This window comes from Haliotis rubra, unplaced genomic scaffold (genome assembly GCF_003918875.1).
Source record: "Haliotis rubra isolate DU_JTF1 unplaced genomic scaffold, ASM391887v1 Scf626, whole genome shotgun sequence".
NCBI lineage: Eukaryota > Metazoa > Mollusca > Gastropoda > Lepetellida > Haliotidae > Haliotis > Haliotis rubra.
This window is the reverse complement of record NW_025767331.1, coordinates 471,377-599,766: the sequence shown is the minus strand read 5'-3', so window position 1 is coordinate 599,766 and position 128,390 is coordinate 471,377. Positions and strand designations below refer to the sequence as shown.

General features: G+C 39.4%; 4 protein-coding genes and 1 long non-coding RNA gene across 8 annotated transcripts; all 5 read left to right on the top strand.

The window, feature by feature from the left end:
• Positions 1–20,812: 20,812 nt before the first annotated feature.
• On the top strand, positions 20,813–22,516 carry LOC124256374 (tyramine/octopamine receptor-like). The gene has a single exon (XM_046690376.1). The coding sequence runs from the start codon at positions 20,823–20,825 to the stop codon at positions 22,290–22,292; it is 1,470 nt and encodes a 489-aa protein (XP_046546332.1). The 5' UTR covers positions 20,813–20,822; the 3' UTR covers positions 22,293–22,516.
• A 7,854-nt stretch (positions 22,517–30,370) lies between these two features.
• LOC124256373 (galanin receptor type 1-like) lies at positions 30,371–31,598 on the top strand. Its single transcript, XM_046690374.1, has 2 exons — positions 30,371–30,848; positions 31,243–31,598. The coding sequence occupies exons 1-2, from the start codon at positions 30,371–30,373 to the stop codon at positions 31,554–31,556; spliced, it is 792 nt and encodes a 263-aa protein (XP_046546330.1). The 3' UTR covers positions 31,557–31,598.
• Positions 31,599–36,349: 4,751 nt separating this feature from the next.
• LOC124256382 (neuropeptide S receptor-like) lies at positions 36,350–38,105 on the top strand. Its single transcript, XM_046690386.1, is given in 3 exon segments — positions 36,350–36,545; positions 36,810–37,498; positions 37,500–38,105. Coding segments are annotated over 3 exon segments (1,242 nt in total). The 5' UTR covers positions 36,350–36,539; the 3' UTR covers positions 38,047–38,105.
• Positions 38,106–38,273: 168 nt separating this feature from the next.
• Positions 38,274–40,532, top strand: LOC124256383. 2 transcript variants are annotated; one of them, XR_006892891.1, is made up of 2 exons: positions 38,274–38,453; positions 39,745–40,532. It is a non-coding gene; the product is annotated as an uncharacterized LOC124256383 (long non-coding RNA). The 2 variants fall into 2 exon arrangements; XR_006892892.1 differs by lacking the exon at positions 38,274–38,453 and adding an exon at positions 39,049–39,330.
• Positions 40,533–65,057: 24,525 nt separating this feature from the next.
• LOC124256386 (CD109 antigen-like) lies at positions 65,058–127,806 on the top strand. 3 transcript variants are annotated; one of them, XM_046690390.1, is made up of 38 exons: positions 65,058–65,128; positions 66,439–66,501; positions 70,914–71,071; positions 71,394–71,419; positions 72,111–72,279; positions 72,943–73,013; positions 73,239–73,364; positions 74,699–74,738; positions 75,525–75,618; positions 76,224–76,341; positions 77,809–78,036; positions 79,372–79,548; positions 79,828–79,926; positions 80,196–80,258; positions 81,168–81,359; positions 82,950–83,099; positions 83,346–83,414; positions 83,593–83,626; positions 86,501–86,632; positions 86,832–86,997; positions 107,642–107,759; positions 108,194–108,307; positions 110,428–110,484; positions 111,056–111,190; positions 111,595–111,733; positions 112,869–113,045; positions 115,382–115,460; positions 115,588–115,744; positions 116,067–116,141; positions 116,752–116,935; positions 117,104–117,318; positions 120,000–120,170; positions 121,385–121,447; positions 122,382–122,491; positions 125,574–125,721; positions 125,922–126,024; positions 126,247–126,338; positions 127,698–127,806. In XM_046690390.1, the coding sequence occupies exons 2-38, from the start codon at positions 66,443–66,445 to the stop codon at positions 127,707–127,709; spliced, it is 4,320 nt and encodes a 1,439-aa protein (XP_046546346.1). In that variant the 5' UTR covers positions 65,058–65,128; positions 66,439–66,442; the 3' UTR covers positions 127,710–127,806. The 3 variants fall into 3 exon arrangements, with proteins under 3 accessions (XP_046546346.1, XP_046546348.1, XP_046546347.1); XM_046690392.1 differs by lacking the exon at positions 81,168–81,359; XM_046690391.1 differs by lacking the exon at positions 83,346–83,414.
• The last annotated feature ends 584 nt before the right edge of the window (positions 127,807–128,390 follow it).

The window sequence follows — 128,390 nt, the reverse complement described above, 5'->3', positions numbered from 1 at the left end:
CATGGGCGAGAATGTTTAATTTCGCTCCGAATTCATGTTTTGGAGGTTGTAAATGAATGAGTGTATGTTTATAAGCATCATGACACACAATTCAGCTCATTTTGACTTTATTCGACTGAGTTAGAACGACATTAAAAACTCTCGCCCATCAAATTATATATTCTGTGAGACATGAAATGAAAAATAGTGAAAGAAAAAGATTTTTCGTAATGTTGCATTGCTGTACCTTTACCCGTCGGAGAAGTCCTTCTCAAAAGATATATATTCCGTTGTTTGGAGCAGGCCTATATGACTATTACGCCCCAGTGCTGCTAAACAACTCGTAGACCTTTTGTCTGACATAGACGCAGACCTTGCATGTTCAAGTTCACATCTGATAGGGGCCGAAAAAATTGATTCCGACATGAATGCAATATCTCATTGGGTTAATGTTTTCCTAAGTAAGTGCAGTGTCTTCTACAACATTGGAGACAAGGGTATCGCTGTCCTTCTGATATTCCCCCGAACGGAAGCTCTACCCATTTTAGGTACAATGTGCATGTTATAGAATAGTAGGGAATAGTCTTAAGACGTTTCAACTTTGACCAGGATTCTCCGAACTTGTAACAGTCGTTTGAGAGATCAAAAGAGAAAGCGGCAGTGCGCGATGTATCTGACGGAAGTATGTGGAGCACGTTTGAAGAATGTTACTGTATAAATACAATAATTCAAAATACCAGTTATGTTTAAAAAGTACCCTCAATCTGATAGCCAGAGAGATTATTGTGAAAGATCGCAGTATTTATCTTCATAAACGGGCCAAGATAAAAGTGCATGCCATTCATCCCCATATTATATCCCTTCTGTATACAAGGGACATCGTTGTTACAGGTAGGACAAACACTTTCTTCTATAGGTATCCGCCGGTTTCACGCTACATACATGTATTCAGATTATTGAGAAAACTAGCGACGCAAGATCCCCTCCATCACACATATAATTGTATACATACCCAGTGATTAGTGATAGCGTTGAAGCAACTTATTAAAATTTACGACAGACACTATCAGCTGCAGTAGTACTGCCATACCTAGCATCGTATTTATTACTCTCATACATAAAGTGAAATATCACAGGGTTGTCATGGTAACGATAATTTGGCATATTATTTATTGTCTTACTCTTTAATCAGCGATTAGAATTTAAATCAGTTTTGAGGTCAGCATGTTAAGAGAAAAGAAGTTGTAAAACGAAAAGTATTGTGATCGAATCTATTGGCCTTTGTAAAAGCAAGTTTCAAGCCACCTACATAAAAACCTGTTTTCATGATAAATATCTGCTAATCTGTGGCATGATTCCGACCATATCATGAGCATGTGTTTGTGAATCATAATCAAATAGTGATGTTACAAGGCGTCCATGCCGCGTCAACAACACATGCAAACGCACGAGAATTGCAATACGAGCCCCTACACCAATGATTCTCCGTGACCCGGAGACACTTGTGATTGAGCGTATGTAGGGACGTAGTCTGTCATACAGACACTGAAGCAAATATATCCAGGTCCACGCAAGTCTAGAAAATGTGGCAAGTCGAGATTTCCACAGATTCAGGAGAATGTCTCAGGGCTCTTTTTATTATATTTCTTTTTTTTTACTATGAACTTTTTTTCTGTAAAATATGTTCATTTCAGAGACCAGTTGTTCGCCTCGTAGGAACGGGTAGAAGACAAAAGACAAAATGGATACTCGTGCTGTCATACTTTTGAATTTTGTTAACATTCGTTCTTGTCTCGGGATAAATGTAAATTTTCCAGTTTCAACCAAAGGATATCGAAATCTAGGTTAAGCTATTTGAATCATATTTACAATTAAAAGACCCAAACAATGGTCTGTTGTCCAAATTGTTGGTTTTCCATACCTTGTCCCAGTCTGTATCACAGTCACAGACCGATATTATTTGCCCTTCTGTCCAGCCCTTACTGTAATATGCATACTGCAATACTGTATATGTTACACATATACTACACAACGTATTATGCATGTAGTCAATGCTATGCTAAGCAACGTCCACTCGTATTCAAGATTACACCTGGTTAGAGATGCAAACAAATGTGTATTCGTATGTGCATTTTAATGGAATGAAAATCATTGTATGCATAAAAATCAAGTTGGTACACTGGGACTCGTTATCATCGGAGGAAGCTCACAGTTTACTTGTATGGACGATCTATTATAAGTACGATTTGTCTGTCTGTAGTAGACAGAACCGTTACATAGCATGTAGAGCACGGATACACTGCCCGTGCATCCCACACACTCACGTGCACGTGCTTCACAACATTCGCAGCGCGTTCACCGTTAACATCTGGCGGTGCGTGTCACTGACTGAAGACGTGAAGGGAGGCATTGACAACTTCATGAGCGCATATTATCATATTTATCTAAATCATATAAATTGTTCATTTACATCACATGTGAATCTCTGCAAAAGCGCAATGTTACTGTAAACAACACAGTTTTATGCACAGTTATACTGATGTTAACATATGTAAAGCATGGAGTCATGCTGACTATCGACAGTAACTGTTCATGAGATCGTGCAAGGGCATTATGGGTATTTCAAACAAGTTATCTCATGTCCAAGATATTTTTATGGATTAAACTTCTTTGTAATTTCTCTCACGACGTTTCAAGACCATTCCAGGTCCCTTCATCAGGTGAACTGGCAGTTAGGACTATGACGTCGTCACTATGACGTCATAACTGAGTTATGACGCCACAATGCAAGTGACATCACAGTACACTAGGGAGAGTACTGTATAAGTGAGTTTGAAGAGTTAATTACATAATGATGAAAATTCATGCTAAATAATAGAGTTGAAAGTTGAATTGTCAATACACAACAACTGCTAATTACACAAAAGTTACTTGATAGCAGGCTTTCCAAATAGAATAGTAGACTCGTTTTTTCTTTTATCTAAAGTTCACACCCGGGTGTTAATGGGCCTGAGAGTCTCGCCAATATATTGATCGCCAAATACCATGCAGCTGTGGCGATCAATATATTGGCGAGACTCTCAGGCCCATCAACACCCGGGTTGCTGAACACAAGTCATCAGTATGCAAACAAAATGATAAGTCAGCTATATCGGAGCACAAGGCAAATAACCCAAGTCATGTAATCATGTGGAATGATATCAGGGTGCTTTCGAGAAATAACAACGACTGGCGTCGGAGAAAACTACAGTAGGCTGTGGAGATAAGGAGACATAAACCAGCAATGAATCGTGATCAAGGTGTATACCTGCCAAGTGCGTGGGACCTCTTGATTAACTTTTGATGAACTTTAGATAAAAGAAAAAACGAGTCTACTATTCTATTTGGAAAGCCTGCTATCAAGTAACTTTTGTGTAATTAGCAGTTGTTGTGTATTGACAACTCTATTATTTAGCATGAATTTTCATCATTATGTAATTAACTCTTCAAACTCACTTATACAGTACTCTTCCTAGTGTACTGTGATGTCACTTGCATTGTGACGTCATAACTCAGTTATGACGTCATAGTGACGACGTCATAGTCCTAACTGCCAGTTCACCTGATGAAGGGACCTGGGTGCCTATTGTCGAAAGTGTCCCAGCTAAGACAGATCCTAACTAGTTAGGACAGGAGTTAGGACATCCTACCGTTAGGAAAAGACCCTTTCTCGAAACGATCCTATCTTTGTCCTAACTTGAGCTACCGATCCTAGCTAGGATAGCGAGCTCAAGTTAGGACAAAGATAGAAAAAACATTCATTGTTGGGGATTCCCCTAAATATCACCTAGGAAATAAACAGGAGTTACTTCCCCTATCAAGTTGGCCTTGACATTGCCATTTCACGGCAATGTGACAGTAAAGAGCAATGTTGTGATTAAAAGGGCCGAGAATAGGTAAGAATTGAACAAATATCTTGTGTAGATCTAAAGAATACCAAAGAATATGTGCATTGCAACAAGTGTGTCTATTCATTACCGATACATTGATAATGTATACACAAGAAACTCTTCTTAACTCATCAAAACTGTGTGCTGTTGTAAATTCAAATGTAATTTAGGCGAGTTATTTTGTTTGACAACGTCAATATTAGTAACAAACAAGAACCACACCGTTGACTTCCACAAAGATAGACTTAGGACAAGTCAGAACCTATCCTAATATTTGTCCTAAGTTATGATATCCTAGCGCTAGGATATTTTTCGAGAATAAGGTAGGACAGCTATCCCTGACCCTAGGAGGAAAGTTAGGATATCCTAGGGCTAGGATCCTTTCGAGAATAGGGGCCCTGGAATGGTCTCGAAACGTCGTGAGAGAAATTACAAAGAAGTTTAATCCATAAAAATATCTTGGACATCAATGTACAACTTCTAAATGCCACTGAAAGACATCAAGTTATCTCATGACTGTAATAGTATTCATTTGTCTTGACTCAGAATAATCACCACCTTGAGTTTAGTAGACTTGCACACTTCATCGAAGTGCTGTTGGCCACCTTTCTCGCCGGCCCGTCCCCCATCTTAATGAGGATGCATGACCCCGCTGGTCACCCATGACGCCTCAAATTTCTTATTCAAGACCAGTTGGCGGGCCCTTCGACTGACTGACTGACTGAGTTTGGTTTTACGCCGCTTTTAGCAATATTCCAGCAACATCACATCGGGGGAACACCAGAAATGGGCTTCACACAATGTACCCATGTGGGGATGAACCCGGGTCTTCGGCGTGACGAGCCAACGCTTTAACGACTAGGCTACCCCACCGCCCCGCGGGCCCTTCGAGCTTGCGCTGCACGGGTCCGGTAAGATCTTCATTGATGATAAATCGTGTCAACTGACAAGTTATGCGTTCTCCTAAGGTCCTGATGTAGCTTCCCGTCTCGATTACGATTTGTGAATCTTAAATCTGAATCTTATATGTGTTATTCAGAATGGTTGCATTGTATTCTCTCTTCAGAAACAGTTTTAAAAAGGAAGTAATACAACTATGTTTTTCAATGGCAGTTAGCAATATTCCGGCAATACCACGGCGGGGGACACCTAAAATGGGCTTCACACATAGTAACCATTTGGGGATCGAACCCGGGTCTTCGGCGTGACGAGTGAACGCTTTAGCCACTTGGCTACCCCACAGCCCAAATAATGTCTGAACGTTTGTCAAGTTATATTTATCAATAATACCATTTGCAAGGCATTACGTGTACTTGATTTCATACTCATAGGCATATATGGAGAGATTATTCATATTGGTCAACCCATTTCGATCGTTATTAAAAAATCATTACTGCAAAATTTACACTAGTCTTTCATGTTAAATACCTGTCTTTGAAACACACCTTCTATTCCGAGCTGATTTGCTTTTCAGTCACTTCCCGTCTCACGCCCAGCGATGACATTGGCATTATGTGATTACACCAGCCATTAATGTTAAATAGCTGTCCTTGAAAGACAGAAAGTATTCCGAGCTGATTTGCTTTTCAGTCACTTCCCGTCCCACGCCCAGCGATGACACTGGCATTATGTGATCTGACAACGGAAAACAAATGGAAGTTCTTGTGCTTATTTACTCTTTGAAGTGTAGCGTTTCTACAACTTAACACATGCTAAATGCTACATAATAGTGGATAAAAAGAAACCTTGCTTTTTTAATTTAGTTTGTAACTACTGACTATTTTTGCTATTGAACACTCACTGAGTACATGTTGTGACAACAACCATCTGTCGTCGTATATCTCATAAAGGGAGAGCGTGCAGTAGTGAACGCATGTGTTTGTTCGTGCTGGTCTTTCCTTTGGGAACATGAATCTTATCAATGCCCTGTATGGTGTTTATGCATAAATCCATGTTGAGTCACTCACTCAACAACGCTGGGAGTTTTAAAAACTCTTGTTACCTTTGATCGCGCAGTGAATATCGAAGATATTCAGTCGCAGATGATATTGTGAAGCTAATTCATAACGCCATTCGTGTTGAACATGTAACGGATATTAATTCATACGTTTACACGCGCACCACCTCCTGTACAAACTTGACAGAGAACGGTTCTCTATGAACGGTTCAAGTTAGGGTTTAGTACTACGGAAGCGTAGTAGGGCCACGGTGAAAAAAATGTTTGGTCTCACTATCTCCTACGTAGGACTTAATATCTCCTACGTAAGGCATATTTTCTCCTACGTAGGACAAATTATCACCTTCGTAGTACTTAATATCTCGTATATACGTAGGAGATGAGCGATATATTAATAGACATTAATCTGATATGAATTGTATTGTCCATCCGTAATCATTGTATTGTATCTGAATAGTATTCATATATATATATATATATATATATATATATATATCCGCAGACACACACATATATACACTGACTGACTGACTGAGTTTATTTTTACGCCGCTTTTAGCAATATTCCAGCAATATCACGGCGGGGGACACCAGAAATGGGCTTAACACATTGTGCCCATGTGGGGAATCGAACCCGGGTTTTCAGCGTGACGAGCCAACGCTTTAACCACTAGGCTACCCCACCGCCCCCACATATATATATATATATATATATATATATATATATATATATATAGTTATATAGTTATATGATTTTTCTACTGGAGTATATCATCCGAGTATTAAATGTGCTGCACGTCCACGTGAACTCATTATTCTTATCACCAATAGAGCCTGACAAAGAAAGCAGTATTACGCAAGCTAACACGCCTTATTAAGCTGCACTCGCTCTTGCTACCAGTATCAGTTACGTCTTGTCTGCGGTGTTGGCAGATCTTGTGAGGTGCTTGTTTCGAGGGATTAAAAGGTTCAGTGGTGAACAAAGGGCGATGAGGTGACTCTTTGTCCTCTCAAGTGGCCCTAGCTGCCCCAATAGAATAGCACTTTATTTCTCTTACATCCTCGATAATCTCCAGGGTATACGTTTCGATCACTCTCCACTTTACCCTGGATGCATCCACGGCTTAGGGCGAAATATCTAACCGTTAAAACTTGGCAACACAATTGACGCAGAGGTACTCTGAAAGAAGTAGAACGAGTTCTGTCATATATTTTTTAAAGTTTCAGATCTGTCAATTTGTCTTTATTATTTCCCAAAAAAATCTGAGTGGCACTGCGAACAAACCTTCGCGACTGCGACCGCTATCCTTGTTGACACTGGCAAGCTCGGTTGTAACGGCGGCTTAGCTGATTGGCTACTGTGAGAATGCGGATCCAGCCAAGGGAGGTAATAAAATCATCGCCCTAAGCCATGGATGCATCTAGGGTATAGTGGAGAGTTATCGTAAGGTATACCCTGGAGATTATCGAGGATGTCTCTCATAGAGCACAGCCAAATATGCCACACGTACCAACTCGTAATTCTTAAGTCTATTCAGCTCACTACTGTAAAATATTTTTTGGCAGTACATAATTGGAATATGATTGCACTGAATGTGACCTTCCTTAATAGTCTCACAGTGCCGGAACCATGTTATTTCTCCTTCCGCTCAGCCTTTGCTGTAATAACGCCATACATCAGCTTTAAGTTGTCCACATTTGTTTCAATAACGCAAAAGTATGCGACAACTAAAAAGGAGGTATCTGATAAGACCTTACCAGCAAACAAATCTAGTGGACCTGGAGGCATTAACATGAGAGTGTTAAAACGAATTTGTACATCTATAGCTGAACCTCTTTGTTTGTTGTATAATATATCACTGAGTGACTAGTGCTGTATTTCCTACATTGTGGAAAACGGGTAATGTTACTCCTATTTTGAAAGAAGGAAATGCATCCCTCCCAACTAATTACAGACCTATTAGTTTAATACCTATCCTTTGGAAAATCCTTGAAGAATAATGGTAAAGCATGTGCACGACCATTTCCATGAACATAACATTTTAAGTAAATTCCAGTCAGGTTTTACTGCTAGTCATTCTACTTCATGTCAACATAGACATTTATCATAATATATGCTCAGTCCTAGATAATCACCACCTTTACTGTATGCTGTTTTGTGATATTTCAAAAGCTTTTACAGGGCAGGGCATAAAGGTTTATTGCACAAATTAGAAAATGATGGTGTTCGTGGAAACTTAATATGTTACTAGCACCACATGCAAGTAATCAAACTGTAATCGTACTATAGGCCCCAGGGCCAACACTGCTGAATAAAATCGATCTATTATCCGACCTTACTTTTGACAAGAATCTCATGAATAATACTGTGCAATATCGTCATTATCTGAACGCCTTCACAGACGCATATTCCGGAAAGATGTCTAGAAAAACATGAAGCTGCGTCTAATTTATAGATGAACATAATTTCCTCGATACTCATTAATCAGGTGAACCTCCATTTAATGCATAGATAGTTCTTTTCAATGTCTTCAAAGACGGAAAACATGTATTATATTTCAAAAGTGTATTATAGAACGCTGCTACGATTCGGCAGAGAAATACTATTGTGCCATAGTATTCCTTATATGAACCTTTCAGTGTATAACATTAGCATTTAGATATTGTTATAAAATAAGTTAAAAATTCCAAATATTATCGTGTAATATGACAAGAGATAGTGTTGTGTTCGCTGTGACAAAAAGGTTTCGGTATTCAAATATAACATTTAATCAAAGTGACTACGAAGTAGGCCTGCATATCACTCACAACAGAAATAGATACATAATAATGTTATGCTTATTTTCCTACACATCAGTTGCGAGAGCAATGTTTATGCTAACTAAGTTTTCATCAATTAATACAGCATTTTTAAAAGATGATTTGCTTCAATTAAAACATTCGAAGAATGAAAAAAGAAATTAGGCCTATTGCTGAAATGATTAGTAAAAATATAATTAAAATCCATCTATGGGAAGGGATGCCAGACGGACATATCAAAACAAAATCGGATAATTACTTGGAGTATAGACTTTCAAAACTAGCAGATTAATTAACAATGATATCAGCTTTTAATAAAATCACTAATAATTCTGAAACGTTGCCGATAAACCTGGAATCGTGTTCAGATGTTTTCATAAATACACTCACACGAACGCCCAAGTGCACTTTGCGCCCTATTGGATAGTGTTTACAAAATCACGTTTCGCGAAGGCCTGTATTGAAACGCCAATTACATCACTTGTATTTCATGTTCAGCGACGACAAATGAATCACTGCATTCTAAGGCTGGGACGGGTACTCGGGTATTCGAATCCGGGTCGGGTACAGCTGGAATCGAGTCCTATTTCTAGGAATCGAGTATCCGGAAAGGGTGAGAGCTCTGTAATGACAAGGGAAGATAATAGCTTGTCTTTTTCATTTTTTGACGTAACGCACATTTACATCATTGAGTGAGTGAGTGAGTGAGTTTAGTTTTACGCCGCACTCAGCAATATTCAAGCTATATGGCGGCGGTCTGTAAATAATCGAGTCTGGACCAGACAATCCGGTGATCAACAACAACATGAGCATCGATGTGCGCAATTGGAAACCGATGACATAAACTCTGTCAAAAAAGAAACGCAACCCCTGTATTTTAGAGATTTTGATCTGAAGTTTTAAGACGACACAGCATTTTTAATATTTAAGACAGAAGTCTGAAATTTGGCAGAATAATAACCAAGATGGGCATGTTTAAAATTGTCATTTCAAAAAGTCATCTCACAGACACCAGTTTGTCACCAGGGGGGGCGTCTTTCTCAGTATCTCGTATGAGCACCACGAGCTGCAATCACTGCACGGCATCTCCTTGGACAAGAACGGATAAGACGCCGGATTCTTTCCTGGGGAATGGCTCTCCACTCCTCCTGCAGTGCAACGCCGAGCTGTTGCAGCGTCTGTGGCGGCGGCTGACGTTGACGTACGCGTCGACCCAGAGTATCCCACAGGTGTTCAATAGGGTTGAGGTCTGGTGATTTAGAGGGCTATGGCAAGACATTGACGTTGGAATTCTGCAGAAAGTTCATTGTTGCACGTGCAGTATGAGGCCGGGCGTTGTCTGGTTGAAACATCTGTGTCTGTTGGTCAATAATCGGGAGAAGGTGAGGCTGTAATACGTGGTTGATGTAACGTTGGGCTGTCAGGTTCCCTTCAACGATCACCAAGTCTGATTTCTGGTTGTATGAGATGGATCCCCAAACCATAACGCTTTCTCCGCCAAATCTGTCCCCTGTCGGACGCAGATGGGCGCAAAACGTTCATGACGTCTCCTATACACACGTTTTCTTCCGTCGTGATGTTGCAAAAGAAAACGGGATTCATCAGAAAACCAGATGCGCCTCCAGTTTTGTAAAGTCCATATCCTTACGTTGTTGCACCACCTGAGTCGTCGGCGGAGATGTAGGGGCGTAGTACAGGTCCAACAACTGGTCTACAGGCACGTAAACCCGCTTCTTTCAGACGGTTCCTAATCGTTTGAGCTGACACTCTCCTCAAACCTGGTATTTGTGTGGCAGTCACGGTTGGTAGGGCATGCCGATTACGCAGGTGATGGACCCGGATGTACCGATCTTGAAGGGGGGTCGTGATTCTTGGCCTTCCACTTCTCGGGCGATCGTTGGTCAAATTGAAGTTGTTGTAGCGGCTCCAAAGTCGGGATATCGTTGTTTTGTGAACATTTAGGTGCCGTGCAACAGTTCCAAAACTTTCTCCGGCTTGAACACGACCAATGGCGATATTTCGGTCGGCAGCACTCAATCGTGGCATTTTTCACACAGCTTTTCATGCGACAAATGAATGAATATAATACGAAAGCACATGGGCTTTTATACACCCCTACATTAACTGCCATTTTGATGATTTGCATGTGTTTTTTTTGTGCGAAGTCACCATGAGGGTCATTTCATGCGTTGTGACGGAATAAGCAATAAAATACACTTATGCGTACAAATGCAGTTGTTTGGATGGTAATCTTCATTAATTACGTGTATAATTTCAATACATTCGAATAACATTTAGTTTGGAAGCAATAACTTCATTCAAACGAATTTTTCATATCTGAGGACAGGGGTTGCGTTTCTTTTTTGACAGAGTTTATGTCAACCAAGTCAGCGAGTCTGACCACCCGATCCCGTTAGTCGCCTCTTACGACAAGCATTTGTTACTGAAGATCCATATTCTAACCCGGAAATTCACGGGTTTTTACATCATTGGTATTGTCCGATTAATGGAACATAGTTTTAATGACTGTAATTTATCTGTGCATGAGCAGTGAGTAGTTAAGTTACAGTAGCAGCAGGAACAAAACGTTCGTTGTTATAACGAGGAATGTAAGTAATGGTGTTACTCTCTATATTGGTTAAACAGACGTAAATTAAATAACTTGAGGCCAGTTTTAATGTCTTATTACCAACTGTTCCGGTTTTCTACAATAATCTCTGTCAAATCGTGATTGAATATTCAGAAAGTTGACCCGAATGTATTTCTTACATTTCCGGGTACTCGATTCCGATTCGGGTACGTACATGCGGGTACTCGATTCCATTGTTTCCTACTCGTCCCAGGCCTACTGAATTCCTCATACATTTTAGCATCTAATTACAACTGGTCTTTTTGGCACCAATACCAAGTGTCTAGATAAAGTGAAACGAAAGATATTGGGGATGGAAACAACTGCTGTGCTCGAAAGACAACACCTGTTTGAAATGTAAACAAAGAAAATTTCAGACTTTATACTGTGTAGCATTTTCTCAAATTTTCAGACACCCATTTGCATGGAAAGAGCATAGTAGCAAGAAATAGGAAATTAAAAATAGATACAATACAGGAATGTGGTGTGTTTACACGAGACTGTCAAGTTTCTGTGCTGCGTGACGCCATGACTGACGCAAAAACACGCAGAACGACAACGGTAATTATCGGCATTTCTGGCTTCTTCTCTTTCTTAAAATGGGAGTGTATTTGGCAATTTCTCTGAGGTGACGGTCGGTAGAATAAGAGTATACACAATCACCATATCCCACCGATTACACTTTCAGTTTCATAGTGTAATCGTTCGGATATTTTTTCATGAAACTAATTTAATTATCTAGATGTAGCCTTGTTCAAGATCATATCATACGTGGGTATAGGATGTACGTGTTATATGCTTTGAAAGTGTTTGTTGAATAATATTTACAGAAGAAATTCACACATTTAGTGTAGTAAAGCATATATAAACCTTTCCACAAGTGTTAAAAGATGAAACGTAGGCATCATATGTACTTGTACAACATGTATTTTAGTTCCTATGATGTGCATAGATACAGTTTCGTATGTAACTCTTCGTCAGAATAATTTCCAATATCGAAGTCCAGTCAACGATACACCCTATCCTTTCTTTGCTGAACTGGCATCACGAAAGCAGTGTTAGCCATGAACGCCATTTGCGAGTTAACCACACTGTTAAAAAGTTAGCGGCGGTCCTTAGGTGTGTTAACTTAACGTCACGTTAACAGCCTGTTAAATGTTAACAGAGTTTTGAACAACAAGATAACCCTCTGTTATTAGGTAACAGTCGGTTAAATGTACTTAACGGCTGGTTAAAAGATAACCGAGTTTTGAACAACCGGGCCCCTGATAGACGACAGTGTGTCTCTGTTAATGGAACATTATGAAAACTAAATGTTACTGCAGGGCTTCCTCAAGGATCTGCCCTTGGTTAATTTGTGTTCCTTGTATATATCAATGATTTACCTGGAAATTTACAAAATATCACAATAATGTTGGCCGATGTTAGATTTAATGAGCTTCGTCCTTCAAGCCTGAAAACCTTTAATATGGTTGGTTAATCCTTTGTCATTTATCAAAAAGTAGTGAGGTTGTGCTTTATTGTTATAGATTTCTAAAATATATGGACACTATTGGGACGTTGGTAACTGTCATCAGACAACATTTGACGACATTACTCATGGTTTGAATATAGCCGACTTTATAGAAGATAAATATCAGTTTACAACACAACTGCCTAAATCTTGGTATTTTCGGAACCAGAGAAGGGATATGCCGATATTTAGGTCGTTAACCTAGCATATTATGGTCACTAATATAATTTTCTATTTATTACCGAAGTCTTTAATTGCGGAAATTACGCGATAATCTACTTCCCAACAAAGGCTGGCTCCCCGTCATCGTTGTATTTATGACAAAGTGATATTTTACTCGGTGCATATCGCATGAAAACAAATTATTCCCGATATGTTTGCCCTCGTATGTTATAAGCATTGTTATTATCATTCTTTGAGGTTAATGCCACCCGTTGAATTCTTTGTTGTATTTTGAGCGGTGAAACTAACTAAATGATTTCTTTGGTCTACCCAAAACAATTAAGGTGTCAACTTCCACTGTATACCTTACAGAAATAAGTTTTGACTTTACTTTGATAACGAGCACATCTGATCGATTCCTGAAGCAAATGATGCAATTCAGTATCATTTCTACATTTTATTTTAAAGCATCAATCAAATACAACAAATGAGTAGACAGATTGACTGCTATGTGGCAAGGAATAACCAGGCGCCAGCGATTTATGATATCCTTAACAAATGTAACTTAAAATTCCCTCTCATAAAAATACAATAATATGTAGTTATATGATGAAGAAAATAATACGAACCAGGTTAAACTATGACAACGCAATATATGAATGTATGATCGAAACATAAATCATAATAAATCACATATGATCAAAACATAAAATTGACTTCAAATATATCCTTGAGTCAACATTGAAAATAATTCGAAAATGAAGAAGAAGAAACGTACATTTCAAAGCGTAAACAAACAATATCCTGTTATTTTGGGATATGCTATGAAGAACTTCAAAATGTAACAGAAATAACATTAAATTATTGAAAGCTATTGCTCGTAAAATATGTCCTTGCGTCAACATTGAAAATAACTCCATAATGAAAAACAATTAACTTTAATTTTCGAAACATACACAAATAATCTCTGGCTTTTTTAAGACGTGTCACGATAATTTCACAGCTGGTAGAATTAACATGAAATTATAGAAACCATATGCTAACAAAAATTTGAAAATTAGTAATGACTGACTGACTGACTGAGTTTGGTTTTACGCCGCTTTTAGCAATATTCCAGCAACATCACGGCGGGGGACACCAGAAATGGGCTTCACACATTGTGCCCATGTGGGGATTCGAACCCAGGTCTTCGGCGTGACGAGCCAACGCTTTAACCATTAGGCTACCCCACCGCCCCCAATTAGTAATGACAAAGCGTTTGTCACAAACATATCTATTACCCCCGCCACATGTCGATATCTGAATGTCGGAATTATCCTCTGTCTGACCCTGAAAATTATGTAAACGTTACCGAAACTGTCATCTGATGCCTTGATACAAAATGCGAACAAATTCCATCCATTAGGTTTGGAGATATCGCAAGAATACTCGCTGTGACCTTGAAAATAACCCGAAGGTCACTGAATTCGACTGGCGTTAGGCAATACACCCAACGCATCTTGGTACTACATTACATTAACACATTAATTCTGTCTTGTATTTTCGCACTAAAAAGTTAGACATGTGCAAAACACTTTTTACTGTGAACTTAAAATGAGCACAAGTTTCCCAATCAATTGGTGTTGGGGGAATTCCGACAATACACCTTGATATAAAATAGGATCAAAATCTATTAATACTTTCCTGAGTTCGCGGCTACCAAGCTTGGCATGTGCAAAACTGTTACACCTTCGCTGTGACCTTTAAAATGACCTCAAGGTCACTAAATTCAAATGGTGTCGGTAAATCTCCAATCTCCAGTCAATAAACCTTGGTACCAAATTTGAACAAAATCCATCATTTCTTTCTCGAGTTCTTTTAGTAAACAGAATGGGGAGTCATTTGAACAAGCGATTGTAGTTTTGAAATTGCTTTTTTGTGCAGTTTATTATCTAAGTTTGATTCTAGCCGACTTCTACCAATCTCAAACATAGCATATTTTGTTTCCTGAAGTTTGTGATGCATTTTATTGCAGATTTTACGGGGGTTTTTGGAAGTATCAAGCCAAGATACAAAGTCTCACAAAATTGGGATCGTGAGGCTGCAACATAGCAAAACCAATTTGCTTGAGGATGACAGATAATATGTAGAAAAATAAAACATAAAAACAGCTGCATTTGTATCATATTCTAGGTGAGGCTGACTACTATTTGAACGTCCCTCGTAGTTATACCCGTTAGAACACCCACCCACCTCTCCGACTCTACATGCATGCAAGTGTGTTAGATATACCCGTTAGAAACCCACCCTACCCCACCCGCACTTTATATGTATACATATCAAAACCTCAAAAGATATTTGCGAAAAGACATGATACAGAGGACAGTTTATATCGATTATATATCAGGACGAATATCATTTTCGTCATTTAGCTAATATTTGTCAATTCATTCTTGGGTTATCGCGCTAACAATCTTTATATTGGCAAAACCCTCAGATTTTTGCTGTGACCTTGAAAATTATCTCAAGGTCACTCCATTTCACTTGTGTCGGTGAATCTCGCCAATATACCTTGGTACCAAATTTGAACAAAATCCATCAATTCTTTCTTGAGTTATCGCCCTAACAAGCTTATTTAATGTATGAAATGCAACGAAAAACAAACACCCGCGTATTTACGAGTGATTAAAACTGTTATTACAATTTATGTAAACATTTATTACATTTTACCGCAACGAAAATTATTACAATTTACGTCAGTTTTTATTACAATTTGCGTATTACAATTTACGTCAATTTTTATTACAATTTACGTTTTTATTACAATTTACGTCAAGTTTATTACAATTTGCTGCAAGTATTACAATTTGCGTTTTTATTACAATTTACGTCGTAACAAGGCCTCACATTTGGCAAGTGAGTTTGTTCACAATTGCCTCTGTTCACAGTGCAGTGAATGGATAACCGGTGGGATACGTCATATGACTATTGACCTTCTAGCGCCTCACGGTCAGCTTGGGTTATCCGGGGAAATAATGTCAGCATGTTGTATGCTCTTAAAGCATGCCCGTGCGGCGTGGAGCTCAGTGCTATATAAGTGGCCATATTATACTGAGTCAAAAAAGAAACTTCACATTCTTTCTTCAGGGCACTATAAAAGAACAAGAGATGGTAAGATGGTTAAATTGTTATTATTTCATTGCTGAGATCTATGTGATGTACTCGATACACTGACAGTGCCATAAACAGTTCCATTAGGCTACACCGCCGTTCCAAAACATGGGATACAGAATGTCAAGTCACAAGAATAAAAATGCGATATTTCTCAGTTCAATATCGTGTATGGCCGCCCCGCGCATTCACCACTGCCAAACACGGTCTCCTCATCGACTGCCTGATGCTTGTGAACACGTGGTTGGGGATTCTGCGCCATTGCTCTTGCAAGGCAGCGCCAAGTTCCTGCAAAATCTGAGGTTGGTTCCTAAGACCACGAAGCCTTCTCCCAAGTGCATCCCAAACGTGCTCTATTGGATTAAGGTCAGGGGACCTCGATGGCCAGTCCATGACGTTGATTCCAGCGTTTTGAAGGAAATTTCGTGTCAACATCGCGGTATGCGGCCGAGCATTATCATGCTGGAACTGTAGACCTGGGCCATGAGCCGCCATCAAAGGAACGAGTTCAGGGATGCGCACCTGGTCGCGGAAAGCAGCAGCTGTGAGGTTTCCACTGATGACCAGAAGTCGGGAACGGTTGTTCTCACAGAAAGCCCCCACACCATGCAGCTTCCGCCCCCGAAACTGTCGACTTCCTGTACACAACATTGGGCATACCGTTCACGACGTCGTCTCCAGACTCTATGCCTCCCGTCCGCGAATCTGAGGGTAAACCTAGATTCATCGCTAAAGACGACTCGATTCCAGTCTCTCTGGGTCCATCGGAGGTGACGTTGGGCCCACAGCAGACGTTGACGTTGATGAAACGGCGTCAATATTGGCCAACGATATGGACGTCGAGAATGGAGATTGGCAGCCCGCAACCGATTTCGAATGGTCTGTGAGGACAGTCGACCTCTAAACATCTCAGTCCTGGTTCGTGTAGCCGGCAGAAATCTGTCACGTAGGTGACGTAGGACGATTTGACGGGCTTCTGCTCGTGACGTCACACGTGGACGACCCGACCTATGGCGATCAGAAGTGGTGCCAGTTTGTTGTAGACGACCTCGCAATATTATAGGCATGGAATTATAATACTGATAAAGATAGAATTTAGAGTGTGAGGGCACACTCTTAGTCAGAAAGGGGGTCGTATAATAGGCATGAGATTATTGTACTTGCTGCAATAATAGATATACAATTGACATTATTAATGGCGGGTGATTAAGAGGTGATAAGGTACAAATTATGAGAGCATTTAATAATATATTTAAGATATGAAGTGATTAATAACGTTGTAAGGTAGGAAATCAGTAGCGGAGGTAATAAACCTGAAAGTAGGTCGTTGGAGCTGATGGGGGCAAGGTGAGGTGACTCATAGCTTAGGTAGGGGAAAAACTGCTACACTATCAAGACAGAGCGGCGTGTCCGGGGACCCTGCTACCAGTTCTTGGTACTCTACGAGTCATATATGGTTAGGGGAGAGAGACTCTGAGATTCCTGGAATCCACCTCACGGTCTTACAAATATGGTATTGGGGGTACGAAATAGAGGTGGGAGAGAGTAATAGATAGTCAGGTTATGGGTTATTGACCAATAGAAAAAATGGAAAAGGGTGTTGGCTACACCACCATGCTGGAATGGAGACTTGCGAAAACATGCGATCTGGTTGGCCCTTGGACCGGATGTAGAGACGGTTATACTTTTATGTATACAAACAAACACTATACTTGAAAAATTACGTCAGGTATTGCTATTGGACTTGTCAGGTGCTAGTTACGACAGTGAGAAGACTTTGTAACGTAATCAAGGCACATACTTTTGCCGTCTCTATCAATGCGTTTCTTGCATGCGGGAAGTGGGTTACCCGTTGGACGTCATTAAGTTTTACGTGCGTTATTTTCAATTGTGGTAGTCTTTTAGATAGTCAAATATATTCCGTTGTGTACTTTACAGTTACAGTATCTATACTATTGTAATTAATATCCAATATAGCATGGCTCCCCTTGATGACGACTACGATCACAAGATCACGTTATGGGGTATAAATTATGTCGCATGCCTCTGTTTTTTAAGTGCTTTGGATCATATATGTTTAAGGTGGGGGAACGTTGGGGAAAACTATAAACGAAATGGAAAGATAATAGGGCCGAACTCAAAGTGTCCTGTCAATTCATGGCCGTAGGACCAAAATTATCTTCCAGAATATTATTTTATTATGTCGTCAAAGGGAGTTATACACATATATAGTAAATACCCATAGTTATTGTTGTAAACAAATATGTATTAGTATTGGGATTGATACCTTATACACACCGGGTAGCGGAATGAATTTATGTTATACTCAGTTGTAAACAATTGTACCATTTTGTATTCATTTCTCGTGGGTGATATTTTGCTATGTTAGTAGTTGTTGAAACCATTTTAACCAACGGGATTGTGAACCGTTCTATATGTTGTACTCGATTGTATTTCAAATCGGTTGCAGTCTACTGGCTCTGTCTGTCACATTCAAAAACAAAAGAATGAAAAATCAACAAAATCATTTGGCACAAACTTGGATCCTTGCGTCACAGAAGTTAGAGTGTGAGGGCACACTCTTAGTCAGAAAGGGGGTCGTATTATAGGCATGGAATTATAATATTGATAAAGATAGAATTTAGAGTGTGAGGGCACACTCTTAGTCAGAAAGGGGGTCGTATAATAGGCATGAGATTATTGTAATTGCTGCAATAATAGATATACAATTGACATTATTAATGGCGGGTGATTAAGAGGTGATAAGGTACAAATTATGAGAGCATTTAATAATATATTTAAGATATGAAGTGATTAATAACGTTGTAAGGTAGGAAGTCAGTAGCGGAGGTAATAAACCTGAAAGTAGGTCGTTGGAGCTGATGGGGGCAAGGTGAGGTGACTCATAGCTTAGGTAGGGGAAAAACTGCTACACTATCAAGACAGAGCGGCGTGTCCGGGGACCCTGCTACCAGTTCTTGGTACTCTACGAGTCATATATGGTTAGGGGAGAGAGACTCTGAGATTCCTGGAATCCACCTCACGGTCTTACAAATATGGTATTGGGGGTACGAAATAGAGGTGGGGGAGGGTAATAGATAGTCAGGTTATGGGTTATTGACCAATAGAAAAAATGGAAAAGTGTGTTGGCTGTGACATAGGAACCCAGCTTTAAGCTGGAGCAAAGCTCAGAGACGAGAGAGAGGTGCGAGACCTGAAGCCGAGAAGGAGTGTGCACCTAGGAACCCCAAGCCTGGGGTCTAGGGCGCATCAGCTCTAATCTGATTGTCACTAACTTTCGTACTAAGAAACAAACTCAAAGCACCAGCATTTCGACTGAGACTGAAGCTTTCCAGATGAAGTCTCCTAATTATGTGACAAATAGAGTAGGTTAGACCAGCAACGCAGTGTTAATAAAACTGTGGAACGAAGATCATCATCTTATGGTTGCTGGAGGAACTACGGTAAAGGTCCAAAGGGCCCTCGGGTACTGACACGGTACCTCTCTCACATCCCTTATCGTTCCGGTAAAGAAACGCCCTCCCAGGTGTGGGATAACTGACAGGTAACGCAACTACCTGGCAGGGTAAAACGGTAATTAAGAACCCTTTGGATAGCAAGTCATACACAGTACGACGGCTGCATCCCATTGCTCTTGCGACGTCAATAACTGATCTTCCCGCTTGCAACATGCCAACGGCACGTTCACGTTGCACATTTGACAATCGTGGCATTTAAAGTACCGTTAGAACTGTGGTTTAAAAGTGTTTTTTCAATTCTTGAGGCCAATGCAAACACGCGCATACGAAGAAAACTTGAAGAAAATATGAAGATCACGTGATCGACTGCACGTGCAAAACCTGATTTAGCACTAACGTCATTTGCACGACGAATGGATGGGTTTGAGTGGGTTTTGCTAACATTTTTCTAGAGTCGAAAGATAGGGATCCCATTTCGGATACATAGATGTATCATCAGAGAAAAATTATTCATTATTTTTCAAATAACATTTTGTGAAGTTTATTTTTTGACTCAGTATATATGAAACTTATTCTTCCCATAGTTACTGGACCAGGAAGAGGACAGTGTCCTCTGCACATCATGCAGTACTGAATAACGTCCTTGAAGTTCACATCCTGTTTTGTGTTATTTGCTTTGAGCTGCGGAGTGCAAAGGGCGTATATATGCAACAATCTGTTATACGACTTCATCAGCTGACAGCTACCTATATGTGGCCAGTGTGGTCTTGTGAACACTGAGGATATTATTGATACTCCACCATCCATTGTATGATAAGTAAGTATTCTTACATGTACACCAAACAATGAATACATCCGTTCAAAACAATTTTACATGAACAAAGCGCCTGTCTCAAATCAGAAACTTTCGGAATTTGTATTTAGGAGGAAAGAAGTTTTGTTTTTGCTTGTCAAATGTAAAATGAATATTCCATAGTTTCAAAGGAGTTGTAGTAAGTGAACTAAAATGTGATTAAAATTATACTGCAGCTTTTCTTTTTACAGCATTTTGTTTTCATTGATTTGAGAAGAACGGCACTGACAGAAAAATCACGTTTGGCAGGAGAACATTGGCTGACAATGAAACTATGTTTGATGACGTCAATGCAACAGGTGCTTCACTTGAACAATATAGCGATCGGGTAGCATTGCAACTGACGCCCGCTGCTCTCTTCTTGGGGATACTGATGCTGGTGGGTTTCTTTGGGAATTTAATGGCATGTTACATCTACACGGTCAGGCTAAAGGCCGTTTCTTCTCAACTGTTCCTGGTTGCCCTTGCTGTGTTGGATCTGATCATGTGTAGCTTGTGCATCCCAGTGGAGATCGTCTCTATATGGTACATGTACCTCTTCAACCACAACTGGCTTTGTAAGTGTTTTGGCACACTGTTACTGTATTGTTCTCTAGCCTCTGGATCAATCCTTGTGGCTGTTGCAGTGGATAGATACAAACTGATATGTAGACCATTTGGAAAGCAGATGACACTACGGGAAACCAGGAGAGCCATTTATCTTTGTTTGTTTGCAACTGTTATTGCTTCCGTGCCATCGTGGATTACGCAAGGGACACGGACTGTGCCAGTTCCAAATTCAAATATCTCAGGATATACATGTGCAACTAGTGACGACATGATAAACACACACTATCCTTTGGTGTACCATGGATTTCAGGCAATATTATTTGTGACGGGGATTGTCATATTATCCTCATTATATTCCCGTATTCTAATGCGGGCAAGAAAACAGATGCAGTTTCGGGAAAAGCTAAAAAGGGATATGTTTGTGAATAATGAAGGTTTAGGTGATAAACCGTTGGCTGACGCAACACAACATCAGACACACGCTCAAGAACAGGAAGAATCTGACTCGGGAGATGCAGATTTTGAGCGTTGTCAAGGCAAGGAGGACGCTCTAACTCCAACGTATTCAATCCGCTGTGCTGTAGATGGACTGGAGCATTGTCAAGGCAAAGAGGAAGTTTTAACTCAATCTCATTCAAGCCGCTGCGATCAGTCACTCATCACAAACAGGGAATCCCGTTCACGCCCAATAGATGTTGACGTGATGTTTCAGATTAGACCCAGTGATGCATCACATTCATCAGTTGGACTTGAATCATCACCTGGAATTAGAAATACCGATAAATGCGATTTTTCTGGTGGAGACAGTCATTTGGTGAGCATACCTACGGATCAGTGGACACTTCCGGCTGCTGAGGAAGCAGTCCAAATAAATGTCGCCTGTGCAAGACGAAACATGTCTTTGGGCAAAAATGATGGTTCTCTATCAGAGATTGATCAGGTACCAAGAGAACAAGAGGACGATGCTCCAAAGGGTGACATCGTGACGCCACGACGCGTCAATCAAACCGGAAGGGCTATGGTGTCGAGGACGACCACTATGATGATTGTCATAACACTGGTGTTTGTGGTGAGTTTCCTGCCCCATCTCTGCGCAATGGGAGTGCGCTCTATTCTTCAGAAAACATTTGAGGACCTTGACGGATCACCTCTGGTGGTGTATCACCTGTGTTTTCGCTCGTATTTTATAAATTCTGCAGTGAATCCACTGGTGTACAGTTTCTTCAACCTCAAGTTCAGGAATGAGGTTAAAGGTGTTTTTAGAAGGCTCTGTGGCAGAAACACAGGGACGTAGAATATATAGCATGTCACATTAAACCGAATGTTGGACTGGCATATATCCTTTGAAGTGGTCCATATTAGATTAAAAATATCTGAATCATGATGTTGTATCAGTATTATTTAGCAACATTAGAAAATGTCAGGTAAAGCTGAGGATGCTGTTTAATAATGTGACATATAAGTAAAACCGACCTACAGTCTTAAGGAGAGGGTATCTTCATGAAAAATAGTAACTGTTACACGTTTAGTACTGGAATTTACCATCAAATTTCCCGTAAATTCGCTATTTCGACGGTTATCTCGTTAGGACCAGGTTCACCATTCACGTGGTAATGGGTTAACATGGCGTTCTATTGCCGTAAATGACTCACTATTGTCATCAAGAGAACCTTGTGCAATAGCGGGGTACTACGTCATAATAGTGCCTTCACGACCACGCTATGATGTAACGGGTTAAATTACGCATTCCTGCCGTCACGACCACGTCATCCTCGAACTGGGTAGAATGACTTACTGTTGCCTTCACAACCACGCCATGCTGCAACTAGGTACTACGATGTAGTAGTACCTTCATATATTACGCCATGACAGTTGGAATGAGGGACTGATGATACCTCCGTTTCTTTGACCACATCATCTCTGTGTGCTGGAGTCCACACACATCCTTAAATGGGGCGGTGGGGTAGCTTAGTGGTTAAAGCGTTCGCTCGTCAGACCGATGACCCGGGTTCGATTCCCCACATGGGTACAATGTGTGGAGCCCATTTTTGGTGTACCAACCTTCGATATTGCTGGAATATTGCTAAAATCGTGGCAAAGTCATACTCACTCACTCCGTAAACACTTCTTAACAAATGAGAGTTGCGGGTTAAAAGAGGTCCTTAGTCCCTAGCAACCGTTTGCTAGATGGAGAGGTCAGGACCTGTGACTTGTTTGACTGACCTACAGTGTGAATAGTTGCTCACAATGTCGATCACTCGCTGCTAGTTTGTTCTTTACATATCTTTAAGATGTAATTGCTTACCGGTTTGTTTATTATTCAACATCACTGGTCGTATTTCTGTTCAGTATTTCTATGTCGTTGTGCTTAATCTGAATTCTGACATCCCAAAAGAGATCTTCCCTAGATGACATCACACGTCAGTCACAACTGGCTTTGTAGGTTTTATGGAACACTGTTACTGTATTGCTCTCTATCCTCTCTGTCAATCCTTGCAGCTGTTGCAATGGACAGATACAAACTGATATGTAGACTATTTGGAAAGCAGATGATACTACCGGAAGCCACCGGTGACTCGATCATTTTTGTTTCCTGTTGTTGTAGCTTTCCTCAAAGCACTGAAGCAGTCAACTTCGTCATCTGAATAATGAAAGGGAGAGAACTCTGTCATGGCATCAACTGTAAAAGCTGTTAAATAGAAACCAAGCTCGACCTGAAGAATTTCCTTATTCTCTGAGTGTATAGATTTTTGTACCATGCCAATGTTTCAAGAATAAGTCAGTTCTTATATTTCCCTGGTGAATAGTTGCATTTCTTGACTCACTTTTCGTCTCATTTTGTACCTTTTGTTGCTTTAAACGAAAAATATCAGCCAAGACGGTTTTGAATACACACATAGTATATATACTGATTAGATACAGCATTTCGTGAAAACTGCATCACATTTGGAAAGACTTGCTACTTACGTCGAATCAATAATTATAACATATTTGTGTCTGGTTTGAATTGCACACATTGTCTTGTGAAGGGACACATATGATTAGTAATGTCTTGTTACGTAAATTTGTGCCTTACCTTAGTACCTCGCTGTCACTGTCAATTGGCACAGTTGGTTTTCACCCGTTTTCACGAGAGTTTCAATTTTCATTTAATAAACTTTCAGGACAAAGAGGGTGCTCACCCCCCCTTACACACACACACCCTCTGGATCCACCCTCTGGATCCGCCTATGTACATATCTACATAGATACTAGACAATGAAAGTTACGAAAAGCTCTTTTATACATAAATATTCTTCCCAACACTGTTTTAACAACATGTTTTGTAATAAAAAATTGTCTGAAATTGATCAATCGCCTGCTTCTTTTGTAAACAAACATGTCTACCCAGTGAACACCAATCAAAGTCAATGACCTGGTCAAGGTGGACGGAGACATTACTGGACGTGTAACGAGAATAATACAACCAGTAAATTCCTTTCAGGTGTATGTTTGGAAACTGTTGAAATGTGTTGTTTTTCATACCGCTTTCGACAGTTCTATATTGTGGTTCGTATGTGATTCCATTGGGTTGAGCAGTTTGGGTTTCATGTGGCTGTGGGTGACTGAGATCAATTGGGATGTGGTATATAATATATATATAATCATGTGAAAGCTAAAGGGTAGCATAGTTATTGGCTGCTGGGTTTACTGTTTAACAGAACATGTGTTTAAACTACGAAGTAAATATCATCAGATAATGCACAACAATATGCATGTAATAAAGAAAAACAAACGGGTTGACTGTGCCTACATAAATTTGATAATTTGACAATGGCTGTAAATCAAATTTAAAAAGAAAGACTATGCCAGTTTAAAGTAATCGCCCTATTTCAATTTGTAGTTTGTAAGCTGACGTTTTAGAAACTTCGGATTTTACAGTCACTGCTACTGAGATACACATTAATGTTTGCAAACGTTGTTGTTTAAGGTAGGTAACTATAAACAGTTGACATATGTACTTAAGCTCAGGATTTAATAGTTGAAAATATGGCATTATATTACATATCAACCTAAAACGTCCCCCTAATGATAGCTAAATTGTTTAGATTGTTTGATTCTCTGAGCGCTGTATATGCTATATGCGTTGTTTGTTTAATGCCGCATGCAGCGATTGTTAAGGCGTTATTACAAACGTCCACATGCTCATAAACTCCATATGCACATTGACTGCACATCCCAAACTTAAATTACAACTGTCAGTTATGGTCATATTCTCATACATTTTCAATAGTAATATTACATTTTGCCAAGATTTCAGAAGAATGCGTATTGTTTCAGAGCAATGCCGAAAGCTAGCAGTTCGTGAACACAGGAAACAAATCGCCAGTCTGTGTGGTGTCGTATGTAATGCGTGGGAAACAAAACATGGTCACGTCAATTCTTGGCCACACAAATCTGTGACCTCTGCCGTAGTCAGGTTTCGATACTGTACTTAGTAAGAGATCCCAGTGAACCACATGGGAAGCGACAACTTGTGTTCCACACTGTCATGTCACATTGACATGATCTCTTTCGTCAAACATGGACACCTATCACAACATTCCCTCAGGGAATAAGATGTTGCTAAAAGAAATATTGAAGTGCCCAGCATATGTTTTCAAACACAATAATATAAACGCTCAAGACGAGTTAATAGAAAAGAGGACGTTTCAGTTGAGTAACTAGTGATATCAGCAGTCCCTCAGTGAGTCATTCTACCCAATTAGAGCATGACGTGGTCGTGACAACAAGAGTGCGTAAGTCTAACCCGTTACAGCATAGCGTGGTCAAGAAGGCACTATTATGCCGTAGTGCCACCTCTACAGCAGTGGTCATGATGACGATAGTAAGTTATTTTACCACGTTACAGCATGACCTGACGACGACAGTATGTCATATTAACCTGTAACAACATGAGTGAGTGAGCTTGGTTTTACGCCGCTTTTATTCCAGCAATATCACGGCGGGGGACACCAGAAATGGGCTTCACACATTGTACCCATGTGGGGAATCGAACCCGGGTCTTCGGCGTGAAGAGCGAACGCTTTAACCACTACCCCACCCCACCACCCCTGAGCAACTACATTCGTCACCACTCGCCTCTTTCCGTAACCTCCAAGATGACTCGTCCCCCTATCGATGCTTGTTATGTGAGAAAATACGACAAACCAATCAGAACGCGCGTAAATGACTGCGGCGCTTTGATAAAAATAATCCCGAGTACTTAAATCGTTTATTGCATCATGTCATTGTTTAAAAAATCATGAAAAATATATATCGTCATATTTAAAGTACAAAGAACTTAGCTAACAGGATATTGCTGCCTATTATGAAGTTTTTGATAAGAATCATGCGATTGACGGTGAGAGATTCAAATACACGCACGTGCGTTTGTTGACATAATGGCTCTCATGGGTCCACTGAGGGTATTTCTGACGATCTTGCGGGCTTGCTATGGAGATTGTACGTGCGCTTCCAACAATTATAGGAAATGTAATTATAAATCGCTACGAGTTTCAAAACAATGATATTAGACATATGTCTGCATGTAAGTAATCAACTTTAATCTTTAACGTTGGGCATATATTTCACATCTCTGGGAATATTTTAGTCTGACTTTTTATGTTCATTTGAGAAATATTTTAAAGGCTTTTTTGAGTTTCTGCTTTGGGATTTAATGTAGCTTTTATAACTTTTATTTACATATTTAATAAAACAAATCCCATTTGTGATTATCAAACCTATTTAGAAATATAATTGGAAATATAAGGTGAATAATTACGTCAGAATAAGTCTGTTACAAATAAGTTTTTCGCCTTCTTTTAGTTGTATCAAAAAGGTTTAATTCTTTATAACATAAACAGCAATACAATGTATGATTAACTCGGTGATATTAATTACCATTGGAATCAAACAAGAATAGAGTAATCGTTCCTGTTTAAAGTAGTTCTGATGTTCCTACGCCAATATTAAAACCGAGTCGCGGTTTGTTCCAGAATAACACGAGTTGGTCAACGCCTCTTCAGCAACTATATTTAGCTGCTATATGCATGAGCGGTAGGGGAAATATATCTTGTTAATTTTTACATACTTGCTCATTATCGTTCAACCAATAGCCGTCACTCCACAAATGTGTATATATGATCATATTTGACATATCCTTCACAAATTACAAAAAGGAACTCGAAATTAATTAATATTCGGTCAGGACGCCGGGACACCTGTGCGCAGTATGAAGTCAACTTGAGGCCGTAATTTGATAGAATGGCATTATGGTAAAGAGGAGTTTTCCCCTCGTTGTAGTACATTGATGTTATCGATATCACGGCAGGGGACACCAAAATAGGGCTTCACACAGTGAAGGTAAATATTTAATTTCTTTGTAAATTTCTGTTGAATATAAAATACACATGGTCAAATAGTGCCACATATGGTGAACATGATAGACAGTCTCTCAATAGTAATTTGACAGACGCAACCCCAACTAGAAAAGTGTGAAGCTTTGTGGACATATCTCCACTAGCACGGAATCTAACATACACACATTCTGTTATTTTAAACATGATCTCATATTCTTAGATTGAAACAACGTTTGTTTGTTTACACCACTGTCAGCAATATTCCAGCTCTAAATTTCGGTGATTTTCAAATATTTGAGTCTGTACCAAACCAAATCCGTGATTAACACCATAAACGTCGATCTACGGAAGTGGGACACGATGACATGTATCAGCCAATCTATCGAGGCAGATCACCCGATCGCGTTAGTTGCCCGTTAAGACAAGTATGAGTTTCAGAAGATAAATTCTATATCGGATCTTCATGGGTATTCTGGTACGTTGAGGTCACAAGAGAAACAGATGACTACGGGTGGATGATGCTCGAAGGCTTTTCCCCGAACTCGAGGCATTACATTTGAAAATCGAAATGAAAGGAATACCATAACTAACAATAGTTAAGAAATCGGAATTCTTTCTAATGAAACAACCCAGCTAACACGAAAATGTGATAGGAAAACATCCCCAAAACATTTCCCGAAAAGTTCCGGAAATGTTTAAAACGTTATATTTTTAATATGAATGTGTATGGTTCCACAAACGTTTTGGACATTTGGCTAAAATGTTTTATTCATGTGAATTTGGATGGTTCCACAAGCGTTTACCATTGTTTCTCTGATCATTTAGTTCTAACATTTCAATGGTTTTGCAAAATATTCCATGAGAAAGCCGTAACGGTATGTAACGAATGACACATACGAGAGGAAGACCACGTGTTATGACGTGAGACTGAACGCCCTATCGTCACCTGCCCCATTGGCTCAGGGGGGTTACAATACTAATTTCAACATGGTGTACGAGGCTGCACGTCACGTCATTGAATTTCATGTAAACTTTTTTAAAAGTCAAATATTAACATTAGGCACTATCAAAAGTGTTTGTAAGTCTTTGGTGGTAACGCTACTACCTTGCCAGGTATACCTGAAGCCCTGGATCTTGACCTTTGAGGTTTCTCAGCAAAATGACGAGTAGAAGCAGTCAATTAAAACACAGTCATTATTTAAAGATGTAACCTATGGAGGTATCCTTATGAACATTACTGACACTGGGTATGTGTATTGAGGGCCCTAAGTACTGCAACTATACTACTGACAGAATGACAAGATCACCTTTTCCTTATGTTGCCACAGTTAATCTGTCACGACATGACTGAATCGGCTGATCCTTAACGTTGTTTCAGTAGTATATATGGTGTACAAGCTACGTACTTGTGGCCAGGTATGCACGAATATTGCCAGTAGATCAGTAGCTGGAATGATGAACGATGTGACTCCATGTGCATATGGACGAGTATGATCGACAGAACATGTATTGGTAAGCGTTTAGCAGGGTAATAGTGCGTGCTTCTCTTTGGGAGTTGAACCGCTGCACTTAGTGAAGGCCCTCAAAAGAGTACGGCCTAGATGTATATGGGGTTCTCACGTCTCATATTACAACTGAACATAGATTTACTGGCAAACAAGGATAAGTTGCACCGACACAGAGAACGTGTGTAGGAGAAGTAGGCGGTGCACGGCAATGAGCAAACCCATTTGGTTTGTGAAAGGTAGAGCAGATGTAGGCTAGTGGACGTGCAGTGCAAAACGATGAAATTGATTCCGAGCGTAGTTGCACACGCCTTGCCCATAAGACTCTCACGTGGTCGGTGTATGAAATCGGTAATATTCGGATATATAGATATATATTTCGAGAGAATTAAACATGTCAAAGTTAGGTAAGCACGGTCAGATAATACATTCTCAGACCCGAGAAGTGGCATACAATGTTATTAAGTACATGGAGAAAGAATGTACATCTACGAAACAGGCACTGTTAAAAGCTAGCAATGCCAACGATTTATCTCTCTCTTCACCGAGGCGCATCCGAGCAGGTGTCGATCGTGACAGGCCGCGCGCTTCACCCATCGCACTACACTTGATCGCGGAAAACCTGGGGCCCTTTTGCTCACAATGGCAAGCGCCAGTTGGCGGCACTCATACATACTATATCGAGGCAATTGTGAGGTCGGTGCTCAATTTATCCTTGTTTGTCAGTAGACTGACTGACTGACTGAGTTTGGTTTTACGCCGCTTTTAGCAATATTCCAGCAACTTCACGGCGGGGGACACCAGAAATGTTTGTCAGTAGAAATACCCTCGACATATAATATATCAACCAAAACGTTTTACCGAGGCAACAAACAATGCAACTCCGATCAAACAGTGTTTGAGTCACACAAGAAGCTCACTGAAGCTCTCCGGGGCATGCTCATTCACCTCAGTAACGCGATGGTCTTATAGAGGGCATGTATGCATCAGTTCAACCTGCCCTTCTGCCACCGACGCATGTCATCGTATCCTTGTTGCAAATATCGATGCTCATGATGTCGGTCACTTGACTGTCTTGTTTAGATTCGGTTATTTACCGACCGTCCTCAAAAACAAATAGAAACAAATAAACACAAAACATCAGTTCAATACGACTTACATTTTGACCCTCATAACTGTACCATCCCAAAATCTTAAAATAACATGAAACGAAGCGTTAATTCTGAAAGCGTCTGATAAATCAAGCTTTGTCGGTTACATTCATAGCACATCTCATTCCTGCGAGCAGGGGGCGGTGGGGTAGCCTAGTGGTTAAAGCGTTGGCTCGTCGCCGAAGACCCGGGTTCGATTCCCCATATGGGTACAATGTGTGAAACCCATTTATAGTGTCCCCGTTTTGATATTGCTGGAATATTGCTAAAAGCGGCGTAAAACTAAACTCACTTACTCACTCACGCGTTGTCATCTCCTTATGTTTCCAGTTCACCATGGCAACGCATGGTAAAGGTACGACACAGGACAGTGCAGAAGAATACCACTCTCAGATAGCGGTCGGCTTCTTTGGCAATATCCTGGTGATCTATATCCACGCTGTCAGGCTGAAGAGAAGCACCACGCACCTGTTCATCACCGCCTTGGCTGTTGCTGACACCGTTGTGTGCATTGTGTGTATCCCAGTAGAAATTGTTGTAGTCCGTTATCTGTACTCCTTCGATATCCCATGGCTCTGCAGGGTGTTCCGGACGATTGTCCTTGCCTGTGTGACCACTTCAATATCCGTGCTTATATCTATCGCCGTTGACAGATACAAAAAGGGTATGCACTCCTTTCAAGTCTCAGATTTCTGTCAAAAGGGCGAAAATTGCAGTTGGTATTGGCTGTATTGTTGCTATAACTCTTGCGTCACCCTCGATGGTCATTTTAGGCAGGAAGACGGTCAACAGAACTGTTGTCGGCTACGCATGCGCCACAGATGACAGTATGGTCAAGACACCATTCCCAGGGCTCTTTAACGGGATGCAACTTCTCATTGCCGTTATCTCCATATCAACTCTTACTACCCTTTATGCGCTGATTCTGAAGAGAGTCCGAGCACAGAAGAGGTACAGGGAAGGCATGACCCCCTAACGGTATCCCTCGCAACGCCTGCTCAACACAGTCAGGTGAAGCGTCGTCTGTGACGGACACAGTGATTACGTCAACACGCGACAGCACATTGACATCAGCACAAGGTAACCAAGCGACTAGTGACGACACAGCGACATCATCACACGACAACACTGTAACATCAGCACATGAAGGGTCACCGTCGTGTCATGATACGATCACCTCGAACGACGATACGACGACATCGCCAAATAACACAAATGGAAAAAAGATTGCGAAAGCATCTCTGGTCTTAGGAACGGGACACACAAGACCACGTTTATGATGTTCATCATCACGGCCGTGTTTATTCTCAGCTTTGTTCCTCATCTGGCTCTGATGGCGACACGGGCCGTACAGAAACACACGTACGATCACCTGGAGGGGGCGCCACTGGCTCTGTATAACCTTTTCCTGAGAACTTACTTCATCAACTCTGTATCCAATCCAATCATATACGGGTTCATGAGTGACAAATTCCGATCACAGGCAAAGATTGTGTTCAGACGGATGTGTTGTAAGAAGTAATGTAAGTACTGAGAACTGTATTCTTATCAATGTATAAAATAATGAGGATACAACATCATGGATAACAACTTCTTGCTTTTTGCATAGAGCGACGTTTCGATGTAGATTCTTACACCGTTATCAGGCTAACAGCGACAGCAACCATGGGAAGTATATATACTTGTATTATCGTATGCATAATAATTTTGTATTTTTTCATTCACATCTCAAAAATGACGGGGTACAATTGTCAGTATTTGGTCTCATTCTTTACTCCTTTGGCATGGGTCCTAAAACATGAGTGCTTGAATGCCGGGATAATATTCTATGTAAGTTATGTACACATATAATTACTAACTGGCCATGACCAAACAATGGTTGTTGCTTTATATGATCACTTCACAAACGTATCTAACATCGGTGAACAGTTTACACATTTAGTCCAAATGACATCGGCAGCATTCAGTCATAAGAGATAAAGGGGTTTGATAACTTTGTATACAGAACATTTAGGGAGAAATGATCCAAGGACGTATACTACATAACCTTTTCACTGTACACACTTTTGGGACTTTTTTCTTGAACACAAATTAAATGATATCACAACAATGATCTCTTTGTAACTGAACGCATGTGTAGCAGTGACGTGGCGATTTATTACTGTTTCGTGTCATGCCAGTGTATATTCTTTATTATCATTAAGACCTCTTCCGTCGCAAGGAGTCTGAAGCATCTGCCTGGAGAGGGGAAGTACCCCATAAATGGAATTTTTAACTGTTTACCTGAACAAATAGATGTCGAGAAATATTTGTGTTTGTAAAGTCCCTGAATCAATATGACCAGCATCGTGATCCTTAAAATGTTAGAAAGAGAATACTTTCATTAACTGAACTGTTGATCCTGTTACAAGTACATCCTCCATCATGACAACATAGTATGATCAAATTATATGCATTCTTCCTTCCTGCTTGTATAGATGTACTGTTCCGTGACAATGCTTCAGGAATATGTTATTAAGTATATACTTCCCTGATACTCAAGCGTTCTTACTTCATTTAGTTCATTCTGTGCACATGAACGTAAGGGCCGTACAGCCCTTTTTATCTTATTTTGCGAGCGAGTTAATAAGGTTTAAAACATTGCCACCAGGTCGTAAAACTAGTCTCGTCACGGTCATTATTTTCCTCTTCTGTCGCCGTTAGGCAAAGTCCGGCGGTCGTCGTTGTCCCGTGTACACGACTGCATGAGAAGTGGTGAACCGTCAATTATATTCTCCAGCAGCATACTCGCATACCTTTATCATGTACATATTTGATATATGTTATTTCATATATGTCTGTTACCTTATTCATGTTTTGAAAATGTTTATGTAACTTAAAGGTTGTCCTCTCTGACCCGTGAAGGTCCGGGTTAGAATGAACCTTCAGTAACCCATGCTTGTCGTTTGGGGCGGCTAACGGCTTGGTTGACACATGTCATCGGTTTCAAATTGCGCAGATCGATGCTGCTGCTGTTGATCACTTGATTGTTTAGTCCAGACTTGATTTTTGGTCATTTCGCTATGATGTTTGAAAAATGTTTTGCGAAAAGGTTAGCAAATGTTTTCACAATGTTGTATTCACAAGAATAACAATTTAGCAATGTTTTATCTGATCTTTTGGTTTTAACATTTCAATGGTTTTGTAAAATATTCCGTAATACAGCCGTGAATGACACACGCGAGAAGAAGACCACGTGTTATGACGTGAGATAGAACGTCACCATACTAATTTCAACATGATATATTTCAGGCTGCACTTCAAGTCACTGAATTTTCATGTAAACTTTAATAAGTCAAATATTAACATTAGGCACGTATCAAAAGTGTTTGTAGGTTTTTAGAGGTAACGCTACTACCTTGAGAGGTATACCTGAGGCTCCGGATCTTGACTACATTTGAGGTTTCTCAACAAAATGACGGTCGTGTAAAACAGTCAATGTACGTCAAATTAAAACGTCAATGTATGTCAAATCATGAAGTCAGTCACTGGATTGTTTTGTCTAGGTTTTCAAATACCTGGGGAAATAATTCTGAGTGCGGCGTTAAACAACAAATAAACACAAAACATCAGTTCAATACGACTTACATTTTGACATTTTGACTTCCATGATTTTTACCATCGATAACTTTTAAAATAACATGAAATGAAGCGTACACTTTCCCAGTCTAATAAATCAAGTCTTTCTGTTTACATTCATGGCACATCTCATTCCTGCGAGCAGCCCAGTAAACAGAAAGTAGGTAGTTGTTCCTATTTTCACTTCAGCAACTAAATTTAGCTGCTATATGCATGAGCGGTAGGGGAAATATATCTGGTTAATTTCTGCATACTTGCTCATTATCATTCAACCAATATCTGTCACTCCACAAAAGTGTATATATTATTATTATAGGATATTAATATAGCGCACATATCCACGCACTAGTGCATGCTCAAGGCGCTGGTATTTTTTCCCCTCGATCATTGGATGTCAATCTCAACGGCACATCGCATTATCAATCTCAACTCCCTGGGGAGTATACAACTCTTGCAGCCACTAGGCGCACCGAGCTATTGTGGCTTTCTCATCCTAACGAGGTACACTTTCACAGCTGGGTGGATTGGGACACATAGTCACAGTACTTTATCCATGTTCACTGCACGTTGCTGTACCCGCAACTAGGCGTTTGCACGTATTCATGTGGCCACCATCTGGTCAAATACCAACGGATTCGTGGGTTCTTTTAAGTGCACAGGGTTGTGTACTGTACACTAGGGTTTGTGACAACACTGAAAGAGTCTGCACACAAAGTTGACTCCAAGGTTTTTACACCCGGTCACAGGTGGGCTCGATCCCGACACCTCAACCTCGCTGGATCACTAGCCTGGCGCCTTAGCCAGCTTGCCCACCTATATATTCATATTTGACATATCAATCACAAATTACAAAAAGACTTGGAAATTAATTAATGTTCGATAAGGACACCGGAACACCTGTACGCAGTAATTAATTTCGTCAGTGATAGATAAGTTAACTTGAAACAGTAGACCTACAGTACGGTATGATGGCATGGGGACGCTAACCGGAGCGAAAACCCGGCAAATAACGGCTAACAACGTCCGAACTACATGAGAATAGTTCCACTAGTGGTCTTACCACACGTGAGAGCCCCATGTACATCTATGCCGTACTGTTTTGAAGGCCTTCACCTAATGTTTTGTCTGCCTGACAACCGTGATTCAACTTCCAAAAGAAGCGTGCATTATTACACTACAAACGCTTACACATTTCTTACCAATACAAATTCCTTAATCACAAAATTACTTTAAATCAGAATTCTACAATTCGACAGTTCGGTACGTTGAAGCCACGTATGTGAGTGAGTGAGTAAGTGAGTGAGTGGGTGTATGGGCAGGTGTGTGTGTGGGTGAGTGAGTGAGTTTAGAAATGAGAAGTCACAAGAGAAAGAAACAGGTGACTACGCGTGGAGTTCCCTGAACTCGACGTTTTACATTTGAAACTCGAACTATAATAAAGAAAATCGAAATAGTATAAAGATCAATAGTAAAGAAGTCGGGATTATTTGTATGGAGACATTCCAGCTACCACGACAATTTGATAAAAAAACATCCCCGGAACATTTTGCGAAAATTTCCAGAAAGGTTTTTAAAACGTTTTATTCACATGACTTTGTGTGGTTCCAGAAACGTTTCAGAAGCATCTTCTTAAACATTTGGCTATAATGTTTTAAAAATGTTTTTACGGAATGGTTAGCAAAAGTTTTCACAAAATCTTTTATTCACGTGAATTTGTTTGGTTCAAGAAACATTTTAGCAACGTTTTCTCTGAACATTTGGTTTTAACATTTCAATGGTTTTGCACAATATTCCGCAATACAGTCGTAACGGTATATAACGAAGGACACACATGAGAGAAAGACCACGTGTTATGACGTGAGATTGAGTGAGTGAGTAACTGATTGGCTCAGTGAGTAACTTTACTAAACTGCACACTTGATTTTCATTTCACAAGTCAAATATGAACATAAGATTCAAACTAAGTATGTTTGTTAGTTTTGATTCTAACGCAACTACCTTGAAGAGGCAAACACGAAGCATATTGACAGAAAGCTCCGGATCTTGACTACCTTTGAGGTTTCTCAGCAAAATGATTGGTTTACAAAATAACTTGTAATGTCATGAAGGCATTTTGCCGATACCGGATTGGACTGGTTTTATTTTCCTCCTTCGTAAAACGGAATCTTGCAAAGCGATGTATGTTTGTGAACAGACAGAATTGGGAAACAATTTTAACTCCAAAATGGGTGAATAAAACATCACATGAAACTGTGTTAACAAGGATTCCGTGTGTGTATTTGTGCATGTGATTGTTTGTGTGTGTGTGTGTGTGTGTGTGTGTGTGTGTGTGTGTGTGTGTTTGTGTGACTGAAGACCGTGGGCTGTAATTACTACGACCCCACCATCGTCCAATTGATTCAAGATTCTATCTGCTACCTACCTATCTATCTATCTATCTATCATCTATCTATCTGAGAGAGTGGTGTCCGTTTGCTGTTGTACGTGTGTGTGTATATATTTAGGGTACATACCCCGTTTAAAGCATAATAAAAATTCTACAGCCTTAAAGGGGAAAAAACTCACATAAACAACATACTTGACCTACAACCTGGTGCAGTCTGTCAAGACTATACAATTGCTGGACCCCGCCCTTTTCGAACAGCAGCTTCTGCGCTCGCTTTCATATACATTTGTATGACACAGTGCTGCTTATCCAACCTGGTCTATATGTAGTTCAACACTCGACACACACTACGGGTATACGAGTTACACAAGCCATTATTCGAATGAATAGCTACAGTGGGAGTGGTGCAAGTGAAGGCCTGTTGAACTTCCTGGTCGAAATGTGCATATGCCTTGGGGCAGTCTCTGGGTCTAGTTGCTTGTGAACAACGCAGGTGAGTACATGGAGGTTTGTTAAACTCGCGTCCTCCTTTTATAATGCTTTTGTATAGATGATGGGTAACCGTGATAGTTTCTTTCCATATCATGACGTTTATGCTGCATGAAATCAGGTCGGTATGACATCGTTTCTCAGCGTCACGCCTAACACTCGGGTTCGATTCCCTATATGGGTACAATGTGTGAAACCCATTTCTGGTGTCCCCGCTTTGATATTGCTGGAATATTGCTGAAACCAAGTTCACTCACGCGTTGTCATCTCTTATGTTTCCAGTTCAACATGGCAACGCCTGGTAAAGGTACGACACAGGACAGTGCTGAAGAATACCACTCTCAGATAGCGGTGCTTATGTCCCCTGTCATTGTCACCATGGGGATAATGATGCTGGTCGGCTTCTTTGGCAATATCCTGGTGATCTATATCTACGCTGTCAGGCTGAAGAGAAGCACCACGCGCCTGTTCATCACCGCCCTGGCTGTTGCTGACACCGTTGTGTGCATTGTGTGTATTCCAGTAGAAATTGTTGTAGTCCGTTACCTGTACTCCTTCGATATCCCATGGCTCTGCAGGGTGTTCCGGACGATTGTCCTTGCCTGTGTGACCACTTCAATATCCGTGCTTATATCTATCGCCGTTGACAGATACAAAAGGGTATGTACTCCTTTCAAGTCTCAGATTTCTGTCAAAAGGGCGAAAATTGCAGTTGGTATTGGCTGTATTGTTGCTATAACTCTTGCGTCACCCTCGATGGTCATTTTAGGCAGGAAGACGGTCAACAGAACTGTTGTCGGCTACGCATGCGCCACAGATGACAGTATGGTCAAGACACCATTCCCAGGGCTCTTTAACGGGATGCAACTTCTCATTGCCGTTATCTCCATATCAACTCTTACTACGCTTTATGCGCTGATTCTGAAGAGAGTCCGAGCACAGAAGAGGTACAGGGAAGGCATGACCCCTAACGGTATCCCCTCGCAAGGCCTGCTCAACACAGTCGGGTGAAGCGACGTCTGTGACGGACACAGTGATTACGTCAACACGCGACAGCACATTGGTATCAGCACAGGATAACATAGCGACTAGTGACGACACGGCGACATCATCACGCGACAACACTGTAACATCAGCACATGAAGGGTCACTGTCGTGTGATGATACGATCACCTCGAACGACGATACGACGACATCGCCAATTAACACAAATGGAAAAAAGGTTGCGAAAATAAACTCTGGCTTAAAGAACGGAACACACAAGACCACGTTAATGATGTTCATCATCACGGCCGTGTTTATTCTCAGCTTTGTTCCTCATCTGGCTCTGATGGCGACACGGGCCGTACAGAAACACACGTACGCCCACCTAGAGGGGGCGCCACTGGCTCTGTATAACCTTTTCCTGAGAACTTACTTCATCAACTCTGTATCCAATCCAATCATATACGGGTTCATGAGTGACAAATTCCGATCACAGGCAAAGATTGTGTTCAGACGGATGTGTTGTAAGAAGTAATGTAAGCACTGAGAACTGTATTCTTATCAATGTTTAAAATAATGAAGGATACAACTTCATGGATAACAACTTACTGCTTGTTGCATAGAGCGACGTTTCGATGTAGATTCTTACACCGTTATCAGGCTAACAGCGACAGCAACCATGGGAAGTATGTATACTTGTATTATCGTATGCATAATAATTTTGTATTTTTTCATTCACATCTAAAAAATTGTCAGTATTTGGTCTCATTCTTTACTCCTTTGGCATGGGTCCTAAAACATGAGTGCTTGAATGCCGGGATAATATTCTATGTAAGTTATGTTCGCATATGCTTACTAACTGGCCATGACTAAACAATGGTTGTTGCTTTATATGATCACTTCACAAACGTATCTAACATCGATGAACAGTTTACACATTTAGTCCAAATGACATCGGCAGCATTCAGTCATAAGAGATAAAGGGGTTTGATAACTTTGTATACAGAACATTTAGGGAGAAATTATCCAAGGACGTATACTACATAACCTTTTATTGTATACACTTTTGGGACTTTTTCTTGAACACAAATTAAATGATATCACAACAATGATCTCTTTGTAACTGAACGCATGTGTAGCAGTGACGTGGCGATTTTATTACTGTTTCGTGTCATGCCAGTGTATATTCTTTATTATCATTCACAAGAGGACCTCTTCCGTCGCACATTTGGAGTCTGAAGCATCTGCCTGGAGACAATCCAGCTACCACGGAATTTGATACCGGAACATAAATTTCCAGAAAGGTTTTAAAACGTTTTATTATTCACGTGAATTTGTTTGGTTCAAGAAACATTTTAGCAACGTTTTCTCTGAACATTTGGTTTTAACATTTCAATGGTTTTGCACAATATTCCGCAATACAGTCGTAACGGTATATAACGAATGGATACAGCTTCATGGATAACAACTTCCTGCTTTTTGCATAGAGCGACGTTTCGATGTAGATTCTAACACAGTTATCAAGCTAAGAGCGACAGCAACCATGGGAAGTATATATACTTGTATTATCGTATGCATAATAATTTTGTATTTTTTCATTCACATCTCAAAAATGACGGGGTACAATTGTCAGTATTTGGTCTCATTCTTTACTCCTTTGGCATGGGTCCTAAAACATGAGTGCTTGAATGCCGGGATAATATTCTGTGTAAGTTATGATCGCATATGCTTACTAACTTGCCATGGCTAAACAATGGTTGTTGCTTTATATGATCACTTCACAAACGTATCTAACATTGATGAACAGTTTACACATTTAGTCCAAATGACATCGGCCGCATTCAGTCATAAGAGATAAAGGGGTTTGATAACTTTGTATACAGAACATTTAGGGGAGAAATTATCCAAGGACGTATACTACATAACCTTTTCACTGTACACACTTTTGGGACTTTTTTCTTGAACACAAATTAAATGATATCACAACAATGATCTCTTTGCAACTGAACGCAGGTGTAGCAGTGACGTGGCGAGTTATTACTGTTTCGTGTCATGCCATTGTATATTCTTTATTATCATTAAGACCTCTTCCGTCGTACGGAGTCTGAAGCATCTGCCTGGAGAAGCGGAAGTACCCCATAAATGGAATTTTTAACTGTTTACCTGAACAAATAGATGTCGAGAAATATTTGTGTTTGTAAAGTCCCTGAATCAATATGACCAGCATCGTGAGCCATAAAATGCTAGAAAGAGAATAGTTTGATTAACTGAACTGTTGATCCTGTTACAAGTACATCCTCCATCATGACAACATAGCATGATCAAATTATATGCATTTTTCCTTCCTTGCTTGTATAGATGTAGTGTTCCGTGACAATGCTTCAGGGATATGTTATTAAGTATATACTTCCCTGATATTCAAGCGTTCTTACTTCATTTATTCTGTGCACATGAACGTCGTTCAAAAAGGGCCGTACAGCCCTTTTTATCTTATTTTGCGAGCGAGTTAATAAGGTTTAAAACATTGCCACCAGGTCGTAAAACTAGTCTCGTCACGGTCATTATTTTCCTCTTCTGTCGCCGTTAGGCAAAGTACGGCGGTCGTCGTTGTGTACACGACTGCATGAGAAGTGGTGAACCGTCGATTATATTCTCCAGCAGCATACTCGCATACCTTTATCATGTACATATTTGATATATGTTATCTCATATATGTCTGTTACCTTATTCATGTTTTGAAAATGTTTATGTAAGGCTGTCCTCTCTGACCCGTGAAGGTCCGGGTTAGAATGAACCTTCAGTAACCCATGCTTGTCGTTTGGGGCGGCTAACGGCTTGGTTGACACATGTCATCGGTTCCCAATTGCGCAGATCGATGCTGCTGCTGTTGATCACTGGATTGTCTTGTCCACACTTGATTTTTGGTCATTTCTCTATGATGTTTTAAAAATGTTTTTGCGAAAAGGTTAGCAAATGTTTTCACGATGTTGTATTCACAAGAATAATAATTTAGCAATGTTTTATCTGATCTTTTGGTTTTAACATTTCAATGGTTTTGTAAAATATTCCATAATACTGCCGTAACGGTATGTAACGAATGACACACGCAAGAAGAAGACCACGTGTTATGACGTGAGATAGAACGCCCTCTCGTCACCATACTAATTTCAACATGATATATTTCAGGCTGCACTTCACGTCATTGAATTTTCATGTAAAGCTTTATACAGTCAAATATTAACATTAGGCACGTATCAAAAGTGTTTTTAAGTCTTTGGTGGTGACGCTACTACCTTGACAGGTATACCTGAGGCCCCGGACCTTGACTACATCTGAGGTTTCTCAACAAAATGACTGTCGTGCAAACCAGTCAATGTACGTCAAATTAAAACGTCAATGTACGTCAAATCTTGAAGTCAGTCACTGGATTATCTGTTTGATTGGCATTTAGAAGTTGGTGAATAATAAGAAAGTAAGAAAGTTTATGGATAACAACTTCTTTATTATATATGATGCGACGTTTCGGTATGGATTCTTATACCGTTGTCAAGCAAGAGTGAAGTACTACAGCACAGAACAGACTTATATACATGAACAGGGATTAAGTAATAACAACATGTAGGAATGAATCAGGGGGATTAACAACAACAACAAGGCACGGTGGCAATAATGTAGTGACAATAGGAAGCCAATGGTGGTGGAGGTAGAAACAAAATATACATGCTGATGAGATTAATTTATTAACAATGATAGCTGAAGTGCTATTGAAGTGCTGTTGTTTTTATCAGATCATTGTATGCAGAGAGGATGACATATCCCTGGTCTCTGTTGATTGAGGGCTTGTGTCTCCGGATTTGAACTGCTTCTGCAAGTTTCCTTTTGGTGAAGTCCTGGTGGTTTTCGGATAATATCTCCACATTGTCCCAAATTATGTTGTGATTGGGACAGCTGATGATGTGGTCTGATATTGCCGATTTTCTATCAGATTTAGTGGTAGATGATAAGTGTTCTTTGATTCTGATATTTATGGGCCGGGAGGTTTCACCTACATAGGCCTCGCCACAGTCACAGTTGATTTTATAGACAACACCTTTGGGTTGATGTTGTCGTTTAGAGGTGTTCCTGCCATTAGCTTTGAGTAGGGTTTTCAGTGGTGTAGAGCTGGTAAAGTAGGTTTCGATGCCTGCTTCTCGTTTCAGGAGACGGCTGATGTGGTGAGAGGTCTCTCAGGAGGACAATAAGTTTACGATACTTTAACCCCCTTCGAGGATACAGCCACTAACAATCGCAGTTGCTAATTTATACTACTATGTTTAAAATACCTTTTATCTATTTACAAATCATTTAACAAATCTATTTCTTTTAAAAATGCAATATTAAATGAGAACTGACATTAGTAAAAAGATCCTTCATAGTTCGTGATTTGAAATACTTATCCCTTGTGATGGAATATTCAACACAGTCAAGCAGGACATGCTTGACCATGATTCTTTCATCACAAGGGATACAAAACGGAGGATCCTCACCTTTCAATAAGTATTCATGAGTATATCTTGTGTGGCCAATACGACATCGTCGCATGATGACCTCTTCAAATCTGGACTGACAACCCAAGTAGGTGTAACCAATGTAGGATTTTATTTCATATAGTTTATTGATACCTACTTGGGTGTCCCATCTATTCTGCATTAGATCACGGATATAAGTTCTAATGCTAGCTTTGTAATCAGAGTATTGGATAAGAAGTGGCGTCACAGATTTGTTGAGTGCTGCCTTGGCAGCAAGATCAGCCATTGTATTGCCAGAAATGCCAACGTGGCTGGGTAACCAACAAAAGACGATGTCGCATTGGCCAGTAGCAAGCTCATTATACAATTCAATAATTTCTAATAAAAGTGGATGTTGACAAGAAAGATTTTTAATAGCCTGAAGACAAGAAAGAGAATCGGAAGAGATTACGTACTTTTTATATATACGGTGTTTATTAATATATTTAAGAGCTGTTAATATGGCGTTAGCTTCTGCTGTGAGAATAGAGCTCTTATTCGGTAGTCGAGAAGATATTGTTCGGGATCCAATGACAGTGGCACATGCCACCGCGCCACCATCCTTGGACCCATCTGTAAATAAGGATTTGTATGTATATTGAACAGCAAAAGAAACGCAAATCTGGCTTTTTGTCAAGTTCGTGAATAGAAAACAACCAAAATCATGTCCCATCATTTATTCTAAAGACAACACTGTCAATTTAACAGCTGAAAGTTGTCGTTGACATTGAATTGCAATAAGTTCAAATTGATCACAGTCCATCAAATGGAGATACCCCTGAACGCGAAAAGTGACAGTCTCTTTAGTCGCGTGTATGGCTTGCACACAGCACTTGAGCTTGCACACAGGCCGTGCAACGTGGCCTCATTGAGTTCATTAGAGTCTGAAAGAATGCCTGAGGCAATTGGTTCCGCTCAAACACCAATCTCTATTCCAATTGTGCAAGTGTGAGTGGCTGTCTACCTGCACCAATCCTTCGTCCAATTTCGTCCCAGAATGTTCAATGGGAGCCATATACGGGGAAAGAGACGGCCATGGAAAAACGTTAATGTTGTTTTGAGCCAGATAATCCATCGACACTCCTGCTGTAGGAGGGCTGCAAACGTCGCTGGCGTTGTTGGCGTGTCAAACTTGGCCCCACAAATGGCCTTCGGCAGTGGATTCCAGCAGCCCTAAGACGATGCCTAATTGTAGCGCTGGACACTGCTACCCTTGACCCATGAACTAAGGCTGCTGTTACTGTTGGTGCTTGAGTTCGGTTCCTTAGATGAGTGACCCGGATGAACCGATCTTGCGCATGAGATGTCACTCGTTGCCGTCCGGTACGGGGACGATCAGCAGCAACCCGGTTTGCTGATGACGTTGAGCAAGTCGTGTAATGGTGGTAAGATGACAGCCCAATTGTCTAGCTACAGCGGTTGCAGAGCTACCTCCGTGCAACTTTCCAATGGCCATTCCTCTCTGCTCAGTCTTTAGTCTAGGCATCGTTTGTGTGGCGTGTACATCTCCTAGTGTCAATACTGAACTGTTTTTTTGACACAAACCTTTATAAAGGATACCTCAGACTGAAATGCATGCTTTTCATCCAGAACCGTCGATGCACGTGCTACAATTATGGTTTTGCTGCACTGTTGGTGTGTTTGTGCGAATGTTTCGTATGGACGTCAAATTGCATGACATCATCTCATCTTGGATCAATACGTCACTTTACCATGAACGTTCCATAAACATTACCTTCATGTGATTTAATTTTTTCGAAACTTGCGTTTCTTTTGCTTCTCATTAAATTATATTTATTTTTTAATTGATTATATTCTTGTTTATATTGTAATTCATTTGTTTCTGATTTCCTAAACTTTGTCAGAGTTAGGTCACTTTCAGGCCTCACCAGTTGCCAAGGAGGAGAAGAAAGAAGACGGGAAGGAGCTATAGTTTCCAGCTCAATGCCGGCAGAAAAAATAAATGGCTTAATTCTGTGCCCAAGAGGCGGAACAAGAGAAGAATTTTTGTTGTATAAATCCTCATAGAGAGGATTAAAGACACAGTAATATGCAGGGTTAGGTTTGTTAGAGGACAGTTTGGTAATATACTGTAATGATAATTTTATACGTCAAAAATTAAACCCAAGAACTTGGCCTCCTTAACAACTTTGATGGGAGTGCCATCTAGAGATAGTTAAGGGTCTTTATGTGGTTTGTATTTACGGCAGAAACGTATGCAATTAGTTTTGGATTTAGAAAATTTAAAGCCGTTTTCAAAACACCATTTATTTATGTTGTTTAAACACAACTGCGGTTGCCGTTCAATAGTATGCATAGTTTTACCACGACAAGAAATATTAAAATCATCCACAAATAACGATCCATCTATTGAATCATTTAAAACTTTTGATAAACTATTTATCTTTATACTAAATAGTGTGACAGATAAAATACTGCCTTGTGGAACACCCTGATCCTGATTATAATGATCAGACAGGGTTGAATCCACGCGGACTTGAAATTGTCTGTCATTTTAAAAGTTGGCTATAAATTGAGGCAAACGACCTCTCAATCCAAAGCCATGTAAATCTCTTAAAATGCCATATTTCCACGTACTGTCATATGCCTTTCCAGATAAAAAAAGATAGACACAGCGTGTTGTTTATTAATTAGTGCGTTTTTATCAAATGATTCCAAACCCACTAAGTGATCGAGTCTTCTATTTTTACGGAAACCACATTGTATATCTGTTAAAAGGTTATTAGTTTCAAAGTACCAAACAAGTCGATTATTTATCATTCGTTCCATGGTTTTGCGAACACAGCTGGTTAGTGCAATAGGTCGGTAATTTGACGGATCTGTATGATCACGTCCAGGATTAGGTATTGGTACTACTATATCGTCACGCCATGAGGGAGGAAATTTACCTGATGTCCAAATGTCATCAAAAAGGCGTAAGAGCATCTCTAAACATGATTCTGGTAAGTGCTTCAGGAGTTGATAATGTATGTTATCAGCACCTGTAGCAGTATCGTGAGCTTGCTCAAGAGCAGTATGGAGTTCATGAATCGAAATGTTTCATTATAATCTTCCCCATTATCTGAATTAATATTAATAGTTTTCCTTTCTTGATGTTTTTGATATTGTTGGAATGTAGGCACATAATTAGAAGAGGAAGCGCGTTTAGCGAGAGTTTCACCAAGTTTATTCGCAATATCTGATTTTTGGGTAAGTTATTGATCTCCATGTTTAAGATGATGGACACTAGATTTAGTACCTTTACCTTTAATTTTCTGGACCATGTCCCATACCTTGGACATGGGCGTTTGAGAATATATTTTGGATACATAATTTTGCCAAGATTGGCGTTTATTCTGTTTAAAAGTACGCCGCGCTTTAGCATTTAACATTTTAAATTGATTTAAATTATGCACCATAGGATGGCGACGGAAATAATGTTCTGCTGTTTTCCTTGCCTTTCTAGCTTGTTTGCACTCATCACAGGGAAGTGATTCTGGGGAGCAGGATAATTCCTACCCGGACAATTGCCACCCGGACAATTGCCACCCAGTTAATTTCACTATAATGATGAGGACAATTCTCACCCATGCTTGAAATATGGACTTTGGTGTAATATTGAAAATGATGAAACATAGAAATTTTGACATTAAAGAAATTTGACTTTTTTGACTTTGATAACATTTTGGGATGAAAAAAATTGACTTCGATGACTTTTTACTTTGATGTAATATTGATAAAATATCAACTTGATGAAATTTGAACTTAAGTGCAAACATAAGACCTATTTACTAAAAAAAACATTGACGAATTTGTATTGTGAGCAAGTGCTAGGCAGATCAAATGTTTATAAAAAGAATGTTTTTGAGCTTGGATGCTACTGTCTTAAATACACATATCTTGAGATGAATGTTTTGCTGAGCATGGGTGCTCTTGCCTTATATGAATGTTTTGATAAGGTGAACATACATACTTTGATAGAAAAACAGTACAATTCTACAGGTTTCATCCTTTTGTTCACGCTATCAGTTCATGCTATAGTGCTTGTCATTATCAGTAAACATGTAAACATGTCAATATCAGTAAAATTTGAAAAATTGCTGTAAACTCATGTATGTCACAAAATAGTGCTTCCTTATTTAAAAATATGCTGTTATTTGTTGTGCATTAAATAAGATCAATAAAACCTGATTAGTTCAACCATACTAAAGCATGTCATGAAGAAAGTAATAGTTCATGTTTGTTTTTATATGGAATATTGTTATATGGTATTGATGTCAAAATGAATAAATGTTGAAACTGAACTATGTTCTTCATGTTATTTTTATTTTGGGGTGGGAATTGTCCGGGTGGGAATTGTCCTAGGTGGGAATTGTCCTAGGTGGGAATTGTCCGAGTGGGAATTGTCCGGGTGGCAATTGTCTTGGTGGGAATTGTCCGGGTGGGAATTGTCCTAGACCCGTGATTCTGGCGTTTGAGTAGATATTGTAGATGAGAAAATCAAAGGAGCTTCTGATGTAACCCAAGTCAAATTGGTTTGACAGCTTGCAGAACATTTTGTTACTCTTGTTGTTGCTTCCGACGATGTTTTGGTTACGAAAGCATAGCTTTCTTTATGTTCAGAGCTAGTTATCTGGCATCCGCAAAACTAATGTTTCGGGTGAATTGTATTTTGTTGATCTCCATTTGATGCTTCCAGACAGGACAGTCTTTAGAGAATGATGAGTGGTCACTAGTGCAGTTTGTACATTTCTTAACATTACTGTCACAATCTTCTGTTGGTGTAAACATATTTTATTCAAAATAAATTGAACTAGGATTGGTAAACAAGCCGTAATGGCTTATTTGAATACCTCTCCATTTCATTGATACATGAATAAAACAAATATAAAATAATATGCAGCATGATAGGAAAGCAAGCAACCTGCGTATTAAACATTATTAATCATTTATCATATATTTAACCTATGCGATTTTATTATAAAAGTATGGACAGATTGTAGTATGAAAGAATTTACAAGTACATGTTTGTTTGGATTACCATTTAGGACAGAATTTAAATTATATCCATGTTCGTAAAAATACATGCGATGTCTGATGTTACAATAATTAGGACAAGTAAAGAAGTAATGTAAAGTATCCTCATAGGGGTGACCACAGGAACAGAATGGATCAACTGAAATGTGCCGTTCAAACATGTGCGCTTTCAAATTACTGCACCCAAGTCTGAGGCGTGAGTGGATAATTTGGCAGAAACGTGTACCAAAGTTTTTATCGAATATATTAAAATTGGGTGGTTTTGATGATTGGAATGCATTTTTGAATTGGCCTATGGTTTCAATATCGTACATATTCTCAGGCAAATCATTCCATTGTCGTATTGTATCAGGTAAAAACGAGTTGCTATACAAATCACTACGACATCTTAAAGTTTGGATGTTATTGCTGTTTCTTAATCTATGGTCACTTAACTGTGATACTTTTTCGGGCAGTAGATCAGTTAAATAAACTGGTGTCATATGATGAACCATTTTGTAAAATAATGATAACTTGCTAATTTGTCTACGGTCAACTAGGGGCATAGAGTTAGTTTCCTTATATATTAAATCATGACTTGTTCCTCTAACTGCCCCGCAAATCGTGCGCAGTGCATCTAATTGTAGATTTTCGACAAGTTTTTCTTGTTCTTTAGTGCAGTTATCCCAAAGGTGCGAACAGTAATCGAACGTTGGTAATATATATGAATTAAACATTTGCTCTAATGATTTTCTAGATAATCTATATTTAAAACTACGTAGACAATTTACCAATGGACGAACCTTTTTAACTAATTCACCAATGTGGGAGTTCCATTTACAGTCTGATTGCAAGGTTACTCCTAGGTGTTTATAGTAGCCGACTTCAGTAATGTCTACTCCATGCATTTTAAGCATAGGAATTAGAAATTGATTACCGGTATTTCTGCGAGTGAATAAAACAGCTTCAGTCTTACCAGGATTAAAACTAACCTGCCATATTTCAGCCCAGTGAGAGATCCTGTTTAGGTCATTATTTAAGGAAACGGCAGTAACAACATGATTATCAACAATAACATATACCGAAGTATCATCGGCAAAAAGACGAATGTTACTACTGATACCCTCAATGATATCATGTATGTAAACTAAAAACAGTAATGGCCCAAGGACAGATCCTTGTGGCACCCCAGTAGTGACTTTCCTTAGATCTGAATTGTAATTGTCTATAGCTACTCTCTGTAATCTATTGTCAAGATAACTGGAAAACCAATCAAGTAACTTACCCTTAATACCATAAGCTTCTAATTTCGCTATGATTCCCTTATGCCAAACCTTGTCAAAGCCTTGCTTATGTCACAGAAAACTGCCCTGACTTCTCTGCCATTGTCTAATGCATGTAGTATAAAATCATACAAGTATGTCAGTTGGTATACAGTTCCATCCCCAGGCATGAATCCTGACTGCAAATTCGTTAATACGTTATTATCTAAAAAAAAAGTTAAACACATGTTTAAAAATACATTTCTCAAATACCTTTGATAAACAGCTGGTAAGAGCAACTGGTCTATAGTTTTTACATTCATTAAAACTACCTTTTCTATGAATAGGAGTGACAATAGCTTCCTTCCATATTGTTGGGAATTTACAATATTCTAGGGATAAATTGAATAGATTAGTAAGAGGAGTACAAAGGGATGGCACGATCATTTTGATAAATCTGTTACCTATTTTGTCTGGTCCACTGGCTTTGGAAATATCAACTGATAATAGGATGTCTCTTACTTCTTGTGTAATCAATACAATAGACGCAAGTGGAGTCTTTACTTTACATTCAAGTGTAGGAGTCTCCTTATCAGGATAGTCAACTTGTGCATGGTTAGCAAAATATTCATTAAATATATTTGCTTTATCTTTACTATCATTGATCAGATTATCGTTATGAATAATCGAAGGAAATTTCTTATAATCTCCATTTTTGGATTTTATATACTTATTCACTAAAGCCCACCAAAATTTAGAATTACTCCCCTGATTGATCTTATCATCTAAAATAGAAATATATTTCAACTTCACCACAGTGAGAACACACAACAGACAATGTGCAAGTATTAACCCCATGACCGAACTTTTGGCATTTGAAGCATCTAAGAGGGTTTGGAATGTACATTTCAATGTTGATGTTACAGTATCCTGCTTTTAGTGATTTTGGAACATTTGGAGAAGAGAAAGAAAATAGATACGTATTTTTTTTTATAGTAGCATCATTTCTACGGGTTGTGAAACGCTTGACACAAAGTACGCCTTGATCCTTCATCTCGGTGACGATGTCAAGTTCTGACATGTAAGCAAACAATCGATCGCGATCCCTGATAATTCATTTGCTCGTGTTGAGTGTTTTGTGAGCAGAGACCGTGACTGGAATGCCGACAAAAGAATCAGTACTCATAAGGTTGGTGGCTTGTTGCCTTTTTGCACACTCAGTGCAACAGTAGAGCGCCGGAACGTAATCGCTTAATGTCCTTAACATCACCGGCAATGCCTTGTATACCTTTAGCTACGGCGAAAGGATTCAACTTCAAAGGTGTCTTGTCAATAGTTTCAAGCACAAGAAAACGTGGCCAGTAATCAATTGAGTCGGGCAGTCTGAGGTCAGTTTCATTAACTGAACTGTTGATCCTGTTACAAGTACATCCTCCATCATGGCAACATAGCATGGTTAAATTATATGCATTCTTCCTTCCTTGCTTGTGTAGATGTACTGTTCCGTGACAATGCTTCAGGGATATGTTATTAAGTATTTACTTCCCTGATATTCAAGCGTTCTTACTTCATTTAGTTCATTCTGTGCACATGAACGTAAAGGTCGTACAGTCCTTTTCATCTTTTTTGCGGGCGAGTTAATAAGGTTTAAAACATTGCCACCAGGTCGTAAAACCAATCTAGTCACGGTCATTATTTCCCTCTTCCGTCGCCGTTCGGCAAAGTCCGGCGGTCGTCGTTGTCCTGCGTGTTTACATTCATTGTTAGAGAAGTGATGAACCGTCAATTATATTCTCCAGCAGCATAATCGCATACCTTTATCATGTACATATTTGATATATGCTATCTCATATATGTTTGCTACCTTATTCATGTTTTGAAAATGTTCATGTAAGGCTGTCCTCTCTGACGTCCGCGCACACGGGTTAAAATCATGTGCATATATCTTCAGTGGTCGTTAGGCCGGATACAGTTACTTGTCACGATCACAGCTCCATGACAACATCAGTCAGTGCTACAAGCCCGACCCACTTCATTTATATGTAAATCAGGAAACAAAGTCCGCAGGTGGGCGTGGCCTCAATTTGTGTCGGTGTATAAAAAACATAGGCGTTCAAGGTGCAGAGAGGTGCAAATCTTGATATCTTTTGTTGTGGAACCAATGAAGATATGTGTTGTCTAACCCCCCTATGAATGAATGAAGTTATTTGTACAGTAATAGATATTGAAAGATGATTGGAGTACGATTTTCATTCAGTAGTGTGTGATTCCACCAAGAAGGGTCAGGCATTCATTCAGACGACGAGGTATACTGCGTATGAGTCTCCCGGTGACCAATTTCATTCTTCCTGAAGCGCTCGGCCAAGTTCATCCAGCGTGGTCGGCGGCCTTTGACGTTGACGCACACGCATCCCTGTCATGTCCCAGACGTGTTCGATTGGGGGAACGATCAGGACTCATTGCTGGCCATGGCGATCGATAGATGTTGTGTTGTTGGAGGTGATTATTGGCGATACGTGCATTGTCATCCTGCAAAACGAAATGACGACCGAAATGCCTAGCAGATTGGACAACAGAGTGTGTCAGTATGTTGTCCCGCTAGTACTGCCCTCTGACCCTTCCTTTCACAACATGGAGAGGGGTTCGGTAAGTCATAGTGATACCACCCCATACCATAAGCGATCCACCTCCTAAACCACCATGTGGTATCACGTTAATGTTGGCGTGGCGTTCATTTCTTATGCCCACGGAGCCGATCAAAGCTACCAGAGCCCAATGCGCAAACGTGAGTTTCTGATTGCTTGGTCACCGATCCTCAGACAGGCATGATATCTGTTCCAAAGGATGCTAATGACTGACTTCGAAAGATTGAAGGTGTTGGCCACTTCACACTGGGTAGTGCCTACTGCGTTGTGCACGTGCATTCCATGCGTTGTGTTTAGGGTGGCGATAAAGAGAAATGGTGGTGCGTTATAAGGTGTCTGACTTTGAAAAGTTTGGTGACGCTTATACTATTCTTTATATCCAAATTGAAAGTTCAGGTTCCCTTCAAGAGTATACGAAGAAACAATTTCCCTTATGGCACCATTCAGTGTAATTATCCAGATTGGAAAAGGGGACCTCAAGCTGGAACTAGTCTCCCCTTGATGATGTATTAAATAATGAGTAAAACAGACGGTATTGCCTCACTGTTGAGGGACATCACGTCGGCACACCCATCACCCAGTACACGCTGGTTAGATTCGGCAAATGTGCTTTGTTAATATATCCAAAAGGACGGTAGGTCTTAAAAAATACACAAAGGCAACATTTAAACATTAATGTTAATTTCACCCCTCCCCCTTTCAAGTTATTCCGGACTTTTATGGTAGTGCTATATTTTCCTGCCTAAACATATTGTCATGCTGTTGATCACTGGATTGTCTGGCACAGATTTGATTATTAACAGACCGCCTTCATATAGCTGGTATATTGCTGAATGCGGCGTTAAACATCAACCAAACCAAAACCTAGACATCTTTGATTCAGAGTTATATTGAGACATAGGAAAGAAATGGTAACTCTGCTCGTGTTGATCGAGTCTGACATCTGAGGTCCATAACCTATACTGTAAGTCCTGTTGAGATTTACGTGTATATATATTACAATGACATTAATTGTTTATTGACAAACCAGATGTAGAAGATATAGGTGTGCCTTCGTCACGCATGAAAGTTTATAACTATTTTATAGCAATGAGTTGTGCAAGGGTTTCTTAAAATATGAATTAGGACTAGTAAAATCCAACATTCAGGATGTATCACTTCCTTGTGTCTATGTGTATATCACGCGCTATTGACAAGTAAACAAACAAAGGGAAATCTTTCCGCTCTAGAGGTAGATTGTAAACTAATGTATGTGAGGGTATATTCTTCTTGCTTGCTTATGAAACGTATTTACCCAGTCCTTGTAATACAACATTTGAAGAGTGATAGTGATGTGTATGTGTGTGTGTGTGTGCGCGCGCGTGTGTGTATGTGTGTTGTACGTACATATTTATAGTACTACAACAATTGCAAAATATACATATTCAAATTTCATAAGGGGCAATCAACTTCACCATCCCTAAATTCAATATATTTTCCCATGAATTATCAAACGTTTTGGCCAATGACAATCAAGCCCACCTTAGTCTCAAACGAATAGCTGAAAGTGCCAAAAAGGATCAAACCATTTTCCAGTCAATCGCTGAGCCATTGCTTGATGGAGAGCTACCATTGCCAAGTACCTGGCCAGACACTAACACTATAATTGCCATTTCTGCGTCTGTTGTTTCGGTCATTTCAATTTTATTAGTTACTTGGATGTTTTTCAAAGTTCGTACACTTTCAGCTACTCTCATGCTAGTCACTCGTGTAGCTCCCGTTAAATCTGTGCAACACCCATCTTTAGATTATAACGTCCATACTACCCATAGTCCCCAGTGTCCAGGCTTCGTCATCTCTTCTCTTGCAGACTATCATATTTCTATCCTTCTTGGTATCATTGCCCTGGCTGTCACTACTATCCTTATCATCCTTCTCATCCGACATCGTTCAAGACTGTAAAATGGTCTTATCTTGGAACTTACTACTGGTCCTAAGTGTGTCACTATTCCCATTCTTTCCTTAACACTTTGCCCTGCTTACTGGGACATTCAGCCCCCATACACTGTCGAAGGTATTTCTGGTTACTTTTTTCCAACTCTCTCTGTTGACTGGCCGGACTTAATTGTTACTATTAAACTTACTAAAACTGCCATCACTATCCCCCAGACACTTCAAGTCTCCTTCCTTACTGCACGTAAACTTCACCCTTTCTTTATACAACCATTCACCGCCTATGTGTTGCTTATTCATAATGGCTATTATAAGGTTATCGATCCACACTCAATACCTATTTCATTTTAGTTCCTTACTTGAGGTGAGGTGAAACTGGGTTTTACGTCGTGCTTGAGAATATTTCGCTCATATGGGCATATCATGTTGTTGAGCAGTACTTGCTCATTTTGTATTTGCATTCTGCAATGTATGACTTTCTGACTATCAGTGTTGACTATGTATTTCTTTTTTGATGATTGACTCATATTGTGTTGTTTTTTGTATGTGTTTGATGTTACATAAATGTTTTTGCGGTCAAAGCTTTCCAGGACACAGGGATACTATAACAGTTGCAAAATGTGTATATTTTTACCTAACATTATTCAGATATTTCTCATCAAAATCGATTTTATATTTCGCACATTTTGTTAAAGTATTCATGTTGTAGCAGACTTGTTATCGGCAACTTGCGTAACTGGCAGCTATCTATGCCGCCGTTATCACCCCATGCCGCTAAAAAGCCTAATTGAGTATACACTCCAGTGTTTGTAGTGACCGCTCCGGCCACAACTTAATGGTCAAATATTCACGCCTGTACACGCTGTAAAATTAGACAGACGTAGATGTGGATGCTTAACCACGTACTTTACAGGTTATTACTCAACTTTTCCGATAACACACGGCCAAAGCAATTATAATCTCTAAAGCTATCTGCCAAAACTGAGTAATATTTCGAAGGCACAACTCTTCAAAAGATAGGTAAAGCGTCGTCTCCATATTAGGGAAATTGGTTATATCATACAAGCAGAGGGTTCAGCTATGTAAGCACCAGGGTCTGAGACATACATCCGTCTGACCCTGGAATCCTTCTGTTTGTATTAAGGTGTGGAGATCCCCCCCCCCCCGGCTAATTCCCCAATTCTAGGTGCGAAGTATCTTGGCACGACTTCAGTACGTATATGCGATGGTTTTTCCTACATTACTTTCTGTGGTGGACACATACGCTACACATTCATTTCCACGTTTGTGTTTGTTTGTATATTTGTGTGTATGTTGGATGGATGCATGGATGGATGCATATTTGCGGTACTGTATCATATATACTGGAGCGTTTTCCAAGTGTACAATCTCTACATACGCTTCCTCTCACTAGGTCACAAATCTCAAATGTATTCAATATTATGTTGATCTGAGAAATGCCACAAATATAAAATACCAAAGTCAATGACAGTATTGTCAAAATCACCCAACACAAACCATATACCTATGGTTTGTGTTCCCATGAAGATCGGGGTTAAGATCCGATCTATACAATTGGGAGACGATGACATGTGTCGTCCAAGTCAGCGAGTCTAACAACCCGATCCCGTTAGTCGCCCCCTACGACAAGCATGGGTTACTGAAAAACAATTCTAACCCGGATAGTCATGGGTCATATATGTTTGGAGATAACAGAACTGTTTTTCAAAACCTAGAAATATATCTTTCTTTACGTCTAAAGTAACAAAATATACTGGAGGCTCGCCAATTCTTGTTTACGAACCCATAGTTATGTTTTGCTTCTCCTGATCTAGAATGTTCTTTTCATCACTTGGTTTTATGTAATTGATGTCAGTGGCAGTAGAGTCGTAAACGCCGTTGTAGAGGTTACTGAACCGCTACTAAAATATCGATGTGACTTGTGTTTCATCTACAGACCACGTGCAAAAAGTATTCGGACACTTGACATAATTTCCATAGACTTACATGTCATTTCAATGTAGCATAATTTTTTTTCATGAAGTGAGTTTAGGATGGAACTTCGTTAAACTTGACAGGCAGATACCAAATCATCTCTGCTCTGTGCGACCACCATTTAACTAAGGACATCACATTTGTCAACACTTACGTATGGTTCCACAATGCACAATCCCATAGGCCGCCATGTTAGGAGTTCACGGCACTGTACATACATGTATGTTGATTAAATTGTTGCCATTCGATCAATAAGCAACGGAAAATTAAACAGAAATTATGGGATTGTAGGTAACACGATTCATCACATATGTGCAAAATTTGATTTGGATCTTACGAAAATTAAATTCATGAAAATTATTTATGCTACACTAAATTAACATGTAAGATTATGGACATTACGTCAAGTGTCCGAATTCTTTTTGCGCCACTCTGTATGTATGTTTGTAAATTGTCCGGCCGGAAAACCCACATGTAAAAAACCCCAACTGTCCATTGGGAACAATGTTTCGATTATCAACACGGCTACACTCATCGTCAATGATTGACTCAGGCTCTGCAACCTATTTCCTTTTAATAATTCATTAAATATTGTATAACAAACAAGACAGTATGCAATTGTAAAACCAAGCTGTTGTCACACATCCTGTGAGGAAGCCATCCCTCAATCCAATGTCGGTTAGACGCAGTAAGGAAGCATGTGGACTTCCACGGTTAAATGTCAATGTTAGTTTCATGACTGTCAACACCCCAAAATCTGTGATTCTCCGCCTAATCAAAGCTGCCTTGGTTTACAAAGAGTTAGTTTTTTAGTTTACTGAGGAAAAGGGAAACAAATGGTTAGACAGTCCTTTGGATGCATTGATTACAATAATGAGAATCAGAGGCAGAGCGATATGCTTTAATCCAACATCTTTGGGCTGTTGCCATACATAACCAATGCCGCTTTTACGGTTATCAGTCGATTTGAGAGCATGTTCATTCATCAAATTGATCATCACTCTTTGACAATCACAAGCAATGTTTACCTTCGGCATGCAGGAATATTAAAAGTATTTTGTTCTGTGGTTAACTGAGGCATTTTGGTGAAATATAAATTCTGATAACTTTTTTTTATATGGAATAGCCGGGATTTATAAATGGTAGAATTACTTGACATATGCACAACTTTAACTTCATGATACGCTCTATAAATGCACACTTCTTCCACTCGTCAGCGAGGCTGAAACGAAAATGAAAGCAATTGTAAATTTGTTGGACAATGTGTTTTGTTTGTATGATACACGGACATGGAACAATTGTCTTCCTTTCGACGACACTGAAAGAAAATATGAACCGCAATATTACCATATACCTAATACCTGTAAAGTTATTTTGTTAATTAACACTTATAATATAAGTAATATTCGAAAATTTGGTAGGTTTATCCAGTATGATTTTGTATTTATACACAAAGAACTTAGTTAAGCACCTCTGACATATCTCACGATTGAATGAGCCCCGATCTTAACCCTTTGGAGCATATCTGGGACATGGATGGTCGTCGTGTGCAACAAAGGAATCCTCCTGTTCAGAACCTGACCTAATTGGAAGCTATTGTACTCGAGGAATGGCGTAGACTGTCCCTTCGGAGGATCAGGAGGCTGATAGGGGGTATGAGGAGGAGTGTGCTGGCTACACTCGGTATTGACCTTGAATCGTATAAGATAGGCAAAATGACATTTTGAATGTTCACATTCACCAATAAATTCAACATTAAACATTCCATGGCCATATTTGTACAGACATGGTTTTGTATGAAAATCAGTGTTCTTTAGTGAGTGAGTGAGTCGTCACATCGGCAATATTTCAGCCAAGTGTTTTTTAAAAGAGCAATTATCATCATAAAATCAACATGGATTTCAACCATTTTGTCGATTTCTATGAGTCAAAGGATCACATAGGTCAGATTCCATCGTGGTCACCACGAGAAGTTTTATGTTCGCGTTGAAAACCCATTATTGCGAAAATACAGGGGTGCTTAATTAAGTTCTGTGTGTATAGAAACACCCGTCTGCAGGCATGGTGATTGCCTACCATTATTGTTATCTGACTTTGTACAATAGGTCTGTGGACTCTTCAGTACTGGAATATGAAAGAGATTTGAGCCTCAGAGACAGAGCGATATGCTTTAATCCGACATCTTTGTGACGGTTAGCATGCATAACCAATACTGCTTTGACGGTTATCTATCGATTCGAAGATATGTTCATTCATGAAAATACTTTAATTTTTGGTTACAAATTCTTCTTTGCTTATTGGTTAATTTTCGTCAAAGACAAATTCTGATAAGACTGAAATGAAATATCCGGGATTTATATACGTGGTAGCATTGCTTGGCATACACAGTATTAACTACATGACACGCACTATTTAAAAGCACACTTCTTCCACTCGTCAGCAAGACTGAAACGAAAATAAAAGCTGTTGTATGTTTTCTTTGTATGATGCTTAGATAAGAATGGATAATGTGTTGTCTTGTGCATATGGCCCAGATCCCAGATCAGGTGAACATCACGAAGAGTCCATGGATGGGTGACTGTGTTTGACAGCTTGACTCCTGAGGGTTTCTAGAACCTCAGTTCTGCCCTACAACGAAGCACGTGTGACACAAGTGGCCTCACCTTTGGCAAGTGAGTTTGTTCACAATTGCCTCTGTTCACAGAGCAGTGAATGGGTACCGGGTGGGATACGTCATATGACTATTAACCTTCTGGCGCCTCACGGTCAGCTTGGGTTATCCGGGGAAATATTGTCAGCATGTTGTATGCTGTTAAAGCATGCCCGTGCGGCGTGGAGCTCAGTGCTATATAAGTGGCCATATTATATGAAACCTATTCTTCCTCTAGTGACTGTAACAGGAAGAGGACAGTGTCCTCTGCACATCATGCAGTACTGAATAACGTCCTTGAAGTTCACATCCTGCTTTGTGTTATTTGCTTTGAGCTGCAGAGTGCGAAGGGCGTATATATGCAACAATCTGTTATACGACTTCATCAGCTGACAGCTACCTATATGTGGCCAGTGTGGTGCTGTGAACACTGAGGATATTATTGATACTCCACCATCCATTGTATGATAAGTATGTATTCTTACATGTACACCAAACAATGAATACATTCGTTCAAAACTATTTTATATGAACAAAGCGCCTGTCTCATATCAGAAACTTTAGGAATTTGTATTTAGGAAGGAAGTAGTTTTGTTTTGTTTGTCAAATGTAAGTGAATATTCCATAGTTTTAAAGGAGTTGTAGTGCCCGAACTAAATGTGATTGAAATTATACTGGATCTGTTTCTTTTTACAGCCTTTTGTTTTCATTGATTTGAGATGAACAGCACCGACAAAAAAATCACGTTTGGCAGGAGAACAGTGGCTGAAACTATGTTTGATGACGTCAGTACAACAGGTGCTGCACTTGAACAATATAGCGATCGGGTAGCATTGCAACTGACGCCCGTCGCTCTCTTCTTAGGGATACTGATGCTGGTGGGTTTCTTTGGGAATTTAATGGCATGTTACATCTACACGGTCAGGCTAAAGGCCGTTTCTTCTCGACTGTTCCTGGTTGCCCTAGCTGTGTTGGATCTGATCATGTGTAGCTTGTGCATCCCAGTGGAGATCGTCTCTATACGGTACATGTACCTCTTCAACCAGAACTGGCTTTGTAAGTGTTTTGGCACACTGTTACTGTATTGTTCTCTAGCCTCTGGATCAATCCTTGTGGCTATTGCAGTGGACAGATACAAACTGATATGTAGACCATTTGGAAAGCAGATGACACTACGGGAAACCAGGAGAGCCATTTATCTTTGTTTGTTTGCAACTGTTATCGCTTCCGTGCCATCGTGGATTACGCAAGGGACACGGACTGTGCCAGTTCCAAATTCAAATATCTCAGGATATACATGTGCAACTAGTGACGACATGATAAACACACTCTATCCTTTGGTGTACCATGGATTTCAGGCAATATTATTTGTGACGGGGATTGTCATATTATCTTCATTATATTCCCGTATTCTAATGCGGACAGGAAAACAGATGCAGTTTCGGGAAAAGTTGAAAAGGGATATGTTGGTGAATAATGAGGATTTAGGTAATAAACCGTTGGCTGACACAACACAACATCAGACACGCGCTCAAGAACAGGAAGAATCTCACTCGGGAGATGCAGACTTTGAGCGTTGTCAAGGCAAGGAGTACGAACCAACTCCAACCCATTCAAGTCGCTGTGTTGTAGATGGACTGGAGTGTTGTCAAGGCAAAGAGGAAGTTTTAACTCAATCTCATTCAAGCCGCCGCGATCAGTCACTCATCAGAAACAGGGAATCCCATTCATGCCCAATGGATGTTGACGTGATGTTTCAGATTAGACCCAGTGATGCATCACATTCATCAGCTGGCCTTGAATCATCACCTGGAATTAGAAATACCGATAAATGTGACTTTTCTGGTGGAGACAGTCATTTGTTGAGCATACCTACGGATCAGTGGACACTTCCGGCTGCTGAGGAAGCAGTCCAAATAAATGTCGCCTGTGCAAGCCGAAACATGTGTTTGGACAAAAATGATGGTTCTCTGTCGGAGATTGATCAGATACCAAAAGAACAATAGGACGATGCTCCAAAGGGTGACATCGTGACGCCACGACGCGTCAATCAAACGGGAAGGGCTATGGTGTCGAGGACGACCACTATGATGATTGTCATAACACTGGTGTTTGTGGTGAGTTTCCTGCCCCATCTCTGTGCAATGGGAGCCCGCTCTATTCTTCAGAAAACATTTGAGGACCTTGACGGATCACCTCTGGTGGTGTATCACCTGTGTCTTCGCTCGTATTTTATAAATTCTGCAGTTAATCCGCTGGTGTATAGTTTCTTCAACCTCAAGTTCAGGAATGAGGTTAAAGGTGTTTTTAGAAGGCTCTGTGGCAGAAAAAGATAAACGATAAAAACGGATCAGAGATTATCCTCCATCACATTGAGTTCCAATGAAGTTAAAGATATTTTACTTTCTGTTGATGTCACTAAAGCAACCGGGCATGACGGTATCGGTAATCGAGTATTAAAACTCAGCGCTCTGGTAATATCCGACCCATTATCTACATTGTGTAATTCCTCTCTGAATAACTCATTATTTCCAGACATTTGGAAAAAATAGCTTCAGTAATTCCAATTCATAAGAAAGGTAATATAAATGAATGTAACAATTATAGACATGTAGCACTAATTGGTTGTTTAGCCAAAGTATTTGAAAAAAGTGTTTTCAAATACGTATTTAATTATCTCAGAGACAATAACTTACTAACAAATCTTCAGTCCGGGTCTACCCCTGGAGATTCACCATCTCACCAACTAACTTACTTTTATGATTTTATTGCTAAAGAATCAGATAAAGGGTAGGAAATAAGAGCAGCTTATTTCCTTCCCTTTATCTAAAGCATTCGATAAAGTATGGCACAGAGGAATCATTTAGAAATTGAACGCTTACGGTATTTGTGGCAAACTACTTTTATGGTTTAAAAGTTACCTCGAAGATATAAGACAGCCTGTCGTAATCAACGGCTTCAGTTCCAAATTAAAACCAGTTACAGCTGGCGTCCCACAAGGTTCCGTCTTAGGTCCGCTATTATTCCTAGTTTATATCAACGATATTGTCGATGGCACTGGCAGTAATATACGTCTGTTTGCTGGTGTCACTTCGCTCTATGTAGTAATAAACGATCCGAATGTAGCATCACAATGTCTGAATATTGATTTATCTGTAATATCAAACTGGGCTAAAAAATGGCAAGTTGATCTTAATCCAAATAATACGGTCTCTATTCAATTTACCCGTAAACACATCCAGAATATCAAACTAGTCTTATCGATGGATAACACTAACATAAACGACATCTCATCTCACAAACATTTGGGAATGGTTCTTCAACAAGATTGTATGTGGCATAGTCAAATCGAAAATGTCACAAAAAACTCAGTCCAATGATTAACTGCCTAAGAAGTTTTAAATATCGCTTCAACAGGAAAACGCTGCAGACAATGTACAGGTCATTTATTTTACCAATGTTCGACTACGCGTGTCATGTAATTGCACGAAATAGCAAACGCTTCTTCTAGAGAAATTAAATCTAGACGCTATTAGGACTATCTGCGGAGCTGTTCGCGGCACAAGTCATAATAAACTATATTCTGAGACAAATATTTCTTCACTTGAAAATAGAATACGCCGTTAAAAATTATACATATTTTACAAAATGGTTAACAAACTACAGTGTAGTTCCAGATTATTTGTCTAGTTTAGTTCCAGAAAACGTATCATCTGTAAGTGGATATAATTTGAGAAATAATTCTGACCTACAAAATATTAAATGCAATACTATAGCCACATAAAGAAACTGTGCACACAGAACATGCCTTCAGAATTGGAATACAACACAGCAAAGACGAAATGATGTAGACACTTTATAAGCTGAAGTATCGGACCACAAAAAAATGTCAAAAGAACATGAACAATATCCGTAACGATGACGTCAGAAGTTCAAAATCGAGTAGGGGATCACACGACGAAGTCACAAAGTCAATAACGGGTATGACCACCATCATGTGCGTGAAGCACAGCAGTGCATCGAATACGCATAGAGGCTACCAAATGAGCATTGAAGGCCTGGGGAATGGTCTGGGACGTGGTCACTGCTTTCTGGAACCTGTATCTGAGATGAGTCACCCGAATCCATCTGTCCTGTCTTGGCGTCGTTACGTCGGGAACGCCCAGAACGTGGGTGATCGGCGACGTCATTACTGTTTCGATAACGCATGACCAATGCAGATATCGTGTTACGATGGCATTGGAAATGTGCTGCCACTTGTTGTTGGCTTATTCCTGCTCGAACCATTCCAATGGCTTCATGAAGTTGAGCAGATGTTAATTTTGGCATGATGTGCATGTGACTTCTCATGTGAATTTGTGAACGTTTGAATGACCAAAGATCAAGCTTTCGACAGTGACAGCAATTTCAGAGTTTCACATGTTGTGTGCAGCTGCACGGGCTGTAAGTGCAGTAACACATTGCAAGGACATAGGCCACCGTCAATGACGTCACGTCGCCTGGCACGTGCATGGGCGTTTGATTGTCTCAATACTTGCTATGTTCACAAATGTATTTATGTATAAAGATGCTGTGTGCCTATATTTATATTTTCTGTGTGCACAGTTTCTTTATATGGCCAGTATAGTTTGTACTCCAATTCATTTATCCCTGACACGGTAAACATCTGGAACTCTTTCCTTCCAGATATCGTAAACGCCAATACTCTTGGGGATTTCAAAAACAAACTAAAAGAACACAACACCAGTGAAATCTACTTTAATCTTTTCCATGGTTCAAGATTCTGCCAGATAATCCACTCTTGACTTCGGCTTGGGTGTAGCGATCTAAATGGAGATAAGTTTTCAAGATATATATCTGATAGTCCTGAAAGTAACTGCGGGCATCACACCGAAGATGCGCTTCATTTCTTCCTCATCTGTCCCACATTTAACGACATAAGATCAAATGCATACTTCTTTAGTAGAGGATTTAATTTGTCATCAATCTTATTTGGCCATTCGGGCTCATCAGAACAAGTAAATCTGGACCTACTAAAATCGGTACATAACTACATGCTATATTCCCAGAGATTCTCGCAATTCACCTAAAATTAGTTTTATTGTTCATACCGTGCCTTGCCGTCATACTGAGATCACAACAGCTTCTAGTTTATTTGCCTTATAAATGTTTGCAAATTGTAACACATTATATCGTCAATATTGTTCCTTGTACATTCACATTATGTTTTGCACCCAGCTCATGTGTACGTCACTATCATTATTGTTAATACTATGTATTATTGTTAGGGAGCGGCATTGATATAAGCATGTTTAATGCTTGTTTGCTAATCCCATCATGATTAAATGAATGAATAAATTTGTTTAAACCATGTCAGGTGAAGTTGGGGATGCTGTTAAATGATGTGACATATAAGCAAAACCGATCTACAATCTTAAGGAGAGGACATTTTCATAGTAAAACAGTACCTGCTTTACGTTTATTATGTTGCAGAAAAGTGATTTTACAATCAAATTTCCACCAAATTCGCTATTTTAAGTTATTTCGTTAAGACCAGTTTGAAGGAGCTGTTGGATGCATGCATTCATGATGTAACGGGTTGATATGGCATACTGATGCGGTCAGATTATGCTGTAAGTGTTGGTAAAATAACATACTATTTTCATCAAGGCCACCTTGTACATTTTATTTCGTATACAAAATCATGTGATGAAAGAATCACAGTCAAGCATGTCTTGCTTAACTGCATCGAATATTCCATCACAAGGGATACCTATTTCAAAGTAAACACTATGAAGGATCTTTTTAATAATGTCAGTTCTCATTTAATTATTGCATTTTTAAAAGAATTAGATTTGTTAAGTGATTTGTAAATAGATATATATATTTTATTATTGGTAGTTTGAATTAGTAACTGAGATTGTTAGTGGCTGTACCCTCAAACGGGGTTGAAGTAGCGTAAAATTATTGTTCTCCTGAGAGGGTACGTAAGTCCCAAAACATTTCAAGTCAATTTAAGTGTGCCAGGTTTTTAATCGTAGTATTTTTGTTTATTTTTAATGTATGGCTAAATCTCAGCATCAACGCCAATGGCTGAAGGGATGGTGATCTTCTAGTTGTTTTACTGTCCTTCGTCGGCAGGTTTTTAAAATATCTATATATATTCTATTTCCATGTCAAATGTTCTCGTCACGATATGGCTGCAATATTGCCGATGTGACGTTAAATAATAACTCACTCACCTACTCGTATACAAAATCATCCAACATGAAGTAGGTGAGATGCAGCATCTGCAAACTCTCTGGTGCTAATTTGTCCACTCCTAAGATGATCTCTTAGGACGTCAAGGCGGCGTTCCAAGTTCCTGTATTTCTTTTTCTTCCATGGATGTTTCTGTCCACAGCATAACTGCAACTGGCGGACTTCAGCGTGAGTCTGCTCCTTAGCAAGAAATTGAATTATTAGAAAATATTGGGATGGGCCTTTCCCACCAACCTCTTCAGACGAGAGTGCTACCCTTCCAGATGGTTGTTGGTACGGAGACCGTCGGGATCGTGGTGGTTCAAATGAGATCTATGGACGTCACAATGTCATTAACAGTTAACGCAGTGGACTTACAGTTCTTTTCAACAACAACAACCGAAGGTATATCACCATACTAGGGACCATGGGGACTTACAGTACCTTTGCTACCTGCATGGACCCTAGCTGGAATCATCCCTTCAGCCGCTGGCGATTGTAGGAAGTATGTAGCCAACTTTAAAAGAACCAAAATACTACGTTTTAACAATCTGGTAAATTTGAATTTAGCTTTGAAAGTTTTGGGACTTACGTACCCTCTGAGGAGGGCAATAGTTTTACAATACTTCAGCCCCCTTTGAGCCTACAGCCACTAACAATCGAAGTTGGTAATATAAACTACCGGTGACCATATCGAAAATCTTGAACCAACACCTATAGTTTGGCATGAAATGCATGTGGACCCGTTTTTTTGTAAATATCTCTTCATCCAATGATCAAATCGATCTCAAACTGTGCAAGTGGATGTTTTGTCAGACAACCTAATCACATTGTAAATCACCGATTTTATGCATTTGTATTAAAGAATCTATCTATGTAACTGTCAACAAAATAAACAGCAGACCGCTGACTGCTTGCAGAGGGAGGGAGCCAATGACCTGTAACAGTGTATACAGTTTTGTGTAGTGGGGTATAGGTTAGTTGAGGCTGGAATAGGTAGGTGTTGCACCATTGTGCTGACGGCAGTTGTATAATAGTTGAGTATAAGTTTAGGTAGTTAAGGGAGTATGAAAATCTCGGTGTGACCGTTCCACAAGATGACTGTGGGTGACTAAGATAAATTGGGGTGTGTTATGTAATATGATCATGTCATGGTGAAAGCTAAAGAGTAGCTTAATAAGTAAAAAATGTGCAGTTATTGGCTGCTTGGTAACACATGTTTATGAGAACAGGACATGTGTTTAAACTACGCAGTAAATATTATCAGATAATGCACAACAATGTGCATATGCATGTAATAAGAAAACAAACGGACAAAAGAGGCAGGAAGGTAGGGTTGACTACGCCGTCGTTGTACATAATTTAGATAATTTGACAATGGCTGTAAATCAAATTTAAAAGAAAGACTATTCCAGTTAAAGTAATAGTAGTTTGTAAGCTGACGTTTTAGAAACTTCGGATTTTATAGTCACTGCTACTGAGATATACATTGATGTTTGCAAACGTTGTTCTTTAAAAACATGTAGGTAACATAAAGGCGAGAATTTTATGGATGTCAACTTCTTTATTGTGATGCACACGACGTTTCGCAGTATATTCTTACTCCTTCATCATGTGAATAAAACAACTAGGAAACAGACAGCTATACATGTACATGTTAACGAAACGTCGTGTCCAATAAAGAAGTTGACATCCATAACATTCTTGCCTTTATGTGTATCACTTCTAAGTGCCATTCAAAGACTCTAACTATAAATAGTTGACATATCACCGTGTGGTCATATGTACTGGAGCTCAGGATTTAACAGTTAGTGAAAATATGTCATTGTGTTATATATCAACCTAAACGTCTCCCTAATGATAGCTAAATTGTTTGGATGGTTTGATTCTCTGAGCGCTGTATATGCTATATGCGTTGTTTGTTTAATGCCGCATGCAGCGATTGTTAAGGCGTTATTACAAACGTCCACATGCTCATAAACCCATATGCACATTGACTGCGCAGCCCAAACTTAAATAACAATTGTAATTTATGGTCATATTCCCATACATTTACAATAGTGATAGTCCATTTTCGCTAATAAAAATAACATTTCAGAAGAATAAATACTGGTGGAAACAGAACGAGATATGCGTATTGTTTCACAGCATTGCCAAAAGCTAGCAGTTCGTGAACACAGGAAACAAATCGCACGCCTGTGTGGTGTCATATGTAATGCGTCGGAAATATAACATGGTCACGCCAATTCTTGGCCACACAAATCTGTGACCGCTGCCGTAATCAGGTGTCAAAACTGTACTTAGTAATCTCGTCTCAGTCAGCCACATGGGAAGCGACAGCTGGTGTTCCAGATTGTCCTTATGTCACATTGACCTTGTCTCTTTCGTCAAATATGGACACCTATCACAGCTTTCCCTCGCGAAATAAGATGTTGCTAAAAGACATATTGAAGTGCCCAGCATTTGTTTTTAAAAATAAACATATAAATACATAATATATAAACGCACAAGATGAATCTGTAGAAAAGAGAACGTTTCGGTTGAGCAACTAGAAATCAAGGGGTCACAAGAAATCAAGGGGTCATATAAGAACAGCCAATCTAATTAACATCCTACATCTGCATAACTGTTCTGTTACAGGGAGATGTATTCAGTGTGCATTCTTCTTGCGCTACTCTCACCATCATGTTCAGCAAGAAACCAGTGAGTAACACCGCTCATAATTTTACCTGAATTTGGGAAAATACTTGATTCTGCTTCGCCAACCAGAGGTTTAACACACAAAAATTTAATGACGATGCCACCAGGAAGGCTAAATCTGTTATCAAAGTTCCTCTTTTGTCGGTAGGTGTTTTGAAAATAATGATTCGATTTTATTGCTTTAATGGAACTGAAGTCCATCTCGAAGAAATATAACCTCTATCTACGTACACTGAGTACAAAATGTCATTTTAGATCCCTTTTTGCACCTGGACACGGAACATCCGAGTTTGCAACAATGCGTTCTAACATATGTTATATTTGGGATTACACTTTCTTAGTAAAGTACAGATTCTAGTACTTTTTGGGTTGAGTCCCATCCGGGATTCGAACCCAAACCCTCAGAGTCAGGCACCTTATCGCCAGCACACAAAGTCAGACGCCCAGACCGCTCATCCACCGCGGCTTCCACAAAAAATGGAAGTCGGACAACTGGTAGTCTAGACTGCGGACTTTGTGTACCCCTCTGATAAGTGTTAATTGGCACGGCTCCCACGGCCAAAAGCAATGAAATACACAATGCCATTTTAGCAAGTGGTCAAATGTAACATATGTTATATTTGGGATTACACTTTATTAGTAAAGTACAGATTCTAGTACTTTTTGGGTTGAGTCCCATCCGGGATTCGAACCCACACCCTCAGAGTCAGGCACCTAATCGCCAGCACACAAAGTCAGACGCCTAGACCGCTCAGCCACCGCGGCTTCCACAAAGCGGATTGGGTGCCTATTCTGCATAAATGGGCATTGCATTTTTTTACCGTGTAGATAATGGGTTGTTATGAGGTAATTTCTAAACTTAAACTACAAAGTAAGTCCACATATCAGTTCGTCCAAATCGAAAGTTTGAATTCACTAAATCACAAAACCCATACAACGGGTCAATTAAGTGCAGCAGCAATAAGTATCAGGCTCTGCATTTGTTTTACATTTATCATTCTTGAAAGGATTACGCATTCCGTTCTTCAATTCGGAATAGTCTTGAAAACTGAGTTCGATTTTCTAAGACAGGTATACTATAATCTGTTCTTGGCGGCTATATAAGATGCAGGTAAAGTCGTAACCGTCCTCGAGTCGCCTACGGTTCCTTCCTATATTTGCACAACATTTCTTCTAGGAACTGTCACATCACGAAATGAGCTATCAAGCTTGCTGTTTTGTTTATAAAAAACAGGGGCGGTAACTCTAATCACACTTCCTGTTATAATTGCCACTGCAACTAGGGCTGGGACGGGTCCCAATTTCCTACCCGGGTACCCGACCCCCTATTACCCGACCCCACCTGGGTACCCGTTATAACACTTATTGCGAGTTATTCCCCTTCAATAAAATCAGTTATGGCCGAGATTAAGAGTGGCGTCTGGAAATATTTTGAATACGTCGCGTCAGGCACTAAGACAAAATGCACTTTGTGCACAGTGCAGCTAAGTCAGAAAGGAGGGAGTACGTAAACGATGTGAAAACATCTGAACAACAAACATCCCTCCGTAACAAACCATGAGCTACAAACAAATGCCGTTCCAACAATCTACAGGCAAATTACAATTGATGGTATAAGTAAAAAGTGTGTACGATTAAACTAACAAGTAAACAATGTAATGTAAACATAAAGTTTTCAAAGTAAATACCTCTCTCCCTCAGACAGACAGATAGCTTATTTACGTCTCACCATATGAACATTAAAATAATAATAATACATATAAACATATACAGTAAATATTATAAATGGAGTTATGAGAGACGGTTAAATATCACAGAGCAATATATAGGAAGCATACGAGTAGATAAAATGGCAATAGAAATATTTTCAAAAATATAAACTTTTGGCGGCGTCTCTTAAAAGGGTTTAGAAGCACTTTTTGGCACATACGTTTTTAAGATCTTCAGAGCTTAAAAGGAGTGATAACTTTTCAGGTTCCGATAAGAGGGTAAAACGTGGCATGAAACACTTTACTGATGTTATAAGGTCTTCTCTTAAATCGTCGTAAATGGAGATTTTAATAACACGTGCTGTTCCGATTCAACTCGATTTGGGCAGAGAAAACATCTTCTATCTGCACGTTCCATGCAGGTATCTATACGCGGAGGTGCTGTGCCCGTCCTGAACAAAGCAAGGGCACGTCTGTGAGACTTTGAGGTGTTAAAACATAGGCCTCTGTTATATCGAATATCGATTTATGGATTCTGAAGCACAGGCCCTCGTGTCTTTGCGAGGATTAATTTTTTTTATAAATATATAACAATTTGAGATGACCCCCGACTCGAAATGCTTCACAATACAAAACATCATGTATTGTACTGTGAAGCATTTCGAGTCGGGGGTCATCTCAAAAATAATATTTTTTAAATCTTTAATCCTTGCAAAAACACGAGGGCCTTTTTTCTGTAGTGCCTGAGTTTGTTTTTCCCCGATCCCCGTTTTGCGTTCTACAGGTGTAATGAATTTTACCTTGTGTTTATAAAAGTTTGTAACGGTAGTTCTTAACAGTCTCTTACAGTGATGATGTTGTTTAAGAGCTTCTTTGGTGATTCCCAATGTGTTCATTCGCCGGTAAAAAGCTGAGAGACAAGTCTTGTGTCTGTTCCGTTCTTGATTATTTCCCAATTAAAAACATAGGGCTTTATACGTTCTTGGTCCATATTCATCATTCTCCTCCAGTAACGAATAAAGCATATATCTTGTCGTACACTTAGTTGTCACTTGCAGGGTTCCATTCCATGTCACCAATAACTTCTTCATTAGCCTCGACTTCACTAGCCTAGACTTAGGTAAAATCTCATAGCACGGTTTTGCATTGCGTTGATTTATGAATAGTCCTCTGTTCCATAGACTGAAATGCCTTTAGTTATAACTGGCCAAACTACTGCATCGTACAATTTGGTAAATGTTTTGAAACCGAGTTACCTAATAGGTAACAATAGGTCTACCTTCGCGGTTTGTTCAGACTCTATTTAAGGCGGACGTCTGCGTTCCTGAGTCTTTCACATGTAAACAATTATATGGCGTACTTGCAACCTATGTTACACGTGACATGCTTAGTTGTCGACAGTTGATACCTTGTGAGTTTTCACTGCTAGTTTAGTCCACAATCTCAAACATAACACAACAATCTCGATGTAAATATAATAATCATAAACACATTCAATTAAGTCTTCATATATTAGTCACGTGATCAAAGCGGGTCCGGGTAACGTGACGGGTACCCGGGTCCAACTCATTACCCACCCGTCACGGGTATCCGGGTTACCCGTCCCAGCCCTTACTGCAACATTCGATATTTTACAAGCTACTCAACAATTTTATGACATTGACCTTCACTACAAGTATTTAAAATCACTGCGAATAAAATCACAACAATTTCTTGTGCCACAGAACAATGGTTTATGTTTGATTGAGTGTTTGCTACGTAAGACCGCACTCATTCCATCAATGTGACTGCGGTCTGCAAATAACAGTGATTGAAATCATGAGAAATTGTGATACAATAACATGCATCAACCAACATTGCTGTAGACAAATTCTTACTCGAAGTTTCGCTGGGTTCCATGTATACTTATGTATAAAGCAAGACTCGGAGCTGTCACTTTCTGCCGATAAACATACACGGACCCTTTGCAAGAAGAAATATCCAACAAGCATAGCCGCAGGAGAGTCCCTAACCAACTGGCCCCTGAACCATGATATTTTCCTAGCACTGCCAGTGAGTGAGTGAGTTAAAATTCAACGTCACATCGGCAATTTTTCGGCCATATAGTGACGAGAAACATTTGGTTTAACTATAAGAAATATATGTCGCAAATGACAGTAAAACGTTAGCAAGTTGTCACAATTTGAGTGTATTCAACACAAAGATCCATATTACATGTAATACCATTAAAAGACGAGCTAAAGACCACCAGTCACCAGCACTGCCAATAATGCAAACACCCTATATCAAACAAGTCTGGATTTTCCGCAGGTTCACCCATCTCACTGGAGCTTCTTTTAAATTTACATGGAGTTATATGTTTCTCTCACAGTTTTATATTTTCAAAGACCGAGATGTCAGTCTACCGATGAACAACAATTGTTCCGGTGGAGCAACGGGCATTAGTTTCGTTAATCAATGGTATCACAATTAAACATGTAACATTTACAATGATTTGTGATAGAAATTTTACGGATTTGCAGTTTCCATTTTGATTTCAGTCTTTGGACATTTCACTGCCTTAATGTTTCGTGAAGTTAATCCCTTTCACACAACGTTCTACAAATGATGGACTATGTGGTCCTAATCTCCTACCCTTATATGTATGTATAGGCAAGCACATAACACTTTGTGTATGTTTAAGCAATATGCTTATTCATTACACAGAAACGTGATTCTTCTGGTCCCCGATTACATCGAACCAGGAACGAACTTCAGTGTTGAAATCCACAGCAAAGGCAATCCATGGACTATTCCTTTAGTCGGAGAAATAAAAACGGCAACAGGGGAAGTTGTTTCTTCAAAAAACATAGACGTTTCCCCAGGTAAATATACTTTTAGTATAAGGTCATTTTAGAGAATCCCGTGACGACGTTGTGTAGCTTACATATACAGCAGGTCTTCATGTATGATAAAATGTTTACTGTCATGTAGTGTTCAAGACGTTATATTGATGGTCAGTTCCTTTATTAAGAAAAGCAAATGGTTAATACTACTGAAAACATCAAAACACTCATTGACGCATCTGACCTAGTCGACACCAATCAACAATTCTTCTCTTATATTATTGCCAGGTAAATGTATGAGACGCTGGTATAGGCAAAAACATTCAGTCATATAAACTTGTAATTTCTCGTTTTCTTTCAGAAACAATAACAACGCTAGAGTTGAAGGTATTGGACACTTCAGTTATTTTCCATCTGAAGAAACTAAATATGAAAAGGCTGCTGTGATTGATGAAATATCCACTCAGGACTTCATTCTTCGATGGCGCCAATCTACCATGGCAAAACAATATGTACTGCAGTTCTTCGTAATACTACCAGGGGTCCATACAGTATTGTTCGCTTTCCCTTAAAATGATGTATCCCCAGATAGCACACAACATTGCAATCGACAGAGGTTTAACAGCAAATATATAGGAAAACGTCCTTTGTGTAGACTGAACAGCCATCATTTTCCAGCACCATACCCATTCCCACATATTTCACCAGCATTATGGAAAGAAAAGGTGTTCCAAGTGCTGAATAGAATAGTCCGTGATTGTTTTGGCGTGTATTCGTTGCTATTTCAATATTTTCCATTTATTACCCACTACCAGTTGGTCTCAGAGTCGCATGCCTTCATATGAAAAATTCCAATATTAGTACTTATGTACACATAAAGTCTTATATCACAATTGATCATGTTATACTTTCATTTACCATGAAAAAGATATCCTAACAGTAACTCGGCGGCAAGTTCATGACTGACCCAATAATTTCGATTTAGAAATCAGTTTCCAGCGTACTCTCCTGTACAGGGTTAGGTGTTGAAACTATTGATTTCTGAGCATCATACAGGAAATAGAATTTTAACCAACAGGTCCCATCAACTATAACGCGAGATAAGATGTATACCTTCGTCTGTAAACCAACCACTCAAAGAATCAAAATGGAATCTCTTACACCTGCTCCCGAACTTGTATACAGGGATGATGGATATTTTTACCTGATACAAACAGACAAATATATCTACACGGGAGGACAAACAGGTACGTACCCGTAATTGGTCTGACAATTAAATGCTGTATATTTCATAGCAAATGTGTACTTTGTGTATATGTTACAGTCAGATTGTGAGATCAGTCATTTCGTGAAATGACTAAAAAGTTCAGTGATTTCGTGAAATGACTAAGGGGATGAGCCATTTCGCTATTGGCCATATACATAGGTTGGACGTTTCCATCAAATTTGATGTAAATGTGCTTGGTTACGATTGCCAATGTTGGTGATGCGCAAAACAAATCGCCTAAACGCATTTTGTGGCCCCGACTCTCAGAAACACGAAACACATGTCTTAGTCGGATACATGGGAAAGATCGTGCGAAAAATCAGTGTAAATGGCCTGTCCAACACTGCAATATCACTGCACATCAAGTCACACAGAGAGAATGCCAAGGTTAACCCAGGAAGAAAGAAAGCGAGCAGTAGGGATAGTTGAATGGATGACCCTCTTAGTCATTTCACGAAATGACTGTAAAATATACACGTCATGCTAAGTCAGACTTATATGGGTTTTTCTTACCATATGATACACCACAAGGTTAATATGCATAAATGTCAATGGATCATTAAGGATGTGCATCATTAAATAAGAATCAGAATGAGTTATGAAATACTTGTTTAATGTAAATATTTTTACCAATCTATTGCAGTTCGATTTCGAGTTATAGGATTAAACCAACACCTAATCCCCCTCTCTGTACCATTAACAGTTACTGTGAAGGTAATATCACTTGTTACGTTTCCTTTGTCAACTTTACCATGAACGTTTTCGTTATGAGTGTGTCATTGCATAACATGTATCTGACAAAATCGAGTTATACTCATATCTGTGAAGAATCAACAAGTACACAGTTATATATTTCAAGTAAACATTTTATATTCATATTAAGTGTTGAATGTATGCACGCAAGCATGGCTAATCCGTCGTACACGCATACGTTTCCAGGATCCGAAAGGACAAAAGGTTGAACTCTGGAACAAGATGCTGATGACTGACGGTGTACTGAGTCATAGTTTTGACCTGGGGGACGAAGTGTCCTTTGGAACTTGGTCAATCACTGCAAGCGACGGGGTGGGATATAAACATTTTCAGTTCCCCATATTTCTTATCCAATGAGTATATTTGATATAACCTGCACGAAGGACGGTCAAAAAGTAAATAGAACTGGCTACTCAAAGTTTGCAAGACAGTTGTTGATAAATAAATGGATGTCGACTTCTTTATTATGGTGTTTGTCACATTCAATGTGCATCACCGTATTGAAATCACTCAACACTGAGTACAACACTACAAAAGAGGAAATCAACGCAACCAACATTTATTAAATCAGATGTAATAATCCACCGTGGCAAAATGGCCTGCCGAGTTTAGGCTTGGGCGTACGTCGCTTGAAGATGATCTACGGTCAGGTAGAGCTGCAGATGTCCTCACAAATGATAACATCACAAAAGTTGAGATGTCTGGTCAGCGGATGTTGTGTTTATCCCGGGAAGTTTGTGTAATGTAATCCATGTACGTTTGCGCATGTCTAAAATTTCTGCAAGACGGTGTCTCCCATGAAGTCAAGTCGGGAACTCTTCTTAGGCATTTACATGGCAAATCCAGACAACTTGCATGCGTGTCTTGTGAGTTTAGATGAAACTTGGATTCACCACCTGGACCCTTATACCATACATAAGTCAAAGTAGTGGAATCACAAAAGTTCTCCTGCTCCAAAGACGTTTAAAACACTACCCTCTGCTGGCAGGTAATGGCCACTTTTTGAGGGTATTCCAAGGGGGGACTTTTTATGACTGATTACAAACCAACCGAAAGTAAAACCACTGGTGACTACTATGCTGACTCAGTGAAGAAGCTGTGAAACGTATTCAAAGAAAAGCGCCGAGGGATGTTAACTACTGGTGTCCATCTTCTACGTAACGATGCACCAGTTCAAAAGAGTCGAATTGTTAAAACTGTCATTCGTGAGAGCATTTCGTATAGCGGAATCATCCCATACAGTCCTGACCTGGCACCCAGTGATTATTATCTGATTCGCAGTTTAAGTATCCCTTGCGTTGAACCCGATTTTGCAATACTGACGAGCTTATGGCGGCTACAGAAGCTGTGTTTCGGGACTGGTCAAAAGATATTTATTTTCTGGGGAATGACAGTACAATTGGTCAAAAACATAAAAATGTCCCCACCTTTTACTTGTACATTGAGTTCTATGAAATTTTGACCGTCCTTCGTAATATGTCCATAGTGACTAGAATTACAAGAATTACATGTTGTTAAAAGACGTTATTTCTGCAGGTTGATCTTAAATCAGCTTCTCGTTCATTTTCGTGTCTGCGTAGGCAACAACACAAGCTATTTTCCTCGTGTCCTTTACATTCATGATTACAAATACACTTTCTTTAAAGGTAAATTCGACGACGGTAAATCTGAAAGTCATGGATTATTGTGAGTATTTGCTCGAACATTAGTCAGATATTACTCAGGCTTGGTTTGGCTACATTACACAGATTGCTATCTTGATTCTTTATGTACTAAATAGTTACAAACAAATCATCTGACAAAATATTAAGGAAGAAACGTGCGGTCAGAGATTACAATATGATTTTTTAATATATTGTACATTCATGTCACACCTTGTCACACTATATATTTCAGAGCATCATTATGATTATGTTGAGCAAAGCGACAGTTTGTATTACTTTTATGGTTATGAAACTGCACCAGAAACGAATACATAAATTTCACACACAAATTGATCCTGAGATGGATAAAACTGTCTTTTGAGGAAATCTAAACAGCTGCTTGTATTGGAACATGTCCATTCCCCAGAATACATCTTATGACTAATAACATGGCAAGAAGTGTATAATGAAACGTGATACAGAACCATGTCTATAATCACAAGAAATCTTTCCCAAAAGCAGAGTCCAGTGTATCATAAACATGTGTCTTGAATCGATTGAATCACAGTAAGTTCACAGAATCCTGCCCCACTGATGGCACCTGTCCCGAATACTAAAAGGGTAAGTCAAGTGTTCACCTGAAACATCTCGAGACCATGCGGTACAAGTCACGATAAGGAAGTGCATGAGACCTGTCTGGATTTGTCACATGTCTGTATTGACACGAACATATGTACATATATTTTCTTATGGGTTTTGTATTCAACGTACTGGATAAAACAACTGACATTGCATTGAAACATGAAATAGACTTTGGCATATTTTTCAGATTCACCAACCTACGAAGTCGAAGTTGAATTTCCACAACAAAACAAATTTGTTGTCTTAACTGACGATTTTGTTCACGTGAAAGTAACAGCCAGGTACTGTTCAGATATCATTGTACATGCAACGTATTTATCTTACCGCCATGTTAAATGTACAAAATATCATTTTATTATATTTTGAAGATCGCTACCCACTATATGACATGTAAACAAAATGGCGTCTTCCTCTCCACTGAATTTTTTAAATCAGTGGAACATTTTGACAAGCTTAATACTGCTATGAAAATGGTTAGTTATGTTTAAGTTGATTGTGCAAACGATTCAATGTATAAAATAGCGAAAATATAAAAGAGCGGGAAGAATGAACTGAAAGTAAGTGTGAATGGTTTCAATAAACGCATTGAGTGTTAAGCACTAAATGAGATTATGACGTCATACCATTGTTAGCGACAAAGCTTCTCGGCGGAGAGTTTGGCGGTTACGTGGCAGCGGGTAATATTTTTTTCCATTTGAGAGGGGTGACACGGAAACTTGTTAACGCGTCATTGACCAATAAAATTAAAGTATTTTACATGAAGGTAAGATAATTTCCATTACATGTATATATGTGAATGTGTTACACTGACCAAACAAGTCTACCAATGTGTCATGTTGAAAACATTCGTGACTGTGTTCAGTTACCCTCGTGATTTTTTACCAAGGTATTTGTTTGGAAAAGAGGTCGAGGGTAACGTCTCCATCATTGGCACTCTGAAGTCATGGGACAAGCCGCAGTACTATGGACGAAGTCTTCCTGCATACTCATCATCATCTAAAAGGGTGATTAACTGACCCGCTGATACATAACATATTTTAGATTGCCCCAAAACACACATAACACGTGTAATCTGAAACATCTTCAATCATATGATATGTATACTATTCAAACAATGTAGGGGATTATGAAATATATATGTTACAGAAATAAAACGAAAATAATTGTTGACGACAAACATCCCATGTAAAAGTTGTATTTCAGTAAAACGCAAAACCAAAATACATACTGTAGTTTTCACGTTCTACATGCAGTACCGCCATTGCTGATTTTGACACTTTCAAGGATGGTGGATTCATCCCCATGGACTATTATTTCGGCCAGTCTTATGGATTCTTTCTTATCATGCAGTTGTAACATGAATTCATTCATTGTTTGTGTTGTGGAGTCTATAACGAGAGCAGCGTCTACAGTCTACTGGCATGCTGGCAGAAGTCGTACATGAGCAGACTGTGGAACCAACAAATCCAAAGTGCTTCGATTGTGAAGACGGCGTTATATGTTCACGTTTAGAGAACAGGATCGACTGGTCCGAAACCAGGTTCTACGCAATTTAGCTCAAATGTCGAATCATTTAGCTGCAAAACTTCATCACACAACTGGAGTACGAGTTTCGGATCTGATTAGAAATCGTCTACATGCATCTCATCTAATGCTCGACGGACATTAAGAATCCGTGTCTCATCTTACAAAATGTCACGTGGCCAACAGACGGCAATGGTGGACACTAACATGAATACTCGTCGCCGTGTGTATTTGGTGGTATCACTCTGACTGAGCAAATCCCATTCCAGAAGAGTCACTGACAGTACTATCCATACAACATAATGAAACCCTTTGTTTGTCCTGTTTGCAAGGCATGTCGGTTGACTATTAGACACCCTGTAATGGCTAATGGCTACCCTCCAGTAGGACAACATGCATATAATGCTGGCGTCAGTAATCAGCATATACCTTTTCCATACTGAGTACGTTTGGAACATCTGGGGGTATATGCATCAATGTGACTGACCGCCGATTACGTTGACTGCACTAAGCCTGTCACTGCAAGAGGCGTTGGACAGACTCATTCAAATCGCCAATGGGAACCTTATGCACTGGGTGCGTGGTTACGTGAATGAATGTTTGACAAGTGTTTACACAAGTGATGCAAAATAGTCAGCTTTATCAATCATCCTTCAAGGTCTTTATCCGTCATATTATGTATATACTTCTTACTTTACCGTTCGTGATGTTTACCGAATTGGTTCATTATAACGTTTTTCCCATTACTAGAAACTAATATCTCGTACAATTGTGCTTATTTGATACTAATTCTCTTACGTCTTAGAAGAGTATAGATCAATACATCATTTTCCTTCAAGTGAAATCCTTAAGAAATGTTAAAGACATAAACTGAAAAGAGTTCTGATTTATGTCTGGATATAAAGTATTCTTTAGTTTCATCCTTGGGTTGTAATTGATCATTTTAGATAAAAGGCTCTGCGACATTTGACATACCGATGTCCGAAATAAGAACAATGGGGGAAGCTCTCAATGCACCACTGTCCTCTGATTCCCTCTACATAGACGCATATGTATCGGAGGAGGGTATCACCATGAATGGCTCCAGTGCTGTAGTCCTCTATGACAGCCCTATAGAAATACAGATCACACCAGCGACCAAGTATTTTCGACCAGGGATGCCTTTTCATACACAGGTATGCCTTTTCATACACAGGTAGACTTCACCTACGAGAGGAGAAATGGTTACATATGTGTTTTTTATTTTGGCAATGTTGACACCAGAGGTCTTTACTGCCTAGTGATTTCATTTTCCTGGCAGATATTTATTGATCAAAGAATAGTATTAATGCATCCATTTCGGCACCTACAATATTCTATATACAATAGCTTATAGAACTGCCAAACCATAATAACATTCAACTGCATAATATTTCGCATAATACATACACTAAACGCCAAAAGAAACGTTACCCTCCTTCCTTAATGACGGAGGTACTTATCTACAGCTGGCGTTGTGATGCGCGGATGTCCACTTCTTGGTCTGTCTACGGTGACCCCAGTCTGTCTGAAGCCCTGCACCATAACAATGGCTCTTTCTCTCTCTTCAGCTGTTAATCGTGGCGTATTTCTGGTACTTGTGTATCATATCATGCATTCTAGGCTCTCTTTACACCCTTTAAAATCATTCTACATGTGAAATGGATGCAAATACTGCAAATTGCTGCGTTTTGGCAATTGATGTTGCTATGTGTAAACAGAAAATGGAAAGACGTTACTTTGCAAGCAAAAATGTTAACAAAGATAATTTTAAATGTTCCTAAACATTTTTTCACAATATCTAAGACACGTTTTACTTGTTTTCACTAATGCAAATCAGCAGAAAGTGTTTTAAAAGACTGAAATCATAGGAATGATTATTTCACCACTTTACACACTCTACAACAGTTGTTTCTTGTTTTAATAGTTGAAAAATGGTGACTGTAAATGGTTTATCTTTCTCTCAAAACAGAATGGTATTTCAACCTTTCTTTTGGAAATCTAAATCACTGTTTTGGGGTTTATTTCGGCATGGACGAAAATAGGACAATTTTACTCTCCTGACAAAGATGCATTTCACCTAAATATGAATGCATTTGAGAATTTTGTTTCGTGATTTGCATAAAGCCGTGTTGTTAAGCGTTCATGTAAACTAATACCTTCCAACACATCTTTGATAGTTTTTAAGTAATTCATAAATGTAGGAGGGTAACGTTTCTATTGGCGTTTAGTGTATTGTTCGTTAACGTTATTCAGGCAGCAAAAGGCGTCGGATTTTCCTTGTGTCGCTCTTGTATAACTACATGTACATCCGAACATCCAGAAGCCTTCATACCACAAACGTCTCGAACGACCAAGCCTGTTATGTCTGTTTAACCAGAGCCAGTTATTCTGATCACACACGCTATTAACATCAGGGTATTAAAACATTTGACATTTTTCCAGCGTTTCATTAATTTGCTGTCACCGACTGACTCAGTTTTTGTTTGAAGATACTGATACGACAATCCAACGGAGATCCACTGCCAGCTTCCTTATCAAAAGGAACACTTACAACAACTATCAATAGGAAGGGGAGTACATCCAGCTCTACATTTATACCAGCACTGAACGGTTCCAATACTTTTAGCATCGTTATACCAAGCGATGCTACGATTCTTAACGTAAAGGTAAATCACTCGTGTTTTTTGTTCAATGAAACCCATTTTTCTGACAGTGACATGCAATTAATGATTGAAATAATGAGCTAAGTCAAAAACAATCTGGATACGAAGACATGCCTCAACTAGGTAACCAAACTTGACCACCGATTCATTTAATCATATATTTCATGGAGATAAATGATTAAGCATTAATATAACTAACTGAACATGTTTTGTAAATAACGCAACAAATGATATACCGTGGTAACAAACACTTATGTGTGCAGACAAAATCTTTATCATCAGGTCGAATATCAGAGAGTCAGCAAGGATATGGATGTGACCTCATTTGATGGGTCTGAGGGATACTACTTGGAAGTTCTTCCCTCATCACAAGAAGTCAAAGTATGGGACTTAAATGAAATATAATATATTGATTATGTATATGTGTCACCAAGTTTGACCAAAACTTATTGTTTGATGAGATATAGAGAAGAGTAGTGCAGATATAATTTTGGTAACTAAAATCTTCGTTGTTCACAGACTATCACGTTGTCATTTTCTATTCGTACAATAAATCTAGAAATGTAAGAAAGTTATATACATTACATAATATATGTACATATAAACATCGATTGCAATTGTGCTCAAGAGTCAATGTTTTCTTTGTACAGGTAGACGACTGGTTCAGTATTACAATTCTTTCGAACAAAGTACTGCCGGATCTGAAATATAGGGTAACGTATACATGTTAGGAAAACTTCAACTGTTCATATGTAAAAACTATATATGTTTACAAAAATCAATAATTTTGTAATGACCGCCTTGTATTTCACAGACAAATATGTTTCTCACAGTTTAAGTTGGATGCATGCGTTTTCACGTTACACCATTCAAGGGCTCAGTAAATCTTTCAAAACGTTTTATAGTTGAAATTACAAACTTTGACGCATTAGTGGCAAAAGTTATGTCCGAAGCAATTCCTTATTTTGACTTATACCAAAATTTCCAAAATGTTTTCAGATTAACAGTTGACTAGCCTTTATCAATGTTTATGACGCATGTCCCGGTTGGGTCAGGATACGCTTACATTTTCGCGAACACCACATCACCATTTGATACTGATTCATAAACACATGGTCATGATATAGTCGGACTCTACAAGCCACTTTTAGCAGAGATTTCTTATGGATTATATAATCAGTGATTTTTGCATGGCTACCTACACGGCAAAAGAAAGTGTACGCTTCAATGTGGATTTGACCATCAAATTATGAAATTTATCGGAACGTTAGTAGGCTGAAAGCCAAAACAAACCTATGCTACATCACCATCGGATATCAAGTTCTTTTTTGCTTCGTTTTTAGTCATAGTCAAGTATTTGTACATAATTTCCTTTTCCATACAGTGTACAAGCTAATTTAAAGGTGCAACATGTTTACTATGGTGAATTTCTGTTTGGTTTTGAAAGTGCGGTTTTGATGAATATAAAAGTTCCATTTTGTATAAATTCACTTATAATCGAATCAATAATCGGAATGTGGAAATCATTCACATTCAGTGTTAACGGTAATGTTAACATTTGTAAATGAAATAAAAGGATGATGATAAGTGACAAAGTACAAGTTTAGTCATGTGTTTTCCAGATAGTAGTACGCCACGAGGTCTTTTACGACGGCATCATAGCCACCAACAGGAATTCTTCATTAACTACACAGTTCCACATAACACCAGATATGTACCCAGAAGCATACTTTGTTGTGTATTACTTCCTACCGGACGGCGTAGCAGTTTCTGATGGGATTCATGTGAATATCGGTAGCTCTGACAATGATGAGGTATGAAAAAAATGAAACCCTCTCAAAACAAAACCAGCCATTTTCTATTTTCCAATCATCAGGGCCTCCTTTCACAAAGCACTAAGGTGATTGTAAGTCACTAAGGTAACCATAGTGCAATATTAAATAATGGGAGTTAGGGTTAACCTTAGTAAAGGTTGCTTCGTCAAAGGAGCCCCGGAACCATAAATCCTAGTACGCCTATTGTGAATTGTACAGTCTTCTGTCGTCGGTATGTGAAACTTTGAATAAAGAACTTTGTCAAGGTTGTTTAAATATTGCATGGCCACATGGCTATAAAAACTACTTGTAGGGTTTTATGTTGCATTGACATTATATGTTCTCTATGGTTAATTCAAATATTTCTTATCCAGTTTATTTGTTGATCTGCTTATCAAGAGTTATTTTGGTGGTTAATTAAGACAGATGGATTTAATAGTGAAAACGTTTAGATTGGATGAGTTTAGTTTCCAACAATATCACTGCAGGGGACACCAAAAATGGGCTTCACACATTGTGCCCATGTAGGAAATCAAACCCGGGTTTTCGGCGTGAAGAGCGAACGTTTTAACCACAAGGCTATTCCACCGCCCCGAAAACGTCTAGAGAGTAAGGCATATATATGTTATAGAAACAAAACGGATATATAGTCTATATTCTAGCCCGAACTGGGAGAATACTTCGCTGTTTCGCAGATAAGATATTACAATAATATCCTCAAACAGCTAGTATGACGGCCGCATCCTTGCACAGACTTTTGTTATACAGTGGACTATGTGTTTAATTCGACACTCAGTGGGACCGGGAAAAAATGTCGGATTATACATAGAGTCAGGTAATTACATACCTAGGTCCTCACATTGTTCACTCAGCTTGTAAAAACGGTACAGCCGTTCTCACACTGCTAATTACCTCCCAATTTATTATATTATAATTAGCAAGTGCTGGGACCAAAGAGATTACCAGTTACAGGATGTTAGTTGTCAACTGGCCATTGACAAGTCCAATATGGGGAGAGGATGTCGGATTGTACAGCGTGATAGTGTCATTGGGAGAAGAAAATGGTGTTGGAATTCGGAATGTACGGATGTCGGATAATTCAAGGTTCAAATTATGATAATATAGAAGAACGCTGCCGGGACCAAAAAAATATGTCGGAATTGACAGATTGTCGAATAATTCAGATGTCGGATTATACAGAGTCCACTGTAATTATATTTAGAGTAGGTTACTGTCCCTTCAGTATTAAAAGCATATTTCACTGCGTGTGAATCATTGATTTCATGGTTAACAGCTGGAAAAATTCCGCTTTGTACATATTATGTCACTAAGTCGAAATTATAATGACAATGGAACCAAGAACTAAAATTTGCAAGGTTCGCTTCATTTCGTTTGTTACCCTACAAAGTAAGTCTTTACTTTTATTACCAGTTATCGTAGTTTGGTTGGTGGTACAATTTACAATTTGAAATCGACAATCATACTACAGCAAAAGTGTCTACTAGACAACAGTTGTGCTGCGTCGATTTCAATTTGTAGAAATGTTGGGAAAATACCGTTATTGCTGTTCATTATGAAATTATGTTGTAGCTACACATAAGCTTCGAGAAACCACAAGTTAGTCCAGGCAACAACATCACTCTCACTGTATCAGGCGTGCCTGGAACCACAGTCTGCCTCACGGCTGTTGATAAAAGTGTCCTCGTATTAGGCAATGAAAATGAAGTCACGGGACCCAGGGTAGGTTGATTCAAAATATATTTGTATGCATGTAGATTTCAACCATATTGAATAATTTCTAAATTCGTTGTCGTACATGTCAAAGCTGTCCGTCATATTTTACAAATACATTACCAATGCCTTCATTAACTTTTTTCTTAAAATAATAGACACTTGATTCGGAATAACCTTAGAAGAAAAGAGGTAATACAGACAATAAAAGTGGAAATATAATTCATTTAAATTGATATATGATTTTTTTTTTAGTATAAAAACCTGCTTTTGTCAAAAGGCGGTTCTGTCGGGAACACGTTTGACAGCACAGCCCTTCTGAAGGTGATAATGATACTTTTCTACCTACAACAATATTCTGTCTACATTACTCTATACAACTATTCACACACTTGATCAAACTGTTGGATGCACTGGTGACTTTGTGTGCCGTGTTTGATGCCACACGTGTACTGTACTAAAACTAACATACACTATTTACTGTTAACGTTTACGATTTCAGAACACTGGAATATCTATTTGGACACAAAAAGCAGGTAAATATATGTGGGAAAGGTATTATGTTCAGTGTAAACATTATAGATAAACATCTACTTTAAAAGCATTCTGTCGAAGCGATAAGAATATACGTTACATGTATGAGAGAGTCTGATTGCACAAACAGTTGTCACGTTTTCACCCGTTAGCACTGCAAATGTGTGCACGTTGTATTGACTGAACATATATTCATTTAGTTTCTATCGCAACTTGATTTTTAAACAATGATACCGAATTTGGTTAGTTCTTATATATTTGTAAGGTATGTTTTTAGATATTGAATTAACCTTACGAACCTTGGGACTAAATGGAACTGTGAGGATATAACTTCCTGATTCCTTTAATCAAATTTTCCTAAAATTGCACATATATTATGATATGTAGTTGCAGTGTTCAGAGTGATTCGTGATAGACTCATCTCTTTTTCTCTCTTAAAACATGTATTACATAGAATAACATTGTTAGAACTACGAATGGGGGATAATTACTTTCTCGTAGATGTGAAAATTGTGCAAATAGGAAATCAAAATACATACATTGGTAGAATATGTGTAAACAAATACAGATATTAACACAGAAATTAAGTGAATGGAATTGAACACTTTTCCCGGAGGGCATCGACACGTGCAACAAGTTTGTGAATCAATAAAATCTCGAGCACACGAAATTACCGTGACAAAAAGTCTTGTGAGTCTCCTTTAAACCAGTAAAGTAAGACACAAACAAGTAATATTCAATTATACATTAACAAACAACCAAGGTTACAATGAATGACAATACAGATTTATAATACAATATAACTGGAGCACAAATCTAAAACATTGGGCCACAAATTTAAAATATAAACTCACTAAAGTCTTGATATTTCTGGTAAACAGATGTACTGACTGATGTTTGAAAATTGTTGACAGCTGTTGAATGATCAATGTAGACGAGTGGTAAAGCTCTTGAGTGGTAAAACACCTATGTTAGCAGACAGTTGAGCGTAAATTCAAAGCAGTCCTTGTACATCTCAACAACCACCGCTTATATACCTATTATACAGTTCTGGAGAAATCCAGCAAAATCTACGCTGTAACACACTCATCGAATGGCTTCTCGATCCTTTGCGGGAAGCATAGCGAAGGGTAGGTAACTCTCATTTACTAAACAGGTGAAAGTACACAGCCTAAGTTCAGGATGCGAGTTCAGATGCACTCTCAGTGCTTTAAACATTTGTGACTCATAATAACAAAAAGGTAATTAATGTAATTAACAAAACACACCTTCATAGCAATAATAACGTCAGAGTGAGAAACCACCCATTGAATGAGAGGACTATGATAGCTTGTTTTTGTTTCAATACTTCAAACCGTATTTACAACAATGAAATCCGACAGTCCTCTTCTCAAAACTCGACACATTTTATACAACTTTTTTATAACAACCTGAGCCTAAACGACTTTTGATTTTTGATGTAGTAGAAATCATTTCGAAAGGATTGTTTTTTAACAACATTACACAACACCTTCTCTCAAATTTTACAATATGTTTTCTTCTGGAGTCGAATAAAGACTTGGCAGACACTCGTATATATAGCGAAGTACCTCTATTCGTCATATTTTGATTTTGATCTAGGCGTGATTTTTGACCTTCACATATTGACAGATATTATTATAAATATATTGACGACGTCATGTGCTTACAAAACCCAACATTTCTAGATTTTTCTTCTGGTCAACGTAATTGATGTGGAAATGAAAACTTCTTATGATTATACTTACATATGACAAAACCATACTATTCAGAAATCTCTTTCAACCATTCCAAACTCTAGAAATAACTACTACACCTACAGATAAATGTTAAAACACCATCTTCACAAACCCATTCATTTATCCCTATTATGCTGATCGCCAAGCAGGATAATAGCTAACACCACTGCATAATCGTTTGCTTAACACGACCAGAGGAAAAACCGACCGACCTTCTGATCCATTCAGTACTTTGTGAGGCGGGGCTTTGCTGAGAATATTAATCACTGGATTGTGTGCTCGATTTGGGGCAAATGGAAGTACAAGTCCTAAACAGATACAAATACACAGAAATGCGTCTCTTTCTAGAGCAATCTGAAGTTGCAAAGTCACAGAATCAATAAGGGGATTGTGGACTCATGTAAGGAGAGCTAAGATTTACAAATACTAGAGGCACCGTGAGATGAACAAAGTGCAGTTTCACACATCGAAAACAACGTCGACATCATCCCTTGTGTATCTATTTTTGATTTGTGGTGCTTTTTAGCAGTACACAACAAACATTAAAGACATTGAAATACAGGCTGTTTGTCTGAAGTTCATTTTGTAATTAATCTATCGAAATTGTATGCAGTTTCAATATCATTTTGAAAATGTGTTGTATGGGGTTGTCTGTTCATAGTTGGGCTTTGAAAATGTTATATACTTTGTGATCATCATGATACAACTGAGTGCATCATTTCAATTTTCTAAGCAACAAAATAGTCTTTCTTTATCATATCAAGTTCGATGTGTTGTTTTAAATCCACCATATGACTGGTTTGCATAGTACACTGACTATTGGACAGGTGTAAAATAAGATGAAGACACACCTTGCCGGCCAGGGTAGTACCCTGATGTTTCTAACTAACTATTCCCATTACTCCACCACTTGTGTTCGAAATGAATTGGAATTTCCTACAGGTTTAGTGAACAGTAGGGATCAATATATAATTTCAAAGTTCAATTTCTGCCATATCTTAATATTTTTACCTTTATTGGACATTGATCTTAAATTGTCTGAAACTGTGGAAACTTCGTGACTTAACAGTTCACTAATGACTTCTTCGAGAATGCTGAATGTGATTTATTTTTATGTAGATATAAACGAATGCTTCACCTCACAACCATGTCTAAATGGAGGGACATGCGTCGATGAGATACCAGGGTTCAAATGTGATTGCCCCCCGCTCTATACTGGAAAACATTGCGAAATTAAACACGATTATGTTTGTAAGTGTCGATCTTCTTTCAAAACATGGTGTGTATGTTGGAATTAGTGATAATCAAATGTTAATTATATTCATCGATGTGCTCTCATGGTAAATTTCAGAAAGATATAGATTTTTTTTTCAATCGAAATGCCTCAACCAAAAGAACTTGAACGTCTCAGAACTACTGAAATACTGACATTATATTTTTGCCTTTTTAGCACTTATCCTACAGCCTCAGTCCATTAGGAGAATTCCTCTTATAACTGGTGGTAGCTTCAACATCCATGCAGGCCTAGCGTCGTTTTACGGGTTCACAAATATGCCAAAGACAAGGATGCGATCAAACTTTCCAGAGATTCTCCTCTGGAAAAGGATTACGATTGGGTAAAACAAATAATCATCTTGCACACTCTAGCTCGTAATAGCATTTCATTTTAACATTTGTCACGGTTTCAAAATATTTCTGTTGCTAAATTGATCTGAATTTATCATATGTAGACGAGAAAGATTTTCTTTTTGTCATAGTAGGAAAGCTAAATATAGATTTATATCCTGGCCTGTTCGTCCGCCTTGCGGCGATGATAAATATTTTCGTTAAAATCACTGCATCTATGAAGGTGAAAGATGGCCACCAATGTTCTAACCAATAAATGGTTTGATACAGTCTTCAATATGGCTATCCTCAGAGCGAATTAAAAGAACAAGCAAGGAAAGGAGATGTTCAAACGTTGAAAGATCAGTTTAAAGTCCTATTCATATCACCAATGAGTCGCCGATAACCCAAGAGTCACTTAGAATGTTTCAGAAAAGACGCAAACATGAACACCGAAGTGAACTTTCCGCCATATATTGCAAGTGTTTATAAAGGCAGGTATCTTTGAATAGACCGATCCAGTCCCGGTCGATAAACCCCACACACTTCGTTTTTGACGTTAGGGGGGACAACCACTGACTAATCTGAATGGCGTCACCGCTGGCGATACGTGATTGCGAATTGTTGATCCGTCGTTTGTGAATGATATTTAGAGAGGAAAGTTATACGTACATGTATTTGATTTGTAATGTATTTCAATGTGAAAATGAGTTACATGCCCGATACAAATTCGTCCCGGCCAACTAATGATAGTGGGAAGCGTATTTTCTTTCTAACCTATCTGGCAATTCACGTCCGTCAAAGATATTAGAAGGGGAAGGGTAACTGAAGTTTTTATTTATTTTTTCAATATTTTTTTAAAATAAATTCCCATCGTAATTTTATAAAAATCGTGAACACAACCACATGTTCAAGTTGCAGATCGGCTCGGTATCTATAAATAAATTGTCAACACTGCGCGTGGCGCCTTTATTTATCTATCCGTTCAAACTTAGTTGAATCAATAATCTGAATATCTTTTAATGAATTGAAAGAATGGTAAATAAAAACAAAGCAGAAAAATGTTTCCTGTCTACTACTCCGTGCACCTTATGTCTGTATATATTAATGTAAACAAATCAAAGCATAACTTAATCTTTGAACAGTTGATCCACATTTATCCAAACAATTAGCTAGCATTGAAATAGAATGTTACCTAAAATACAAATATATTGCTTTTTCTTCAGAGATATTTAACTGCTAACTACTAATGTAAATAAGGTGCAAAGAATATAAACTACGTTCAAAGCTTTTTATCAATAAAATTACATATTGACAAATTTAGTGCTTCTTAAACAATGATAATCTTTGTTTTACTGGACCAGAGACCATATCCCCAAGGGACAAAACACTAATTTTGATCTATTTCCTTTTCTGGGATACTTACTAGTGTCATAACAAATATATCAAAGATGTTTCAAAATTTGGTAGAAGTCATGACAAAAGTTTAGGAAAACAGACATGAAAATATCCTGAAGCTTTCATCTCCTGCAAACCAGTGTGCAACTGAATATGAAGCTCATTTTCCAAATAACCATTAACAAACCTTGAACAATTTGTCCAAAACCAAATTATCATCTTAATAAACAGTAGCTTGACTGAGTCTTCAAATACTGGTAACCTCCTGAAAAGTTGCTGATGTCAAAGAAGAATTACATCATATCTGGGTTAAATATACTGAGTCAAAAAAGAAACTTCACAAAATGTAATTTGGAAAATAATGAATAGTTTTTCTCTGATGATACATCTATGTATCCGAAATGGGATCCCTATCTTTCGACTCTAGAAAAACGTTAGCAAAACCCACCCAAACCCATCCATTCGTCGTGCAAATTACGTTAGTGCCAAATCAGGTTTTGCACGTGCAGTCGATCACGTGATCTTCGCATCGAAGTTTTCTTCATATGCACGTGTTTGCATTGGCCTCAAGAATTGAAAAAACACTTTTAAACCACAGTCCTAACGGTACTTGCAATGCCACGATTGTCAAATGTGCAACGTGAACGTGCCGTTGGAATGTTGCAAGCGGGAAGATCAGTTATTGACGTCGCAAGAGCAATGGGATGCAGCCGTCGTACTGTGTATGACTTGCGAGGTCGTCTACAACAAACTGGCACCACTTCTGATCGCCCAAGGTCGGGTCGTCCACGTGTGACGTCAGGAGCAGAAGACCGTCAAATCGTCCTACGTCACCTACGTGACAGATTTCTGCTGGCTACACGAGCCAGGGCTGAGATGTTTAGAGGTCGACTGTCCTCACAGACCATTCGAAATCGGTTGCGGGCTGCCAATCTCCATTCTCGACGTCCATATCGTGGGCCAATATTGACGCCGCTTCATCAACGTCAACGTCTGCTGTGGGCCCAACGTCACCTCCGATGGACCCAGAGAGACTGGAATCGAGTCGTCTTTAGCGATGAATCCAGGTTTACCCTCAGATTCGCGGACGGCAGGCATAGAGTCAGGAGACGACGTCGTGAACGGTATGCCCAATGTTGTGTACAGAAGGTCGACAGATGCGGGGGCGGAAGTGCATGGTGTGGGGTGCTTTCTGTGGGAACAACGGCTCCCGACTTCTGGTCATCCGTGGAAACCTCACAGCTGCTGCTTACCGCGACCAGGTGCTCACCCCTGAACTCGTTCCTGTCATGGCGGCTCATGGCCAAGGTCTACAGTTCCAGCATGATAATGTTCGGCCGCATATCGCGATGTTGACACGAAATTTCCTTCAGAACGCTGGAATCAACGTCATGGATTGGCCATCGAGGTCCCCTGACCTTAATCCCATAGAGCACGTTTGGGATGCACTTGGGAGAAGGCTTCGTGGTCTTAGGAACCAACCTCAGAATTTGCAGGAACTTGGCGCTGCCTTGCAAGAGCAATGGCGCAGAATCCCCAACCACGTGTTCACAAGCATCAGGCAGTCGATGAGGAGACGGTGTTTGGCAGTGGTGAATGCGCGGGGCGGCCATACACGATATTGAACTGGGAAATTTCGCATTTTTATTCTTGTGACTTGACATTCTGTATACCCATGTTTTGGAACGGCGGTGTAGCCTAATGGAACTGAGTATGGCAATGTCAGTGTATCGAGTACATCACACAGATCTCAGCAATGAAATAATAACAATTTAACCCTCTTACCATCTCTTGTTCTTTTATAGTGCCCTGATGAAAGAATGTGAAGTTTCTTTTTTGACTCAGTATATATGTTTCAATATTCATTCCAGTAACATGAAAGGTGAACTGAGAATTCTGTAAGTTATTCTGTTTCCAAGTGGATTAAGCTACTTCGCCAACTTCTCCCGCTACTTACAGGGGCGGATACAGCTTTCTGAGAAAGGAGGGATGCACACTTCATTTTCACCGAGTTTCAATTGGCCATTTAAAAAACTTTCAGGTCAAAAGGGCTGGCATCTTCGCACCCCACCCCACCCCACCACCCCACCCATGTACTTATCTTCAATAACAATCGTGATTGAATCAATCCCAAGCGGATTCACATAATTACCCTTAATTGGTAAAGCTACTTCTCCCGGTTTTGACAGTGGCTAACCTGCTCCATTCTGTTAGTCCCAGTTTTGATCAGTAACCAAGGCGCTGTCAAAAATGGGATACTACCGACTGAATAATGTCTGACCAGGGTATGACCAAACGTAGCCTCTGGCTTTTTTTTTTAAGTTTGAGTATAATTCTATTGAGTTGAAGTCAGGAACGGAGGAATCAAATGAGATGGTGCGTGCGCAGTCGATCTTAAGTTTCTAAAGCTGTGAATGGACACACTAAGAACAGTATAATTCTTTTGCGTGTTGGAAAGGGAGGGTACTTGATACCCCCGGTCCTGACTTTAACTCAATAGAATTATAATCAAACTTCAACTTACAGGTAAGCCTCGTTTAAATTTTAAATTTTATCTCGTTAAAGTCACGGCAGATTTTAAAGCAGTCTGTCCATAAACATATAACTGAATAATCAACAAACAATTTGTTCAGTGTTAACTTCACAATGTTTACTTCTGATAGCTTGATTAATCTTGATTAAGTCAATTGTTTCATACTTTTGAGTATTAATTGTGTTCTAAACAAAACACTTCATCAACACTTATAACACGAGCGAGCCTGCTGTTATGAAGGCGTCACGTTTCATAGATTAAATGTAAACAAACAAATGTAACCTTACAACGATGGCGTCTGCTCGAACGCACATGGTTATGCACATGCGCGTCTCAGGGAGCGCTTATTGTCCACTGTCAGTTGGGAGTAATCATTGCGCGAAACTGTAACATCTCCCTTTCCTTGAGATAACTTGTTACCATGGTTAACATCAACTCAAGACCAAACAAAAAAGATATCTCTTGTAAGTAAGCATTACTTATTCCTTTGGTTTTACACTTTAGACCTGTATACCTGTGACTGATCATAACAAGATTAACTGAAATTTAACAGTAACTCGATTTACTTCTGTAAGGCTGAACAGTTAACTTTAAACTGAAATTCAAATGCTCATTTGAAAGTCCAATGGAAATTCTTCCTGACTTATCATTTAAACATAAGCAAACTTTAAAGTCACTGATATGAATACTTGGTTATTCTGATAACCTAATCTCGTGATGACTTAAGCCCTAGACATAGTTATTGAATCGTTGTGGCTTCCTCACGACTCGGCCACTGGATGTCCTGAACACAGGTTGACTGGTAACTGCTAGTGGTTCCGGCTTCTGGTACCGGACACTTGGTTCGGCACTCTGTGGAGTGTCGAGGTTGGCGTTCTGTTCCAGAGAAATAGGAGGATACACATTATACTCAGGAGTGATGTCAACACTGCCTGGCGACACCAACTGCAGGTGTCTGCGATTACGCCTGAGGTCACCTTTAGGTGTTCTGATCACATATGATCTTGCCGCTGAGGCACATTTTTGAACAACACCTGGCGTATTCCAACTTTTCTCCCAATCAATCTGGAGACGAACTTCGTCACCAGGTTTCAATTCTGGGAGAGATTTCACATTGTGGTGTTGGTCAAAGAACTTCCTTGAACACTCCTTCTGAATTTTATCACTGGCTCGCACAGCATGGGAATCTGGCCACTTAGGCTGCAACACCTTCTCTAGCGTCGGGAGGGTCCCACGGTGTTGCCTCCCAAAGATCAACTGTGCTAGACTCTTCCCCGTTGACTGAATCGGAGTGCTCCTGTAGCTTAACAGAGCAAGGAATGGATCAGTCTGCTTCAGAGCATGTTTCGCTATTTTCACACCGGCCTCGGCCATCCCATTAGCTTGTGGGAAATGATGTGAAGATGTGGTGTGTTTGAATCAATACTGATTCTTGAACTGCACAAACGGATGAGCTACGAACTGCGGCCCGTTGTCTGTAACTAGCTCTTCTGGTATACCCCATCTTGAGAATATGCACTTGAGCTTGCCAATCACACCTTTCGATGAAGTGTCCATTAGATACACTACTTCGAGATATCGTGAAAAGTAGTCAATCACCAAAAGGTATTGGAGTCCCTTGATTGTGCATTGATCGGCCGCGACTTTCTGCCATGGTCGATCGGGAAGGGAACCTGGCAGTAGTGTCTCTTTTCTCTGGGCTGATTGGTTGATCTGGCAAAATGTACAGGAGGATACTTTATCCTGAATGTGTTGGTTGAGTTCCGGCCACCACACACTCAATCCTGCATGTTCACGACACTTTGTCAGTCCCTGGTGTCCCTCATGAATCCTATCGAGAATATCTGTTCTCATCACTTCCGGGATCCCAATCCTGTCCCTGTACAGTAGAATGTTTCTGGATACAGACAGTTCACCTCTGACAGGATAGTACGCTTGTGCTGGTATTGGCACATCTCTGTATGCTGTCGGCCAACCATTCCTAGTCAGCGACATGACAAGCTGAAGAGTCTTGTCCTGTGTCGTGGCTTCCAGAATCTCTGTGAGTTTATGGTCCGACATGGGTTTTGTCTCGATGACGGACTCAAGGGTACTAGCGGCTTATGGTCTGTCAGTAGTCGGAACGACTCCAGTCCATACAGGTATCTTGAAAACTTCTTGCAAGCCCATACACTCGCTAGGCATTTCTTCTGGATCTGAGAGTACCTGGTCTCAGCAGGAGTTAAGGTCCGTGAGCAGAATGCTACTGGCAACATCTGGTCGCCATGTTGTTGTAGGACCATAGCTGCTTGCACCGGCACTCACAACTGTGGGTTTCTCCAGGTCATAGAACTGTAGAACAGCTGGACTTGTCAGCATGTCTTTGACTCTCAAGAAAGCTGCATCTTGTTCAGGACCCCATGTCCATACTGCATCAGATTTCAGTAGGTCACTCATTGGACGAAGAACTGATGAAAGGTCTGGCAAAAATCGTCCCAGATAGTTGATCATGCCCATAGTTCGCCTCAGTTCAGTGATATTTGTTGGAGCTGGTAGGTCTCTGATAGTTTGAGTCTTCCCTGGATCAGGCTGGACTCCATTTTCACTGATCACGTGACCAAAGTAGCTGATGGATGTTTTCCGGATTTCACACTTCTCCCGGTTCAATTTCAAACCTGAGCGTTTGACTCGTTCGAAAACACTGTTCAACCTGTTGTTGTGCTCCTCGACAGTTTGACTCCAGATCAAGACATCGTCCATAATGGCTTCTGAGCCCTCCAACCCTTTGAGTACTTCGCACATCTTCCTCTGAAAGATCTCTCGAGCAGATGTTATTCTGAAGGAATCTCGTTTAAAGCAGAAACGACCGAAGGGAGTTATGAAGGTCGTTAGGAGACTGTTGTCTGGATGCAATGCAATTTGGTGAAATCCGCTTGGTGCGTCCAGTTTAGAGAAGAAACGTGCGCCGTTCAGTTTCGGAATGACGTCTTCAAAAGTTGGGAGAGTATACCTTTCACGAAAACTGTATTCCTCCCCATTTAGGGATGTGTCGGCGACGAATTCACCAAGGTATGCCAGTTTTCCCCCTGGGCTATCGAGTTGTCTAGGAGTGTTTTCCAGTTTCGGCTTCAGTGGAAAGCTATTGTATGTGTCCTCGTAGATCACTGATATGTCTGCACCCGAATCGATCTTGAATGTGACAGGCTTTCCTCCGATCGCTAGGTTGATGAACCAAGCGTCTGTCTCCTCACACGGGACAGATCCTAGGAAATAAGTCAGTTTTGTCAGTCGCTTCGTTCACATCATTCGTGCGACACACGTTGAAAATGTCCTATCTTGTGACATTTTAGACATCGCTTGAATCTGGCTGGGCATTTGGCTCGGCCTGTGTGCTGTGGGTGACCACACTTGCCGCAATTTTGGGGTGAGTTGTTATGTCCGCGCTGCTGGGCATGTGGCACACTGCTCCGTGATCCACCTTGTCTGTGTCCCTTGTTTCCTACGATATTCCACTTCTGACACCATGTTATGGAATGATAAAGGCGTCAAGTTTCATAGATTTAATGTAAACAAACAAGTTACATTACAACGATGGCGTCTGCTCAAGCGCACATGGTTATGCACAGCGCATGCGCGTCTCAGGGAGCGCTTATTGTCCATTGTCATTTGGGAGTAATCATTGCGCGATATTGTAACACCTGCTTAAACCTTGACAACAAACTTTCAGCAAAACAGTCATCAGTACTTGACTCGTCAAGGTGAACATTGTAGAACTTAGAGAATGTTCTGTTACTACACCAGCCTGCACTGTTCACAATGGTAGACACAGGCACACGGTGCTGTGCTGCCGCACACATTGAGGCTGCACGTGTGCTGTTAGCTCCGTACAGTTCTGTATTCACACCCGATGCAGACAGCACCAGACGAATCCACCAGGAAACAGTGTCCTTGCTAACAGGTCTGAACGGTTTCTGATAACTCAAAAATAACTCACTAGTAGCCTTCCTGAGGGCTGCAGTGGCATTAATGTAACACTGTTTACATAAACATTTCCTGAGCACAATAGGTTTTTGGTGAAACCCAGGTCTTGACTGCTTTAAGAGTTTATGAATATATACAACAAACTGTTCCGCACTGAATTTCAGTGAATCTACAATCAATGAATGCAGGGTTTGACATCTCTGCCCAGTTACAATGGCTAATAACACAACTAGTTTAAGTGTCAGTTGTGTGAGATTGAGTCATAACAGGGAAATGATTTTAAGTGCAACAGTACAATCAGACAATCAACAGCACATGAACCTGGATCTGGCTTAAATGACATATATTTGGCAAACTGGTAATTGTGTCTTGTGGCAAAGATGTCAATGTTAGGAGAGACATTTAGCATAACATAAAGAGCTTAAGAAAGCATCTGGGAATTAAGTTTCCACTCTGTATGCTTTCTAATTTGTCTTGACTCTTTATCAGCTTGCTGATTATCCTTGCCTGCAATATGACCAAGACTAATCAAAATATTAGCTGCAATATACAACTCCAAAATCTCTTTTGTAACTGAATTACATTCAGTAGAATGAGAGGTACCCATATTGTTCAAACATGATACAGCTATCAGACATAATTCTAACATGTTATTCTTCAATTTTGACTGAAATGCTTTCAATGCTAGTAACACTGCTTTAAATTCCAAGTAATTGAAGTGGTGTTTATTCTCTATCTCAGTGCAGCTATCACCTGCTCTAACAGAGTCTAGGACCGCTCCCCAACCAATTTTGAGTCAGTAAACATGACAAGTACAGGCTCATTCCTCTGAATAACATTATAAGAATCCATTACATTGTCAATCCACCACTGAAGTTCATTTCTAGAGCAGGAGTCTAATGACAGTTTTGCTTCATAACATCCTAAATTACTCTTCAAGGACAATGTTTTAGACTTTTCAAGTTGCCTGTAGTACAGTGGGCCATACATAACCCCGGGAAAGCTACTATTGAGAGAGCCAATAACCTCTGCACGCTCTCTGATAGTTATCTCTCAGTAACAGTTTGTTGCATGCCACCTTGACACGCGTTTTGAAAAGTTTCTTGGACAACATGCTAAACCATTTTAGGGGAAGCAAACAAATTGATAGAATTTTCCTTTCCATTCAAATTTAGGGTATTTTAATGCTCTTTGGCAATTGAGCAGGAATAGTAAGCATCTTTCAAATCAATTGATGCCATCCAACAATTTTGTGATTAATCTCAATACAGACTGCAGTGTTTCCATTTTGAAGTGATAATACTTGACACTTTTATTCAATGGTTTCAAATTCGGAATCATGCGATAACTTCCATCTCGCTCTTCTCTTAGAAAGATGTTGGGTATAAAATCACCTTTCTCCCTAACGGTTTGTATAAACTGTATGTCAAGCAATAGTTCAATTTCAGTTTCAATGACACTTTCTCCAAATTTGAAGAAACGTAATTTTGGTGGATTCACATTCATTGACGCTTCATCGTCAAACTCAACATGTATGCCAGTTACTGTGTCAAGAATCTCGGGGTCACTTGTCAACATTTCCCACTGATCAACATGGTTTGCAAGTTGACCACCTTCACATTTGGATAAATTAGTTTCAGCAGAGTATTTTAAATCACTAAGATCTTCGTGAATGCTGAGAACACTGACCTTATCAACAGGCGTGTCAATGTTGTTGATTGTAGGCCATCTTTGGTCTGAACTTCTGTGGCCGTTTCCGATGTGGTGGTTTCCCAGCTCGGCGACAATCCCGTTGTCTGTAGTGGGACGAGTAGTCTCCCTTGTATTGATGCTTGGACGTGTACTGCGGCTCAGCAACCTTTAAGCCAAGTTTGTTAGTTTCCATAACGTCCTTCATTCTTTTTGAAGATCGTCTCCAAATAGGAAAGCGGTGACAGGGTGATCAGAATTGCACAGACCTTTATTGTCTTGGTGCAGAGCAGGTTTCATGAGTTCTCTCCTCCTCAAAGATAAATCAAACTGCGCAGTACCCAAGATAGCCATAGCGTCACCTAGATGAGTTATGAGCACGTCCATGTCTATTTTATTCAGGCTTGAGTTTAGAATATAACTCATTGAAACAATGCGATAGGTTTGCGCCTACTGATTTACAAGAATATTCTGCATGCGAATATCTTGGCGCCTGTGGTTATGTGATAACGACTTCCATATGGGTACATTTACTCGAGGGGTTCGTATGATCTCTGTATTGCCTGGTCGGATATATTTGTCCATTTTAACCTTCAGAATTTTCAAAACGTTTGTCCCACCTTTTGTTAATCACACTGGCCACACTGGCGTTCACATCTGGTCCTGTCTGGACACATTCCAGCTCTTGGTCCAGTTCGGCAAGAACTTCAGATTTGCTTGATTACACGGTAACGTCGTAAGGTCGAGTTCTAGATTTTACGAGCGTTTCACCGTCACTCGCTACTCCCTTCACGATACTGGTCATGGAGATTCTGTGTCTTTCTGTGTTTGTCCGACGTGTTGCGACTGGCATTATAAGTTCGTTTACGTGTGTTACTACACGATGGCTGTTGGGCTTGTTTCCAAGCAGTGCTCATGTCATTGGCTGAGCATGCAACACTGTCGAGTTGTTCATCCATCGCCGCCTGCATAGTCTTTAGTGCTTTAACAATTTCATTTGTTGGCACAGACGAAGCATTAGAAAGTGAGATTTTTGCTTGGCTAGGCTTTATTGTAGAGGCGTCATAAATGCCAATATCCTCATTGAGGAGATTCTCAGTCAAATCAAGTTCGTCAGCCATCCGACCTCGTGGTACGACGAAACTGTAAATTCTGGTTGTTACCAGTAATTGACAGTGTACATAACTACCTACGTGAGGTGTTATATGTAGAACAACAATCACCTTGTAATCAAGATGTTGTTAGGTGGTAAATAAAGCAGCAAACGCGTCGTTTGCTAGGAAACGTGATCAGCGCTAACTTCTAGCGGCTTGACGTTAGCGCGGTGCTGCGTCACACCGAAGATCGACTGCGCACGCACTATCTCACGTGATTACGTAGTGACATAGACTTTAACGAGATAGAAGTCAATTCCAGGTCCCATCTCTTTAGAGAAATTCTAAAATAATTAAGGCATGGTTTCATAGGCACTCATATGAATTATTTTAATATTTGGATATTGCGGGATTGGCAACTGCTCACTCTGACTATATTTCCGTTTGAATTAAAAGAAATTACTCCCCGAATATTTTGCCTTCAGATTCTGTTTTTGAAACATTCTAAAATGTGTGACAAATTTAAGAATATCTACGAGCGAAGGCAACAATATCCACCACATTGATCTTTAATGAAACAAGTTATGTCAACAGCTGTAAAATCTTAAACTGCTATTTTAGTTCAGTCATTCTAACCGAAATATAAGGTCAACCATCAACTCTTTGCAAAAGAAATGATTATTTTCAAAGTAGGGGTATATAAGACTGAAAATACAAAAGTTTAGAAAAATCAAAGGGGTAGAAAATTTAAGAAATCGACCTTAACCTTATCCCCACAAAAGTGCTTTTTATGCTTCTGTTTAATAAACACGTCAGTTTGTTTTAAATGTTTTTCTTTAAACAGATAATGCATAATTAGTCCATTTGTATCTAAGAATCATCACAAAAAGTCACATGGTGCTGGACTTGTAATGATTCTTTTTTAATATGCTGATGGAAAAGTGTTTCATTGCTTTCTTACACTATTCTCACAGAAACATATTAAACAACACTTTGTTTCAAAGTAAAGGTAATGAATGTAAAAATGGACATATTATTATTTTCTGAGTGTCTCTTAGAAAGATATTTTCATCGCTTTTCTGGTTTAATGTTACACCACTTTCTATGTTCTATTCACAAGTGCAATAAGGCAATGTTCATACTCTGCTATCTATCTATGACGTTCCATATCTATTGTCAGAAATTCACAATTTGATTAAAATGATACCGTCTTCTTATGCAATATAATTGCAAGTCATCATCCAAATCATCTGAGGAGAATCTGGATGAAGTCCACGGCACTCTCTACATGCAACTGAGCACTTCAGTCCATGTTTCCTGCAAGAACAACGCTTGGATTCGTTTACAGTTACATCTGATGACATGCAGAAGTTGTTCTGGCGCTGGTGGTTTACTGTTTCTCACAGGCATCAGTCTACCTTTCTCTGTAGTTTAGCCCCATTGGTGTGGTAGCAGGTCAGGATTCGTGGCTGTCCACTGACACACTTGGTAGCAGACTTGTAGAGTGTGGTACGACGCAGCATTTGATGTAGGTGGGAGAGAATGCACATTGACAGGCAGGAACAAAATAAGTAGCAGCCTTCTGACAACATTTCCTAAACCTTAGTTCATCAAGGTTCTCTTTTTCAGTGCCACCATAGAGATGGACAATAAGTCTTTCACCTGCATTGATAATCTCTTCTCGGGTAGACTTGCTACAAAAGACCTTTGCATACTTGACAGTCAATGGCATGGAAGAGATTTTCTGCAGTGCAACACCTTTGCCAATTCCAAAGATCCTAGATGTTGCATCACATCCTGTCCTGTCAAAGCATGAATGACTGACAGCATTTGACAGATGTTGCTGCCGATACCTCCCCTGAGGCTGTTAATGTTCCACATCTTTCACGCTTTTTTGGTTTGTTCCGATTTAAGGATTAGAAAACGCAGAAGAACTAGGAGATCTGTGTCTTCCCCTATTAGAAATGTTGGTTTTGTGGCGGCACACTGCACTGCTGTTTCTACAGTCAGAAGGTCTGCCTCTTCACGAGCTTTGATAACCCTGTAGCCACTGCCCTCAACTTTTGCACCCAGAAGATCAATAAATGCTTGTTTGTTCTCATTGTTAGAAAGAAACTGTTCTTTCTTCGACTTCAGGACCATTTCTTCGGTGAAACTTACTTTTGCGACCATAGATACCTCTTGTCCGTCTTGGGTGTGCAGTATCTTTTGTCGAAGGTCCTGACAAGTACCCATCAAAGACTATGGTATCATTTGTGTACTATCTACTGACGTATTCTGTGTAGATTTGGGAAAGTGAGGAGAATGTTGAGCTAGTGGTCCATGGGATGCGTTGGAGAAGACTACTTTCATATAAGACATAGTGATACGTGAGTCCACATCAGTGTTCTGCTCTGGAATATCTTTGCAGTGTTACTTCAATATTGCTTCAGCCAAAGAAGATTTTTGAGCTTCTCGCATTAATCCAGAAGAGTAAAAGAGCGAAGAAGGAAAGCTTGACAACTCGTAGCTAAAGAGGTCTGGAACATTGTCAAACATGGTATCTGCTGCAGTTATCAGGCACTGAAAAGTAGTTGGTGGTCAAAGTGTACATCTGCATCTGATTTCACTGTTACCTTTGTATTCATTGGGACCTGCCCGGTTGGCCTTCTTAAGATTGTAGTTCACAACCTTCTCACCACACATGGACTGCACAATCCTCTTTCCGATTTCTTTTGAATGCTCGATATTGACAGAATTGTCAGCTGTAACCCCTGTTGCAACATTGCATAAGGATCGATCGTCATTGAAGGGTGAGTGAGTGAGTGAGTATGGTTTTACGCCGCTTTTAGCAATATTCCAGCAATATCACGGCGGGGGACACCAGAAATGGGCTTCACACAATTTGCCCATGTAGGGATTCGAACCCGGGTCTTCGGCGTGACGAGCGGACGCTTTAACCTCCTGGGCTACCCCACCGCCCCTCACTGAAGGGAGAGGATGGTACAGGAATCTCACCATCTCTGACGTTCCTAGAATTGGTTGTTTCTTTGTGTTGGTCACTTGTGTGGTATCCAACACGAGTGAGAGATTGCACTGCATTATTTACATCAAGACATGCTGGTCTAGAGAGTAACCACTGAGATCTCTGTGATTCACCAATACCGTGTCCTCTTGTCATACCACCAGTGGATTTCAAACTTCTCATCAGCACCCGTTCAATGACTAAGTCTGAAGATAACCCAACCGAATACCTGTCACTCCTTCGGATAACATGGTGTCAAGACATGAAAGCCAGATAGACATATGTATGGTCCTGTTGGAGTTGATTGCAAATTGATATAGGCAGACTTGGTATACATATTATGCCCACATGCAGCAAAATATGGCAACATTTCCATAACTGCTTGGAGATAGAGATTCCAATTTCCTGTGCGTTCTCCTTTTAAGAACTTCTTCAATATGTCCACCATGTCCATAAAAAGAAGCCAAAGTGATGCTGACCGTGAATGAGAAAGTGACTTCTTCGTCGTGCTAAGGCTTTCCTGCATGTGATTCATAGATGGACTATCCTTGATATCATTTGGAGATATTTTTTCAGTCAGGATCTTTTCAAATAATTCCGAAGCATCACGAAGATCGTCAGACAATGTGGTAGTGGATGATCCATCAGGTAGAGTAACAGCTTCTGCTGGCGTAGCATCTGTATCAGAGCCTGTAGCTTTGTTGACAAGAAGCTGATTGAGAGCTCTGTCGACAAGAAGGTGTCCTCTGACAGCACGTGCAAGTGCTTTCCCGCTAAGCATATGAGCAACAGCATTTGAAGCATAAGCCGTTTCGAGCGTTGCTTGCAACCCTGTTCCACCCATGATATAGCCAATGAATCCGAGAAAACTCATTTCTGTATGGAATCCTCCCAGCCGAATAATTATCTTTTTAAGATAGCTTTGATCAGGCTCATTGCTGACAGTTGTAAGAGCCTTCCAGTACAGAGGCTGGTCAAAGGTGATCACGGGCTTGGAACCATAGCCATAAGCTAACTCTGAGATGAATGTCAGTGTAGAGTATATGCAGCTTAGATCACTGGGATTAATATCAATCACTGGGAGAAAGGTAAAAGAAGACTTTCCTTGATGAGACCCATGTTGTATTATCTGCATCATTCCTAACCAACCTGGAATCAAATTCTTTGGCTTCCATGCTATTTTCGAAGAGAAATGAACACCCAAAGATGAGTCCTTCACTTGAACATCACATAACTTGTCAACAGTGCAGACATAAAGTCGTCCTGTATCCTATAGTACCTGACGTTGATACGTCCTAGCACACACAGATCTTCAGAGGTTGCATGGAGCCGTGGTACCTTGGTCACAGACGCATTTGCCGGAGTTGTACATGCAATTATGCCCATTCCATGAAAAGTGTTGTGGCCATCCGATGTTCTGACATTATGATCTACATTGTCTGCTATATAGTGGAGGAAGTTCCTTTGCTGAAATTGTGGAGTAGCAGTTCCTTTAATGTGCAGCAGCACTGGTTTAAAAAAGCTACACTTCACTGAAGGAGGAACAGAACCCTAGGGCATGTTTCAATGAGTAACTTTGATGTAAAGTGATGGTGGAGCTGTACACCAAGTCCAATCTGGAGTGGAGCTATAAAGCCTTAGTCTTGCTGCCTGAATTATAGCCTGGCGAATGGAAGCAATCGTCATCTCAGCATCCTTCTCAGATATCATAAACATTAGTAGAGTCTTTAACGAGTTTGGAATGTAGTCGATATTGTGTTGAAGGGATGACATCTCCTCTGATGATGGATAAGATATTTTTGAGGTGTTGATGTCCTTGATGTCAGTCAGTATAAGCTCCTGTCTTTATTAACATAAGCCTTTCTGTATTACAGTCCTTTTCACGTGGTTGTCTATAATAGTCCTGGAGAACTTTTCTGCTGTTGTTCTAAAAGTGACCACGTTTGACTTGCCATTCATTTCCGTTATGATGATAGAATCCACAAAGTGTTCTTGTAGTTTGCGTTTCATAAATCATGGCTGTGTCATGTGGTGAACAAGGTTGCCGACTGTGATCTGTTCACTGTCATTATCTTTCACATACTCTATTACTTTCATAAAGGCCTCAGCGCAACTGGAATTTACAGGTGTTCCTGGAGTGAAATTCTGCGTTTTTTTAAACGACAAAGCTTTGGTATTTGATGGCCAGTTCGAAAGTTTACATTGCATGGTTGATGGTACAATGCATCTGCGGCAGGTAAATCATTAACTGACTCAAGCTTTCCTTGAACATCCTCGGCCCATTCATCACCACGTTCCTGGCATATCTTCTGAATGATGCTTTGAAATTCTAAAGTTCTGACAGGGTGGACTTCATTTGACCTCTTCTTTCCTGATAGATGCGCATTCGGTCAACAGAACAGACAATGTTCAGATGAAAACACAAATCTTGAAATTTTTAGAACGTCTCCACTTCTCACTTGAATAATTTACACGGGGCTGTTGGGAAAGACTCTGTTTTATCACATTTGGGTTGGTATACGTCTTTCGGCATTCTTGATGAACGACTTGGCCAGCTTGAACGTGCACAGAGTCACCACGAGCTGAGCTTGCTGAATTAATTCCATCGCAGCCTTTGTTCCTCAAAATTACAGTGGGCTTTCTATCAAGGTCCAGGTTGCCAATGATTCATTTCTCCATTGATACTTTAAAATATCTGAAAGTAAAATAAATAAATTATATTATATAACTGAGAGTGAATTACATGTACTCGGTTCGATCAGTGAAACTTACCCTCTAAAGGCTACAATGATGATAAAGTTTATCTTTATTCTACATCAAGAAAAGATATATCCCCTTGTAACTATTTTATTATAAAAAGTCACTTCAATTACATCAAATAAGCACGTTTTCTAGATTACCATAACGTAGATGATCCTTTACCGGTTGAGCAAGCATCAAATGATGTCAGTTTTCGTTTTCTGACAGAAGTAACCACACCATTGTAACAAAGCAGCTACTGAAAAATAGCACAAAATACCATTGTATATCCATGAAAATGTGTATACAATTTATTTATATATTCTCTTGAGTTTTTTGTCATGTGTACTGTGACTTTTTACGAGAAAACGGGCTTTTTTTACCGAAATGAAAGTAATTGTGAACTTTTAGATACATTATGGTGTAAATGGGTTCCCATAGATTTTTTTCTGATACAGAACCACCCCTTGAAATGTGCATAATTTACATTAAAAATCAGAAGATTAACATATAAAAGGTCTAGGATTTCTTGCAATACTTCTAAATACCCATTCTATGTTCAAAATCTTTTATTTTTTAAAAATTCATTCCCCCAAAACAACAGTGAACAGTAATGAGTAATGAGTAAATGTGACGTGATTATTTGTAAGAAATAGGCTTCTTTCACAAAATGTGCCGCAGTATATAATATCACTGTCAACTTAATTTATATTAAGGGTACATTTATAGGTTTAAAAAGATAAATACTTACCCAAAATTGATGAATTCTCCACAATTCCAACGCTGATTTTTACGTTCACGTACATGGAGTTTGAGAGTTATGTCCCTTTCATACTATGGCGCCCCAGCAAAGCAGGCCGCATTGCAAAAAATAGTTCCATGTTTAAAATAAAAATTTACATATTTCCACCCCCTAGATTTTTTCTAGACTTTTATTATGTGGTTGAGCGATCCATTTGTGTTTTGTTCCAGCTAAAAGCATTTCTTTTGCAGACAGCTGAAGGTTAAAACTTAGATTGACTGGAGTATTTGTTGTCCTTTATTGGTGATGATTTTGCACATGTACAAAAGTGTGGAAATTCGTGCGTATTCTCACCATTGAGCAGACGTAGGTTTCATGGACGATGGTGCGACATTTAACTGATCGTGAGGGCTATCGCACTCCCTGCTCCGCGTCAAAGTTTTTGTTAAGGTACACATCAAATCGCTCATTGGCTAAAATTGACACATGCTTTTGATTGACAGACTGGATCGGTCTATTTCTCATACATTTTGCAAAGTAATGACAAATGGTCTTTCTCATCAATATGACGACTCTTGATGAATTCTGGCGAAATACACTCTTTACAAAAAGAAAAACATAAGCCATTTCAGACGAATTATTGCGTTAGTTTAAGAGCAATTATTTAATGTAATAGTAAAAAAGTGAAAATTCACACATCTATACTAGACTAAGAGTTCGCTAACACAACAGCGCTGTGTTCATGTTTACTTGAGTCAACAAGATGGCGTCAAAGTCACTACTTTGTATGGCTACCATTGGCAGAAATACTGTTCGGCACCGTCTCGTCACAGACTGGATAAGTAGACGAAGTCACCCTTGTGGAATTCTTCCCCATTCTTCCTGAAATGCGATGGCCAGTTATGGAAGTGTCTGAGGCGTGTTTTGACGCTGACGTATGCGTCGCTCGACTTCATCCACTAGGTGTTCTATCGGGTTCAGATCTGGTGATCGGGAAGGCCATGGCTAGACATTGACGTAAGAATCGGCAAGGTAGGTGATGCGTGCTGTATTTGAAGTAGCATGGTCATGTTGGAACATGGTCATGTTGGAACAACTCCCTCTGTCGGTCCATAATCGGAAGCAAGTGACGTGCAAGAACTTAGTTGATGTACCGATCTGCTAACAAATCCCCAGAACCACCACTAAATCATATCTTTGTGTGCTGGATATCGCACCCTACACCATGACACTTTCTCCACCGTTTCTGTCGACCTTTCGAATAAATTGCAATTAGGGGCAACACGTTCATTTCTGAGATGGCGAACACGCTGTTTTCCATCTGGCTGGTGAAGAAGAAATCGTAATTCATCACTTAACCAGACTCGCCTCCAGTTTCTGAGGTTCTAGTTCCGGACTCTACGACACCACCGCAAGCGATTGCGCCGATGAAGTCTCTCGAAACAGTGACAACAACTGTCCTTCTTGGTCGAATCTCCACTTTCTGACAGTTTGGTTGGAAATTCTTCTTAAACCAGGGATATGTTGTGCAGTCTCCACGGTTGTGGCAAGACGACGACGCAAGAGAGCTACACGGATGTAGCGATCCAGGGCTTGTGTGGTAACTCTTGGACGGCCGCCGCCGCATCTCGGACGATCTTTGGCGGAATCGGCCCGCATGAAACGATCTCAAAGGCTCCCCAGCTTCAAGGCGGCCTGTGGGAATGTTCCGATTGGCGGCACTCAGTCGTGGCATGATGATTTTCTTTTTTCCAGACTAAAAACGAATAACAAAATTAAACACGTTTTCCTTTTTATAGAGATCGATACCGCATGCTTTTTCGCTTACATGCACGTGCATTTTGCTTTGCATATTCTTGGCGACGTTTTGGCGAATATTTCTTCAAACGCTTCTAAATCAAGGGAAAATGTTAAAATAGCCGCGTTTAGAATCACACAAAGATGTCGTTTTGGAAAGAAATAGTATATTTGTATTCTTTTTGCCGCAGCTACATGAGTCAATTATTCTCAAAATCACCCATGCGTTTCTTTTTTGAAGAGTGTAGATCAGGTGTGAAAACGAACACTGTCGTCAGAAAACGACACTACATGTTAATGTAGACAAAGATTTTACTGTGAGAATCTTTATTAAGACTCCTTAATGAGACACCCATCGTCTACTTGTTCCATACATGGGCTCATTATTCTATGCGATGTAAGTAAAGTCTATCGCATTGAATAAGAAAGGAAAAAATAGATATAGTTTAATGATTTGGTAAGAGGTTAAGGTCTACGAATGTAAGGACACGGTCAATGTATCCTGCTGCAGACATTGTTAATTGTTATGCAAGTTAATCGTATGTTTTACATATTGCTTTCAGGCAATATATTTCGCTGTGGATATTAATTCCGTTGGGATTAGACCGGAGGCCAAATTAGCACCATAATCTAAGGGGGTGTAACCCGGGCCAGTTTAGGCATCACAATTACATAATAATGGCATAACATTTCAACTCTTATATTGAGCTCAGAGTGAGAAAAGTAACTAACTATTTTTATAAACGCTGATATTAAATGTGTCTGATATTTTGGGGTGTATTTTAGTGTAAAACCACAGGCACGGCTAACTATCCATACACCATATTTCCTAACATATCAAACAAAGTAATGGTCTTTCATAATGTTTTCAATATGGCTGCTCTGTCGGCGATAACTGAAATTGGATGCGATCTTCTTGAATGAAGTACGAGATAAAGAAATCGAAGTCTAATATGCACGCAGTCTATGTGAAGTATCCTTTGACACGCTATGGGCTCAAAATAAACACGCACGTCATAAGCTCCTTTGATTTTCCATCTGAAGATGTCCAAGTTTCGATATATGAAAAGAGGTTATTAATGTGGTAGCCAATCCCATTGAGCTGTAAGTCAAAACAACCAAACGCAGCTGAGATATTCACCAACCAACTTTTGTCAAAGTTATACGTATGTATTGTTTATTCTTGAATGCACCAGACTTCTTAGAAATCATCTGATCTAGCAATGAAAGCAAGTGCCAATTCTAGAGTATTCCTTAAACATAAATTAGATAGTTTGTTACTTTTCAAGCTAAAGAAAAGACTCCACAGTCAGGTTTTTTGCCTACATTTTACAATAAATAATGTCCTCCAGGCATGTTATGAACAAAATCAATGACTCATCCCCCCCCCCCCCCATATTTTTCATATTTAAAAGCATAATTTAAAAAAATTAATATGTACAAAATTGTTAACCCTCACTCCCTTAGAACATGCGTACAATAATGATGGCCTCTCAACCTTCCTTAAAACAAAATGGGTGACACCCCCTCCCCCACACACACACACACCTAAAATCATCATCACCCTCCTAGCTATAAATTATGAACGGTCCCTAAAGAGGTTCAATTTAAACAAATATCATTTGACAATGAACATAAGTAATTCACTATATTTACTATAGGTATTCATATTGATCTTTTACTGCCCATGCTTTTACAGTCGGATGGGTAAAGCTGAAGTCCCAGTGCACCTTGGGGACACACTGACTACATGGGTGGCTAGTGCCTTTGGATTAAGCTCGCAGTATGGACTAAGCATCTCATCAGAACATGCTCAGGTAAAAAATACACACAAGACATACGCCAAAAGATATGTCAAAGCCCTGTTTTGTAATTAGCTGACCTTATTCTCGGATATGCCAAGCTTCTTCAAAATTTCCTAGGTTTGATTTTCTTCGAAGATTTTATGCAATTCTTTCTCTAGTTCAAATCCCAAAATCCATACACAGTATTAACCATGAAACATTTCCATGTCACAATAACTTTTGTGTCTGAGCGTATCAAACGGTCCGACACTATGAGCTGATGGATGAGACTAGGTTTTGGAGCGTGGTCCTGTATTGAGTAAAGCAAGTTATTGCAATTATTCAGGATGGAATATGAAGCTAAAGGCATTACTTTAATGTCAGGTAGTGTGCAACAGAAAGATGCAGTAAGTTATCTCTGTTATAATCAATCAAAGTACAAGTAATCTGTAACTTGTCTTTTTCAGGTGCAAACGTTTCTGAATTTCTTCGTGACACTCACTGTTCCGGATCACATCGTGTTTGGGGAACAGATTCTGTTACAGCCTCAGGTGTTTAACTACATGGACAATGATGTACCTGTGAGTATGGCTGAGTAATACTTAACGTCATGAGTTACCATGTGATAACACACGTGAGAATGATATCACAATAAACTAGAAAGTGTTTTTACTCGTAAAAACAGATGTCTCCCCCTTCCCCCTACTCAACGTTGAGACCAAAATTCATTTGATTCCTTCAATTTCAAAATGTCTACTATCAAAAAGTCAAAGTCCAAATTTGTTGCGATTGAAACAGATAAAAATAAAGTTGAAAGAAAGTTCAAACCCCAAAAAGGCACATCTACATAATATGGAGAGGCAGTGTAGCAAATTTGGTGAAGATGGATCAATTAGTTTCAGAATTTTGCTCCGGAAACGACCTTTACCCTTTAAAAAGACCAAGTCCAAATAGTTGCCATGAAAACAGAAAAAAGTGGAAAAAACTCAAACCCCCAAGATATGTAGTGAGTAAGTGAGTTAAGATTTAACGTCACATCGGCCTTGTCCCAGCCATATCGTGACGAGAACAATGTAATTCATATCAGTAAAAATTAAATTGAGAAAATAAAAACCTGTCATCGAAGGACAGTGAAACTACTAGAATATCACAGCTCTTTATTTAAACTAGTACGCAATCATAAAAATATATCACTATAGACAACAATACAATATAAAACCGGGCTATAAATCACCAGCAACCGGAGGCTAATATATTTCACTAAATATTAAGACCACAACTTAATGTTTGATGAAATAATGGATTAATTCTATTACAAGTGTCCATCCTTCAGCTTGCCCTATTGTGACGTCAGAAAATTGTTATGTCAATGCTATTGTGACGTCATAACGTCATAACTGTCATTTACTTCCTGAAGAAATTAATGAAACATGTGGGAGTGAAATTGGCTGTTTTTTTCAATCTTAATATCTGTGGAGGGTCTCTGATCTATGGCGGGTTTCCTAATCCGTGGCAGGTGTGATTGTTCGACTGTTACATGACATCATCGCGTAATGACGTCATTACGCGATGACGTCATACCTGCTAACCGTTCCCGACGTTATTCGACACTAGCCATTCGTGGCGATAGTAATCTCAGGAAAATCTTGTAAGCTAAGAAAATAAAAACCTGTCATCGAAGGACAGTGAAACTACTAGAATATCACAGCTCTTTATTTAAAACTAGTACGCAATCATAAAAATATATAACTATAGACAACAATACAATATAAAACCGGGCTATAAATGACCAGCAACTGGACGCTGATCACCACGCAAGGGATCATGGGGACTTGCGGCACCTTTGCTACCATCTTGGGGGCTGACATGGGACGATTATGCTGGAAACTATATGTATGCATCCCATACAAGTAATTGGCATTCTAAGATGCCTAGCGGTTAGAACAATCGAAAAAAAAGTACATTATCAGACAATAAAGGTATAGTTTTTTGATGACGTAACAATTGAATGACGTTATCCCGTCACTGCGCCATTCTAGTGTGCCCCCTCGTAATCGAACCATTTTACATTACGTCACAATGTAAGCGACGTCACGATGCATGTCAGTTGTCATCGCCTCGTACGGCCTCCTACAGTAAACTACACGGCTGCATCCAGTTTCTTGGTTTGCTGTTGCTTCACGCAGCTAACATCACTGGTCGAAACATTACGTTCATGTTTTACGACGGTTAAAATGTGTCATTTCGACTCACAAGTTTTCAGCGACACGGTAACGTTCGTAATGTTTACATTCCCACAATGCAATTGTGGAATGTCGCTTGACTACTCAACTGTCCTCTGGATGTACTTATCTAAACTTACGCTGGTAGTAGAAATGCAACGTTCATATTGCCCCATATGGTTTACGTTAATGACAGATGTAATTAAAATAATTCAGATTCCTAATTTAGGTCACCGACACCGTCGTTCGTTTTCTGCCTTAAATTAATCGTAATTATCTTTAGAAAGTATTAAATTTGGCATCTTAGAAAAGAAATACACTTCGCTCTACCACCATGTATAGTGTAATAAAACACACTTTTGCCCTGAACTATTATAGTTAAAGCACTCGGACGTATTGTCACCATGAGTAAGATGTTTTATGGCGGGCTTTCATTCATCTTTATTTGAATTGATCGAGTATAATTTTCTGTTTTACAGATTTCTCTGGTGGTTAAAAACTCTGAGAATCAAAATGAAGTGTACAGAGGTGGAAAGGTCAGAGAGCACACTATTAAAGCTAGATTATTGCCAACTCCACTGCAACGAAGATATTGCAGACTGTCCATATTACATGCACATGTACGAATAAGTCGTGCCGGTTTAATGCAACTTTGAACACTTTAAGTTATCCTTATTTCCAGATTCATTTATTTCGAAGATTGATTATGACAAATTGCTCTTACTAAGAATGAGACAAATCATGGAAAAGGCCCCCATTTGTGATAAAAAAAGAGCCACAAAACTAGGTACACATCCATCGATTGTACAATTCCGAATATATCATGGGCATGTGTTTATGAATCACTATCAAATAGTTAAGGCATATCCTGTCCAACCGGTGGCTCAAATTTTAATAAAATAAATAAAGCCAGTTGTTTGGATCTTAAACACCAAGACCAAGTACGAGGGCGTCTCACCGAACACTATTCATGTCAGTGATGCGCCAGATTTGGATATGCCCTTCACATGTCTACCGTAATCATTTGGAAAGTTGTTCACATCCAATGGATATTCAATTCTTTATGGGGACTCATTAGAAGTACCGTACTTTCTTTTATATGTGCAGATTCCACATGGAGGAAGTTTATCGTTCATTGTCCCAGTCACAGTCAGCAGTCTCGGCACCGTGAAGGTCACTGTTACAGCTTATGGCTTTTTAAATGGCGTTTCAGACGCAGTTGAAAAGGAGATTGTTGTCAAGGTGCGTACATTTGTAGTATTTACAACATACCCATCATTTGATGAAGTATTGATGAATGATTTTACTATCATACAATAACGTGCCAGACAAAAAGATATATTTAACGATCAACGTCTATACAAATGTTTAAGATATGTATAATTAGAAATATATTAGAAGCTGCTATCCAAGGCCAGCACTACATTATTGCTGTGTGAGGTAACCCAAATGAGGATATACGGTGTTCGACTTGGTCACCACGATTTCGTTGAAGTTTGATCATGATATAGACCACTGGTACATCCACGTTAGAATTAATTACGGCCGTTTCATTAACATAAAGTGTTACATAGATAAGTGATATCAGAAGTGATACGTACCCAGAGAAATGTCCACTTGTAAACCTACTTCTTCACATCTTGTAGCCCCAGGGTGCTCCACAACACTACAACCTACCAGTTGTCCTAGATCTCAACTCCGCACATTCTGTGGTCGACACACTGGACATTGCGCTCCCTCCATCAGTTATTCAAGAATCTGTCATTATCAAGGCAAAGCTCACAGGTACTTTCTTAAACGCAAGACAGAATGTCACATGACAACAAATGGAACCAAAAAGTTGGATAAAAATAGGGCAAAATTTCTGAAAGTTCGTACTGCCATATGCATCTTTAAGATAACACTTGACATGGAAGGCCAATTATATAAGTATTGCAAATACTGTCCATAATGCTCCTCACTCAACTCGATCTGGAACACGAATATTTCACCACACTGTGGCTATTATACGGCTGCCCACGACATAAATGACTTCACCTGTTTCCATAATTGTGGAAAAGTGGATGCTTTCTGGTACGCTTTCCTCAAACATATTTACATGAATGCAGTTGCTCGTTAAATATTAATAAAAAAATAACAAGTTTAATCATGTTTACAAACAAGCATATGGTTAATTGAATGAATGGTGAATGCGAGTGTCAGTTGATGTGGAGTAGATGCCCCAAAGCGATTGTATGTATTGATTTGAATTTGACGAAACCTGATACATGATGTTTAGAGCTGAGTCTAGGTCATGAATGCAGAAACGCTAACAGCAATGTTATGAGAGGTGCATTTGGTTTGATGAATATGACCTTCTGTTTCAAAGCTGAATCATTTGGCATGTTTATTTTTTTTATAAATCCTGAAGTGACTGCATTAACCAAACTTGTTATTAGATTAGCATGAAAGAATATGGTTACTTATTTTATTTTTTTCTGGATGTAAAGTTGTGGAGCATTCAGGAAGCTTTGGAGATAATGCTGTATGTGTTTGCATTATTGCACACAGGTTCCTAGTCTGAATGATGACACGCGTCCCTGAACTAAACATATTTCCTGCTTAACAGTCTGACAACGATAATAGAGGAGCACAAAATGGATTATAAACCAGCTTTTCTCAAATAGAGGGCCACATTTAGGGTAGCCGGGACCATAATTACCATAAACAATGATTCGGGATAAGTTCTGTATACTCATATTTGACTGTTGTATTTACATGAGTAACAAATGTGTGTATATAGAAGAACGGTTAGGCCCGTCTTTGTTGTATAAGTGAGAACATGTTATTCACAATCACTGAACGTAGAACCTATTTCAGTTACAAAGTCCGTATGGCAGCTGCTTCTGTTTCATAACATTTCTTTTCAACATTGTTTAAGGAGACATAATGGCACCGAGTATCAAGGGTTTGAGCAAACTGTTGACGTTACCAACGGGGTGCGGTGAACAAACGATGATAGGACTTTCTCCTGACATCTACATATTGAAATATCTCAACAGCACTGGTCAAATGACTTCATCTAACCAGCAGAAACTGTCTAGCTATATAAAACAGGGTAAGGTTAGAATATAAATATATATGAGAAAGACAATTTCTCCCCCACTTGTTTCCTTAATTTCTTCATGAAGTAAATGACAGTTCTGACGTCACAATAGCAGTGACATAACAATTTTCTGACGTCACAATAGGGCAAGCTGTAATATGGAAATATAATTAATCCATTATTTCATCAAACATTAAGTTGTCGTCTTAATATCTTAATAAAATATTTTTCGTTGATTGGTCGCATAATTCATCATTAAATTTTGTTTCTATTTTGTAAAATAGACAAAATCTTAAATTTAATGTCTTTGTCTTTTGCACTGGTGTCAAGGAGGGCACTAAGTGGAAAACATCGAGTTCAAAACACCCTAAAACACCCTTGACATATAATGACATTATATGATGTTTTTAGCTGTACGGTCAATATTTGAACGCACATACAATCTTTCTTTTTTGTTTATGAATTTTATACTTGAGTTTTCAAATAGATATGGACATATCCCACAATTAGCTCTGTCACATTTAACTCTGTGTTCTGAAGGAGTATTGTTTGTATCAAATTTTGCCTTAGTTAATAATTGTTTTAATTTTTACTTTGGCGTTTACTTGTAATGAAATTAACATTCTGAGCAATTTCACTCATTTTTTTTATCACACATGAAAAGAGGTGTATTTTGTCTTATATTGAAGAACAAGTATGTATTGAAAGGATTATGGGTTGAGACATATGCAACATCAGTGGTATCAGTCTTTTGTTTTGTGTTGACTTTCAGGAGCTCTCTTCTATTGATGGATGTAGCCATACTTATTCCATCCTCGATAAGAAGTGTGGGGTATTCTCTTCTGTGTAGCAACACGTTGAGTTGTCTGGGTCGGATATTTCTTGTAACTTCATTAGAACAGATCATGCTGATACGCAGTGTTTGCAATACTTTAATTTGCCAGTTGGCCATCAGGGCCTTCTGTCGCCTACAGGCTTTAATATCTACATGCCCTGAATGAAATCTGCAAGCCCATTTTGTGAAAGTCAAACCAATAAAAACAAAATAGACTACACTGTTTCACAGTGTTTCTACAATTTCAATTAGCGAAACCTATGGCGCAGAGATACGTTTTTATTTGTTAAAGACTGGTGTTGAGATTACCAGGAATACCAGGAAGTGACACTGTAATTTATCGTAACATGATGGATCATGGATGATTCCCGAACGTTAATAAAGAAAAATATATGGGAAAGTACAGTTGCAAAAATATTACAGATAATTTACCGAAGGCCACAAGGGCCTGCGAATATTTGAAACTGCCGGCCTGATACAGTAAAAACCGGCGCTGGGCCTCAGGGACGGCGATTATTTCGAACGCTGCAGATACGTCTGGCCAAGTTGTAAGGGATACTTTTCCTGGTATTTGATGGGAGACATGACAAAAATTCCAAATACTGTTTAGTGTAGGTAGGCTTATAACATATGCCCGTTTCTAAATGTCCCTCGATTATTTTCACAACAGTATCGAGGAAATAAATTTCACAGTCACTTGTTTCCATTGAAAACACAATATGTTCATTCATGTTATTCAGTATCTTGTAGAATGCACCTAGATTGTTATTCGTAAATGGCCATAATGTAAAATAAAAAAGTCATCAAAATATCTTCGCAAGTTTTCAGTAAAGTAAATTAAAATTACACTTCCTATTTTTTCTTCTAATTGATTAACTAAAATATTTTCTATACACCCTAATTCTAAGGTTGCATACGTTTGGGCCATTTGTGTGCCCATAGCTATACCTATTATTGTTCAATGTGAATTTTACAATTTCAAGTATGAATAATTTTGTAAATCTATTAGGTGATAATTCTGGATGTTTCTCCAGCCAATGTGCTGTCGCTCTAAGTCGGAATAATATATGCCAAGGGTGTTTTGGGGAATATATAGTCGGGTCCATAAACAACAAATAAAAGACCCACAGACATGTTGTATTCCACTCAGTGCCCACCTTGACACCAGTGCAAATGACAAAGACATTACATTTTTGATTTTGTCCATTTTACAAAATGGAAACAAATGACAGAATGGTGCGACGAATCAAAGAATATTTCACTAAATATTAAGACAACTTAATGTTTGATGAAATAATGGATTAATTCTAATTAATAATTATTATATGCTAACTTGGAAATTATATTGCTGCTATCCAGCATATATCCTTTCGTTATCATCACAGGTTAACAATAATTCAGAAGTATAACACGTTCAGGCAATGGGATGTTTTGCATTATTTTGTGATTTGTTTTCAGTTTCACAATAACATGGTGTTACTTTGCTTTTGTCTGCTTTGTCTATTCCTTGCAGGGTATCAACACGAGTTGCAATATCAACTGAGAGATGATTCCTTCTCAACTTTTGACACTGATAGTATAGGGAGCACTTGGTAGGTAGTTTTCTTCATAAGTTTGTGTAGAAGGTGATGCATGAAGGACGAAAACTAATTTCTGATTTCAAACCGTAAATAATAAGGAAAATGGAATGTCGTCATTATAAACATTATATTATTTCAGGCTAACATCATTTGTTGTTAAGTCATTCATGGAAGCTTCGGATATGGTTTATATAAGTGAAGATGTGATTGTCAAAGCAGTCGACTGGATCTTAGCACAACAAAACTCTGATGGATCATTTCCTGAGAAACATGCCCTTTACCATAAAGACATGCAAGTAGGTTCCTTCTTTTAACATTATGGCGTGAATATATAAATGATATATATTCCTTTGATTATAAGGAAAACAAGTATCTGACGTATTATCATCCCTGCTTAAGTTCATTCTATGAAATGTGATTAATTTGTTATGATAGAACATTCTTCAAATGTTAGTGCAATACTTTTTGTAAAGGCTTTAACCCAAATACTTGGATATGACGTCAAAGATGTACATCACCTACAACGACTAGATTTCAGAAAGTGGCTGAGTGGATATTTGTGTACAGGTTTTGTTCCTCATTTTTCTGGCGTTTGCTTTAGTTATAACTGTCCTTTAGGGAGGAGTCAAATCAGCAGTGGCCCTTGCTGCGTACGTGTCCATAACATTGGGATCTGTCAAGAATCTGGAACACGTATGTTCATATAAGTTGAAATGATCTAATAAAGTTTCCTTTGGAATCTTTCATTCCGATATTTGGATAAATGTATTAATACTTCCACACTGAGCTCGTCGTTGTACATAGTACATGTACATTACATATTCAAAAAAGAAACGCACTGGGTAATGAAAAAAACAGCTGTGGAATAATTAATAGGCATTTTCAAACCACCCATGTTTAGGTTTACAATCATACACGCGCAAAACAAAACGACTTTAAACAGGTCTACCCTCATGTTTTGATCCGGGTTATGTGGCAGGGATTTCACGTTTTCCCTTTAAAAGCATCCAGTCCATCCACGGGCAAATAGACAGGATATAAGCCAGGCCTCGTACAGCCATAGAATCACTATGATATCGGTAGAGCCGTCTTCTGGAAACTGTTCCATCCCGGAACCTTTTGAACGATCAAGCCTCTCTTTCTGTAGACACCAGAAATGGGCTTAACACATTGTACCCATGTGGGGAATCGAAGCAGGGCATTCGTCGTGACGAGGAAACGCTTGAACTATTTGCCTACCCCGCTGCCCTTACTGCATATAGAGAACATAACCATCAACTGTTTCTGCTTTTTATCGTTTAAGAAAACGCAACGTTCAATCAGTGATGCCCAAAGAAAAGTTCTGCATTACCTGTCAAGTCAACTGAACGCTCTTGATGAGAACAACGCCCATGCCTTGGCAATATCGGCATATGCTTTAACCCTTGCTCAGAGCTCACTCGGTGACATCGCTATGAATAAACTACAAGCTATAAGCCATCCAGAAGGTAACTAGTCTTTAGAACACACACGATAGTATCTTTAATCAGTATTATGTATTTAATTTTGTGTTCCACGGCAAATTTTCTTTGTCGTTATTTTCTCCTGATCCATAGAGGATGAAATTTAACCTATACAAACATAACATAATATACAAGCACAAAAAACATTTTCAGGAGATGTCAAGTTTTGGACGGCAACGAAAACAACCAGTTTCCCGAAACGCCAACCCTGGAGTAGACAAAAGAGGTTCTCCAGCCCCATCGATATTGAGACAACAGCTTACGTTCTTCTGTCGCATGTTGTGAGAGGCGAACTCGGGGAGGGGCTCAAGGTCATGAAATGGATCGTCCGCCAGAGGAACCCTAATGGAGGGTTCACATCGACACAGGTTCGTAGGTAATAAAACCTGTATTGCAACGGCGTCTGAGTTTCAGTTTTCGTGACTATTATCTGCCCTTGTAGCTTCACTGTAACTTCCTGCTGCGTTTGGCTCCACACATCACAAGAAGCCACTGAGTGTTGGCAGTGGTTTCAGCGGTACTGTTTTCATGTGCATAAATGATAACAATACAATAATCCAATTCAACAATACCATGTCAACTATTCCAGGTGTCACATGCAGTGTTACAGAGAGCCTCATCCGCTTCGTTCTGTAAACAACGTCTTTTGTACACGTATTTAGTCAAGTAGAGACTTAAAATTGATATTGTGTGAACGATGCGGGAGTTCTGGGTGTTTTGCTTTTTAATTGCTATGTTGATTTCTAAAGACTGAAAATGCCATGTTAATCAATAAATTGGACAGCTAGCGAAGTCGTGCGGAAACATCCCATCACATAAACTGGCATCATCACATAAACTGTCTCTGTGAAGCAGTCATTGTTTTCACGTTCGTAATACTATAGATGTAGCTGCTCAATTGAACGATTATTCACCCATGAAATTCAGTGGTTGAATTGACAGGCTCGCCTAATTGGATGATGCCATTGTATCCTATTTGCACTGATCAATGCTCATGAAGTCAATCACAGGGATTGACCTATTCAGACTCGATAATTTAAATAGACCGTGGTCAGATCAGATGCTGGAATATTGCTGAGCGTGGCATTAAACTAGAAAATTACAACAAAATATTACATTATCCTCATAGTTTCGACTGAACTATTATAATATTTTGCATGTTTTCAGGCGTTCACAATACCATTCTCACATTCCAGTATAAAATTCCCTCTTAGGAAGGTTGGGATAGAACCGACTAAAATGTGCCCCTCCTCTACCAGTCAGTGAAAGCGAGATCCCTCCAGGAGCAGTGACGTGTTCCTGTATATGGGGCACATAAGTCATTCTGAGTCACTTCCGCCTCTTTCCGCCTCTTTCATCACCTGCATTCCTTTGACTTTATCCTCCACAAATATACTGAGTCAAAAAATAAACTTCACATTCTTTCTTCAGGGCACTATAAAAGAACAACAGATGGTAAGATGGTTAAATTGTTATTATTTCATTGCTGAGATCTGTGTGATGTAGTCATTACACTGACAGTGCCATAATCAGTTCAATTAGGCTACACCGCCGTTCCAAAACATTGGTATACAGAATGTCAAGTCACAAGAATAAAAATGTGAAATTTCTCAGTTCAATATCGTGTATGGCCGCCCCACGCATTCACCACTGCCAAACACCGTCTCCTCATCGACTGCCTGATGCTTGTGAACACGTGGTTGGGGATTCTGCGCCATTGCTCTTGCAAGGCAGCGCCAAGTTCCTGCAAAATCTGAGGTTGGTTCCTAAGACCACGAAGCCTTCTCCCAAGTGCATCCCAAACGTGCTCTATTGGATTAAGGTCAGGGGACCTCGATGGCCAGTCCATGACGTTGATTCCAGCGTTTTGAAGGAAATTTCGTGTCAACATCGCGGTATGCGGCCGAGCATTTTCATGCTGGAACTGTAGACCTGGGCCATGAGCCGCCATAAGCACCTGGTCGCGGTAAGCAGCAGCTGTGAGGTTTCCACGGATGACCAGAAGTCGGGAACGGTTGTTCCCACAGAAAGCACCCCACACCATGCAACTTCCGCCCCCGAATCTGTCGACTTCCTGTACACAACATTGGGCATACCGTTCACGACGTCGTCTCCAGACTCTATGCCTGCCGTTCGCGAATGTGAGGGTAAACCTGGATTCATCGCTAAAGACGACTCGATTCCAGTCTCTCTGGGTCCATCGGAGGTGACGTTGGGCCAACAGCAGACGTTGACGTTGATGAAACGGCGTCAATATTGGCCAACGATATGGACGTCGAGAATGGAGATTGGCAGCCCGCAACCGATTTCGAATGGTCTGTGAAGACAGTCGACCTCTAAACATCTCAGCCCTGGTTCGTGTAGCCAGCAGAAATCTGTCACGTAGGTGACGTAGCACCGTTTGACGGTCTTCTGCTCGTGACGTCACACGTGGACGACCCGACCTTGGGCGATCAGAAGTGGTGCCAGTTTGTTGTAGACGACCTCGCAAGTCATACACAGTACGACGGCTGCATCCCATTGCTCTTGCGACGTCAATAACTGATCTTCCCGCTTGCAACATGCCAACGGCACGTTCACGTTGCACATTTGACAATCGTGGCATTGCAAGTACCGTTAGAACTGTGGTTTAAAAGTGTTTTTTCTATTCTTCAGGCCAATGCAAACACGTGCATATGAAGAAAACTTCGATTCGAAGATCACGTGATCGACTGCACGTGCAAAACCTGATTTGGCACTAACGTCACTAACGACGAATGGATGGATTTGAGTGGGCTTTGCTAACGTTTTTCTAGAGTCGAAAGATAGGGATCCCATTTCGGATACACAGATGTATCATCAGAGAAAAATTATTCATTATTTTTCAAATTACATTTTGTGAAGTTTCTTTTTTGACTCAGTATAGTTATGCAGCGTTATGTTCTCCTTCTCGGCATCAATCCGTTCCTTACTACCAGAGTAAATAGCTAGTGACATATTTTGTGTACAGACTTGATGCTACACTGGTCTTCCCATGTATCAGTCTAGTAAGTTTATACTATTCTTTCAGGACACTGTCATAGCTTTAGAAGCTCTCTCCAGCTTCCATACATCCCTTCATAAATCAACACAGCAAACGTCGCCAGGTATTACCAACATAGCAGCGACTGTCACGGCTGGTGTAGTAACAAAACATATCACAATGGACAACACAAACAAGGACGTCCTTCATGAACTCCTGGTTAGTCCTTGTTAAACCATTCTACTCACCTATCGTTTACAACGAAGAGTTTTTATCACAAATATATACTAAGTCAATTGTGTTTTAGGAACCATCGACTTTGATCTTTCTAAGAGGCTTTTAAAATGTATCATACGACTCTAAAGTTGTTTGATGGACGTTATAGCTATTAACGCTTCAACAAAGATTTCAAATTATCTAGCTGTATGATATATAGAGAATACTACACGAGGTCTCATTACATACGAATTATACGAAACGAGTGTCCTTCCTATGGTATCTGACCGAGCGAAAGCGATACCATAGGAAGGTCACGAGTTTCGTATAATTCGTATGTGATGAGACCGAGTGTGGTATTTTATTTATTACCCACGTCTTACATGCATTAATTGACAAAATAGCGTCTTTTTTGTTATTTTTATGGTTTCAAACCGAAACCGGTTTCATAAAGAGGTTGCGGAAGAGTTGTACTGTAGTACAATATTTGCATGACGTCACACTGTAATGACGTCACTGCCTTGGTAACCGACGTCACGATGCATGCCAGTTGTCATCGCCTCGTACAGCCTCCTCCAGTAAACTTGTCCTTAGCACCCCGTTTCTTGGTTTGCAGTTGCTTCATTCGGCTAACATCACTGGTGGAAACATTGCGTTTATGTTTTTCGACGGATATAATGTCTCAGTTCGACTCATAATTAAACAGCGACACGGCAACGTTCGCAATGTTTACATTCCCACAATGCATTTAAGTTGTAGAATGAATGAATTCACGTGTTTGTTAAGAATGAATAAATAGTTACGTCAGAATGTGACCTAATTGAGAGGTCATCGGTTATCCAATCAAATCGTTAGAATCTCAGGTCAAGTCGTTACGACACAGGTCAACGCGATACGACACTCGTGTGACGTACGAGATTAGTATGCAACTACCCATACGTTGACCACGTGGGTAATAAAATAAAGTTATTAACGGGGATATATTTTGAAGGGCTAGTGATGGCGTTAAGGAAAGTATATGGCCAGGCAAGTGCTATGTTTTCACGAGCACCTGTTGCAGTTGGTGTACGTCTGTGCCATTGGTCCGCACACGTTGTTTGTGAGTGCTATTTTGACTTGAAGACCATATGTAAATTATTAACACAAAAGTCAGCAGATAGAAACAGCCACCCGATAGAGTCTAAATGAATACTATTTGTTTTCATTCTTCCATTCAGCTTCCAGGGGACAGTAAGACGGTCAGTGTCAGTGCAACAGGGTCAGGACTAGGCGTAATAGAGGTGAGATGAGTAGATGCCAGCCCTTAAATCTAAGTGCATGTATGCAGTCGGCTTATATGAATACCGGTACATGTAAGTGGCTGTCATATAAGACGATAGTACAAGACACTCTTATTTTTAGTAGTGAGTGAGTGCGTTTAGATTTACGCAGCACTTAACAATATTCAAGCCAATTGGGAGGCGATGACATGTGTCATCCAAGTCAGCGAGCCTGACCACCCGATCACGTTTGTCGCCTCTTACGACAAGCATGTGTTACTGAAGATCAATTGTAACCCGGATCTTCACGGGTCCTTATTTGTAGTAAGGCTGCAGGGGACGGGAAGGTAGGGGTATACAGTTACTATTTTACTATTGAGAATTCACCTGTGTTAAGCACAGCAATACTCGTTAAACTCACACAGATGTGCACTTAGTGATATTTGTTACCTGCGTGTTCAAGGTTTTGCAATCTTTGCATTTTCCAAATCATTTCAGAGCTCTCTGCTCACAGGTCCTTATTGAGGGTCATCTGTTTATGTAAATCCATCAACCGAAGAATGTCGGAAGGGAAACAGACTTTAGAAAACGTTGAAAATTCCCTTACATTTCTTTAATCGCTGCATGTATTTTACATTTCAAAATTAGGCCACACCTTACTACATGCGTATACTCGGTTGTGCCCAGTATAGAAAATAAACGTCAATCTGTTATTTTTTTATCTTGGGGATACCTGCGCTATTTTACTGCAGCTTCGTCTACGCTCACATGCCGTCAAGTCAATGACTGGATATTTGAATGTTTAGATGAGGTGAAGAGAACTTAGAAAAATTGTAATATATTTAAATGATTTGAAACATTGGATGAGTTGATTACCACCATTGACAAGTTGACCAAGTAAACATATACGCAAGTATACGTTATTTGTGCTTACCATTGATTTCCTCTCTCAAAGGTCGGGGTGTTCTACAATGTCAACGTGACTACTGATGACGCGGCCTTCGACCTTACAGCTTCCATAACAAAACAAAGTGTCAATGCTATCAACGTGAGGATTTGTACAAGGTCGGTAATAAACATTACATATCAACTGTTTTTCAGCTCAAATAATATGTCAGTCAGAAAGTACACTGCTATATATAAACGAAATGCATATGGTATTACGTTGAATTTAGAGCTATGACGATATACTCCAAAAGTCATTACAATTGTCCATCTTCACCAAAAGGAAGGACAACGTGTTCAAAGCGTAGGTAAAATGTCATCTTATGCCAGTGCAATGGAAAAGTATGAAAATGAATGTGAATGAATATAAAATGATACAGCCTTTGTGCCAGAGATTCCGAATATATACCTGCTGAAGTAAAAGGCAATACCAGATGTGCTCTCATCACCTGACCTCATGTGTACTCAACACCTGCTCAAATGATGAAAAATATTGCTGAACGTGGCGTAAAACCATACTTACTACTCATTCAACAGATTGATGAAAATAGTAACTCGTCTTGTCACCTGAGCCTTGAGGGAACACAATGACTTGAAAATTAAATATTTAAATCTTGGCCTCGAATACCAAATCAATTGAAAGCAGTATTTATGGAAGCACTGTAGAACTAAAAAGATTTTACTATGTGTCCCAGTTCACCCAGCTGCAAATGGGTACCTTGTGAGGACGGGTCTGTGTGATAACTCGTTAAGCTTAACAGGCTGCATGAGTTGAATACTCCCCAGGGTGTTGAGTTGGTTTAAAAGAATGCCAAAGAAAAGACATTCGTTGATACAGGGAACACTTCTGCGCCTTGAGCATGTACCAGTTGCGTAGATATGTGCGCTATGTAAATATCCTATAATCATAATAATCCACGATGATGAATGTTACTGAATTTGTCACTCATAATGTTGATGATCATGATGTTCATCACCTGATTGTCTGGTCCAGACTCGATTATTTACAGACAGACGTAGTATAGCTGCAATATTGCCGAGTGCGGTGTTATACAACAAACAAACAAAACCATGTTTATGGACTTGGCCTTTCACTTACTTTGACCAAACCATTTCAAAACAGGGTCAACACTTTCTTTAGGAAATATATTATATTCAGCTACTTTGTACCGTATGACTTTGACCTCTAACCTTCTCATGTTATGAGACTATTAAGAGGTTTTCATACTGCCTTAATGATATGTGGCCATATTGAAAAGGAAATTTGATCTTTATGACCAATTATGACCAAGTGCCGGAATTAACAGCATGGTCAAAGGCAAAGATCAATGTCACCGCAAGTCGTTCATCGTCATCGTCCACATCCTTTTCACATTTGTTTCTGCTGACATTTTCTATGCATGTTCGAAGCAAGGTAGAGATTTTGGATTTCACACAAATTGCTTCTGCAAAGCATTAATGACATCAAACTTTATGTGTAAGAAGGCCAAGTTATGTGGTTCCATGTTTTTTCAAGTTATTTTGATAGGAAATAAAATACGGCTGCCACTTGCCATAATAAAAAAAAAATGAAAACAATATTCTTAATTCATTATACTGTGAAATATTATCTCCACTACAACCACTGAACACAAATAATAGTGACACATAAGATGGCACCAGTAATAAGATATTTCCAATCAGCTTTCTAAAATCACCGCCGTGGCAGCCATATTGAAAGGGAATACAGTGGAATATAATGTGTGTTTATGTTTAATGAGTTCAGAAACTACCAGACCAGTTGGGACTGGAAGATCAGATGACGCATTGATTTCTTCAAGAGGTTCGAATCGATTTTTTAATATTGCCGCCACAGCAACAACTTTGATGAAGTTATTCATGTCCCTAAATATATATGTACCATTTTTGTGATATTCTAAACTTTGACCATTGTGATATTCTAAATTTTTACCTTTAATTTACCTTTGGACTTCAACTCTTCAGAGAGCTAAAATTAAGACCACAGCAGCAACATTAATAAAGTTACTCATGTCTCTAAATATATGTAACATTTTTGTGACATTCTAAACTTTAATCAGTGTGATATTCTAAATTTTGACCTTTAATTCACCTTTGGATTTCAAAGGATGTATATTGGAAGAAGACATTTTCGACGGTACTGTTACGCTGTTTACACTGGAATTGCTAAGGACACATTCGTTTCTCCTTACGATAACATCATATTGTATTCAAACCTTTTTTGTGAATTATCAGACATTCAGTCTGGCATTATAAATTAAATTCTCCATGAAGCTATAAGGCTCAGAAATGAAATTTTGTGTGAATTCTTTGAAACACGTGTGTTTATTGCTATGGATTGAAGCGACAAAAACCCTTTCCACATTCAGAAGAAATCTCTGCGGAATGCAGAGCCCATTGTTCAAATCTGACTATATCATGAGTATCTGTAAGTTCCAGAAGCATTATAGCTGTACGATGTTGTTTGTAAACAATCGAGTTTGGACCAGACAATCCAGTGATTGTCAGAGCATGACAGAGCATGTGTTTATGAATCACTAGGAAATAGTGATGATACCAGGTGTTCGCGAAAAGGTGAGCGTATCCTGCCCCACCGGTGGCACCAGTCATAAACATTTGCTAAGTCTAGTCTATTGTTCACCTGAAATAATTCGGGAACGTATATAATGGTACAAGTCAAAATAGGGATTTGCATCGGAAATACTTTTTTGTCACTGATGCATCAAATTTCGAAATTTCCTCCACATGTCTACCATAAAACTTCTTGAAAGCGTTACTTGAATGTTGTAACCTTCATCAAAGACCTTCTGAGCAAGAGTGGTACGACGATCTTTGAAATCTTGATAAAAAGAGTATGCTCGATTGTACCTCAAAGTTGTGATGGAGCTGTTGGAATATTGCTTGACATAAAAGGGTAGTTGACTATTGGGAAGTTCAAATCATACCTTTTGTCATACAGCCTTTGTTATAAATAATACATTCATATTGCAGATTTAGGAACATTACATGTTTCATATAAGTAGACAGATTTTTCCAATAGTATTTATTCGTAAAATATGCGAAAGTGGCTTTTAAAAGAAGCCCATTCAAGAAACGAACTTTTCCCCCTATGAATCATGGTGATTTTTTAAACTAAAAGAAAATTTGTCGAAACACAGCATTAATCAAATATGCATTTTTCCAGATGGTTGTTGGCTGGGTCAAGCGGAATGGCAGTGGTACAAGCTGGTATCCCCACAGGATTTCAGCCTGATCTGGAGATGATCACCAATTTACCTAGCCTTAAACGAAAGGAATACAGCAGTGGAAACGTTGATCTATACTTTGAAGGGGTATGCACTAAGGAAATGAAGTGTTATTAGGTCTCGTTGATACTGATGATGTCGTAATAGAACAGTAGTGAAGTATGGATAATCCATAATAACAGTACAGTTACAGTAATGTAGCTGCAGTTTCCCTGATCCATTGAGGACACCACGTTCCACCTTAGCGAGAATATATAAAGGTTCAAATGTACCATGTGTATCTACAGATCGGGTCAAGTCAGGTTTGTGTGGACATCAGGGCTGGCCGAGTTGGGATGACGCTCAAAACACAGAAGTCGTTGGTTGTTGTCTTTGATTATTACAATCCAGGTAACCTAATTTGGACACATACGCTCCTAACGTTATTAAAGTCATTTATTCATTCCAAACGTCAATCTAAATGTTTCCTGTCATAATGATTAGTAAGTTAGAATTTTAAGGCTATAACCACATTTCATTTGCTATATATCTAACAGCACAGTAGTATGCATTGTCACATACTATATTGCCATGTCGGAATCATGTTGATGTGCGCTGTTGCTTTTCTTGCAGCCAATCAGAAATCTGTCTTCTATATATCCCCTGAACTTGCAAATGCCAAACTGTGTGATGTGTGCACAGACTGCGACGGATGTGGCAATCTGGTTTGTACAAAGGAAATAAAAAATACATTCTCATAGGCGAATACAGTAGGGGGATTCTAAGACACATTGTTCATACACATAGAACTTGCATAGAAACAGGTAGTCGTATTTATCAGGAACATATGATACATCAGTAAGGTGATACCTGGAAAGGCCAATATCTCAAAGACCGGTGTAGCCAAACTGGTCGCGATTAGATATATTGCTGATCAATCTGCACAAGCCATATAGGTATTTGGTAGTTGACAGCTGTCTGTTTCATCAGACTAACCGGAGACTTCCCATTCTGCCTACAGTCCCATTCTGCCTACACGTTAAAACAACATGATACGGTCCAGTGATCAGGAAGTCTCTTTCATATGCGTCCGACTCGGAATGATCGGCGCATTTTTCCTGCCGAAATCTGTCGGAAAACGGAAGAAATGGTGGTTCTTTCCCATGTTCAATGATGCCGTGCATCCCCAGGCAACGCAATACACCATCGTACCATTTAAAAGAACGACAGAAACAATACGATTTGTACTACAGTAGCGCTTGGTCTTTGGAAATATGGCGGACTCCAGGCAAATTTGACGTCACGAAAGGTCACGTGGGTTCCAGCGAAATATGCATAATGGCCGAAGCTGAGATTTACAGAAACTGTTTTCGCGATTAAAACATAATTATACATAATTTTAATTGAAAATTTGGGAATATGTTTCTGATGACTTCATCTTTCACCCAGCAAATTATTGCAATTCACTCGTATTCTCCTTTAATGTACTGACCTATTCTACCCTTACTAAAACAAACCTGACCAAATATGTCAATTTGACAAGTCTGGTCTATCGATTCAATGTTCTTGATGTCATCATCATGTCGTTTAATTTAAGTGAAGCTGCATAAATTCCCCTTTCTCCAAACCCATCAACATACCCTTCAGTGATTGGTAAATGGCCATGGGTTGTTCTGTTATTGTATAGGTAAAAATCATTTCCCATTCTGCCTACAGTAACTGGGATGTAGGCAAATTGGGATTGTAGGCAGAATGGGATGTAACCGACTAACCACATGCATAACCCGCAGCCTATAGACATTCCTGTAATGTTCACGTAACGTGGTTCGATGAAGAAAAATATTGTTCCTCACCTGATCGTGGACATAGTATTGCGCGAAACATTTATACCTTCGCTCCGCCCTATCAGTGATTTTATTAAGGCACACTTTCCATATTCTCATAATAAACCTTGATTCAGAGGCGATTTCAATTGTCCAGACATTCGAGACGTCTGTTTAATCATTATTCCCATGAACTGGGTGAACCGCACTACATGTTTCGATCTGTGTGATGCTAAATTATATGAATTTAATTAATTTCAGATAGTTGGATAACTGCGACGCACACCTGGAACACGACCGTCCATCGACTTACGATAACCTTCGTTAATGTTTACTTTGTTCATAATTGAATAAATAGGTGCAACGTTAAGATCTGTTTGTGTTGTCGTATCCACGAAACACGATATTGTCGATGGGGCATCACTCATGGAACAAAATATGTTAACTGAATAGGAGCACCATCATGTGTGTGCCATGATAAGGGTGTAAAAGGGTTTGAGAAAAGTTTCATGTAAAGATGGTTTGTTCACAACACCTTCATCCAATTTCACAGACCGACAGGTGGAACTAAGTACATGCATTCGTGACATAGTACGATTAATTAATAAATTTATATATTTATTCACATTCACTCCCTGTCGCCTATACACTCACTTCATATCGCATAGAAATTCTCCTTCTGCCTTGGAGACTGGCGAATACATTAACAACGAGTGAGTGGTTTGGTTGTACGCCGCTTTTAGCAATATTCCAGCAATATCACGGCAGGGGACACCAGAAATGGGTTTCACACATTGTACCCATGTGGGGAATCGAACCTTGGTCTTCAGCGTAACGAGCGAACGCTTTAACCGCTAGGTTACCCCACCGCCCCCATTAAAAATGAACGTAAATCATCTTTAGAATGATCTATCAAATGTACACTGACAAAGGTCATGGAATACAGCTATGCTC

Bases quoted from the DNA above. Each gene is read 5' to 3' on its own strand.
- LOC124256374 (XM_046690376.1), top strand. From the start codon at position 20,823: ATGCTGGTGGGTTTCTTTGGGAATTTAATGGCATGTTACATCTACACG.
- LOC124256386 (XM_046690390.1), top strand. From the start codon at position 66,443: ATGTATTCAGTGTGCATTCTTCTTGCGCTACTCTCACCATCATGTTCA. The intron at 75,619-76,223 runs GTACTGTTCAGA...TTTTTTACCAAG, and splicing joins CACGTGAAAGTAACAGCCAG to GTATTTGTTTGGAAAAGAGG. The intron at 76,342-77,808 runs GTGATTAACTGA...TGATCATTTTAG, and splicing joins ACTCATCATCATCTAAAAGG to ATAAAAGGCTCTGCGACATT.
- LOC124256373 (XM_046690374.1), top strand. From the start codon at position 30,371: ATGGCAACGCATGGTAAAGGTACGACACAGGACAGTGCAGAAGAATAC. The intron at 30,849-31,242 runs GCCACAGATGAC...ACATCGCCAAAT, and splicing joins CTGTTGTCGGCTACGCATGC to AACACAAATGGAAAAAAGAT.